The 144,179-nt window shown below is 43.2% G+C and overlaps 2 protein-coding genes, 3 long non-coding RNA genes and 13 other non-coding genes across 20 annotated transcripts in view; 16 read left to right on the top strand and 2 right to left on the bottom strand.

The window, feature by feature from the left end:
* Window positions 1-6,878, top strand: part of LOC130294086 (uncharacterized) — a 9,993-nt gene extending 3,115 nt beyond the window's left edge. Inside the window, exons 4-5 of the long non-coding RNA XR_008848377.1 lie at window positions 3,036-3,102; window positions 6,608-6,878. This is a non-coding gene — a long non-coding RNA (uncharacterized LOC130294086). The remainder of the gene's footprint in view (window positions 1-3,035; window positions 3,103-6,607) is intronic.
* Window positions 6,879-43,451: 36,573 nt separating this feature from the next.
* Window positions 43,452-51,219, top strand: LOC130294040 (uncharacterized). 2 transcript variants are annotated; one of them, XR_008848364.1, is made up of 8 exons: window positions 43,452-43,651; window positions 47,237-47,279; window positions 47,634-47,695; window positions 49,736-49,780; window positions 49,977-50,031; window positions 50,570-50,619; window positions 50,826-50,922; window positions 51,097-51,219. It is a non-coding gene; the product is annotated as an uncharacterized LOC130294040 (long non-coding RNA). The 2 variants fall into 2 exon arrangements; XR_008848365.1 differs by lacking the exon at window positions 43,452-43,651 and adding an exon at window positions 43,792-43,812.
* On the top strand, window positions 46,755-46,824 carry LOC130294735 (small nucleolar RNA SNORD50). The gene has a single exon (XR_008848608.1). It is a non-coding gene; the product is annotated as a small nucleolar RNA SNORD50 (small nucleolar RNA).
* Window positions 47,323-47,410, top strand: LOC130294722 (small nucleolar RNA SNORD35). Its single transcript, XR_008848597.1, has one exon. It is a non-coding gene; the product is annotated as a small nucleolar RNA SNORD35 (small nucleolar RNA).
* LOC130294732 (small nucleolar RNA SNORD50) lies at window positions 48,560-48,629 on the top strand. Its single transcript, XR_008848605.1, has one exon. It is a non-coding gene; the product is annotated as a small nucleolar RNA SNORD50 (small nucleolar RNA).
* LOC130294724 (small nucleolar RNA SNORD35) lies at window positions 49,831-49,917 on the top strand. Its single transcript, XR_008848599.1, has one exon. It is a non-coding gene; the product is annotated as a small nucleolar RNA SNORD35 (small nucleolar RNA).
* Window positions 50,303-50,370, top strand: LOC130294736 (small nucleolar RNA SNORD50). The gene has a single exon (XR_008848609.1). It is a non-coding gene; the product is annotated as a small nucleolar RNA SNORD50 (small nucleolar RNA).
* LOC130294727 (small nucleolar RNA SNORD35) lies at window positions 50,678-50,764 on the top strand. Its single transcript, XR_008848601.1, has one exon. It is a non-coding gene; the product is annotated as a small nucleolar RNA SNORD35 (small nucleolar RNA).
* LOC130294721 (small nucleolar RNA SNORD34) lies at window positions 50,959-51,032 on the top strand. Its single transcript, XR_008848596.1, has one exon. It is a non-coding gene; the product is annotated as a small nucleolar RNA SNORD34 (small nucleolar RNA).
* Window positions 51,220-66,586: 15,367 nt separating the features above from the next.
* LOC130294723 (small nucleolar RNA SNORD35) lies at window positions 66,587-66,673 on the top strand. The gene has a single exon (XR_008848598.1). It is a non-coding gene; the product is annotated as a small nucleolar RNA SNORD35 (small nucleolar RNA).
* Window positions 66,674-67,060: 387 nt separating this feature from the next.
* LOC130294734 (small nucleolar RNA SNORD50) lies at window positions 67,061-67,128 on the top strand. Its single transcript, XR_008848607.1, has one exon. It is a non-coding gene; the product is annotated as a small nucleolar RNA SNORD50 (small nucleolar RNA).
* Window positions 67,129-67,464: 336 nt separating this feature from the next.
* LOC130294725 (small nucleolar RNA SNORD35) lies at window positions 67,465-67,551 on the top strand. The gene has a single exon (XR_008848600.1). It is a non-coding gene; the product is annotated as a small nucleolar RNA SNORD35 (small nucleolar RNA).
* Window positions 67,552-68,066: 515 nt separating this feature from the next.
* LOC130294737 (small nucleolar RNA SNORD50) lies at window positions 68,067-68,136 on the top strand. The gene has a single exon (XR_008848611.1). It is a non-coding gene; the product is annotated as a small nucleolar RNA SNORD50 (small nucleolar RNA).
* Window positions 68,137-68,394: 258 nt separating this feature from the next.
* LOC130294041 (uncharacterized) lies at window positions 68,395-74,429 on the top strand. The gene is made up of 4 exons (XR_008848366.1): window positions 68,395-68,563; window positions 72,072-72,121; window positions 74,159-74,226; window positions 74,298-74,429. It is a non-coding gene; the product is annotated as an uncharacterized LOC130294041 (long non-coding RNA).
* Window positions 70,714-70,781, top strand: LOC130294733 (small nucleolar RNA SNORD50). Its single transcript, XR_008848606.1, has one exon. It is a non-coding gene; the product is annotated as a small nucleolar RNA SNORD50 (small nucleolar RNA).
* On the top strand, window positions 72,185-72,271 carry LOC130294728 (small nucleolar RNA SNORD35). Its single transcript, XR_008848602.1, has one exon. It is a non-coding gene; the product is annotated as a small nucleolar RNA SNORD35 (small nucleolar RNA).
* An 11,884-nt stretch (window positions 74,430-86,313) lies between the features above and the next one.
* LOC130293505 (trans-1,2-dihydrobenzene-1,2-diol dehydrogenase-like) lies at window positions 86,314-108,384 on the bottom strand. Of its 2 annotated transcripts, none has more exons than XM_056542287.1 (8): window positions 108,265-108,384; window positions 105,965-106,111; window positions 100,765-100,876; window positions 96,033-96,196; window positions 94,578-94,830; window positions 93,372-93,496; window positions 91,156-91,306; window positions 86,314-86,502 (listed from the first exon to the last, which is right to left on the bottom strand). In XM_056542287.1, the coding sequence occupies exons 2-8, from the start codon at window positions 106,052-106,054 to the stop codon at window positions 86,414-86,416; spliced, it is 984 nt and encodes a 327-aa protein (XP_056398262.1). In that variant the 5' UTR covers window positions 106,055-106,111; window positions 108,265-108,384; the 3' UTR covers window positions 86,314-86,413. The 2 variants fall into 2 exon arrangements, with proteins under 2 accessions (XP_056398262.1, XP_056398263.1); XM_056542288.1 differs by having other exon boundaries at window positions 105,965-106,078; window positions 108,265-108,297.
* Window positions 108,385-114,360: 5,976 nt separating this feature from the next.
* Window positions 114,361-132,232, bottom strand: LOC130293776 (trans-1,2-dihydrobenzene-1,2-diol dehydrogenase-like). Its single transcript, XM_056542864.1, has 7 exons — window positions 132,089-132,232; window positions 124,115-124,226; window positions 122,084-122,247; window positions 119,527-119,779; window positions 119,328-119,452; window positions 114,622-114,772; window positions 114,361-114,547 (listed from the first exon to the last, which is right to left on the bottom strand). Exons 1-7 carry the CDS (start codon window positions 132,176-132,178, stop codon window positions 114,438-114,440), a joined length of 1,005 nt encoding a protein of 334 aa, XP_056398839.1. The 5' UTR covers window positions 132,179-132,232; the 3' UTR covers window positions 114,361-114,437.
* Between the last annotated feature and the right edge of the window lie 11,947 nt (window positions 132,233-144,179).

The following is a 144,179-nucleotide window of genomic DNA, read 5'->3' as shown; positions in this document are numbered from 1 at the left end:
GAGCTGCAGCCTGTGGGTTGCGGCCGATGTCCTCGCAGGGGTCGGCAGAAGTCTTGGAACAAAGTACGGTTTGAAGAAAAAGGAGAACCCTCTTCGTCGGCGCTGCTCGGATGGTGCAATAATGTGGATGGTACCCAGAGTATTATGTAACAATATTTTTTGGAAACACATACAATAGGGGGTACAGACAGGACAAGACGCGTTTCGGGAGTGAGCCCTCCCTTAGGGAGGGCTCACTCCCGAAACGCGTCTTGTCCTGTCTGTACCCCCTGTTGTATGTGTTTCAATAAAATATTGTTACATAATACTCTGTGTACCATCCACATTATTGCACCATCCGAGCAGCGCCGACGAAGAGGGTTCTCCTTTTTCTTCAGATGACAATGTGACATATATTCAATTGTGCCTCTGACCATATGATGCTTGTTAGACCTATATTGTTGTTGTAGCTGCTCTATAGTTACGTATGGCAATTTCTTGCACTATTGTAGAATAAGCTTTAATATTTATTATCTTCATTTGATAGTTATTGTGAATTGCATAGTAGCAGCCATTTGTATTTATTGCACTTTATTTCTGTAGGGCCATTGGTCAATAGAGAGGATTAAGTTGACACTTATAGACTATCAATTACACGGGTGTCCTTGCTTTCTGAGGGGGAATCGCCAGATCAGTTCTGGGGTCCCTCTCTCTGGCTTAGGGTGGTCCAATTTGGTCTTTGGACCTCCTTTTTAAATGTTTTTAAGTGTGTCAGATATTTGTAATTTTTGATAATAAAGCTATTTTTGATTATTTTTTGTGTACTATCATTGTCTGCTTTGTTCTTCTCTATTTGTTTGCACGATTTGCATACAAGCAGAGATAAGCACCCAATTGTTTGATTATTGTTTGAGGTAGAGCCCACTTTTTCGTAATACAAATGTTATCGCTGACAGACCCACTTCAGGCCAGAGGGAGAAGCTAGAGGGCGCATACTCTATCTCATGATGATAATGTAAAAAATATTGTTGTTTTTTGGCACACATATCAAAAAAAGGAAAATACATTAATTTTCATTATGCACTCTTTTAATGCACTATCCATCAGCATGAATGTTCTTTCCTCATGAACTTCAGGTATCATTCATATAGATTTGTCATATCAACTCATGTAATCTCATCTCTTACAACTTATTTATGGATCCTAATTATGAAATTTCATACACATTATCCTCATTCGATATATGGAATTACACCAGATACGAAACTCCTATTGATCACCTGTGGTGGCCCAGTACAGGAGTTGCACCCCTGTACCATTGCTGCCCTGTCAGGCAGACTCCATTCCAATCTTGGCTGCGGCACCCCGCTGTCATCACTGCACAGAGCAAACACGTTATGTGCGTAATGACAGGTGATACAGGGGCCGGGGCATCGTTACGTCACGGCCCCACCCCCTCGTGACGTCACAGCCCGTCCCCTTAATGCAAGTCTATGGGAAGTGATGTGACGACCGCCACATGCTCTCCCATAGGCTTGTATTGAAGGGGCGGAATGTGACGTCACGAGGGGGTGGAGCCGTGATATCACGATGCTCCAGCCCCTGTATCACCCGTCATTGCACACAGAGGGAGTTTGCTTTGTGCAGTGATGACAGCGGGGTGCTGCAGCCGAGATTGCGGGGGTCCCCAGTGGTGGGCCCCCCGCAATCAGACATCTTATCTCCTGTCCTTTGGATAGGGGATAAGACGTCTAGGGGCGGAGTACCCCTTTAATAAATTTAGTGGACATAATCATAATTAAAATTGTATACAGTGCGAGTTTGGATACGGGATAAGATGTCTAGGGATGGAGTACCCCTTTAATTGTTATCCCGATTACTTCTCATTTTGTACTTTTTATCCTTATCATGATGAAGACCCCCCTTCTTTATTTCCATCATGCATTACATCTATTGGCATTACATTTCTCTAATTCTCTAGTACACTGTTTCCCAACCAGGGTGCCTCCAGCTGTTGCAAAACTACAACTGCCAGCATGCAGTTGGCTTTCCGGGCATGCTGGGAGTTGTAGTTTTGCAACAGCTGGAGGCACCCCGGTTGGGAAAAACTGCTCTAGTATATATTAATTTTCTTTAGTGTACATAAACTTACTACTTACTTTGCTATGGATTGCTTTTCATGGCTGCACATTTTAGGTTAATTATATCTATGTATTTTATTTCCACTGAATGCACCATTTCATCCATGTTCCTGTCAGTACTTTATACCCAAATGGAAAGTTGCAATCCAAAATGTTTGGCCAATGTTTGGCCACTATGAAAAGACACTCAATTGCATGAGGGCACAATACTACTCTAAGGCTACTGATGAAGGGACCTATGGTGGTCCTGAAATGTGTTTAGCCCATCCAGATGTAAGCCATACCATGGCTTTGTATTTATCTTGACAGACCTTTATCAGTTTCCATTTATTACTATAAATCCTGAGGATGCAACCGCATTCCACGAGGATACAGAAACCGCAGCAGTTTGTCTCCTCCCAGCAACTCAACGACCCTCATACCGCAGGTACGGCACTTCTATTTCCTGCCCATATCGTCGTTCTGCAGGAAAAACTTACTAGCAGCTGCCGTGTATGGAGTGGAGGTCAAGGAGGCTCATCACAGACATTGGTGCTGCAAACACCAGGAAGGTGAACGGCACTGTGTGCCAATTTAGTTTACATTAAGCCCTAAAGCTACAAGTTACACCTCTGCAGAGTACTATCATTCTTTACCCTCATAAGATTACTGGTTACGCTTCTTTTTTACAAGATACAGACTTTTATGTATTAATTGTGGTTTCACCACCTATTGCCTGTGGTTTTATTTTTTATTGTTTTGCCTGTTCTTATCTATTTATTGCTTTTTACATGCACAAAGGCCTCGTTACATACAGATATTGTATTGTCTATTTTACTGTTTTACTTTCTGATATAATTCCAGTCATAAATGTATTTAGTTATGGACAAATCTGTTTGACATCTATTTTAAGTATTTGTTTTTATTTTTTTGTAGCCTCTGAGCTTCCCGCACCATTCCGGTGATCCATGGCGGCCCTACTACGCTGATCCATTTCACAGCGGTGAGTTCCAGGATTTCTTCCCTCTTTTTATTGTTATTTACCTCACTTCTTGATCCAATACTAATCTCTAACGGTGATCATGCAAATATGCGTTAAATTGCAGCAATTTTACTTTGATTTTGGAAAATAGCTGTAAAATTGTAGCAGAATTATCAGCGGTACGGATACTTAAACGCCCCCTGTGAACACACCCTTCAGGCAAAGTTTCCACTTATTTTTTTGTCATGACATGTTTTTTGATCTTTAAAAAGACACCACAAAAACTGCCCTGTCATTCTGCACTCCCAAGATGCAGTTCTTGTAAAGTTTTTTTCAAAAATAGTGGGTCTTCACTTTTTTCTTCTATGACATTTTTCCCCTGCATTTTTGATCATGACAAGTCATGTGATTCAAGTGACCCAAGGATTTCTATTGAATAAATGGGAAGAAAAAATCAGAAAAACATAAAAAAAACAATAATGATAATCCCACATTGTGTTTTATGGGAGAGAAACGCCAAGATTTTGACACAAAAAATGCCATAGTCTCAACATGCTGTAATTTTGGAAAACTGCCATTAAGCTCAAAACCATAAAAAGACGAGTGAAATATGTGGATTTGGCATTTTGGAAATCCCTATTGACCTTCAGCTAACATCTGCCCACAGCGTTTTTTCAACTAAACAACCACCGTGTCACATTTGTGCCGTTTTTGGCGACATTTTTGCAAAAAAAAAGAAAAAAGAAAAAAAAAAGGTAGAAACTTAGCCTAAAGGGGATTATCCTGCATTAGAAAAACAGAGCTTGTGTGTGGTATAGTGGTAGAGGGTGTGATGCAGGGCAGATGGAATTACCCTAGGGGCAGATGGCATTAACCCCTTCTATTTGTGACGCCAGGGCGTGGTTTATCCTCACTACCACCTGAAGGTATACCGCTGGATCCTGGGCTAGGCATGGGGGCAGTAATGACTCGGTCACCAAGTTACAGACAACGGTAGCTTTACTGAGTGACAGATGGAACAGTCAATACAGCTTAGTCAGGCCCACGGAGGTGACCAGTGACCTCAGGGCTTGCTGGGACTTGTAGTGGACTGGGACAATATTGCTGCAGGCCACACTGACTGAAGACAGATGACTTTGACTTGACTGACTTGAATGGGACTCACTATACCCCAATTGTAGCTTGCATGAAGACTTGTGGCTGCTGGACTGACTTGTGGCCTCCTATGGACTCCAGACACACTCTTAGGACTTGACTTGACTGGACCTCAACAAAGACTCAGAGCTGAGCTCAAAGATAGACTTATATATAGGGGAGACTCTGGTGGGGTCCCATAGGTCACCCTTAGGACCCTTTGGTCACATGGTCACTGACACCTCACTGGGTTACACTCACATGACAACAGGTTAACCACATGACAAATATTCTTAAAAGAACAACACTCTTATATACAATACATAGCATAAAACCAACTGTACAAAGGGAACAGGTGAAGGGGGCCCAGGGGACACTGCAGGGAGGCTGCCTGACAGAGCAGCAAGGGTACAGGGGTACAACTCCTGTACTGGGCCACCACAGTATTATAGCTCAGTTCCATTGAAGTGAATGGAGCTGAATTGTAATACCACACACAACCTGCAGACAGTCTATTTTTCAAATGTGTCTTACTTTATATGTAAATATATTTGTAATTGTTTAACTTATTCAAATGATTTGGAGATTCTAAGATAGATAGTCCTACCGCATGAACAAGTTAATAAAACACATTTACAATATGTTTATTTTATGTTTCCTTTATTTGGATAATTGTCCTTTTACATTTTTAGGACATTAGAGGGCTTAGAAGTAGAAAAATCCTATGTGTGGCCCCAGTGCGCTGCTTGCCTCACACACAGACCTCACAAATAAAGGAGCGCTGCATGGATTTTGGGGCCTTCTTCATATATGGGTACATTCATACGGGCAAGTTACCTGAAAGTTTCCCATAGCGAGTTTCCCGCTGCAACATTTTTGCAGCGGAGAATCCACAGCAGACCCCATTGAGGTCAATGTAATCTGCTGCAGATTTTTTGGCTGCGGAGATGTCACTACAGAAAATCCACAGCAAGTAACTTAAACCCGTAGCAGGAAACTCACAAGTAACCTTCCTGTGTTACCGTACTCTTAGGGTGTTTTTCAGGCGCAATACTAGGTTTGCAAAGGAGTTGAGGTGCCAAAACATAAAAGAACACATCCAAAAAAATACATTTTGGAAACCACACCCCTTAAGAAATTTATCTTGGAGTATAGTAAGCTTTTGAGCCACAAATATATTTCTTAATTTTATTAGAATTAGTCCGTAATATGAAAAAAGTAAAGCAAAGTTGGGCCACATTGGTCAGATTACTACCAAAGAAAGTAACTGGGATGAATTGAGAGACAAATTTTGAGCAAAAATATAGTCTACATATCCAATGATAAATTACCCCCGTAACTGTTTGTCTACCAGTCCCAAATGGGTTCCTGCATAGTCTAATGGTTAAACTTTTTTACCCTCCTTACAAGCAGCAAACTGTAAGTTATTGCCTATGTAGTGGATGAATTTCAGATTTCTTTTTCTTTCATTGACCCTGAAACAAACCAAATATATATATATATATATATATATATATATATATATATATATCACAGTTTCTTGTTAAGACAGGTTTGTCAGATTCGTAGATTAAGTAAAAAAAATATCAGCTACATATTTCCATAAAAATGTAAATAACTTCCGGGAGTGATTCTTAAACTTTAGTGTGCCAAATTTTACAGATTTTATCAATCTAAGGAAATGGCAAATTTGCCTCATGGCCTTTTAGGGGGGGGGGGGGTAAACAGCATAACAGAGACCGGTATCATGTTAGGTAGGCCCTCTGAGCTAGAGCACAAAGTGCAGCCGTGTATCATGGCAATTCTCCAATGCGTTACAGAAATGAGCTATTACTTTAGCCACCACCAATGCTCCAGGGTGTTAATGGTCTGAGATCATTACATTATAGTCCCCATTATCATTTTCAGTGCTTGTAGAATACTACTTCTAGCGGTCCATCTGCAATAACCTTCTGTGAGAAGATGTAATACAAGGACCTCAAAGTCCTGCACTAGGTCACTAGGTCACAGGCCCCAGGCTTGACTTAGCATCCTAAAACTAGAGTTCTGTATATTTTGAGCATCTGTACCAACTCTATAAATAGCACTTTAATGTATACGCCTGCCTAAATACATACACACAGCAAGTGCCTCTGGCATCTACCACCACCATGCCAGCTGGTCAGAGTCCCATAAACCTTATTTTAACCTTATTTTAGTATATGTGATATTATTACTCTAGTTAAAGTTTAAGCTTTGAACTTGCATAATGCGAAGCCTCCGGTCTTGTAATAAAATTGGGGATTTTCCTACCTTTAGTGACGGAAAATACAGATTTTATTAAAGACAGGAGGCGAACATTATCCCTCCCTTATCTACCCATCCCTTTCACTGTTTTTCTGTTTCATTTTAGTTTAATTGGATAACAACTTTATTCGTCTGGATCTTCCTCATTTCCTACTGGATCTTAGACCAACTCTTCACCTGCCTACCAGCATAAAGTTTTTCTTCTCTCATATACTTTTGAAAGACATGATTCTTCATAGTTACATAGTTACATAGTTAGTACGGTCGAAAAAAGACATATGTCCATCAAGTTCAACCAGGGAATTAAGGGGTAGGGGTGTGGCGCGATATTGGGGAAGGGATGAGATTTTATATTTCTTCATAAGCATTAATCTTATTTTGTTCCAGGAATGTATCTAATCCTGTTTTAAAGCTGTTAATTGTTCCTGCTGTGACCAGTTCCTGAGGTAGACCGTTCCATAAATTCACAGTCCTCACGGTAAAGAAGGCGTGTCGCCCCTTGAGACTAAACTTTTTTTTCTCCAGACGGAGGGAGTGCCCCCTCGTCCTTTGGGGGGGTTTAACCTGGAACAGTTTTTCTCCATATTTTTTGTATGGGCCATTAATATACTTATATACGTTTATCATATCCCCCCTTAAACGTCTCTTCTCAAGACTAAACAATTGTAACTCCTTTAATCGCTCCTCATAGCTAAGATGTTCCATGCCCCATATTAGTTTAGTCGCGCGTCTCTGCACCCTTTCCAACTCCGCAGTGTCCCTTTTATGGACAGGTGACCAAAACTGAACAGCATATTCCAGGTGAGGCCGTACCAATGCTTTATAAAGGGGGAGTATTATGTCCCTGTCCCTTGAGTCCATGCCTCTTTTGATACATGACAATATCCTGCCGGCTTTGGAAGCAGCAGCCTGACATTGCATGCTATTCTGTAGTCTGTGATCTACAAGTACACCCAGATCCTTCTCTACCAGTGACTCTGCCAGTTTAATCCCCCCTAAGACATACGATGCATGCAGGTTATTAGTACCCAGATGCATAACTTTACATTTATCCACATTGAACCTCATTTGCCAAGTGGATGCCCAGACACTTAGTCTATCCAAGTCATCTTGTAACTTATGCACATCCTCTATAGACTGTACTGTGCTACAAAGCTTGGTGTCATCTGCAAAGATAGAAACAGAGCTGTTAATACCATCCTCTATATCATTGATAAATAAATTAAACAACAGCGGTCCCAGTACTGAACCTTGGGGTACACCACTAATAACCGGGGACCAATCAGAGTACGAATCATTGACCACCACTCTCTGGGTACGATCCATGAGCCAGTGTTCAATCCAGTTACAAACTAAAATTTCCAAACCCAAAGACCTTAACTTACCTGTCAGACGTCTATGAGGGACAGTATCAAATGCTTTAGCAAAATCCAGAAACACTATATCCACAGCCATTCCTCTGTCAAGGCTTCTACTCACCTCTTCATAAAAGCAAATTAGATTGGTTTGACAACTTCTATCCTTAGTAAACCCATGCTGGCTATCACTTATAATACAATTATCCCCTATGTATTCCTGTATGTAATCCCTTATAAGTCCTTCAAACAATTTACCCACAATGCACGTTAAACTTACCGGTCTATAGTTTCCTGGGGAAGACCTAGAGCCCTTTTTGAAGATTGGCACCACATTCGCCTTGCGCCAGTCCCTTGGCACAATACCAGACACCAGAGAATCTCTAAATATCATGAACAGGGGTACAGATATTACTGAACTTACCTCTCTAAGAACTCTTGGGTGTAGTCCATCCGGTCCTGGGGATTTGCTTACATTTATATCACTTAACTTACCTTGTACCATCTCTACATTAAGCCAGTTCAGTACATTACATGATGTGTTACCAGCACTGACCTGGCCAATGTCAGCTCCTTCTTCCATAGTGTATACAGAACTAAAGAACCCATTCAGTAGCTCCGCCTTCTCTTGATCGCCTGTGACAACCTCCCCATTATCATTATTAAGGGGTCCTACATGCTCTGTCCTTGGTTTTTTTGCATTTATATATCTAAAAAAATATTTAGGATTAGTTTTGCTTTCTTTGGCCACCTGTCTCTCATTTTGAATTTTTGCTGTTTTTATTACATTTTTACAGATTTTATTAAGCTCCTTGTACTGTTTAAATGTTATAGCTGACCCATCAGATTTGTATTTTTTGAAGGCTATTTTTTTGCTGTTTATTGCTCTTTTAACATCATGTGTCAGCCATGTAGGATTTAGTTTCAATCGTTTATATTTGTTCCCCTTTGGTATATATTTAGCTGTATAGTTATTTAGAGTTAATTTAAAGATGTCCCATTTACCTTCTGTATCAGTATTTGAGAACACCTCCCCCCAGTCTATGTCCTGTAGTGCAGCCCTCAGCCCAGGGAAATTTGCCTTTTTAAAGTTATATGTTTTTGCCTTCCCCGCCTGTCTTTGTTTTCTACATTTTAAGTCAAAAGTAACTATATTGTGGTCGCTATTACCAAGGTTTTCCCGCACAGTTACATTACCAACCAGCTCTGCGTTGTTGGAAATGATCAGATCCAACAAGGCATCACTTCTTGTTGGGTCCTCCACAAACTGGCCCATAAAATTATCCTGCAATAAATTTAGGAATTGTCGCCCCTTTGTAGTTTTAGCCAACCCCGGACCCCAATCTATATCTGGATAGTTAAAATCTCCCATTATTACCACTGTACCTGCCCGGGCGGCCCTCTCTATTTGTTTATGAAGCCGAACTTCTATCTCTTCAGTGATATTAGGGGGTCTGTAGATTACCCCAAATATTATTTTTTCAGTATTTCCCTCCTTTTGTAATTCTACCCACAATGATTCCACATCCTCAGAATCATCACACACTATGGCATCGTTCACACTGACTTTCATACCACTTCTTACATACAGACAGACTCCACCACCTTTTCTGTTCGTTCTGTCCTTGCGAAACAATGTAAACCCCTGCAGATTGACAGCCCAGTCATGCGAGGAGTCCAGCCATGTCTCAGTGACCCCAACTATATCAATATGTTCCTCCAGTATCAAGGCCTCAAGCTCCCCCATTTTATTTGCTAGGCTTCTGGCATTTGTGAACATACACTTTACATTTCCATCCTTTATGTTATTGGGGTTAATGGGATTCAAGGGTGTAAGTTTTATTTTCCTATGAAGCCTATTCCTATTAACTATTCTAACCCCTCCCTCCGCTCCACCCCCAGGTACATTTATAATTCCCACCTCTCTATCTACACTATCTTCCCCCTCTTTGCTGTAGGTTCCCTCCCCCCAAGTCCCTAGTTTAAACACTCCTCCACCCTTCTAGCCATCTTCTCCCCAAGCAAAGCTGCACCCTCCCCATTGAGGTGCAGCCCGTCCCTACGGTAGAGCCGGTAACCGACAGCGAAGTCAGCCCAGTTCTCCATGAACCCAAACCCTTCCTTCCTACACCAGCTTCTGAGCCACTTGTTTACCTCCCTGATCTCCCGCTGCCTCTCTGGTGCGGCTCGTGGTACTGGTAGTATTTCAGAAAAGACTACCTTGGAGGTCCTTGCCTTAAGCTTGCGGCCTAAGTCCCTGAAATCATTTTTAAGGACACTCCACCTACCTCTTACTTTGTCATTGGTGCCAATATGTACCATGACTGCTGGGTCCTCTCCAGCCCCGCCCAACAACCTGTCAACCCGATCCGCGATGTGCCGAACTCGTGCGCCAGGCAGACAGCACACTGTTCGGCGATCCCGGTCTTTGTGACAGATTGCCCTGTCTGTCCCCCTAATAATTGAGTCCCCCACCACTAGTACCTGTCTGGCCTGCCCTGTACTCCTCCCTCCCTCCTTACTGGAGCAGACACCCCCCTGGCGGTCAGAGGCGGTATCCTGCTGCAGTTCTGCTAGCTCTGTAATGGCATCCCCCTCATCTGCCAAGCGGGCAAACTTGTTGGGGTGTGCCAGTTCAGGACTAGCCTCCCTGACACTTTTTCCCCTACCCCTCTTTCTAACTGTAACCCAGCTAACTGCCTGACTGTCCTGCAACTCCGTCCTACTGTCCTCCCCCACCTCTATTCCCGAGAGTGCCTGCTCAGTGAGCAGGAGACTCCTCTCCATGTTGTTAATGCTTCTCATTGTTGCCAGTCGCCCCTCTAGATGCAGGATCTGGGCTTCCAAACGGACAACTAGCACACATCTCGCACAACAATATGCACCCTCAAACTGTTGTTCAAGGATTGCATACATTGAACAGGATGTACATTGGACTGCATTTTCCAACATGGAGGCCATCTAATTATGGGGATTTCACAAAAAAAAACAGACAGTCAAAATGACACTTAAAATTTTTTGTATGGGTTCAAAAATGAAAACTCACAGCGATCTCAACCTCCTGCTTTCAAACTCCAGTTTTTGAAACTCCTCTTTCACGCCCCCTCTTACACAGCAACACTCAAAAAGAGCAAGCTAACTATTTACCGTTGTTTACCATTAGTGACTTTTCTTCGTTTTTTTCTTTTATTTATTGATATTTCAGCAAAGAAAGAGGAATAGTTTTGCCAGAGTGAGGCTAAGTTTCCACTTTTTTTTCTGGCAGTTTTTGGAATCCTGCCACTGCAGTTTTTGAGCCAAAGTCAGAAGTGGATCCATAAGGGAGGAGAAGTATAAGTCCTTCCTTTATATGTCCTATTCCTTTTGAATACACTTCTGGCTTTGGCTCAAAAACTTAGCCTGACTTTTATATCTAATTGGACTGTACCATTGTGCATTATACATTTTACTTATGTATTTTTCAACTTTTTTCTTTAAGTGCCTAGTAACTTTTTGTTTACTGCTATTAATTTGAAGTAAATAAAGATTAGCATAATGTTCACCTCCTGTCTTCAATAAAATCTATATTTTCCATCAATAAAGGTAGTAAAATCCCAAATTATTAGGTCAGATGTAGAGGACCTAGTATAGCTTGCAGAGTCATTTCTGGAATGCAGTGCACAACAAGATAAACACGCAGGGTGGGATTCTTACGTCTATTGCCTTTGGAAACAAAACTGCCCAGTGTGCAGCATTTTACTACAACTGTCTTAGTCTAATTCATGGCTTAGTCTCCTATAAGAGCATTTAATGACTGCCAGACTATGGCCTGAGGGCAGGAATATCAAGGTGTTCCTACAACACACATCAAGTAGTACCAGCATGTCAACATGTAACCTATATGACACAGCAATACATAAAATCCCTTAAATTTAAAATAGTTAAGATAACTTAGAAAACTAAAGGAATATACGGAGAGTGCCTTCGGAAAAAAGTTGAAAGGGTTAAAAGTGACTTTTAATTTAATGCATCATAGAAATCTTGAAAAATATTCGACGAGCGCACAAAAAGGTAGGAGACTTTACTGACGCTTACACACTTAAAATAATCCAAAACCCTTTACACTTGGGAAAAAGATCTCAGACTAATATATACAGAAAAACATTTGGACACAGGCATTCAAAGCAGTCACTCTTTATTCACCTGTGCAGACCAAGTTGAATCAGCTATCAAGACATCCAAAGGATAAGGGATAAGATGTCTGATCATGGGGGTCTCTCCGCTGATGACCCCCGTGATTTCCCTGCTGCACCCGGCGTTCATTTAGAGTGTCGGATGCAGCGCCGGAGGCTTGTGACGTCACAGCCACGTCCCCTCAATGTAAGTCTATGGGAGCGGGTGTGACAGCCGTCACGCCCTCTCCCATAGACTTGCATTGAGGGGTTGTGACCATGATGTCACGAGCCTCCGCCCCGCATCTCCAGTCGCGTATGTCTGTGCTCTGTGCATTGGATGTCTCGGGTGCCACAGCAGAGATCGCGGGGGTCCGACGCTGTGGGACCCCTGCAATCAGACATCTTATTCCCTATCCTTTGCATAGGGGATAAGATGTCTAGGGGCGGTGTACGCCTTTAAGGTGAAACTTTACCCCAGATTGGTTAGCAATATTTCTAACCCTTTACCATGTACTATGGGCATGTATGCTAGTAAGGGGCTATTGGTCAACCTGTCAGTCATGTCAGGTGCTTGGCACACAGTTTATATTGTCCTGACAGAAAGTTTTATTATTTCTAGATTTCATAGAGTCCAGATTTCTATTCTGTATTATATGTGTAGAAGCAAAAAAGATGCTGATGCGCCATTTAATAATAGCAGTGATTCCAGTACAGCAGATGCTGTCTTCAGAGTTAATAATATGAATGTTTGATAACATTGGAAAAAAAGAAATTTCCAGCTTTTCAGAAAAGATTAAATAGGTAGAGAATATGCAAATTTTCTATGGAGGTGTAAGAACTAGAAATAAAAATGTTTTTCTTTTTTTCTTAAAGCGTCACAATTGTATCAGCCAGCGGCAGGATACAGGTAAAACTAAAAGCATTATCCCATTGCCCGAAACTTATGGTCATTACTCATGTCATCAGAAGCACTGCCTGAAATACCATCCCAAAAGCCCCATTTAAAGGGGAATTCCAGGCAAAAATTTATTATTATTCATCAACTGGCTCCGGAAAGTTAAAGGATAGCTCCCACCATCCTATTTTTTTTTTTTTTTTGCTAGCCCGTAGATAACGACCCCCCCCCTCCCCCGCTACGGCACTAGCCAGTTCACTCCTCACCCCCAACCCCCGCCCCCGCATACCCCGTTCCCTCATTACACTTGCAGTTACTGCAGAGTCCGGCAGCGGGCGTGCAGGGACAGTGGCGGCAACGAGGCGGCGGCGATGTGCGGGAGGAGTGGCCTCCCAGCCAGTGGCCGGGGAGCCAATGCGCTCGCTCCCACCTGTCTGATTGACAGGCAGGGAGTGAGTGCAGCCTAACTGAAAAAGGACTGATTGCCACTCCAAAATCAGTCCTTTTTCAGTGGCCGGTTTTTAAATGTAAATTAAACCTTTTTAATGAAAAAATTATAATAATAAAAGTATATTAGAGATATGTTGTAGTACATAAGTACTACAACATATCAAAAAATAAAGTTGGTGACAGTGCCCATTTAAACAGATTTGTAAATTACTTCTATTAAAAAATCTTAGTCCTTCCAATAGTTATTAGCTTCTGAAGTTTTCTGTCTAACTGCTCAATGATGATGTCACATCACGGGAGCTGTGCATGATGGGAGAATATCCCTTGCATGATGAGAGAATATCCCCATAGGAGCTGGACAGCTCCCGGGACATGAGTCATCAGAAAGCAGTTAGACAGAAAACAGCAACTCAACTTCAGAAGCTAATAACTATTGGAAGGATTAAGATTTTTTAATAGAAGTAATTTACAAATCTGTTTAACTTTCCGGACCCAGTTGATATATAAAAAAAAGTTTTTGCCTGGAATACCCCTTTAAATCTATGGGACTTCCAGGATGGAACATCAGGCAGGCCGTCTGATGGCGTGAATCGGCACTGGTCTAGGGCAAAGGTATAATGCTTTTAGCTTCACCTGTATCTGAATATTATTCTGCAATATATGTAGCATTTATCTATGTATTAAATATCTTCCTAAGGCTATGCTTTTACAATGCTTATTTGTCTGCTTTTTACAGCTCAGAAAAGCTGGCAATAATTGTATTATTACTATTTAGTTCTATTGAACTAAATTAAACATACATTCAACTACAAAGCCATCATTTTTATGGATGTAAAATAAATTGACATGGCCCATGCCATTTCTTCTGCCATTTTTGAACAGTATTCTCAGCCTTAAAAAAAAAAGCCTGTTTTTCATGCAAAACCTGCTAAATGCAAGCCATCATTATTCAGCCATGAAAAACAGCTGTTGCTTTTAAACTGAAAATACAGTAAAAAAAAAAAAAAAGTTAAGTGGGAACGGAACATTGCCTAATAGTAATAATACAGCTTAAGCCTTCAAAGTTTTATCAACTAAAAATATTTAACCTCTTAATGGCACAACAAATTTTCATTTTTTTTTTAATTAGCATTTTTATTCTCCTTGTGTTTTAAAATCAAGAACTCTTTTAATTTTCCATCTACAGACCCATATCAAGACTTGTTTTATCTGGGACCAATTTATTGTACTTTGTTAAAACATCATTCATTTTATCATTTTACCACAAAATCTATGGTGTATTAAAAAAAATATATATTTTTGTGGCATGTAATAAAAAAAACGCAGTTTTGCAACTTTTTTGGTTAATTAAGTGAGTTTAAAATATAAATAGAGTGAGGTAAACACTGGTCTGTAGTCTGGGATATTGCAGTGAAGGCGTACTTCATAAACAGACGGAAAAAAAATATATATATGTATATATATAATTAATAAATAAATATTAATAAAGATTTTATAATTACCACCTTGAATGCAGTAGAAAAAATTTAACAATATTTGGGCATAAAAAGTTGCATATGGATGTAGCGTTAAGTATTTCCATGCAATGCTAATTAATAATTAAGACTCAGTTTTTGCCTATAAAAAATATTACAGTACACAATGGTGAATAATGTGCCGTAAAAGAAAAATGTATGCAAAGTCTTATGGGAAAGAAGAAAGTGTCACTGTGTGCCATGCGGTCTTATTAAGAAGAGAGAAAAAAAGGGCAGAAAACGGTGCTATATAGTGCGGTTACTTTGGGTGTTAGTTGGATGTTATAATGGTGGATGGATTCGCTCACCTTGGGGTGTTGTGCTGGCAGGCACAACACTGGGAAGCACGTATTTGTAGGATGGTGTCAGTAGGCAGCCAGCTGTCAGTACCATTGGCACTACAGTGCTAGATGTAGGTAGATGGTCTGGTTCAAGGGTAACCTGGTAGGGGTTTCCTTTTACCGGGAGAGAAAAATCTTCCTTCTCGCTCACGGCACATCACCCGAGGACACAATTGGAGCAATTCCGTGTGGACCTGAGGAAGAAGAATAACCCTTCGAAACGCATTGTCTACTAAGCCTTTTGTCATTCTGCATAAAGACACATTGTTTGCACCAATTATGTCCTCAGGTAATGTGCCGTGAGCGAGAAGTCTGATTTTTCTCTCCCAGTAAAAGGAAAACCCTGCCAGGTTACCCTTGAACCAGACGAACTACCTAGATGCAGTCTTATTGGACCAATTCCATCTTTATGTTGTAAATGACACACTGTATATATTAGTTTGTATTCCTGTGTGGAAAGAAGGTGTTGGTGCTCTGCACTGGTCACCACTTTGGTCGTTGCTGATGTGGTTGCGCTCACTTCATGTCAGCATGCCGGTTCAATGTTCCGCTAAGGAGAAGCAAGAACAGGAGAGAGCACCTTCCTTCAGTGGAACATTGGACAGACACGCTCACAAGTTTGGCCTGGGGAGGGGGGGGTTGTGAGACTTCGCACTGTCTAAAAACACCCCTGGCCCCTGTCAATCAATGAAAAATTACTATCATATACACGGTAGACTAAATGAGGGTGGAAAATGTTGTCATTGTTTCCTTACAGCGCTAGAAGGAACAACATAGAACAACACTCTCTAAAAACACCTCTGGCCCCTGTCAATCAATGAAAAATTACTATTATATACAAAATGTCATCATTTGCACAGCGTCATAGTAAATATATACTGTATACATACCAAAGCATTCATTTAAAGTTTTTATAATGTGGTCTTTTATGGGGAATTTCTAATATGAAGACCCTTCAAATCCACTTCAAATCTGAACTGGTCCCTGAAAAATAGTGAGTTTGAAAATTTTGTGAAAAATTGGAAAATTGCTTCTGAACTTTGAAGCTTCATTTTAAGCTTGATTCACTTTAGTGTCTTCCAAAAGTAAAAACTTGTCAATTTTATGATGCAAACATAAAGTAGACATATTGTATATGTGAATCAAAAAAGTTTTTATTTGGAATATCCATTTTCCTTACAAGCAGAGAGCTTCAAAGTTAGAAAAATGCATAATTTTTAATTTTTTCATAAAAGTTTGGCATTTTTCACCAAGAAAGGATGCAAGTTACCACAAAAATTTACAACCATGTAAAAGTAGATTATGTCACAAAAAAACTATCTCGGAATCAGAATGATAACTAAAAGCATTCCAAAAGCATTAATGTTTAAAATGACAGTGGTCAGATGTTCAAAAAACGCTCTGGTCCTAAGGTGTAAAATGGCCTGGTCCTTAAGGGGTTAAAGCGTACCCATGAGATCCAACAAATTTTATTTATTTTTTTTAAAGACATTACTCAGTACCTAATCCTGATCATGTACATCTATAATTTTTATGTGGCTAGCACCTTTATTTATTTTTTTATTACACTTGTAATTTAGCTCACTAGTCTGAATTCTTCTCAAAGGGAGGGGCGTGGCCTCACTGTGCAGGTCTCTGCCCCCTCCCTCAGTATGCTGTCTGCTCACATCTCCCCTAGCATTAGCAAAACTACAACTCCCAGCTTGTCCTCACTGACAGTAGCGGGACACAAGATGACAGTGGGAGGATTTTTCCTCCAGCTCTGAGCCCTGCACTCACAGCTGTCAATCAAGGAAGTGTGTCCATGACATAGGTGATGACACATGGACACAGAAAGAATAGTATGTGTCTAAGCAGGCAGGAGGGGGCAGTTGTTTGATTGGCTTTTTCAGTATGAAATACTGAAACATTTCTAATGAAAGCAATTGCAAAACCTATTGGTATTGCATGCTTTACAACATATAAAAAGTTTTTGTATCTGACGGTGTCCATTTAAGGAGTAAAACGCAGGAGTCAAAAATTGGTGTCTAGAGTCACTTTCTAGAGTCTGGAGATATCCTTCAGGTTTAGGTCGGATGGTGTCCTAGCAGAGGTGTTGGAACATACCACACAACAAGATAAACACGTAGGGTAGGATTTTTAAATCTTTTGCCTTTGGAAAGGAAACTGGCCAGTGATCAGCTTATATGAGGTGGTTTAATGTATGGCTTAGTCCCCTGTAAGGTCATTTAATGACTGTCATGGCCTTAGGGCAGGGATAGCATAGTGTCCCTACAACACATAGTAAATAGAACCTGCATGTCGGCAAATAACCTATACGGCACAGAGATACAAGAAATTCTTGAAATTATAAATAGCTGTAATGACGTAAATACCAGTAGGGAGAGTAATCTATCATCTATTTGCCTATCTGTCTACATATCTATCTAATCTATATTATGAATCCAATTCATATGTAGTGTTGCTCGCGAATATTCGCAATGCGAATTTTATTCGCGAATATCGCATATTCGCAAATTAGTGAATATTCGCGAATATAGCACTATATATTCGTAATTACGAATATTCGTTTTATTTTTTGTTTTTTTTTCACAGTACACATCACAGTGATCATCCCTCTCTGCTTCCAGCTTGTGTGGTGTAAAGAAGGCTCTAATACTACTGTGTGATACTGGTGTGCGAATTTTCGCATATGCGAATTTTCACATATGCAAATTTTCTCTTATACTGATTTTGTATATGCTAATTTTCGCATATGTTAATTTTTCGCATTCGCGAAAATAAAACGAGAATATTACGAATATGCGAATATTCGCGAATATATGACGAATATTCGTCCATATATTTGCGAATATTTGCGAATTCGAATATGGCCTATGCCGCTCAACACTATTCATATGTAATATTTGTTTTTCCTAATCATTCTAAGGCATTCTATCTATCTATCTATCATTAACACACATTTATCTAAGTTTTGATCTATTTCCTATCTAATATTTATTTATGTATTGGATGTGTTTCTAATAATCTAAAAATGTACATAAATTAAATATATGTAATATCTGTCTCATATGTTGTTTAACCCATCTAGATGCTCTCTAAATGATCAATATTGATCACAGCATCAAGACTGTTATCTGACCTGCCTGACTGTTATCTGCCCCTGTTCTAGTAGTGCACCAAGTTAACTGATCTGATTTAATTGATTTTGAACTGATAAGACCTCTCCCAGCTCTATAGAAAAAGTTTTTACCATAAAGTAGCAAACTTGTATGTGTGTGTAGTGGGGGGAAGCAAAGAAGGATGTCATTGCAAAATATAATTGGTCCCACAAAAAACAAGCCCTCTAGATGTGAGCGATGGACAGTGAGTGACGGACAGTGAGATGCCAGCAGAGAGCCAATGGAGGCGGAGGCTAAAAGTGAGTGGCAGAGCGGGCAAAGTGAAAATAACCTGTCACCCAGCCGCTGCGCGATGTTTCCCCACTGGGAATACATGTCGTTATCTCCCCCACAGCACAGTACTTCTGTCCCCAGATCCCTGAGTGTGGAGATCAGGGGTACAGAAGCAGAGAAATGTTCCCCGCAGAAGCAACCTGTGTGCCTGAGCAAGGCGCGCTCACAGTGCAAAGACAGTGTGCTTCCTCCCACAATGAGCGTATCGATAGCGGGACACAAGCTGACAGTGGGAGGATTTTTCCTCCAGCTCTCAGCCCTGCACTCACAGCTGTCAATCAAGGAAGTGTGTCCATGACATAGGTGATGATGCATGGACACACTAGTATGTGTCCAAGGAGGCAGGGGGGGGCAGTTGTTTGATTGGCTTTTTCAGTATGAAATACTGAAAATTTTCTAATGAAAGGAATTGCAAAACCTATTGGTTATACATGCTTTAAAACATATCAAAAGTTTTGGTATCTGACAGTGCCCATTTAAGTCAACTTCTGACTTGAGGATTTAACACATGTTAAAAGTGTTTATTGGTTAGAGTTTTGAGTGTTCAGCAAATTCTAGCTATCGGTCTTGGTCTAAAAACTCAGACCCTGACCAGTTAAAACGTTTGACATGCCTCTACAATGTGTCAAAAGTTTTTAAAGTGGCAATGTTGATTTAAGGCCATATTCACACTTTTTTGTCATTATAAAATGATTGTAAAATAAAAAAGTTTTAAGTCCTGTGCCTACAGGAAAAACACCAGTATATCATACTAACATAGTTAGTACGGTTGAAAAAAGACATATGTCCATTAAGTTTAACCAAGGTATTGAAGGGAACGGGTATGGTTGGATAAAGTGAAAGTGACATGATTTTATATTTCTGCATAAGCATTAATGTTATATTGTTCTAGGAATTTATCTAACCATGTTTTGAAGCGTTCAACTGTTTCTGCTGTGACCAGTTCCTGAGGTAGACTGTTCCATAAATCTACAGTTCCTATGGTAAAGAAGGCGTGTAGCCCCTTGAGACAAAACCTTTTCTTCTCCAGGTGGAGGGAGTGCCCCCTTGTCCTTTAAGTGTCAAATGCTTTTGCAAAATCTAATAACACTATGGGGGAGATTTATAAAACCTGTCCTAAAGAAAAGTTGTTGAGATGCCAATAGAAACGCTTCTTTGATTTTCCAGAGGCTTTTTCAAAAATGAAAGAAGTAACCTGATTGGTTGCTCTGGGCAGCTGGTCAACCTTTCCTCTGGACAGGTTTTGATAAATCTCCCCCTATATCCACCACCACCCTTCCATCCAGGCTTCCACATCTTAATCATAGCAAATTAGGTTGGTTTGACAATTTCTATCCTTAGTAAACCCATGCTGGCTATCACTTATAATACCCCATAGTATTCCTATATGTAGTCCCTTATGAGCCCTTCAAAATATTTTCCCCCAATGCACGTTAAGCTTACCGGTCTATAATTACCTGGGGAAGACCTAGAGCCCTTTTTGAAGATTGGCACCACATTCGCCTTATGCCAGTTACTAGGCACAATACCAGACACCAGAGAATCTCTAAATATTTTGAACGTAGTTCATGTTGCACATAAAGAAAATGCTACTGACCCTAAAAACGGAACAAAACACCAGAATGGTTTACAAGTTTTAAGTATACTTTATACTGTGTTTTTTTTGGTAAAAAAGTAATTGAAAACGACAAAGAAAATGCCACAAAACATGCTGTGTGTCAATCTAGTCTCATTCAGTAGAGGAAATAAAGCACCAAGGGGGGAATTTATCATTGTCACAGTTGTCAAAATCAAGTTGTTTTTCTGCAGTGGTCATTCATTTTTTTCATGTACAATTTGTCACACAATTTGTCTCAAAACTACACCAGCCCAGACCTGACTTAGGAGGGACCGTACAAAGTGGTGCACAAGTATAGTTTCAAGTAAAATGTGCACTAGCGCCATGTTTATCACATCCCCCCCCCCCCCCCCCCCGCAGCATGAAATAAAGTTTGTGCACATACACATTACCACCACACAAATTAAAGGTGTAGAAAAATCGGTCACCTACAACACCCCCTCCTATGTCTTAAATGTCCTCAAGCGGAAAACTTGTCAGGGATGTTTTAGCAAGGTAGTCATCACCGCTTCATCCACAGGCAAATTCCACAAATCCTGTTCTTGTTGACGAGCTTAATCTTAAAGGAAATATTTTGCAGACCAAAGAAAATCCACTTCTGACAAATATACTAGGGTCATCTTTTATTGTCCTGTCCACAAGTTCCAGTATTATAATATTACAGATTTTGATAAGGGACAACTTTGGATTTTGGAATAACCCCTTTAAGGTGTGCGCTTTGGGGCCCAACCCCTACCCAATTGAAGCTGGCCATACACGAGAAATTAAAATACTGACATCATTTTACTGCTTTATTTTTGGCCGTAATCCCATATGTGAACATACTGTAAGACTGCGATTACACTTGCCATTTCTGTGAATAAACACCCAAAAGACACTTACCTCACTGCGTGGAGTTTTATTTGGGTGGTCATGTACGGTCAGTGTTAGCTGCATATAGCGGCTGGCACTTTAGGCATGTTTTTTTACACACAATGGAACGTGTACTAAAATATGGTGGTTTACAAATGATTGGATCTCTGCATTATGGTGACTGAGTTATGGAACAATTCTAGAAGAAATTACACCAGAAACACTTTAAGAAAAAATACACGTTTTTATTAAAACATTTTATTAGCACTTTATTCTATTTTTATTAGGACACACTTACACTGGTATTAGCCACATTGCACTTGGACATGTACCTCAAAACAGTGGCCAGTCCAGGTACAAATAGCAGTAAATCAGGTGCTAGCTACGGCCACTAATGCCCTAATAAAAAGTCCTAAGCAGTAGGCAGAGGTCCTGTATGCTATAAAATAATGCAGCTTGTGGTTCTTACTCAGGTCCAATGAAGCGGGAACCTGAAGAAGAACCACCATTGGGTGGTCCAGAGGAAGGTGAAGAAAACCCCTGAGATCTGAATCTCAGGGGAAAAAAATAATTCCTTCCTGGCCCCACAAGAGGCGATCGGACATCACCTCAGATCATGTCTATCATCTGCCTACTGCTGCTTAGTTATACGCCGCTCCCTCTTTCAGCCAAGGCTCCACCACCTCAGCCGATGGGAGCTGTGTGTCATACCCTCCTTCTGTCGCTCCAGATGCTCCTGCTCCTCCTACTTTTAGTCAGTCATTCCGCCAGCAATCCATCGGCAAATGCATGTCCAAGAGACAACAGTATGCACCCACTCATACTACTGCGCAAAAGCTGAATGTGCTCCTGTCCAAGTTGCTGGTGCTGCAGTCCCTCCCTTTTCAAGTGGTAGACTCTGCACCTTTCAGAGAACTGACGGCTTGTGCCCAGCCGAGGTGGAGAGTCCCAAGTCATCATTTCTTTGCGAAGAAGGCAGTACCAGCTCTGCACAATTTTGTGGAAGAGAAGGAGGGCCCCTTCTTGAGCCTGTCGGTGTGTACCAAAGTGCACGACATCTGGAGCTGTAACTACGGTCAGAGACAATACATGTCCTTTACAGCCCACTGGGTGAATGTGGTTCCTGCACAGCCACAACAGCAACGTGGACAGGTCACGCCGCTTCCTCCTCCATGCTCCAGGCCGTTGGTCCTGTGACAGTGTGTGACTCCGTCTCCTCATCCTCCACCGTGTCCTCAGCTTCCACTGCACGGACAAGTCTCAGTGCCCCTCCAGCATACCATGTGTGCAGGCCATGGCGGTGTCACGCTGTTCTTCACATGGTTTGCCTTGGCGAGTCACACAGGGGAGGAACTGCTAAAAGTCATTCATAAGGAAATCGTAGCAAGGCTTACTACATGAAAACTGGAAATGGGAACCATGGTGACTGACAATGGGAAGAACATCTTTGATGCTGTGACATAAATGATCATAAGTTTATAGATAATGTTTTTACAACACATGAATTATTAAAAACATTGTCTTTTTATGGACGAATTTATACAAATTTGTTCTATATTACATTGCAACTTCATTGTTGAAATGTTCTTTTTGTTTAATTCTTTAAAAAAAACAATAAAAATCACGTTAAACGGAAGAACATCTTGTCTGCGCAGCGACAAGGAAGCCTGAGTCATGCGCTTTGCATGGCACACGTGTTCAATCTGGTTGTCAAGTAGTTCCTAAAGTGTTCCCCCCATTTTCAAGACATCCTAACAAAGGGAAGGAAACTTTGCATGCACTTCAGCCACTCGTACACCGCAAAGCACACCCTCCTTGAGCTGCAGCGTGAGAACAGTATCCCCCAACAAAGTATCCCCCAACAAAGTCTGATTTGCGATGTTTCCACATGTTCCACCGTGTCCTCGGCCTCCACTGCACGTCCAAATCTTGGTGGCACTTCATCGTACCATGTGTGTAGGGCACGGCGGTGTCAAACTGTTCTTCACATGGTTTGCCTTGGCGAACGGAGTCACACAGGGGAGGAACTGCTAAAGTTCATTCGTAAAGAAATCCGAGTATGGCTTACTCCACGAAATCTGGAAATGGGAACCATGGTGACCGACAATGGGAAGAACATTATGTCCGCGCTGCAAAAAGGAAGTGTGAAACATGCGCCCTGCATGGCACACGTGTTGAATCTGGTTGTCAAGCGCTTCCTCAAGTCTTCACCCCATTTGCAAAACATCCTGAAAATGGCAAGGAAACTGTGCATGCACTTCAGCCACTCGTACATCGCCAAGCACACCTTCCTTGAGCTGCAGTGTCAGAACGGAATCCCACAACATAGTCTTATTTGTGACGTTCCCCCACGTTGGAATTCCACCCTCCATATGTTGGACAGACTATACGAACAGAGAAAAGCCATCACCGATTTCTTGATGATACAAGTGAATAGGGGTGCTCCCCTGTGTAACTTCAATGTGAACCAGTTGCAGCTCATACATGACACCTACCGTTTGCTCAGGCTCATTGAGGAAGCTGCATTATTAGTCAGTCGTCAGGATTAAGGGATGAACAACGTCATTCCACTGCTTCATATTCCTACATGTGTTGGTCAGGTTGGGCAGGGCACTGGAGACATGGCGCCTACATCTCACGGCCACATGAGTTCTGTGGGGGCTAAACTGGAAGAGGAGGGGGAGGGGCACAGTGGAGCACAGTTTAGGTTTCGCTAAATGGGCGGTTTTTCTAGTCATCTGACAGGAGAGGAGGAGCAGAAGCAGCCAGAGGAGCTAGAAGTTTATGAGGAAGGCGCGACAGAGGACCCAGACACACCGTGGCAGTATGCAGTGGAGATGGAGGCAGGGAGTCCCTCCGAGTCACTTGCACAAATGGCACGATGCATGCTCACTTGCTTGCGTAGTGAACGCCAAATTGTCACCATTCGGCAGCGGGATGACTTCTGGCTCTCCACCTTATTGGACCCTCGCTTCTGGCACAAAATGGGAGCCTTTTTTGCACCCAATGAGAGCGAGGACAAACTGACCTACTATAGAGAGATCCTACGTAGTCAGTTGGCCGATGCTTATCGGCGCCATCGTCCATCCTCTCGCAGGTCTGACTTGGGAAGCCCTCTGCACTCACCTTCCACTGCCATGGCTGCTGGGGAAGGGTGGGGTGGCAGGAGCAGTACCAGCTGCATCAGAAGCAGCCTGAGTCTACAGTCTCTGATGAGTAGCTTTCTTCACCCGCATAGTGAAGCAACTCATCAGCAGCAGGTAGACCTGGAGCAGGACCTGATCCAGCAGGTGGTGGTATACCTTGACATGCCCCTGTCAACACACCTTGAAGATCCACTGGACTTCTGGGCAGCCAAACTTGATTTGTGGCTGCAACTAGCAGAGTTTGCGCTGGAAAAGCTGTCCTGCCCGGCCAGTAGTGGGCCATCAAAACGGGTGTTTAGTGCAGCGGGGTCCATAGTCACCCCAAGGAGAACTCGTCTGTCCATGAAAAATGTGGAGAGACTGACCTTTGTGAAGATGAATCAGGCATGGATCAGCCAGGATTTTGACCCACCAGGGTCTGATGCATCAGAGTAGATTGACCATTGTGCCACACCAACACTTCACCAATATGGATAGTGCCAAACAGATTTAAGGTGCTGCTCCCCAGTTACAATCATTCCTCCGCATCAGACTTTTTTTCACCTACCTTCGTCACCGGGTACTGGTATTGCCACCCACCGCACCACACTGTTACCGGGTCACTTTCAGGACTCCTGATGCTGCTGCTGCCACCTCCACGCTGTGTCATTCTGCCACTATATGGTCTGCTCATGCTGCCACAAACTCCAGGCTGTGTCATTCAGCCACTATATGGTCTCCTCTTGCTGATGCCAATTCCAGGCTGTGTCATTCTGCCAGATTATGGACTCCTCATGCTGCTGCCACCTCTAGGCTCTGTCATTGCGCAAGTACAGGAAGGATTAATATTTTTTAATAGAAGTAATTTACAAATCTGTTTAACTTTCTGGCACCAGTTGATTTAAAAAAAAAAAAAGTTTTTCTCCGGAGTACCCCTTTAAACTCTATACAATAGACCCTGTTTAAAATGAATCCCACTTTGTTCACCTCTCTGTTCAGCCTCCTCTCTCTTCAGCTACATTTTCAGCCTCTATCAAAGACACCAAATCAAACGGCAGCCATTTTGTTGGTGGGGTTGTCAATCTTTTTCATAGAAATTGCTAATGCTAGGTGCTGACCTTAGATCTTTTATTGTCCAGGAATGCTGGTTTAACCTCTTGAGGACCAGAAATTTTTAATTTTGCCATTATTGTTTTTTCTCCTCGGCTTCTAGGAGCCAAAGCAAGTTTTGTTTCCATCTACAGAGCTGTATGTTGGGCTTGCTTTTTGCAGGACCCATTATTATTTTTAATTTATTTTAAAATGTATTTTCTTTAAGGGAGGCCTAGTGAATTCCTTTAAGTCACCATGTCTGTTTATTCCACATTCTGCACACAGCTGGAAAAGTGTCCTCAGTCACAGTGTGGATACATATTATTTTCTGTTACTTTACCACACTGGCTATTACCGTGATTCTCTATGTGCTGGCGCCACCTGGTGGAAGCAAAAATAAAACAGAGGTTTTCCCTGTTTTTGGTAATATCCATCTTTAAGGCTAAGGTTACCTGCCAATGTGGGTCACATGACCAAAAATTTATATATCATGCTCCTTATTGCAACTATAGAGTCAATGTTATCACAATGCAATTGGCAAGAGTTCATGACTAAAAGAGAAACATGGCCATTGTGCAACAGTGTAACTTTTTTTTTTAATTTTAAAAATTTTTTAATTTTTATTTAATTTTTTTTTACCATCCTAGAGGACTTGTATGTGCTTGACCACTTATACTACACACTGCAATTCTAATGCACTGCAGTGTACTGTTTCTTGAATACTCTTCTATTGCATCTGGCCTGGGTTCTAGCATGGCAGACCTAAGGGCCTTTAAAGGGGTACTCCGCCCCTAGACACTCCAGCCCCATGATCGACAGTAATCAGACCCGGAGCGAACACCCTCCAGGGACTGATTTTAACGGGGTGCGGCGTGCAAGATCATGGGGGACCCCAGTGGCGGGACCCCCGCGATCAGGCATTTTATCCCCTATCCTTTGGATAGGGGATAAGATGTCTAAGCGCCGGAGTACCCAGTTAAGGGGTAATCCGCCCATCAGGGGCAGATCCAGAGTCTAGTCTCGGGAGGGGCACTATTAGAGAATTTTGAGTTGGCGGACAGAAAATAAGGTGTTGCTTAAGGAACTTACAATATTATTAAATGTATCCAGTATAATAATCAAATATACCAATTACCACAGAATGGGAAAGGGCTAAAGAAGTTTTTACCATTTAAAACTACAGCTCCCAGTATGACCTAAGCAGTGGTGAGGAGATGCTGGGAGTTGTTGTTTCACCCATCATTACTGCAAAACTTACCAGTGATGGGACAGTCAGGACACTATACAATGATATCAGTGACTACAGGTGATGTCTTCTCTATAGTCTTTCCTTATCTAATTCAGATGGTACATACCACTGGGTCCAGCTAAATATTCTCACTGCAGAACTTGACGCCCAGATGGCTCTTCACTATGTCAGCGCATGCTGATCCTCTATATGAAAACAATTATTATTAGAAACCTTCCAAACACTGTATCCTTTGAATATAATACTGGCACACACACTCTGAATATAATTCTGGCACACTGTACCCTCTGAATATAATTCTGACACACTGTACCCACTGAATATAATACTGCCACACACTGTACCCCCTGAATATAATACTGCCACACACTGTACCCCCTGAATATAATACTGCCACACACTGTACCCCTGAATATATTGCTGCCACAAACTGTACCCAATAAATATAATACTGCCACACACTGTACCCCTGAATATAATACTGCCACACACTGTACCCCTGAATATAATACTGCCACACACTGTACCCCCTGAATATAGTACTGCCTCACACTGTACCCCTGAATATAATACTGCCACACACTGTACCCCCTGAATATAATACTGCCACACACTGTACCCCCTGAATATAATACTGCCTCACACTGTACCCCCTGAATATAATACTACCACACACTGTAACCTCTGAATATATTACTACAACACACTGTATGCTCTAAATATCCCTCTGAATGCAATACCGTGATGTATTGTGGCTAATGAAAACCGTACTACCCCAGAAATTCCTTATACTCTCTGCCCCTCATATATAGTAATAATGCCCCATCCTGTGCCCCCACATATAACTATGACCCACCCTGTTCTCCCTCATAATAATAATAATGCCCTCTGTCCAGTCCCCCTAGCATATAATGCCCCCCTGTGCTGTGCCCCTCACATATAATGCCCCTGTAATGTTCCCCTCACATATAATGCCCCTGTAATGTTCCCCCTGTCCTGCACCCTCAGGGGGCATTTTAACCCCTTAACGACGCAGGACGTATATTTACGTCCTGCACGGCTTCCGCGATATGAAGCGGGATCGCGCCGCGATCCTGCATCATATCGCGTCGGTCCCGGCGCTAATCAACGGCCGGGACCCGCGGCTAATACCACACATCGCCGATCGCGGCGATGTGCGGTATTAACCCTTTAGAAGCGGCGGTCAAAGCTGACCGCCGCTTCTAAAGTGAAACTGAAAGTGACCCGGCTGCTCAGTCGGGCTGTTCGGGACCGCCGCGGCGTCCCGAACAGCTGACCGGACACCGGGAGGCCCCTTACCTGCCTCCCCGGTGTCCGATCGACGAATGACTGCTCCGTGCCTGAGGCAGGAGCAGTCAAGCGCCGATAATGCTGATCACAGGCGTGTTAATACACACCAGTGACCAGCATAGGAGATCAGTGTGTGCAGTGTTATAGGTCCCTATGGGACCTATAATACTGCAAAAAAAATGTTAAAAAAAAGTGTTAATAAAGGTCATTTAACCCCTTCCCTAATAAAAGTTTGAATCACCCCCCTTTTCCCATAAAAAAAATAAAACAGTGTAAAAAAAATAAAAAATAAACATATGTGGTATCGCCGCGTGCGTAAATGTCCGAACTATAAAAATATATCATTAATTAAGCCGTACGGTCAATGGCGTACGCGCAAAAAAATTCCAAAGTCCAAAAAAGCGTATTTTGGTCACTTTTTATACCATTAAAAAATGAATAAAAAGTGATCAAAAAGTCCGATCAAAACAAAAATCATACCGATGAAAACTTCAGATCACGGCGCAAAAAATGAGTCCTCATACCGCCCCGTACGTGGAAAAATAAAAAAGTTATAGGGGGCAGAAGATGACATTTTTAAACGTATAAATTTTCCTGCATGTAGTTATGATTTTTTCCAGAAGTGCGACAAAATCAAACCTATATAAGTAGGTTATCATTTTAACCGTATGGACCTACAGAATAATGATAAGGTGTAATTTTTACCGAAATATGCACTGCGTAGAAACGGAAGCCCCCAAAAGTTACAAAATGGCGTTTTTTTTTCGATTTTGTCGCACAATGATTTTTTTTTCCGTTTCGCCGTGCATTTTTGGGTAAAATGACTAATGTCACTGCAAAGTAGAATTGGCGACGCAAAAAATAAGCCATAATATGGATTTTTAGGTGGAAAATTGAAAGGGTTATGATTTTTAAAAGGTAAGGAGGAAAAAACGAAAGTGCAAAAACAGAAAAACCCTGAGTCCTTAAGGGGTTAAGTAAGGGGCACAAGACAGGGGGGGGGCATTATAAGTGAGTGGCACATGACAGGGGGCATTAAATGAGTATGCTTTAAAGTGTCCTCTTCTCACCCCTATAACCCTTTTCTTTTTCTGCATACAGGACTATATGAGGGCTTATTTTTTGTGCTGTGATCTGTTTTTGTCAGAACCATTTTTATTTAGATTTGCTTTTTTTTTTTAGTTATTGAAGTGACCAAAAATACGCACTTCTGGACTTTGATATTTTTTCATGCTTTCACCTTTCAGTGTGCAACTTAACTATTATATTTTATTAGTTCACACATTTGTGCATGTGGCGCTACCACATATGTTTAGGGTTTATGTATAGGGTTTTCCTTACATTATTTCATAAAAAAAATGGGAACAAAGGGTGATTCAAACTTTTATTAGGCAAGGGGTAAATCACATTTATACACTTTTTTGGTCCCCATGTATAGGCTGGTATAGGCCAGTGAGAAAAGGGACATAATACTGCGGGACTATATACATCAGCTGTGCTGTACCCACTGCCCTGGCTACTATATATATATATATATATATATATATATATATATATATATATGTATATGTTTATGTGCATAAATATAGCTGCCAGGGCAGTGGGTACAGCACAGGGAAGCTGATGTATATAACCCAACAGTATTATGTCCCTATAGACGAGTGTCTGTGCTGAGCTGGCTAACACATACTACATATATTATATTAGTAATATGGGCCAGGCAGGGCAGAGATCACAGCACAGACATTGGCATACAGTGACATATACTGACATAACACTGCAGGGCTATATACAGCTGCCGGGGCTATATATAGCTGCCAAGGCAGTGGGTACAGCACAGATAAGCTGATGTATATAGTCCTGCAGTATTATGTCGCTATATACGTGCTGTGTGTCCTTTCAACTGGCCCATACTACATATATTATATACGTAATATGGGCCAGGCAGGGCAGAGAACACAGCACAGACATTGGTATATAGTGACATAACACTGAGGGGCTATATACATTAATTGTAGCCTTGACTACTATATACATGCATATATTTATAGCAGCCAAGGCAGTGGGTACAGCACAGATAAGCTGATGTATATAGTCCTGCAGTATTATGTCCCTATATACGTGCTGTGTGTCCTCTGAACTGGCTAACACATACTATATATATAATATACGTAATATGGGCCAGGCAGGGCAGAGAACACAGCACAGACATTGGTATATAGTGACATAACACTGAGGGGCTATATACATTAATTGTAGCCTTGACTACTATATACATGCATATATTTATAGCAGCCAGGGAAGTGGTACAGCACAGCTGATGTATATAGCCCCACAGTGTTTCTCAACTAGGGGGCCTCCAGCTGTTGCAAAACTACAACTCTGATTGGCTGTCTGGGCATGCTGGTAGTTGTAGTTTTGCAACAGCTGGAGGCACCCTGTTTCAGAAACACATCACTGTATATCAATGACTGGCCCATACTGCATATACTATATGTAGTATAGGACAGAGGGCACAGCAGTCACTGGTATACAGGTAGTGACTGACATGCCCGGACACTGGGATTCACTACAGAGCTCCGCACCTCTGATAGCCGCCCTGCAGATCAGAGACTGTCAGACTGGACGGAGCTCCGCTGGTATGGAGGATACAGGCCGCAGAGGCTGTACAGCTGGCAGGCAGTGTCTTCTCTTCAGCTCTGCGGTGAGCAGCCGGGGGAGGGGTCGGACGAGCAGGGACTAAGTTGCCGCGTCCATCAGCTCCCTCTCTTAAAGGGGCAGCAGGAGCTGGAGCAGCGTGTGAAAGGTGAGGGGACAGTGGAGCCGGGGACAGCTCCTGCTCCTCAGTAATAGGGGCAGCAATCTCGGGGGGGGGGCAATTGCCCCGTTGCCCCCCCCCCCCTGGATCCGCCACTGCTCCCCACACACACACACACACACACATAACTTCTCCCTTTCCCTCCTACCCCTGCAGGCTCAGGTGCAGGGGCTCTCTGACATCCTCTGCACTGCACTCACTGAAAGGCTGTGAGCAGCGTCAGCTGCGGGCACTGACGAATGAAGCTTCTGACATCACTTGTCAGTGCCCACAACCACTGTTGCTGCAGAGGGAGCCAGGAGAACGTCAAACCCACTGAGAGGCCCTGCACCTGAGCCTGGGGAGGAGGGAAGGGGAAAGGTGATGTGGCACAAGGGGTGAGGGGGGAATGATGTGGCACAAGTGGAATAAAGTGGCACAGGGGGATAAAGGGGGAATTAAATGGCACGGGGGTGGGGGAATGAATGGCACAGGGGGTGGTAAAAGGGGAAATTATGTGGCACAGGAGGTAAGGGGGGATGATTTGGCACAAGGCACAGGGGGAATAAAGTGGCACAGGGTATAAAGAGGTGATGAAATGGTACAGGGGGTTGATAAGGGGTGATGAAACAGCACTGGGAGATTCTACTGTAATATTGCTTTTTATCATGTTTTATATGTTTTATAGTTATACAGTACATTATTCCATCATTTAGAAAGGTCCTTTTTATCCCAATAGGGGACATCTTTCAATAGCAGAAACTTTTTTATTCTCCGTGAGTGTCCGCTATTGGGAGATTCTAATGTATTACAATAGTTTATTAACACATACTAAAATATACCAAATAGAACTGCCTTTTTCATTTGTATTTCTTTATTCGATTGGTAAATAGGGTAGTGTGCAACGCAGTATCCACGGTTATTCATCATTAAGTGTAAGCTTCACAGAAATATCTCTATTTTTTTTTTTAATTAGAAAATGGTAAAAGGGGGGTAATTTTATTTTACTAGGGGATGAGCTTTTCATATTTTTTATTTTAGTTTCACTTTTTAAGTCTTCATAGGAAATATATATAATTATAAACAACTAATCCCCTTGTTAGAGGGGGCGGCCTTTCCGGGGAATGGTACCCTAAACTAAAGACCCCCCTAAAATGTAACTTTTATTGTAAATCTTATAGTTAAAATAGTATCAGGACAACAAAATAATGAGGGTTAAAATTATCAGACTGATTGGGGTGACAGTTTGCTCATTGCCCACTAGGTGGTGCTGATGTCTCTGTATTTGTTTTACATTCACTGGACTATGAAGCGTCCTAGCGCTGAGCCTTAGGCTGGGTTCACACTACGTTTTCTCCCATATGTCACCGTATGCGCTCCCGTATGTCATTCATTTCAATGAGCCGACTGGAGTGAAACGTTCAGTCCGGTCGGCTCATTTTTGCGCCGTATGCGCTTTTACAACCGGACCTCAAACCGTGGTTGACCACAGTTTTAGGTCCGGTTGTAAAAGCGCATACGGCGCAAAAATGAGCTGACCGGACCGAACGTTTCACTCCGGTCGGCTCATTGAAATGAATGAGATACGGGAGCGCATACGGTGACATACGGGAGCGCGAGCTTTTAGCTCTCCCCTGCCGTATGCGCTCCCGTATGGGAAAAAACATAGTGTGAACCCAGCCTAATTACAGAGACTCTTTCTCTGGTCCGTTTACCACAACCTGCCTGGCTAAAATCAGTCTGCACCTGCCCAGGTTGTGGTAAACGGACCAGAGAAAGAGTCTCTAAGGCTCAGCGCTAGGACGCTTCATAGTCCAGTGAATGTAAAACAAATACAGAGACATCAGCACCACCTAGTGGGCAATGAGCAAACTGTCACCACAACCAGTCTGATAATTTTAACCCTCACTATTTTGATGTACTGATACTATTTTAACTATAAGATTTACAATAAAAGTTACATTTTGGGGGGGGTCTTTAGTTTAGGGTACCATTCCCCGGAGGGGCCGCCCCCTCTAACAAGGGGATTAGTTGTTTATAGTTATTACCCAAGACCCACCGGGACCATTTTTCCTTATGATTCATAGGAAATATAAGCAATGCTTGGATTGCTAATACTGAATAGTGCTGTGCTATTGCACAGCATTACTCAGTGTGATCGACAATCTACTGATAGGGCCTGCTTAGGCAGACTGTATCAGCAGATTGCTCTGAGACCTGCATAGAGCAGGTGAGGCATGTAAACCCATGATGGGAAAAGCATGGGGGGAGTAGTCAAGGGCAGCTGATGATAGTAGCCTATGAAGCAAAGACACTAATGTGGTTATCAATGGCATTGTGGCTGGATAATCCTGTATATCTCCTTGTGGACGCATGTAACTTTTTTTTTTTTCTTACTTTTAATTTTCCTTTATTTCAACAACAATTATACATTCTATTTAAATCGCATTTCCATTTTTCTTATCAACACTTCAGCAAAATTTTCCCTTTTTACCCTTACCCCCCCCCCCCCCTCCTATACATTTCTTCCATCCGGTTCCAGTGCCCTGTCAGACCCTCGCCATCTCAATATTCCTTTTTCCTTATCTAATACTCCCTCTCCTCCTCCCCCCCCCCCTTAATAAACCTTCCCATCACTAAAACCAAACAAATAAGAAAATAACATTTGGCTCCCCCCCTCTCAAAATCCACTTCTTACTCAAAACCCAGCCGCACCATTCATTTTCTCCCTCTCTGGACCCATGTAACTTTAACAAATGTGGAGGGTCTGCACAGGTGAAGTTAGTCCTTGACCCCGGGGTACACTTGAGTGAGGTGTCTGGGGGTTTACCCATGATGGTGTGTGCAACAAATTCAGTCCACACAGAGGTAATTTACAAAACATGGCTTATCATTACTGAAGTTCACTGTATAAAAACCGACAATGTACAGTGAACCCCCCCCCCCCCCCCCGACCTGCGATGGCCCCGACATACGATAATTTCAACATACGATGGCCTCTCAGGGGCCATCGCATGTTGAAGGCAGCATCAACATACGATGCTTTTGTATGTCGGGGCCATCGCATAAACGGCTATCCGGCAGCGCAGACTGCTTCAGCTGCCACCGGATAACCATTTACGGTGCCCCGTGTGGTCCGGTGGTGATCACTTACCTGTCCCCGACGTTACAGACCATCCTCTTCGGGATCCCCTGCATCGCCGTCGCTCTCCTTTGTCGCCTTCACGTCACTGCGCACACTGTCCCGTCATCCAATAGGAGTGATGTGCGCAGCGACGTGATGATGGCGATGAAGAGCGACGATCCCGACCAGCAGAGATGGTCCGGAGTGACGGGGACACCCCGGGGACGCGGCGACAGCGATGGAGGGTGACATCAAGGGCAGCGGTACGGTCTGGAGCGGCGGGGACAGGTGAGTATAAACTTCCTATACTTTATATTGCACGGATCCCTTAACATACGATGGTTTAAACTAACGATGGTTCATTTGGAACGAATTACCATCGTATGTTGAGGGACCACTGAATACTCCTTTACAGCACAGGATAGTAAAGTCTTTAGGAGGGATGCTTAGAAATTGGTCACAGTTCCCTTTTAGTTGCTTTCCTAGCAGTAATTCCGGGCAAGAGAGTCTCTGGATATGCTCTACACACTTTAGTGTTGCGAGTAGTGGTGTATGCAGTCCAATAAGACAAATAACACAGATTGACACACACGCCTGACGAAAAAGCCGGAACTGCTCTGAAACGCGTTGCGTGGATCCTTTGTGTGCAATAAATTTACCCATATCTACTTCTTGTGGCAGCGCGATTCATCTCCCTTTCTTGGATCTCCTTTTATCTATATTTGCGTCTGGACGCTGGGAACCGCAGCAGCCGCGATTACAGGATTCCTGATCAAGCGCATTGAGTGTTGTGCCTCCATTCGCACAACTCGCATAGTTGAGTGCATTTTGATTGGGCTTTTCACTATCTCATCCATCAGGTTCCTGTACTCATGGTTGTGGGTATTACAATCCCCTATGGCAGGGCATAAGATGCAGACAATTGTCACATGTAAGCCATGCAGCTCTAACTCTGGCCAGAAGCCCACAAAGAGTTATTTTTGCAAAAGAGTCCTTGCTTAGCTATTTCTTCTGGCTTCACAAGTCTCCCACTTGAAGAAGGAGCAGGATAAGGCCCCTTTCACACTACAACCCCTTATCATCCTGTAAAAAACCTCCATCATTACTCCCATCAAACAGTCCTGAAAATGGCCATCCAAAAATCCCATTCATTTTTTGACCATCCTTTTGCATCAGGTATGTCAGTTTTTACTAATTATTTTTGCTGGCACAAAAGACGGTGCATGCACTAATTTTTGTTCCGGCAAAAATAAAGGTGGAAAAAACGTCCATTAAAATTTAACATTGAAGTCTATGGAAAATGAATGTTTACAAAAAACATCCGTTATTGTCCGTTTTTTTAGGATCCATTTTATGTACTGATCATGCTCAGTACAGCATTACAACCAGGAAGTCACATGGAAATAAAATAACAGACATAAAATAACGGACTATAACGGGTGATAACGGATGGCACATGTCCGTTATTTTGACAGAATGTCCATTAAAATTGGTCATCAGTTACTTATCATCCGTTGTATTCAGTTATTTTATCCCTTTTTTCATGACCCTTTATTGCTGAATAACGGATGTCAGAATGCAGGAACATAACTGTAGTGTGAAAGGGGCCTAACAGAGGTGAATGTTTTCTTAGCATGGACTGGAGACAGTCTTGGTACACCCAAAAATATAAGGGGTATGTATCACAACCTGTGCAGAGGAAAAGCTGCAGCCAATCAGATTGTTCAAAAAATTAAATATTTGTTTTGGGCAACTGGTCAACTTTTCCTCTGCACCCTCTATGCTTTTGGGTTCACCAATTTGTTACATTGTTTTTGGGTTGTTTACCCTTTTCTCTGACAGTACTTTGCTTCTTCAAACACTCCCCTATGGTGCTGCCATTGTCTACCACTGGGTACTTCTCCTGCTGGTATACAGTAATGTTGATGTTTAGTTATATACTTTTTATTTACCCTGCCTTCCCATCTCTCTTGTGTCTACCTTCCATTTCTTATTCTTGTTCTACAAAAAATAAACTTTCAATAAAAGTTCTGTTGAATGCAAAAAAAAAAACCATAAAGGGGTTATCTAGGAATAAAAAAATAGAGCTGATTTCTTCCTAAGGGTACGTTCACACTGAGGAATTGGAGAGGAACTGTCGTGGAATTGATGCAGAATTCCGCATGGATTTTCCGCACGGTATATAGGAGGCAACAGTTTTTGTTTTTTTGCTGGACTGCAACCATTAATTAGAATTTTTTTCGCGTAGAAACAATTTCGAGCGGAATTTTTTTTCAATGGACTTCTGCTTACGTATTCTGCAAGAAGAATGGACATGTTCTTTCTTCTAGCAGAACAGAATTTACGTAGTGTGAACAGCGGAATTTACGTAGTGTGAACAGTGCAGAGTAAAACACATTGAAGTCCCTGGCAAAAACAGATGTTAATTATTTCCAAGCTGAGAATTAAGGAGGAATTACTCGAGTAATTACTCAGTGTGAACATACCCTAAAACAGCACAAAACCTGTCCTCAGGTTGGGTGGGGTATTATAAAGTTGCTCCATTCACTTCAATGGCAGAGCTGCAAAACCACACAACCTGAGGACAGGTGTTGTGCTGTTTTTGGATATTGAGCGGAATGCATTCCTGGTTAAGGGACCGGTAATGGCTGCATGGCCTTATCACCGACTCATCCAGCACTTGGAATCTCCGTGCAGAATTTCTCAGAAATTCTGTAGTAGGCATGGACCCGTAGTTGCCCCATGTATCCTCCACCCCAAAATTAGAACCCATTCCTAGTCCTGGGTCCATAGTTGGTGGGGGGGGGGGGGGGGATTGTCCACCAGGTCTTCTCTCCAGAAGCCTAGAAAATGGAGGCTTTTGTGACAGTATAAACTTGTGTCCCATTGTACTCTATGGGAATTCCATTGTGTCATTCACCTGTTCTTCCATAGAAAAACAGCTATAATTTCAGGTAATTTTACAATGTGCCACTCTACCTGGGGTTACAAAAAATAAGAGACCTAGGGTTGGAGGGTAAATAGTACAACACAATACTATAAACCACCAAGAAGGTGGTCACTAAACCCTAAATTTACCAATCACTAAATAACTATACGATCTACAATTCCTTAATGGATTCGACATAGCAAAAACAAAGGAAAACCCCACATAATTTAAAAACTATGTTGTGTGCCTGCAGTCTCTCCAAGATTTCTATCACTGTGAATGGTTACCAAGGCTGAACTAGCTCCACATGACAGATCCTGATTTTTGTACGGGACATCTCTGCGGTTAAAGGGGTATTCCGTGAAAAAAACATTTTTCTTCATATCAACTGGCTCCAGAAAGGTAAACAGATTTGTAAATGACTTCTATTAAAAAATCTTAATCCTACCAGTACTTATCAGCTGCACAAGTTGAGTTGTTCTTTTCTGTCTGACCACAGTGCTCTCTGCTGACACCTCTATCTGTCTCAGGAACGGCCCAGGGTAGCAGCAAATCCCCAAACCAAACCTCTCCTGCTCTGGACAGTTCCTGAGACAGACAAAGGTGTCAGCAGAGAACACTGTTGTCAGAAAGAAAAGAACAACTCAACTTCAGCATCAGATAAGTACTGGTAGGATTAAAAAAATTAATAGAAGTAATTTACAAATCTGTTTCATTTTCTGGAGCCATTTGATATGGAGAAAAATGTGTTTTCATGGAATACCCCTTTAATGTTTAGAGACTGTAGGCACACAGCATAGTTTTTAAATTGTGTGTTTTCCTTTGTTTTTGCTATGTCAAATCAATAAAGCAATTGTATATAGTATAGTTATTTAGTAGTTGGTAAATTTAGGGTTTAGTGACCACCTTCTTGGTGATTTATAGTATTGTACTCTACCTGGGGAACACTTGCGGTAAAGAGTATTTTGCTACATAATACAAATTTACGTTCAAATGAGCAAAAATTTGACTTCCCATTATACTCTATTGGCATTCCATTCTGTCATTCACCCTTGTCATTCTATAGAAACCAATGATAATCCTATTTAATCTCAATTTTAAATAATCCCACTGAAGTTGGAGATCATGTCTGCTAAAGACTTATTTTAACCCTTTCATGAACGGGCCATTTATTTTATTTGTTTATTTATTTATTTATTATTGAGGTTTCGTTTTTTCCTCCTCGCCTTCTAATAGACATAACTATTTTATTTTTCCATCTAAAGACCAGCTTGTTTTTTGCATCACCAATTGAACTTTGTAATGACATCACTCATTTTACCTCAAAATGTAGAGTGAAACAAACAAAAAAATTACTTGTAGGGCAAAATTGAAAGAAAAACACAATTTTGCAAATTTTGGGGGCTTCCGTTTCTACCCAGTACACCTTTCGGTAAAAATGACACATTAACTTTATTGTGTAGGTCCATACGATTAAAATTATACCGTATTTTTATAGGTTTTGTTTTATTTTACTACTTTTAAAGAATTCTAACTTTTTGTTTGAAAATTAGTATGCTTAAAATTGTCCACTTCTGACCCGTATAACTTTTTTATTTTACATATAGGTATGTATGAGGACTCATTTTTTTTGCGCCCTGATCTGTAGTTTTTATCGGGAGAATTTTTATTTTGATGGCACCCTTTGATCGCGTTTTATTCATTCTTTTCTAGTATATGAAGTGACCAAAAATACGTATTTCTGGACTTTGGAATTTTTTTTTTTCTTGCGCCTTTGACCATGTGGTTTAATTAACATGATATTTTAATAGTTCAGACATTTACACATGCAGAGATTCCACACATGTTTAGGTTTTATTTTAGGGGGGTTATTTAAACTTTTATTAGGGAAGGGGTTAATGCATATTTATTACTTTTTCAGCCTGGCATAGCTGACTTAAAGCTTGAAGCACTGCTTGGACAGCAGGGAGGAAGGTAAGAGTCCTCTTGCTGTCCTCTCAGCCGATCTGGATACAGCGGTTTCGCTGCGGCAGTCCCGATCAGCCCACTGAGCTAGGCGGGGAACGGGATTTACTGCTTTTAGACCCGCGATCAAATTTGATTGCAGCGTCTAAAGGGTTAATGCCGGACATCAGCAAGATCGGCGATGTACGGCATTAGCCGTGGGTCCTGGTTGCCGTGATAAATGTTAATTTGCTACATAACACAGATTTACCTGCAAATAAGCTCATATTTTACTTCCCATTAAACTCTATGGGCATTCCATTCTGTCATTCACCCTTGTCATTCCATAGAAACCAATGATAATCACTCTTAACCCTTTAAGGACACAGAGTATTTTGGCCGTAAAGTGAACCTGTCAGATCCCACAAAAAAATATGTTACTCAGTACCTCTATCACCAATATATATTTGAAAAAAAAGACCTCTTTTCATTAGCTCTCAGGGGAAGGCGCGTGTCCCTCTTGGTAGTGGCGGGAGGTGATTGGTTGGTCTGCTCATAAAGCCTTGTCCATGAGTCCTCTCTTGTACATGATTCATGGACAAGCCTAATGCTGCTGCAGGACTGGTTAGTGCCCCAGTATGTATGGGGACCCCTAGTGGTGGGATTTTAAGGAGCTTTTTTCTATATTAAATATTACAAATCAGTAACAACATATAAAAAGCTTTTGGATCTGTCCATATAAGGACACATACAATTTCATTTTTACTTTTTTGTTTTTTTTCTCCTCGTGTTCTAAGAGGCATAACTTTTTTTTCCACCTTCCGACTCATATTTTTTGCGACCAAATGTACTTTGTAATTGACACCTTTCATTGTACCATAAAATGTGTGGCACAACCAAAAAATATTATTTGTGTGGGAAAATTTAAAAAAACAACAACGCAATTTAGCTAATTTTGGGGGGTGTTTTTCTACACAGTGCACTTTATAGTATGTTTTCTTTATTCTGTGGGTCAATGAGATAAACAAAATACCCATGGTTACATGCTTTTCTTTTATTGTACTGCTTTAAAAAAAAAATCGAACTTTTTAAATCAAAAATAAGTATGTTTACAATTGTCCTCTCTTCTGACTCCTTATTACTTTCTCATTTTTCTGTATATGGAGCTGTATGAGGGTAATTTTTTGCGCTGTGAACTGTAATTTTTATCTGTCTCACATTAGTTTTGATGGAACTTCTTGATCCTTTTTTATACATTTTTTCCATACTGTATGTGCAGTGACCAAAAATCAGCAATGCTGGTGTTTGGAACTTTTTATGTTTACACTGTTCACCGTGCGCGATAATAAGCATATTTTTTTAAATAGATGCAGTAGTTTTTTTTTTACTTCTATTACATTTATTTTTGTAATGGAAAAAGGGGATAATTTATATTTTTTTGAGGGGGGGGGCTTTTATATATATAAAAAAAAAATCTATATATTAATTTTAAACTTTCTAAGCCCCCATGGGGGACTATTAATAGCAATAATTAGATTGCTGTGTACTGTTCAGTACTATGTAATATCATAGCACTGATCAGTACTATCAGCGATCTTCTTGTATAGCTTGGCTCTCCAGGCTGCACAAGAAGCTTGGCAAACCTGCATGCTGGAGGGAGGTAAGAGACCTCCGGTGGCCATTTGCGCTTCTCAGACCCCTGTGATTGCCCAGCGGAGGTCTCATAAGACCACCACAACTTCCAGTTATGCTATAGATGCCGTGATAAGCATTAATCACGGCATCTATAGGGTTAATGATGGACATCAGTGGGACTGTTGATGTCCGCCATTATCGGTGAGGCCCCGGCTGCTGATAGCAACTGGAGCTCACCTGTATATGTAGCGAGCGCAGCTCCTGCGCTCACTTCAAAGCCGTTCCATAAATGTTACTCGCTGGAGCGCCATAAAATTACAGCACATGTCTTTAACCTCTTAAGGATGTATGGGTACGTCCTGGGTCCCAGTCCTGCGATATAACGCGGGGTCACACGGTGACCCCGCATCATATTGCGGCGGGCACGGCGTCATAGTGAAGCCGGGACCCGCCTCTAATAGCGCACGGCACTGATCACTGTGCTGCGTGCTATTAACCCTTTAGCCGCGCGCTCAAAGCTGAGCCACGCGGCTAAAAAGGAAAGTGAAAGTTGCCGGCTAGCTCAGGGAGCTGTTTGGGATCGCCGCGGTATAATCGCGGCATCCCGAACAGGTGTAGCACAGGAGGAGGTCTTCTTACCTTCTCCTGCGCAGCCCGATCGCCGAATGAATGCTTCAAGCCTGAGATCCAGGCTTGAGCATTCAATCGCCGAAAACACTGATTGATCCATTCCTATAGAGATGGATCAATCAGTGTAAAAGATCAGTACATGCAATGTTATAGCCCCCCCTATAGGAGCTATAATATTGCATAAGAAAAGTGTAAAAAAAATCATTAACCCTTTCAATTATCCCTTCCCCTAATAAAAGTTTGAATCACCCGGCATTTCCAAGAATAAAATAAACACAGTGTAAATAATAATAAAAATAAACATATATGGTATCGACGTGTGTGGAAATGTCCGAATTATAAAAAATATACCGCTTTTAAAACCGCTCGTTCAATGGCATACGCGCAAAAAAATTTCAAAGTCCAAAATAGCGCATTTTTGGAAGATGACAATTTTAAACGTATAAATTTTCCTGCATGTATTCATTTTTTTTTTCTGAAGTGATACAAAATCAAACCTATATAAGTAGGGTATCATTTTAACCATATGGACCTACAGAATAAAGATAAGGTGTCATTTTTGCCGAAAAATGTACTGCATAAAAACAGAAGCCCCCAAAACTTACAAAATTGTGTTTTTTCATCAATTTTGTCGCACATTGATTTTTTTTCCCGTTTCACCGTCGATTTTTGGGTAAAATGACTAATGTCATTACAAAGTAGAATTAGTGACGCAAAAAATAAGCCATCATATAGAATTTTAGGTGAAAATTTTTAAGAGTTATGATTTTTTAAAGTTAAGGTGGAAAAATTGAAAATGAAAAAACGGAAAAAGCCCGGGTCCTTAAGGAGTTAACCACTTAACGACGCAGGACGTATATTTACGTCCTGCGCCGGCTCCCGCGATATGAAGCGGGATCGCGCCGCGATCCCGCATCATATCGCGTCGGTCCCGGCGCTCATCAACGGCCGGGACCCGCCGCTAATACCACACATCGCCGATCACGGCGATGTGCGGTATTAACCCTTTAGAAGGGGCGGTCAAATCTGACCGCCGCTTCTAAAGCGAAAGTGAAAGTGACCCAGCTGCTCAGTCGGGCTGTTCGGGACCGCGGCGTCCCGAACAGCTGACAGGACACCGGGAGGGCCCTTACCTGCCTCCTCAGTGTCCGATCGGCGAATGACTGCTCCGTGCCTGAGATCCAGGCAGGAGCAGTCAAGCGCCGATAACACTGATCACAGGCGTGTTAATACACGCCTGTGATCTGTGTAAAAGATCAGTGTGTGCAGTGTTATAGGTCCCTATGGGACCTATAACACTGCAAAAAAATTTTTAAAAAAAAGTGTTAATAAAGGTCATTTAACCCCTTCCCTAATAAAAGTTTGAATCACCCCCCTTTTCCCATGAAAAAAAATAAAACAGTGTAAAAAATAAATAAATAAACATATGTGGTATCGCCGCGTGCGTAAATGTCCGAACTATAAAAATATATCATTAATTAAACCGTACAGTCAATGGCATACGCGCAAAAAAATTCCAAAGTCAAAAAAAGCGCATTTTTGGTCACTTTTTATACCATTAAAAAATGAATAAAAAGTGATCAAAAAGTCTGATCAAAACAAAAATCATACCGATAAAAACTTCAGATCACGGTGCAAAAAATGAGTTCTCATACCGCCCCGTACGTGGAAAAATAAAAAAGTTATAGGGGTCAGAAGATGACATTTTTAAAAGTATAAATTTTCCTGCATGTAGTTATGATTTTTTCCAGAAGTGCGACAAAATCAAACCTATATAAGTAGGGGATCATTTTAACCGTATGGACCTACAGAATAATGATAAGGTGTAATTTTTACCGAAATATGCACTGCGTAGAAACGGAAGCCCCCAAAAGTTACAAAATGGCATTTTTTCTTTGATTTTTCGCACAATGATTTTTTTTTCCGTTTCGCCGTAGATTGTTGGGTAAAATGACTAATGTCACTGCAAAGTATAATTGGCAACGCAAAAAATAAGCCATAATATGGATTTTTAGGTGGAAAATTGAAAGGGTTATGATTTTTAAAAGGTAAGGAGGAAAAAACGAAAGTGCAAAAACGGAAAAACCCTGAGTCCTTAAGGGGTTAAGGAATTAATCCTAATTTTAAATTGGAGAGTACACCTGCTATAGTTTTTGTCTCTAATTCAAATTTTACATTTCTATTATTCTCTATGGGCATTCCATTCGGGTCCATTATTTTCTTCCCTGTTAAAGTCTATGGGGAATTCCATTCTATCATTACTTTTAATAAGTCCCCAGGGGTGGTTACTGCTTTAGTGTACATATAAGACTGACAGTATACGGTATACATATGAATGTGTATGTATAACAGGTTTACGTAAAAAAAAAAAAAAAAAGCCCTACAAAGTTTCATTTCCAAGAGTTGACCAGAATTACTGGGCTTCACAAATATGGCTGCTACTGCAGACAATAATGACACGTCTTCATCACCTCTAGCGCTTTGAATGACGTCAGTCTTGAGACACCGCCTACAAATTCCAATAATGGCCTCGGCGTGCCGAGCTTCACCCCCACTGCTATAATGTGAAGAGGACACGCCCACTGCCAGGCCCATGACCTAATTTCCGCCCGTGGATGCTTTTTAACCGACCCCGTAGCTGTAGGAGGGCCTCTTTCCTTGCGGCGTGCTCTGAGGGAAGGTGAGTGCTCCGTGGTGTCCTGGTTGTTGCGCCTTATATAGGAAGGATAGATAGCGGTACACTAGAGGAGCAGACTTGCTAGGAATACGTTACTGTAGTGCGCGGTTTTTCCAGGGGCTGAGCTCTGCTATATCCATAGACATCTGTGACCCGAATAGAAGGTGAAATTGCATTGTGTGCATGGGGACTTATTGCAGAGCAGCTTTATTCCAATAATGGCTGCAATAAGAGGGATGTTCTGGACTTGCAGGGGTCAGACTGGTTTAGTGGTAAATGGCTTTACAGTAAGTTACCAAAATTTTAAGACTAACTTATTCACAGGATGGGGAATAACTGTCAGGATAGAATATATATATATAATGTATATATGTGTGTGGTTTTTTTTTTTTGGGGGGGGTGCACAAAGTCCTTTTCTATAGGTCTGCTCCAGCCATTAACACTTAACAGGCAAAGCTTTAGACTGGATGGAGAGGTTGGTGCCACATGTGTCTCTATGCCCTGCTTCCTGAACCTTAAAGGGGTACTCCATAAAAATGAATCCCACCCATCTCCATTCTCTCTGGGAGACTAGAGATGCAGCAGTGCGGTACTTGTGTAGCTCCAATTCACAGAATGCAGGAACAGGTACTTATCTTATGCTCCGTGAAGTGCAAGAGATCTGACCCTCTGTGATCGTGCGCAGCCCTTAAATGGCTGATGGGCTAAGGCTGGGTTCACATCACATTTTGATGCACGAGTGCTGTACTTGTATCTAATTCTCCCATAGGGAATACAGGAGCAGGTACTTAACCTTTGCTCCATGCAGTAGGGCAGTGTTTCTCCAACTAGAGTGCCCCCAGCTGTTGCAAAACTACAGCCCCTAGCATGCCCAGACAGCCGAAGGCTGTCTGGGCATGCTAGGGGTTGTAGTTTTGCAACAGCTGGAGGCTCCCTAGTTGGAGAAACACTGCAGTAAGGTGTCAGAGGTCAGGCAATAGAACTTAAACATCTGCAGTAAAATACAACTTATCCCCTATCCACAGATAGGGGAGAAGTGTCTGCCAGATCCGACCACTGGGACCCCCTGTGATCTCCTGCACAGGGCCACAGCTCTCTCGTGCAGGAGGCATGCCGGCCACATGGCAAAAATAGGATGGAATAGTATAGGAAAAAGTAAACTGTTTTTAAACTGTACTGTACTGTTTATAAAAGTGCATACAGTTCCATCTGTTTTTATTAAAAGTGTACTTGGTGCAAAGTAAAAACCATATGCAACTGTGTACATGTGTTTCCCATTTACATCCATGTTAAAAAAACATGCGGTTTTGACTCCAGGTTAAAAACCATACTGCAACCGCATATGTTTTTAAAATGGATACCAATGGGAAACGCACATGTATATGGTTCCATACAGGAAACTGTATACAGGTTATACTTTGCACATGCGCTTTTGCATCCTAAAGTCCCCACCCAACATTCCCATTAAAAATGGACAAAATATTCAATAAAAAGTACACTTCTAATAAAAACGGATGGAACTGTATGCACTCCTATGTACAGTACAGTTTAAAAACGCATAGTTTACTTTTTCCTATACTGTGCCGTCTGTTTTTTGCCATGTGGCCGGCATGCCTCCTGCACGGGAGAGCTGTGGCCCTGTGCAGGAGGTCCCAGTGGTCGGATCTGGCGCAGACACTTCTCCCCTATCCTGTGGATAGGGGATAAGTTGTATTTTGCTGCAGATGTCTAAGTTATAGTGCCTGACCTCTGACACCTTACTGCAGGGTTTCTCCCAACTAGGGTGCCTCCAGCTGTTGCAAAACTACAACCCCTAGCATGCCCAGACAGCCGAAGGATGGCTGGGCATGCTGGGGGCACTCTAATTGGAGAAACACTGCCCTACTGCATGGAGCAAAGGGTAAGTACCTGCTCCTGTATTCCCTATGGGAGAATTAGATACAAAAGTACAGCACTCATGCATCAACAGCTTCCCATTAAAGGGGTACTCCACTGGAAGAAATGTATATTAGATTTTTTTTTTTTAAATCAACTGACGGTTACAGATATGTAAATTATTTCTATTAAAAAGTCTTAATCCTTAGTGCTTATAAGATTCTGTATGCTTGACAGGAAATTTTCTCTTTGAATTTCTTCTGTCTGACCACTGTGCTGACACCTCTGGCCATGTGAGGAACTGTCCAGAGCAGGAGAAGTTTGCTATGGGTATTTGTTCCTACTCTGGACAGTTCCTAATACAGACAGGTGTCAGTAGAGAGCACTGTGGTAAGACAGAAAGGAAATTCAAAAAGAACTTCCTGTGGATCATAACAGCAGCTTAGTACCTGAAGGATTCAGATTTGTGTTTAATAGAAGTAGTTTACAAATCTGTTGAACTTTCTGACACTGGTTGATTTAAAAGTGTTCCAGTGGAGGATTCCTTTAGAATGCATGGAAATAGGAAGGGGATACACTTTTAAATGCTGGAGTACTCCTTTAGTGTAACAGGGCTTTGTCACCAGGGTAGGCCCAACTGTGGGTTGGGGATGGATGATCCAGTGATCTCTTGTGCAGTATTTACCGCAGTGCCTCAGCTGTCAGTAGGCTCTAACCATGTGCTGATCTACAGGATCAGTGTGCACTTACTGTGCAGGGATAGGCCTCCTAAGATGAGGTGTTATCTTGGCATCCTGCTAAAAAGCTTGTACATAGTGCTCAGGTCACAATACTGATCCAACCAAGCCTGTGTAAGGCTGAGTTCACATCACTTTTTTTCCCCATAAGGGAGCGCATACGGCAGTGGGGAGCTAAAACCTCGCGCTCCCGTATGTAATTCATTTCAATGAGCCGGCCAGTGTGACATGTCCGGTCGGCTCATTTTTGCAATGTATGCGCTTTTACAACCGGACCTAAAACCATGGCTGACCAGTTTTAGGTCAGGGGAGAAGCGCATACAGCGCAAAAGTGAGCCAGCCAGCTCATTGGCCTGAATTATATACGGGAGGGCATAGAAAGGCATACAGGAGTGCGAGGTTTTAGCTCCCCCCGCCGAATGCTCTCCTTTATGGGAGAAAACGTGATGTGAACCAGCCCTAACCTGGATTGTCACTGTATACTGAATTTACATGAACCGTGATGAGTCTATCCCGAACCTGACCTGTCTGATGACACTTCACTATGGATCTGACTGCTGAGTTCATGGTCTAACTCAAACGGTATACCTGGTGCTTTAGACTACTGCCTTGTCTTACGTGGACTCTTCGATGCACGGCTCCTCATAGGCATTAGTGGACTTGTCTAGCATCGGTGTTGCAGTAGTATAATGTCCTATAGCCCTTGGGAGTGTTAGATCTCCCCTATGATGTTCAGAATTCTATCAAAACCTGTCCAAAGGAAGAATCCCAGTTGCCCATAGCAACCAGATTGCATCTTTGATTTTGCACAAGCCCTTTAAAAACAAAAGCGATCTGATTGGTTATGGGAAACTGGGCATCTTTTCCCCATGGACAGGTTTTGATAAATCTCCCACCTATGGCCCTTTGATGACTTGGCCTATAGCAGTGCTTGTCTGTTATGATGGCATAATAATCTTATGGGTTTTTTTATTAGGTAAAACCATGGCGGTCCTTTTCACATCAGGATGGGAGCTGAGGTAAGACTTTTAGGACAAGATTGAATTAAAAAAAATATTACAAAGCAAGTGATGTTCATTCTCACGATGGTCTTCCAAGCCTCATAGAGGGCTCTGACGACAATGCCTACTGGCTTTACTGATGCTCTACATCCTACTAGATACACTGTGGACAACAAGGGGTAGATTTATCAAAACTTGTGTAGAGGAAGAGTGGGGCAGTTGCCCATGGCAACCAATCAGATGGCTTTAATTTTTCACAGGTCTCTTAAAAAATTCATCTAATTGGTTGCCATGGGCAACTGCACCATGCTTCCTCAGCCACTTTTGATTGATCTCCCCCCAAATGCTTGTAGTAATAGCTTTTTGTTGTAGGTTGTCATCAGGACACCTGAGAAGCTGGATGAGACGTCCTCACTGAACTGGATCAGTCACAGGTATGAAGAGGGCAAACCAAGCAGCATTTGCACAACTCCCATAGTCTGTATGCTGCTGCATGTAAAATCTTAGGGCAGGGTGTCTCCAGCTGTTGCAAAACTACAACTCCCAGCATGTCAAGGCATGCTGAAAGTTGTAGCTTTGCAACAGTAGGAGGCACCCTGGTTGGGAAACATTGCCTTAAAGGGGTACTCCTGTGGAAAACTTATTTTTTTAAATCAACTGGTGCCAGAAAGTTAAACAGATTTGTAAATCATTCTATTAAAAAAAATCTTAATCCTTCCACTACTTTTTAGGGGCTGTATATAATAAAGAGAAATCCAAAAAAGAAATGAATTTCCTGTCATGACCACAGTCCTCTCTGCTGGCATCTCTGTCCATTCTTGGAACTGTCCAGAGCAGCATATGTTTGCTATGGACAGCAGAGAGGACTGATCATGTAAGAGGAAATGCATTTCGTTGGATTTCTCTTTAAAAAAAAAAAGTACTGGAAGGATTAAGACTTTTTAACAGAAGTGACTTACAAATCTGTTTAACTTTCTGGCACCAGTTGACTAAAAAAAAATCCCATGGTAGTACCCCTTTAAGGTGTTATGGCATCAGGGTCACAGCAGTGTAAGTGCTGATCTAAGGCCACTTTCACACTGCCATATTTTTGTATGGATTCCAGATGCAGGTCCTGGCCTCACTTCTGATTACATGAACAGGCTGCTGTCAGGTCTATGGTGACTCATGGGCTTGCATCAATAAGATGTGATTTTTTTTTTTTTTTTTTTTTTTGGTGGATGGAGGCGATTCCTTTAAGTGATTGTATAGTTTTAGACTATAAAGAGATGTCTGGATAGAAGCTAGCTCAGTACAATGAACCATGATGAGTCTATCCCGAACCTGACCTGTCTGATGACACTTTACTATGGATCTGACTGCTGAGTTCATGACACTGAGCACAACCTTGAAAGCTCATCCTGTTATGCCTGGTGCAGGTTTAGGGGATGGTGATACAAGGATTTCCTTTACGTTTTCTCTTACACCATGGATTAAGAATCCAGTGAAGTCCATTTGGTCTCTTAAGGTAAAACTTATAAGGCTGGGTCACACCACACTTTTGCTATACTGTTTACAATCAGTTTTTCTGAAGAAAATGTGTGGCAAAAAACAGAACTGTATAGGGGATAAGTAAATCATGTGGTTTTTAAACCGTATACTGTGTTTAAAAGTGCTTACAGTTCTGTCCATTTTTAATAATAACAAATAGAAATTTTATTTAAAATATGTGAAATTTTTACTTTAGGATGCATATGTGCAAGGTAAAACGTATATGGTTTCCCATATGGAACATATGCATGTGCATTTCCCACTGACGTCCATGTTAAAAAGTGTGCGGCTGCAATACAATTTAAACCAGACAAAACCGTGGTCAACCAGTTTTGAGTACAGGAAAAAGCCATAGTGCAAGCAAACATTGCACTGGGTGCATACAGTTTTCAATTGTTTGACTATAGTCTTCAATACAGTTCTATACACTTTCTATAATGAGAACATATACAAGAACGGTACTTGAAAAAACATTGTGTGAACCCACCTTAAGGGTGCATTCCCACTTGGCATGTACGCAGCGTATTTCATGCTGCGCAAATCTTACAGCAGCAGCTGGAAATACGCTGCATATTCCTTGCTCACTATACACAGGGCTTTCCGGTGGCGGCCCAATGTGTGCAGTGAGTTTTGGAGGCGGAGCAGCACATCAATAATGTCGGCACATTGCCCCGCCTCCAAAACTCACTGCACACACAGGGCTGCCGCCGGAAAGCCCTTTGTAGGGTGAGCAAGGAATACGCAGCGTATTTCCTACTGCTGCAAATTTTTTCCCACATATGCCAAGTGGAAACGCACCCTAAGACAGCAAAGTGTTTCCTTGTGTGCATTAGTCTTATTGGTTTTATCAATATTTGCCATCTACTTGTCTGATCAAGATGGCAGCAAAAGCATGTGATCTTCTGACCAGGAGAGTTCAGTTATAGGAATTTCTATTTTTTTAGGTACAACATAGGTGCAGGACACAAATCATCAGTATGGGATCTGAGGTAAGATTTTCAGTGCTGCAGATCAATAGCTTTTTAAAAGGTCTTTAAATTGCAAGTGATGTTCATTCTCACGATGGTCTTCCAAGCCTCATGGAGGTTCTGACGACAATGCCTACTGGCTTTACTGATGCTCCACATCACACTACATTTACCACGGACACAAAGTCCTAGTTGTAACCATAGCTTTATATTGTAGGTTGTGATGGGAGAAAAAGCTTGAGCAACGTTCTATGGAGCTGGGTCACTTACAGGTATGAGAATATCTGATCATCCCTCTTATTTTGGGTTAATGTCCTTGTAAAACATGGCAAAGAACATGAGGGCGCAGCAGATGACTTGTCTGATCTCAGGGTCAGATTACTGGGACCTTCACAAGTCTCAATCTCCCCATCCCCCTGTATTTTCATGCATGAAATGTTGCATATACACTACATGTGGTTCTGCCCTCGCATGTTGATCCTAGTGGATCTTGGTTTTGCCCTTCCACCCCATGTAGGATTATCAATCAGTGCAGCTTTAATGGAACGATGATGAGTCTATCCCAAACCTGAATTGTGATGACACAACTTTATGGATCTGACTGCTGAGTTCACTTAAAGCCATTCTACAGAAATGGGGAAACATGGCTGCTTCTGTCATTGTGGTGGTGCAAATTAGTCCCTTTAATTTCAATAGCAGCCATGTTCTCATATTCCTGTAAATTACAACATTAAAAGCCTGGAACAGCTCATTGAAATTTTTTGTTACGTAAAAGCAAATCATTCTGATCACTTCATGTTTATCCCATAGGCTCATGGAGAAGGTGTTGGCTGGAGGACATGGGGCAGGAATGTTCAAAGGTAACTGATCTCCATGTTATAAGATAATGGGGGGGGGGGTGCTGTCTGAACTATGCAGTGCAAATGATGTTTTACTCACGATGGTCTTCCAAGCCTCAGAAGAGGCTCTGACGATAGTGCCGAATGGCTTTGCTGATGCCTATGCAGTAGACTGGGGTATTAGAAGACTTGGTTCAATGGTCACTAACTTTGGCCTTTCCTGTCAGGTCTTGAAGACTGAAAAGTTCAGCAAACTCCAGAGCAGGCTAATATGGAGAAAAGGCTGTCCTAGGATTATGAAGCCGTAAAACCATTGTCAAACTGGTAAGTTACCCCCCAACAAGTTTTACTGATGTTTGAATCTGTCAGTGATGTTATATTTTACCTACATTGTTTGAATTGCTGTGAGAACATTTTTATACTCTGAGACAGATGAAGTGTCTGCTACTGTGGTCATACCAGTGCTACAATCCTAATTCAGACTTTTTGTTTCTACAGGGATTTGGATTGCAGTAGAGAACACCCAGCTTCCACTTGGTCCAAATGCAAGACTCTGCCATTGGGCTATTGCATTTCTTTGTATAATCTTTGCCGAATAAACTCAACCTGTTTTTAAATGTCTGACTTCAGTAAATGAGATTTGCAAGTCTATAGATTCCAATGGGGGAACAGCACCTACTAAAATCTAGAAATTAATCACATAAGATTTATAATGGCAACATGTTCACATGTCTCCAGTATTCCCTCAACTCCACAAACTGCTTTAACTCAAGGAGGGAAAACAAAGCAAGCAGTAGGTTCTGTTCTAGATTAAGACCAATACACAATTGCATAACTATTCAGTTGCTTATGTTTCTGATCACCTAGCTTGTGTGATCTGATGGGCCCTAAACTTGTAACACTAATGTGATTGGCAATCTATAAGACGGCTCATACAAGCAGTGTTGGCACCACATTAATGTATCATTGCAGGCTGGTCCTGGAGTTGCAGCTTCCTGGTTCAGCCTGTAATTATCAGCAGTCACCAGCTGGAGTGGCCATGGTTAATGCTGGTGGTTTACTGCCTAAGTTGCACCTACACAAGCATCAAAACTACATATAATGCATAGGAACACCGACCCACTTATTAGTCGCAAAAAGCAAAGGTGTTCGTGGTGGAGTAACGTAGATGGTAAGATAGGGGAATTCAATACCACTTACCGGATAAGGTTATGTAACAACATACACAACAATGGTACAGGTGTGTAGTTATATAGGGGTCCATCTGCACCCTTCCTGGATAAGAGTAGGATAATGTAGAAGAAAAAGCTTCGTTCAGACAAGGATTCGTGATGCTGATTAGGACACAGGATCAGGATAAAATCCGTCGGACTTTATTACCAACAATGCAACGCGTTTCACTGCGCATGCGCAGTGGGTAAATAGAGATTGATGGCTAAAACCCATGCCTGTTAAAATGGGTAAGCACAAGGCATATACATGAACCCTTACTATATTTTAATGAAACATAGCTTCGGTACTTGAGTGAAAACTTACTTTTGATATCTCTGATTTCCAATCTCTTTTGGCAAGTGTAGGTGATCTTGTATTGAAGGCTGTAAACAGATACAGCAAACAGCCCCTGCTGCTCGTGACATGAATTCTATCCACTCTAGAATTGTCCTATTTCCCAGCTGTAAGCTTGTACAGCTCTGCACTTCATCTGAGCCTATCTGCCCTGTAAGGGTATGTTCACTGGTTAAGGTGTGAGCAGAATGGTCGCTTAAAAAATTAGCTCAAAACGCATGTTTCATGCAGAATTCCCCTGAGTTCTACGTGGAAATGAAAGAGGAAAGGGACACACAGTAATGTGCAGAAGCGTGGCAGACTGCCAAAACTTATGTTCACTTCAATGGTTAGGACGCGATTTCCCCATGAAGAAAACATGTTCATTCTTCATGTGGAACGGAATTGTGACAGAATTCTGCTAGCGGAATTTCCTCAGTGTTAACTGAATACTATGGGGTATGGCACTGCTGAATGAATTGGAGAGGAATAAGCGAGCAGAATTACTCATGGAAATTCCCCATGTGAACATACCCTATACTGAAAGTAGCTGTACTTTGCTGGTCATGGGAGTAGTGGTACCTTTTTTGTTCTGGCAGCCATTACAATACATACTGAGCGAAGTGTTTGTATAGATTATAATGGTTGCTACCCAAATTGCATATGCAAAATCTCCTCTTACAACCCCCAACAGACATCTGCAGTAGGAGCACTGTTTGCCAAATCCACTAAAATGAGTTAACTGGAGGAAAAATACTGCTGGTTCTCATCTCTTGCGCTCTCAACGCCTACAAGACAATGGACACCAGATCTCATTCAATGCAGTCTTCCACTACGGAGCGGAGTTTACCAAAGTAAGGAGTCTTAGCAAAACCGTTAGCACCTGAGTGACCCAGAGCAAATTCCCTTAAGATCATACTAGATAGTAAGTGGTTTTGAAAAACATTTTGCAAGTTGGGGGTGATTGGACTAATGTCAAGTTACATCAATATTATTCACTTTCAAAGGTCTCTTGTGCTGCTTTGAAAATATACAAAAGTTTTCATGCAACTTTTTTGCGCTGTTTGGTACCAAAATGCTGGCTTTGGCATCTAATTGTAAATCTTAGAAAACGCTTGCAGAAGCATTTTATAATCCATAACTAGTGCCCAGACAAGTGATAACTAGATTAAAACATGTCCAGGGGTTAAATGCTAGCTCTTTCTTCCTGACCTTGTGAAGCAGTAAGTCCTGCTGTGGTTAGGCCCCTCAGTGCCCAACCTGTCGGTTCCATTTAAAAGTCTGTTGGACAGTTACATGAAACCATTTTCCTAGTGATACTGGGAAAGTAGAAATCGTAATGACTGAAAACAGCCTTTAAGTGTGTAAAACCTAGTGATGTAGGGTCCCTATGACCACTTAAACACATGCTCTGTAGGTCATCTGTTTCTTTCTACTTAATTGTCACACCCCAGGGCATGGGTTGGTCCACTGCACTTCCCCTACTGTGATGTTAAAGGGTCCCAGACTATGGTGTAAAAGTCTTAGATGTATCGGCTCACTGCTGCAATTTCAGATGCCAGTGCCATAAATGAGAACTGTGTAGCAATGGGGGAGGTTTATCGAAATTTGCACAGGTTTTGATTCCCCCCCTATTGATTGGCAACACTGTTACAGTCCTCATAATTCAGAGGCCTTTTCCAAAATGAAAGAAGCAATGTGGTTGCTATGGACAACTTGGCAACATTTCCTCTGGACAGGTCTTGATAAATCTCCCTCAATATGCTAGTGTTTAAAATCGTTCACTTGACCCCCTATGTTGTCGCTGGGTTTGGAAACCAATTAAGCCAAGTTCATGTGCATATGCAGTCTAACACCAACGTGAATGCCTTCATGCACGCTAACAACCAAATGACCAATTTCCGTGGAAACAGCCACAATCTGTTAACTGACATAACTGTGTACATCCACTCCCCCATAAGAGATGCTAGGTTATATAGGGTAACTGTCTAATCATGGTTTTGGAGTAGCAGGCTAGCCCTGTGCCTACCCATGTAGTCAGTACTTGTTAGGATGTATGTGCTATGAGACAAAGCATGAATTTAAAAATTTTCACACACTGCCACCCTGACATTTCGCTGGATCCCTAGCTTTATCAAAGATGATTGGTAGTGGGGCCAGATGTTTCCAGCACAGAAATTAAAATTCCAGTGTCCACAGAAGGAATATAAAGAATTTGTCTACTCCAGCTGGAAATTTGTTGTTCTCCTGTCGGTACACTTTGGGTATAGGGAAGACCTTTTCCAGATGACTGATGGATTTTGTCAATTGACAGAGCCTGATGTGAGTGGCACAGTAAGCAGCACTTTATCATACTCATGATATCCTAATATGCAGGACTACAACACTTCTTCTGGTCACTGTTTGAAGATTGCTGGATTGAAATTCCACTCCTTAGTAGACCATTGATATCCACAGTCTTGGATTCTGTCAGAAATTTGCATTATCTGTTCATCAGTGAAATCCGCTTGTGTTTATGTAGAATAATGTAGATGTCTGACTGTACTAGTACATGATAACTGCATAGGTATTGCCCTACCTATGCATTAGTGCCCTCACAGCTCTGAAGCACCTTAGGTTGGAAGACATTGCTGCTCCCTTATGGGACTCCTTTGGACATCTACCTCAGCCTCAAACTTCAGGAGGAGGCAACCGTGGTGAGAACTTTGTGTTAGGGGAACCAGGAAGCTAATGTATAAAACTGTATGTATAAAACCCCCTTTTTAAAAAGGTTATATTTTATTGGTGTGCATTAAAAGGAATATAGAAATCCCATACAAAACCTGGAGGTGGTGGTAATTTGGTTTGGTTTTGAGTTTTATTATTTAGTTTTGTATGGGATTTCTATATTCCTTTTAATGCATACCAATAAAATATGACCATTTTAAAAAGGGGGTTATATGAGCTGTGATACATTTGAGAAGTTTACCTCTTACCTATTCATAATAGTTTATGCTGTGACAATAGAACCAGGAAGCTAGCCCTGAAAGGAGATATTCGCCCATATTTATACAGTCTCTTGTGGCATCTATTCTATAAGGAGAGAATATTGGACTGGAGGACATGCATTTGTGCTTTAGTTCAGGATACCCCATCTAAAAAAAATATGAGGAGGCCTAGAAGCGTCGTAGCAAACTAGATACTAGTGACCCTGAGGTGAGCAGTAAAGTACTTTGAGAGAGTGTCAGTCAATGGGAAATGATGAGAATTTTTTTGTATTTGAGGAGCATCCTATGTTCCAGTAGAAACTGTAAAGAGACTACAGGTAATACAGTATATGAATGGGGGAGGTATGGTATCATACAAATTGTTCTTCAACCCAAGACTGCTGTAATTTATGTGAAGTCTCTGGGCACTAATGAGATCCGGAGGAGAGACATAAGGATTGTAGAACCATTAAAGGGTACTCCGAACGCTGTAGCCGGGAGCTCGTGATGTCATAGCCACGCCCCTCAATGCAAGTCTATGGGAGGGGGCGTGACGGACTTGCATTGAGGGGGCGGGGTGTGACGTCATGAGGGGGCAGGGCTACGACGTCACGAGCTCCCGATGCTGGCTACAGCATTCAGAACAAATGCTGAGCAGTGGAGTACCCCTTTCAAGGGGTTCTAAAATATTTCCCGTAAACTGGTAGGATTAGTATATACCCAAGTAGGGAATCTCCTCTAGATATGAGTGAACTTTTGAAGAGTTCTCGCCGAGCTCACTGAACTATCCCAAAATTAATTTCATTTCTGGTTGAACTAGTTTGCTGCAAATCGCAATGAAATAAGCCCCTAAACATATTTATAAAGCTATGTTCAGACATTGCAGCGCCGGCATGTTCTGCCTGCGCTCAGAAATGTGCCGTCTCATAGATGGCAATGCATTTTCATGCGGACTCCACAGAAAAAATAGACATGTCTGTCATTTCTGCTGACTCCGGAATCGGGATTTCCGCCATGTGCACAGTGCAGCAGAATCCCATTTAAATCAATGGGACTCTGCTGCTGCAGAATTATTCTGCAGAATTCCACACGGAAATTCCATCGTGTTAACATGGCTTGACACTGTCTAAGAGCTCTAAAGCCCTGTATAACACTGCTAGGAATGTATGGAAGTAGTTTTAAGGCGACATGCAGTAACCTTTAGTAACTAACTGCTTGTTTGATGTGCTACCGGATTTTTAAGGCTTATTAACATTAAAATAATACACAACAACCATTTCTCCTTTTCTTCATTTTTACACTTAGAACTCGTGAACTATGTCAGGAAAAACTGTCTCAGAGACAGCACCCACTAGCGGATTAGGTGGCTACCCATTTAAATCAAAGGGCAACAACATAATCCACAAGTGGAATTTCAAATCCAGGTAATCCACAGCAGATTATTTATATGTGAACAGACCCTTAAAGGGAATTTGTAATCAGAAGATGACCTATTACTTAACCCCTAAGTGACCGCCTATAGTCTATAAATCAACGGTAACTATGGAGCCTTAGGCTTGGCTGGCATCTTCTAACAGGGTCAGCCTGATTGCTCGTTACAGGGCCCCTATGTCAGGATTGCGCGAACCTAGCTGTCAAAATGACAGCTGGGACCCCACGCTGACTGCTAGGAGTCAAGAATCATGTTCCTTGCAGGTAACTTGGTATGATGAGGGTTTGTGACAGGACTTTGAGTGTAAATTGCATTTTTGGCTCCTTTGGCGGTTTTTTTTTTCTTCAAAATTTGGTGGGTACCAAAAAAGTAAAATTAAAAGGATGCAGTAGGGATGGGAAAAAATGTATTTAACGACATTTTTTTATAACAAAATTGTAATCAATTTTTAATAAAGTGTGTGTTTCACATTTTTTTTCTCTATTTTTTACATTTTATAGTTAGTACTACTACTCCCAGCATGGAACTAGTGTTGCTCGCGAATATTCGCAATGCGAATTTTATTTGCGAATATCGCATATTTGCGACTATAGCACTATATATTCGTAATGACGAATATTTGTTTGTTTTTTCTTCACAGTACACATCACAGTGATCACCCCTCTCTGCTTCCAGCTTGTGTGGTGTAAAGAAGACTCTAATACTACTGTGTAAGACTGGCGTGCAAATTTTCGCATATACGAAAATGATCATATGCTAGTTGAATATTACGAATATGCAAATTTAGCGAATATATGACGAATATTCGTCCATATATTCGCAAAATATCGCAAATTTGAATATGGCCTATGCCGCTCAACACTACATGGAACACACTGTTCCATGATAGGAGTAGTAGTACCTGTACTAATGGACTTATTACCCCAGGTGTCACTCCCGACACCCGATGCAATTATCCATAATATAGCAAAGATGCGGAGCGGTTCTATACAGCGCTCGCATCTCTGCTCTGTACTTCGGGCCGGCCAGTGATGTGAATAGAAATTCACCTCACTCATTCATATTTTCCAACCAGAGGGGTGATTGGCCGGATGGTGGCAGCCAATCCCTGCTCTCAGCGGGAAATATGAATGAGTGATGTGAATTTAATTTCTCTGGCCGGCCAGAGTATAGTGCAGAGATGCGAGCGCTGTATAGAGCTGCTCCACATCTCTGCAATAGAAAGGACGATCGCATTGGGTGTCAGGAGTGACACCTGCTGTGATCTGTCCTTAACGGCAGGTACTACTACTCCCAACATGGAGCACACTCTGCTCCATGCTGGTAGCTGTAGTACCTGCATTAACAGACAGATTACAGTGGGTGTCACTTCTGACACCTGTTGCGATCTGTCTATTAATGCAGATACTACAGCTCCCAGCATTGAGCAGAGTGTGCTCCATGTTGGGAGCAGTAGTACCTGCACTTGATGATCACAGCGGGTGTCAGGAGTGACATCCGCTGTGATGTTTCCTTCTGTAAAATGTATAGATTCGGCCACTCTTCTATGGTCCCCTGCGCTGATGTATATATACCCATATTAATTTTTCCCACAGAGAGTTGTGATTGGCTGGAACCATCTCTCTGTGGGAATTATACAGGAGAATCACAACAGACCCTGGGCAATCTGTCAATTAATACAGGTACTACTACTCCCATCATGGAACAGTGTGTTCTACTACCTAAAAAAAATAAAAAAGTGAAAACACACACAAACTACATTTTTATTATTGTCGACTACATTTTTAGTGCCCTGCCCGCCCACATAAATTGATCCCTGTTTAAAAATGTATAAAGATTTTGTAATAAAAAAGATACATTTTGTTAAATACAATTTTTTCCATCACTACTGTATTAAGGTATCACCATCACTTTTTTGGATCGCTAAAGTCCCAAAAATATTAAAAACCGCTTTCCAAAAACGCCAAAGTTAAAACCCACATGGCGTTTTTCTTGGCCCTTTTTTTTTATTCCCATAGACTTCTATGGGAGAAAAAATCCACGATTTCAGGGGGAAAAAAGCCATAGGCTCAACATGCTGTGATTTTGCAAAACCGGCAATGAGCTGAAAAACAAAAAAAAAAGCCAAACTGAAAGTAAAAAAATAATTTTGCAATTTCTCATTGATTTACAGCTAACATCTGGCTGCAGCGTTTTTTGGCCGAAAAAACGCCATGTAGCAGAATTGGCGTTTTTCTTGGCGGTTTTCCCAAACAAAAAAACATAAAACAAGTGGAATTCCACCTAAAGCTCTTGGGGATGTTTGGAGCGAGGCTTTTGAGTGAAGGGGACTGCAGGGACAGGCGCTGGAAAAGCCACATGTCTGACTAAGCTAATTTCTCTGTGACTTTTAGTGAAAATAAGAATTGAAGGCATTTGTGAATATTGATGGATCAGGTATAACGCATTCCAATAGGTAAATGTTTTCAACTAGGACATGGGTAGTAAATGTTCAGAGCTGGAGCGATTAACTTACATTTGTGGCACAGCTATGCGTTTGCTATATAGCAGTTAAAGGGGTACTCCAGTGAAAACCTTTTTTCTTTTAAATCAACTGGTGGCAGAAAGTTAAACATATTTGTAAATTACTTCTATTAAAAAATCTTAATCCTTCCAGTACTTATTAGCTGCTGAATGCTATAGAGGAAATTCCTTTCTTTTTGGAACACTGATGACATCACAAGCGCAGTGCTCTCTGCTGACATCTCTGCCCATTTTAGCAACCATGCATAGCAGATGCATAGCAGATGTATGCTAAGGGCAGCATGGTGGCTCAGTGGTTAGCACTGCTGACTTGCAGTGCTGGAGACTTGGGTTAAAATCCCACTAAGGACAACAATAAATAAAGCTTTATTATTATTATAATGACGTCAGCAGAGAGAACTGTGCTCGTGATGTCATCAGAGAGCATTCCAAAAAGAAAATAATTTCCTCTGTAGTATTCAGCAGCTAATACATACAGGAAGGATTAAGATTTTTTAATAGAAGTAATTTACAAATATGTTTAACTTTCTGCCACCAGTTGATTTAAAAGAAAAAAGGTTTTCACCAGAGTACCCCTTTAAGCTATTACTGCTGTCAGCAGCCAGGGACTTACTGATAATGGCTTCAGTGATCACGCTGATGTCTGCCATTAATCCGATAGATGCTGGAAAGTGTTCGGTTCGTGCTGAACTTAACCTGTAATAACCAGCTGGTTTACTGTAACAAAAGTGTTACAGTAAATTGCGCTGCCAAGCACTGGTAACGTCAGGCTGTTGCTCTTTGGTTGGTATCTGGCTGAGAATGAAATTACGGGAAATAACAATTTTTTTTGTCATTGTTAATTTATTTATTAATTTATATTAAAAAAAAGTGTGAGGTTTCCCATATTTTCATTCTCAGCCAGATACCAACCAATCAGTAACAGCCTGACATTACCAGGATGGGCGAGGACCATTGTTATTGGCTCTCCGCAGCCTAAATAACATCAGCCTGTTACTGCCTAGGGCCCAGGAGTGCCATTTTTGACACTCTAAGCCTGTTGGTTCCAGATATTTCGGCTATTCTAGCAGCTTTTGGAGCTAATGCTAAGCCCTGGCTTAGTAATGGATTCCGTCTTTAAGATGGCTTCCACTACAAAGCCTGTGAAGTATATTTAAAAAAAACACAACACATTATAAAAAAAAAAAAAAAAAAGTAAAACAAAAAACACTCCCCACAAGTACTTTGAAATAGTTCAGAATAAACTCACTGGTTACTCTTCGGCCATAGAGTTCCATGGGGTCCGCTGCTCCCGTAAATGGTATACATTGGCATCCCTTTTTCGTTGTGATGCTGACGGATGCAATTGATGGGGGCACTTAATGCAGTATGAACCTACCATTACCCGGGCTGCCGATGAACAGTGAGAACTTTCTCGACTGGCTAAGACTCTGTGCGGTATTCCGCAGGGAGATTCTGCAGCAGCAGAGTCCCATTGATTTCAGTGGGATTCTGCTGCACTGTTCACGTGGAAACATCTGACATGGAAATTCAAAAAAAAACTGGTGTCCGCAGAAAGAATAGACATGTCTATTCTTTCTGGGGACTCCTATTGGAAATGCATTGATTGCTGTCTATGAGACGAGTGGTCCTAATGTCGGCATGTTTGGTCGGCGCTCCGCTGTGATGAGAATCTCTGCATGGAGATTTTCCATGCGGACATTCCCCATGTGAACATAGCCTAAGTGCCACAAAACCAACAGGTGTAGAAACATGCCGTTAGGGCAGGGTAATTGTGTATGATAGACCAGTATATCCCCTCCCACTTTTTCTAGCAACCCTTCGCCTAATAAACTTATCTCCTGTTCACCTATTTAAACAATTCTTTCGATTAAAGTTATTTCTATCTATATTTATATCTCTCTTGGTACATAATTTCGCAAAAATGAGAAACGTCCATACAAAGTTTATACAAATAATCATATGCGTACATAGAAAAAAAGACCAGCTCACCACCCTGTGGTTTCTTTGAATTGGAGGAATTTCTGTAGTTACTTGGAAGCACGGAACCAATAGCCAAGCCGCATACTTGGTGTGAACAGGCAACAGAAAAGATGAAAATTCCAGCTCCCAAAAAATAGGATCAAAGTCCAAAATGTAATTCACATGATTAAAATGTTATGCAAAAAATGAAAACCTAAAAAGGGGATTTTAAAAGCATAGCAGAAACGCTGACGCGTTTTGAACCAACATGGTTCTTAGTCATGGCACAACACTGACTCTCATGCGTCCTTATATACTATAAGCAAAACAAGAAATGAAAACACATGCCTGAGTGTAGGAACGCCTCTGATTGACGTTCCTAGAAGTTCCGGTGGTGAAATCATGACGTGGATTTTCAGGTGAGTATCAATTTCAAACATGTTCGATAAACCTCTTGTTTCATAAATTTTAAAGTGGTACTCCGCCCCTAGACATCTTCTTCCCTATCCAAAGGATAGGGGATAAGATCTCAGATCGCGTGGGGTCCCGCCGCTGGGGACCCCCGGGATCTTGGCTGCAGCACCCACCTGTTGCAGCTTCCGGAAACGCCGGAGACTTCGGCTCCCGACCACGGTGACGTGAGATCGTGACGTCACAACTCCGCCCCGTGACAGCTGTCACGCCCCCTCCCATAGACTTGCATTGAAGGGGCGGGGTGTTATGTCACACAGGGACGGAGTTGTGACGTCACGATCTCCTGTCACCGTGGTCGGGAGGCGTTAGGATGAGAGTCTCCAGCGCTGCTGAAGCCGCAACAGGTGGGTGCTGCAGCCTAGATCCCTGGGGTCCCCAACGGCAGGACACCCGCGATCTGACATCTTATCCCCTATCCTTTCGATAGGGGATAAGATGCCTAGGGGCGGAGAACCCCTTTAAGTCAATCAAAAGAACTTCAGCATGGATCTATTTTCGGATGCATATTCTATGTGTGTTTTATATATATATTTATGACATTATGTTTTTTTACCTATGTATGACACACTCCGGAACTTCCTCAATATTAACACATCACCACTAGAGATGAGCGAACTTACAGTAAATTCGATTCGTCACGAACTTCTCTGCTCGGCAGTTGATGACTTTTCCTGCATAAATTAGTTCAGCTTTCCGGTGCTCCGGTGGGCTGGAAAAGGTGGATACAGTCCTAGGAGACTCTTTCCTAGGACTGTATTCACCTTTTCCAGCCCACCGGAGCACCTGAAAGCTGAACTAATTTACGCAGGAAAAGTCATCAACTGCCGAGCGGAGAAGTTCGTGACGAATCGAATTTACTGTAAGTTCGCTCATCTCTAATCACCACAATTGTGGAGATGTGCAGCAGTTTTGGTTGCAAATAGTTAACCCATTGTATTATGCATACCTTATTGAAAAGTAACTCAACTGTTATACATATATTGTAATATTTCTGCCGTCACATAAATACATGTATCATATAATATATTCATTGTTTGTTAAAAAATAGAAAAAAACAGAACATGGAAAACGACCATTATTCACACAATGCGTTATTTTCATTATATTGTGAATATGCGTGCATGCCAAAAAAAACAATATGCACCTTATACAAATAATAACTGCAAAAATAAATCAAGACTCTTCCTCTCCAATCCAATACCCTCTCTATTTATATTTTATTATTCTTGATCCAACCTAAAACAATCCAGACCAGATTTTTTGTTCAGTCCAGAACAAGCCTCAGCTGAGCCTGGTTTTGGTTATAAAAACAGACCTAGTCCTTCAAAGAGGCTGAGAATGGCTTGGTGCACAGAACACCACCATGTTAGCAAATATTGGGCACGATTGCCCTACATTATAGTGTGTGTCTACATCCATTGGTTCTGTGGCACTAAGAGTCCCAGCCAACTAAGAAAGTCTTTAATGTGCAGCTGCATCCTTGGTAAGACCGTCTCTCTCATACGGCTGCGCGCACAGACATGGCAGAACATTGGTAAACCTTGGGTAAGAATGGACTTTTCTTTTAATACACAATTGGACTGCAGAAGTAGATAAAACTTTTGCTTACAGCCACATATACAATAAGGAAGTTTATACAGAAGAACTTCATGGACTCAAAAACCACTATTACTTAACTAGACTATGACAGGCATTTATCAAGCGATTTAGTTGTTTTTATAATTTTTTTTTTTTTTTTTTTTTTTTTTTTTTTTTTTTGCGACTGCGCAATTTTCTGTGCGACATTTTGACTGGAAAGCGAGAAAAGCAAGTTTTCCAAAACTTAGCAACGTAGTAGTAATCTTAAAATGGACTACAGGTAGACTGGTATTAACTGCGACAGTTGCAACTGCGCAAAAAAAAGTTGCAACAGGGTTAAAAATTGACTAAATTTACTCCAGCTCAAACATGGAGCAGAAAAAGCTACTACCAAAGTTAAAAAAGAGAAAATTGCTTACGTGAAAGAAAATTATCAACAGGCTAAAACCAGTTGATAAGTCACACAAGTAAAGAAAAAAGGAATACATAAGCAAATATTGATAGATGTCCCTCTATGGGGGGCATTTATCAATGTTTGCTTATGTATTTTTTACAATTTTTTTGCTTGTGTGACTTATTTATCAACTGCTTTCAGCCTGTTGATGATTTTTTTTTTTCACATACCGTATATACTCGAGTATAAGCCGAGTTTTTCAGCACGATTTTTCGTGCTGAAAACACCCCCCTCGGCTTATACTCGAGTGAACTCCCCCACCCGCAGTGGTCTTCAACCTGCGGACTTCCAGAGGTTTCAAAACTACAACTCCCAGCAAGCCAGGGCAGCCATCGGCTGTCCGGGCTTGCTGGGAGTTGTAGTTTTGAAACCTCCGGAGGTCCGCAGGTTGAAGACCACTGCGGCCTTCAACATCAGCCAGCCCCCTCTCACCCCCTTTAGTTCTGAGTACTCACCTCCGCTCGGCGCTGGTCCGGTCCTGCAGGGCTGTCCGGTAAGGAGGTGGTCCGGTGAGGAGGTGGTCCGGGCTGCTATGTTCACCGGGGAGGCCTCTTCTAAGCGCTTCGGGCCCGGCCTCAGAATAGTCACGTTGCCTTGACAACGACGCAGATGCGTCGTTGTCTAGGCAACGGCTCTATTCCGGGCCGGAAGCGCGGAGAAGAGGCGCCCCCGGTGAAGATAGCAGCCCGGACCACCTCCTCACCGGACCACCTCCTTACCGGACAGCCCTGCAGGACCGGACCAGCGCCGAGCGGAGGTGAGTACTCAGAACTAAAGGGGGTGAGAGGGGGCTGGATGATGTTGAAGGCCGCAGTGGTCTTCAACCTGCGGACCTCCGGAGGTTTCAAAACTACAACTCCCAGCAAGCCCGGACAGCCGATGGCTGCCCGGGCTTGCTGGGAGTTGTAGTTTTGAAACCTCTGGAGGTCCGCAGGTTGAAGACCACTGAGGGCGAATGATGAGAAGAGGATGATGAAGGGGGGGGGGGGGTGTGGGGATGATGAAGGGGGGGGGGGGGGTGTGGGATGATTACAAGGGGATGATGAGGGGGGGATGTGTGGGATAAGGGGATGTGTGGGATGATGACAAGGGGATGATGAAGGGGGGATGTGGGATGATAAGGGGATGTGTGGGATGATGACAAGGGGATGATGAAGGGGGGATGTGTGGGATGATGAGGGGATGATGAAGGGGGGATGTGTGGGATAAGGGGATGTGTGGGATGATGACAAGGGGATGATGAAGGGGGGATGTGTGGGATGATGACAAGGGGATGATGAAGGGGGGATGTGTGGGATGATGACAAGGGGATGATGAAGGGGGGATGTGTGGGATGATAAGGGGATGATGAAGGGGGGGATGTGTGGGATGATAAGGGGATGTGTGGGATGATGACAAGGGGATGATGAAGGGGGGATGTGTGGGATAAGGGGATGTGTGGGATGATGACAAGGGGATGATGAAGGGGGGATGTGTGGGATGATGACAAGGGGATGATGAAGGGGGGATGTGTGGGATAAGGGGATGTGTGGGATGATGACAAGGGGATGATGAAGGGGGATGTGTGGGATGATAAGGGGATGATGAAGGGGGGGATGTGTGGGATGACAAGGGGATGTGTGGGATGATGACAAGGGGATGATGAAGGGGGGATGTGTGGGATAAGGGGATGTGTGGGATGATGACAAGGGGATGATGAAGGGGGGATGTGTGGGATGATAAGGGGATGATGAAGGGGGGGATGTGTGGGATGATAAGGGGATGTGTGGGATGATGACAAGGGGATGATGAAGGGGGGATGTGTGGGATGATGAAAAGGGGATGATGAGGATGTTAATGACGGGTCTGGATGATGACAGGGGGGGATGAGGTATTTCCCACCCTAGGCTTATACTCGAGTCAATAACTTTTCCTGGGATTTTGGGTTGAAATTAGGGGTCTCGGCTTATACTCGGGTCGGCTTATACTCGAGTATATACGGTAAGCAAGTTTTCTTTTTTTTCCTTTGGTAGTGGCTTGTTCTGCTCCATATCTGAGCTGGAGTAAATATAGTAGCTTTTCTTCATGTGATGCGACTTTCGCACTTGATAAATTTCTGACCACTGCAAGTCATTTTCTTTTTTCTACAAAAAAAATAAAAAAAAAAAAAAAATGGCGCAGGCGCAACTACTGATGATCTCTTATGCAGAATATGGTGACTTTATAAGAACTCTGCATAGCAAAAGACCCGGTGTATCTAGATATTATTCAAACTATTCTTTCCATCTAATCTCTTACTTTAGATTATACCAGTGTTTCTTAACCTGGGTTCAATCGAACCCTGGGGGTTCAGTGAGTCAGTCCCAGGGGTTTGGTGGGGGAGGTCTCAACAGGACAGGCAAACCAGGCATGCGCCCATGGAAACGAAGGTGCCAAGGACCGGAGGATCGGCAAAGAGGAAGACACTTGGTAAGTGACCAGTGGCACGTCATCTTCGATGCTCCGACCACCGATCCCGAGTGGTGGTCGGAGCACTGAAGTGGGCAGTACACAGGCATACAGCCTCCAGCCATACACTGTATATGGCTGGAGGCTGTATGTCTGTGGGGAAACACTGCCTACATCAGTGGTCTTCAACCTGTGGACCTCCAGATGTTGCAAAACTACAACTCCCAGCATGCCCGGACAGCCGTTGGCGGTCATCCTGTTATGCCTGGTGCAGGTTTAGGGGATGGTGATACAAGGATTTCCTTTAGGCTTTTCTTTTATGCCGTGGACTAAGAATCCAGTTTTAAAGTCCATTTGGTCTCTAAGGCTATAGTAAAACTTATAAGACAGCAAAGTGTTTCCTTGTGTGCATTAGTCTTATTGGTTTTATCAATATTTGCCATCTACTTGTCTGATCAAGATGGCAGCAAAAGCATGTGATCTTCTGACCAGGAGAGTTCAGTTATAGGAATTTTGCATTTCTATTTTTTAGATACAACATGGGTGCGGGACACAAATCGTCAGTATGGGATCTGAGGTAAGATTTTCAGTGCTGCAGATCAATAGCTTTTTAAAAGGTCTTTAAATTGCAAGTGATGTTCATTCTCACGATGGTCTTCCAAGCCTCATGGAGGTTCTGACGACAATGCCTACTGGCTTTACTGATGCTCCACATCACACTGCATTTATTACGGACGCAAAGTCCTAGTTGTAACCATAGCTTTATATTGTAGGTTGTGATGGAAGAAAAAGCTTGAGCAACGTTCTATGGAGCTGGATCACTTACAGGTATGAGAATATCTGATCATCTTCCCTCTTATTTTGGGTTAATGTCCTTGTAAAACATGGCAAAGAACATGAGGGCGCAGCAGATGACTTGTCTGATCTCAGGGTCATATTACTGGGACCTTCACAAGTCTCAATCTCCCCATCCCCCTGTATTTTCATGCATGAAATGTTGCATATACACTACATGTGGTTCTGCCCTCGCATGTTGATCCTAGTGGATCTTGGTTTTGCCTTCCACCCCATGTAGGATTATCAATCAGTGCAGCTTTAAGGGAACGATGATGAGTCTATCCCGAACCTGAATTGTGATGACACAACTTTATGGATCTGACTGCTGAGTTCACTTAAAGCCATTCTACAGAAATGGGGAAACATGGCTGCTTCGGGAAACTGCACCATACCGGTCTTTGTGGTGGTACAGATTAGTCCCTTTAATTTCAATAGCAGTCATGTTCTCATATTCCTGTACATTACAACATTAAAAGCCTGGAACAGCTCGTTGAAATGCTTTTTATTTATTTTTTACATAAAGGCAAATCATTCTGATCACTTTATGTTTATCCCACAGGCTCATGGAGAAGGTTGCGGATGGAGGACATGGGGCAGGAATATTTAAAGGTAACTGATCTCCATGTTATAAGATAATTGGGGGGGGGGGTGCTGTCTGAAATATGCAGTGCAAATGATGTCTTACTCACGATGGTCTTCCAAGTCTCAGAAGAGGCTCTGACGATAGTGCCGAATGGCTTTGCTGATGCCTATGCAATAGACTGGGGTATTAGAAGACTTAGTTGAATGGTCACTAACTTTGGTCTTTCCTGTCAGGTCTTGAAGACTTATAAGTTCAGCAAACTCTGGAGCAGGCTAATATGGAGAACAGAAGTAAATATTGGACACAATTGCCCTGCATTAATAGTGATTCTACATCCATTGGTTCCGTGGCACGAAGTCCCAGCCAACTAAAAGTCTTGAATGTGCTGCTGCATCTCTGGTAAGACCGGCTCTCTCATACGGCTGCGTGCAGACATGGCAGAACACTGGTAAACCTCGGAAGAATGGACTCTTCTTTTAATACACAATTGGACTCCATACAATAAGGAAGTTTATACAGAATAACTTCATGGACCCAACTAGACTATGTAATTGCTAATAATCTCTTATGCAGAAACTGGTGATTTTATAAGAACTCTGCATAGAAAGAGACCCGGTGTATCTATAAGTTTCTAGATATTATTCAAACTACTGTCTTTCCCTCTAATCTTACTTTAGATTATACGGTGAACGATGATGAGTCTATCCCGAACCTGACCGATCTGATGACACTTTACTATGGATCTGACTGCTGAGTTCATGATCACCTTGACAAAGCTCATACTGTTATGCCTGGTGCAGGTTTAGGGGATGGTGTGTGTGTGTGTCCAGGTTCCATTTACATTTTCTGATTTCCCATCATGCAGCGCTCCATTTGGCCCTGTGCTAAGCATCCACGTTCTGTTGGCATGTCTCTTTAAGGGAACGGTAACCCATAAAACAGCAAACGTCTTACTAGATTCCTGTGCATTAGTCTGAATGCTTCTACCAATGGCTGCTGTTTGCGTATCTGATCTTCTGACCAGGCGTGTTCAGTGTTCATTAAAAATGTTGTGTATTAATATATTTTAATAGGTTTTAAATTGCAAGTGATGGTTATTCTCACGATGGTCTTCGAAGTCCTAGTTGTAACCATAGCTTTTATATTTTAGGTTTACATGGTATAAGAAGCTGGATCGCTTACAGGTATGAAGGAATATCTGACTTTCTCTTATTCGGTTTAATGGGTCTATAAAATACAGCACAGAATGTGAGGGCATAGCAGATGAACTATCAGTATCAGGTCTCCATTACTGGCTTAAATTGAATTTTCTTGTAGTTAAAGGGGTACTTATGTGAGATTTTATTTTTTCAAATAAACTGCAGACAGTTAAACAGATTTGTAAATAACTTCTATTAAAATTTTGAACCCTTCCAGTACTTATCAGATGCTGTACGTCCAGAGGAAGTTATGTAGTTCTCTTCAGTCTGACCACAGTGCTCTGACACCTGCCCATGTCATAAACTGTCCAGAGCAGGATAAGTTTGCTATGGGGATTTGCTTCTACTCTGGACAGTTCCTGACATGGAGGTGTCAGCAGAGAGCACTGTGGTCAAAGACAAGAACACAACTTCCTCTGTAGCATACAGTAGCTGATTAGTACTGGAAGGATTAAAGGAGTTCTCCAACTGAAATATTTTATCCCCTGCTGTACCCGGGCTGTACAACTATACATAATAGACTTTCACTTACCTGCCTACGATCCCCCATTGTTCTGATATCGCCGCCCGTGCTCCGGTCCCTGTCGGCTTACTCTTCCTGCGGGTCAGGGACTTCGCTCAGCCTATCAGCGGCCGTGATGGGAAACTGCTGTGGCCGCTGATGGGCTGAGCCCAGAGTGAAGTCACCGACCCGCAGGAAGTGGAAGAGACCGGAGAACGGGTGGCGATATCGGAACAGGGGATCGTAGGCAGGTAAGTGAGAGTCTATAATGTATAGTTTTACAGCCCGGGCACAGCGGGGGTTAAACGTTTTAGCTTAGAACTCCTTTAAGGCTGAGTTCACATCACTAATTGAGTGTCTGCTGCACAGATATGGTTTTGGAAGCTCAAATCGGCTGAAATCGTATCTGTCCATGGACATGTGCGTACCCAAGGGGAAGTTTAATTTCTTTCTGACCACAGCGCGCTCTTCTGACACCTCTGTCCATGTCAGGATCTGTCTAGAACAGGAGAGGTTTACTATGAGGATTTGCTCCTGCTCAGGACAGTTCCGGACATGGACAGAGGTGTCAGCAGAGAGCACTGTGGTCAGACAGAAAAGAGATTCAAAAGGAGAAGAACTTCCTCTGGAGCATACAACAGCTAAGTACTGGAAGGATTCAGACTTTTTAATAAAGTAATTTACAAATTTGTTTTATAAAGAGTACCTGTCATCAACAAAAACTTTTAATATGATGATCATAATCATTAATGAAGAGATATTGTAATATATCCATTAAAAAATATCAATATTTATACCAGTTTTTTCATTTTATATTTTTGGCCACTAGGGGTCACTCTTCTATGCCTGGTCTGCAGGCAGCTTCCTATGCTTTTCATAGTAAGTGTACAGCTTTTAGGACTAATGCTGAAAGGGCTCTGGTCCTTCCACAGGAAGTTCAGCACTGAGCTACAAGCCTGCACATGCCTCTCATATAACAGCCAGTCACCTTCCCCTCCCCCCTGCTCTGTGTTCTCCCTGCCCCTCACCACACCTTATCTTATACATTGTATTATCTCACTGCACTCCCTGCTCTGTGAGGGATAAAAAAAGGTATTTCCACAGCGTTTTAAACCTCAATAAACACAGGGATAGGCATAGTTAGAGAAAGGGACAGATGGGAAGGGGGATCAGGGAAAATTTAGATGATGACAGGTACTCTTTAAGTGTTTTTTTTATATTTATTTATTTATTTATTTATTTATTTTTTTACCGAAGTACCCCTTTAACTTTTTTATGGGGCTGTGAACCTGGTTGTAGTCAGCTAGGGACTACAATCTGGTCACTTTCTCAGCATGTCAGATTTTTGACAGACTGAAAATCGCGGTCTGCCACTAGTGGACTACGATCCGGTCCGCAGCCCCATAAAAGTTAATGGGTCCATGCACAGATACGATTTCAGCCGGTTTGAGCTTCTGAAGTCATCTGTGCAGCGGACAATCAAATCTTAATGTGAACCCAGCCTAAGATTTATATTTTTTTTTTTTTTTTTTTTTTTTTTTTTTTTATTAAATAGAAGTAATTTACAAATCTGTTCAACTTTCTGGAGCCACTTATGGAAAAAATAGTTTTCCACTGGAGTCCCCCTTTAATGGAACGATGATGAGTCTATCCCGAACCTGAATTGTGATGACACAACTTTATGGATCTGACTGCTGAGTTCACTTAAAGCCATTCTACAGACTAGAGCTGCAACGATTAATCGCTTAACTTCGATAACTGGATTCGTTGTCGACAAATCCCGTTATCGAATAATCGCCCGATTCGTTGTCCAGGGTGGCAATGAATGAATGAAGCTGACTTGTCCCGCATGTAGGCTTCATTCACCACCGCCCGACATGTCCCTGCTGCTTTACTCCTAGCGCAATTAGCGCAGTGCCGGTACATGTCTATTCTTTGCTGCTCATCTCTGTTAGAGATGAGCAAACTTACAGTAAATTCGATTCGTCACGAACTTCTCGGCTCGGCAGTTGATGAGTTATCCTGCGTAAATTAGTTCAGCCTTCAGGTGCTCCGGTGGGCTGGAAAAGGTGGATACATTCCTAGGAAAGTCTCCTAGGACTGTATCCACCTTTTCCAGCCCACGGGAGCACCTGAAAGCTGAACTAATTTACGCAGGAAAACTGTAAATTCGCTCATCTCTAATCTCTGTACCTGACGGAGATGAGCAGCAGAGAATAGAAATGTCCCAGCCCTGCTCTAATTGTGCTAGGAGTAAAGCAGCAGCAGGGACATGTCAGGCGATGGTGAATGAAGCCTACATGTAAAAGCAATGCTCTGCAGTCTGCACATACCCCCATGTGTATAGGAGTGCTATATTAAAAAAAATTAGTTAACCACTCTCCCTTTTCCTATTGCTATACAAGAAGTAAAATCACTTTTTTTTTTTTTTTTTTTTTTTTTTTCTTTTACATATTTGATACTACCGTATGGCTAACTGTCTGAACTATTAAAATATTAATCATTTAACATTTTATTTTAATAGTTCAGGCAGTTACCCATGCGGCAATATCACATTTACGCTGGTTTCTGTACAAGATCATTAATAATGACAGCAACCGGCGTAAAAAAAATCCAAAATTGCTGCTGTTTGGTCACATCACATGCTAGAAACTTTTAATATGGCCATTGTACATCATTTTTCAAGTATAATTTTTCAATTAATCAAATAATCGGCAACGAATCGATTATTACAATAATCATTCGCTGCAGCCCTACTACAGATATAGGGAAACTTTACTTCTAGGAACTGCACCATACCCATTGTTGTTGCAGATTTGTCCCTTTATTTTCACTAGAGACCAGTTGAAATACCACACACCATCTGTGGACAACGTAGGGGTTTCCAAAAGAAGCAACCATGTTTTCCAAATCCCTGTAAATCTCAATTCTAGCTCATTGATGTGTTACATAAAAGCCAATCACTCGGATCACTTCATGTTTATCCCACAGGCTCATGGAGAAGGTTGCGGATGGAGAACATGGGGCAGGAATGTTTACAGGTAACTGATCTCCATGTTCTAAGATAATGGGGGGGGGGGGGGGGGGCTGTCAGAACTATGTAGTGCAAATGATGTCTTACTCACGATGGTCTTCCAAGTCTCAGAAGAGGCTCTGACGATGGTGCCGAATGGCTTTGCTGATGCTTATACAGTAGACTGGGGTGTTAGAAGACTAAATTCAATGGATGCTAACTTTTGGTCTTGCCGTTTAGGTCTTGAAGACTAATAAAAGTTCAGCAAACTCTGGAGCAGGCTAATATGGAGAACAGAAGGCTGCTGGTCCTGTATCTGGTGTTTAGAGGGAAGTGCACTGTAATTGCTCACTTTAGGGAATTGCTGTAATGGTGGTGGGAATTACTGCTTGGCAGTTGCAAGGTCAACAATCTTCTATGGGGTTGGCCAATATCTGTAGAAGACTTGAGGGCATATAGTTGTCATGGACCTTTCCTATGGGCTTGTGATGACCCAGTACGGGATATGTTCCTACAGTCCTGTCAGGTTGAGTCCCCGTGTGTCCTCAGGGCTCTCATGCAGGGTCCCCCCCCCCCCCCCCCATGATGTCAATAGGGTGTATATTAAGTGCAATGGACCTTTGACGTGGGTCACACAACTGTTATGACAAACATTATCATGTGACTATGTTTGTTACCCAGAGAGCACCAGGTGACCCGCAGTTGGCCTATGGGCTCCTTGCTCAGCCCCCCCCCCGTTATAAGAGAGGGAGGTACTACAATCACTCTCTGGTGTTTAGCTTTCTGCTGAGGTCAAGTCCAGACGTCTCAGGGTCAGTGTCCAGCACATCTGGAGGCCTCAACCTAAATTGCAGCCACAAGTCAGTAAGCAGTCACACCCCCTCCCTTAGACTTGCATTGAGGGGGCATGGTCGTGACATCACGAGCCTCCAGTGCTGCACCCGATGCTCTAAACGAATGCCGGTTGTGGCAGGGAGATTGTGGGTCTTCAGCGTCAGAACCCCTGCGATCAGGCATCTTATCCTTTTGGATAGGGGATAAGATGTCTAGGGGTGGAGTACCCCTTTAAGACTGTTACCTAACAGGCCAGTGAAGACTAAACCATAACACTGGTAGTGAATTGTCCTCTTGTAGACAAGGATCTATAACCTAGCGGTCTCCCAACCAGTGTGCTTCCAGCTGTTGTAAAACTAAAACCTCCACTGTCTAGGCATGCTGGGAGTTGTAGTTTTGCAACAGCTTGAGGCGCACTGTTTGGGGAAACACTGGCCTAGCTCCACTAAGGTTATCCTGATGTGTATAACACTAATGGACCTGACTGCTGAGTTCCATGTACCGTATTTTTCGCCGTTATAAGACGCACTTTTTCTTCCCCAAAACTGGGGGGGAAAAGTTGGTGCATCTTATATGGCGAATACCTGCGGCCATCAACGGCTGGGACCCGCGGCTAATTCAGGAAATCACCGATCGCGGTGATGCCCTGTATTAACCCTTCAGACGCGGCGATCAAAGCTGACCGCCGTGTCTGAAGCGAAAATAACACTAACCCGGCTGCTCAGTCAGGCTGTTCCGGACCGCCGCGGTGAAATCGCGGCATCCCGAACAGCTTGCAGGACACCGGGAGGGACCTTACCTGCCTCCTCGGTGTCTGCTCCGTGCCGGGATCCCCTGCATGGTCGGAGCTCTCCTTCGATGTCCTCACGTCGTCGCCCACGCTGTCCCGTCATCCAATAGGAGCGGCGTGCGTAGCGACGTGATGACTGCGACAGAGACCGTGGATTCCGGGGAAGAGGACGTCCGGAGCATCAGGGACGCGGTGACAGCGATGGAGCGACATCCAGGGCAGCGGTGACTGGTCCGGAGCGGCGGGTACACGTATTACCTCCTATACCAGTGGTCTTCAACCTGCGGACCTCCAGCTGTTGCAAGACTACAACTCCCAGCATGCCCGGACAGCCGTTGGCTGTCCGGGCATGCTGGGAGTTGTAGTTTTGCAACATCTGGAGGTCCGCAGGTTGAAGATCACTGTTGGGTTCAGAATTTATTTATTTTTCTTCTCTCCTAGATTTTGGACCTTTAAAATAGTGTTCCTCAACTGCCGAGCCGAGAAGTTCGTGATGAATCGAATTTACTGTAAATTCGCTCATCTCTAATACCAACCAGTGCTACAATCCTAATTTTGATTTATTTATTTTTTTCTACAGGGATTTGATCAAAAGTGTCCAGCATCCACCCATGTAACTTAATACAAATATAGGCCCTTCCCTGTGCCTAATGCATCAAATTTCCTTGCATGTAATACTTTATGTAATTTGTCAAATAAACTTACTTTTTTCATGACATTCTACTGTAAATTTCCATTGATACTTGCATAATTTCTTGGTAAAACTCCAAAATTTGGAAATTTAGCATTTTTCTAACTCTGAAGCTCTCTGCTTGTAAGGAAAATGGACATGCCAAATTATAGATTGATTCACATTTACAATAGGTCTACTTTATGTTTACATGAAAGTTTACATCTTTTTACTTTTTGAAGACATTAGAGGGCTTCAAAGTTTAGCAGCAATTTTTCATGAAAATTTCAAAATCCAAATTTTTCAGGTCCGGTTCAGTTTTTAAGTGAATTTGAAGGTTTTTATGTTACAAATACCCCATAATAGACTCCGTTATGAAAACTGCACCCCTGAACATATTCAAAATGACATTCAGAAAGTTTAACTCTTTAGGTGTTTCACTGGAATAGCAGCAAAAGTTTTTTTTTTTTGTTTTTTTAACACCTGTTCTTGTAGACCCATATCTTATTTTTACGAGGGGTAAAAGGAGAAAAGGCCCACCAAAATGTGTAACCTATTTCTCTTGAGTAAGGAAATGCCTCATATATGTATATGTAAAGTGTTCTGTGGGTGCACTAGAGGGCTCAGAATGGAAGGAGCAACATTGGGCTTTTGGAGAGCGAATTATGCTGAAAAGGTTTTGGGGGGCATGTCTCATTTAGGAAGCCCCTATGGTGCCAGAACAGCAGCCCAAAAAAGCACACTATTTGGGGAACTACACCCCTCAAGGAACTTGACAAGGGGGTACAGTAAGCCTTAACACCGCAAAGGTAATTGACTTTTCACTACAGTTGGATGTGAAAATGAGAATTTTTATTTATTTCCACTTGCTGGTTATCCCAAATTTTTCATTTTTACAAGGGTTAATAGAAGAAATGGTGTTACAAATTTTTGGGGGCAAATTTTTGGAGTAGGGAAATACCCCATATGTGAATGTAGTGGTCTGCGAGTGCACTTCATTGCTCAGAAGAGGAGCGCCATTGGGCTTTTGGAGAGAGAACTTGGTTGGAATGGAAGTCAGGGGCCATGTGCATTTACAAAGCCCCTGTGGTGCCAGAACAGTGGTAAGACCACCACACCCATCCATTTTGGAACCTACACCCCTCACAGAATGTAATAAGGGGTGCAGAGAGCACTTACACCCCACAGGTGTCTGACAGATCTTTGGAACAGGGGGCTGTGCAACTGAAAAATTAAATTTTTCACGGATCACTGTTCCACTGTAACCAGCAGCCACCCCTGTGCAAATCACCAGTTTAGGCCTCAAATGTACATAGTGCGCTCTTACTCCTGAGCCTTGTTGTGCACCCGCAGAGCACTTTGGGGGTACATGTGGGGTATTTCCTTTCTTGGGAGAAATTGCGTTACAATTTTTATTTTATTTTTTTACCTCTTATAGAGACAGTGTGGGGCAACACCAGCATGTCAGTAAAAAAACTAACATGTTGGTGTAGACCAAACTTTCTTTATCATAAGGGGTAAAGGGAGAAAAAGCCACCAAAAATTTGTAGTGCAATTTCTCCAGAGTACGAAGATGCCCCATATGTGGCACTAAACTGTTGCCTTAAAACATGACAGGGCTCAGTGCGTGTCATGCGCATTTGAGGCCTGAATTAGGGAGGGGGGGGGGGGGGGGGTTGGGGGTAACTGTGTGTAGTGTTTTACTCTATCTTGTGTAGTGTTTTTGGGTACAGTCACACGAGCGGTGGTTTAGAGAGTTTCCCGCTGGGAGTTAGAGGCAGGAAATTTTGCCGAAGCTTAAACTTGCAGCAAGAAACTCACTGTAAACCTGCCCATGTGAATAAATGTACCCTGTGCAGTGCATGCTGGGAGTTATAGTTTTGCAACAACTCCCAGCATGCACTGCACAGGTGCATGGTCTGCTGTAGTGTTTTTTGCAACAGCTGGGGAAACACCAAGTTAGGGTCTTTAACCTAACTGTTTCCCAACCCTTGTGCCTCCAGCTGTTGCAAAACTACAACTCCCAGCTCGCACTGACAGTGCATGCTGGGAGTTGTAGTTTTGCAACAGCTGGAGGGCCACAGTTTGGAGACCATTGTAGTGGTCTCAACTGTGGCCCTACAGATGCTTCAAAACTACAACTCCCAGCATGCCTGGACTTTCTGGGCATGCTGAGTTGTAGTTTTGCAACATCTGGAGCATCAGTTTGTTGCCCTCCAGGCTGGCTGGGCATGCTGGGAGTTGTAGTTTTGAAACTTCTAGGGGGCCACAGTTGAAGATCTCACCTCAATCTTCAGACTGTGGCCCGCCTGCGCCATCCCTGCTGCCGCCAGTCACATCCGCTGCCCTGCATCTGCTGCCGGTCACTCTTGCCACCAGAGTCCCCACATCCATCACCAAGGTACCCCCACTCTGCCCGGACTTACAGGGGCGGGCAGAGCTGGGGATCGTGACTTTTGACCCCCATACCCCCCCCCCCCCCCCCCCCCCCCCCCCCGGCCATTGGTCGGTCAGTCCCTGCCACCTCGCTCCTAACCTTCAGGATGATCAGTACTATGACAGCGCCGATTACCCTTTATTTTCTGGGTGATCAGGTCACCAGTGACCCGATCAGCCGGAAAAAGGTTTGATTCTCCCTGTCAGAATGGGTTTTTTAGAAAAACCAAAAGCTGCAGCAAGAAACTTAATGAACACAGCCATAGGAGAGGTATATAGTCATGGCAGTAAATGTTGGCACCCCTAAAATTTTTCAAGAAAATAAAGTATTTCTCACAGAAAAGGATTGCAGTAACACATGTTTTGCTATACACATGTTTCCCTTTTGTGTATTGGAACTAAACCAAAAATAAGGGGGGGATCAAATTGGACATAATGTCATAAAAAATAGGTTGGACAAAATTATTGGCACCCTTAACTTAATATTTGGTTGCGCACCCTTTGGAAGGCTGGAATTCCACTGAGGATTTCTTTTGCAAAAACGCAGTAAAAAACTATTTTCCTGCAGTGTTTTTCAGCAAAAAAACGCTGTGTCCAGATGTTAGGTGCAAGTCAATAGTAAATTACAAAATGCCAGATCCACTTGGCATTTTTCAGTTTGGCTTTTTTATTTTTTTTTTTTAGTTTCTTTTTGTTTTTATCCTTTTGGCGTTTTTCAGCAATTTTGGGCTCAGGCTGGTTTTTCAACTCCCAACAAAACCCTAGTTTGTTGTTTTTTGCACAGAAGTCTAATGGGAGAGCAAAAACGCAATGTTGGTTTTAACTTTGTGGTTTTTGCTGGCGGTTTTTATTATTTTTTGGTGGAGATACACTTTTTTTTTTTTAAATAAAATTTCGTAGGATAACATTAAAAATACAGTAGTGATGGAAAAAATTGTATTTAATGAAATGTTTTTTATAACAAGTTTTTATTAATTTTTAAACGGAGATCAATTTATGTCTGTGGGCAGGGCAATAAAAATGTAGCCAACAAGAATAAAAATGTAATGAGTGTTTCACTTTTTATTTTCAACATTTTTTAGGTAGTACTACTACTCCCAGCATGGAACACTGTTCCATGATGAGAGTAGTAGATCCTGTATTAATTGACAGATCGCCTCAGTTCCATTGCGATCCTCCTGTATAGATGCAGCTGGCCGCTCTCCTCTGGTCCCCTGCACTGCTGTGTGTGTATATATACATCTATTCATATTTCCCACAGAGCTGTGATTGGTCAGATGGTTCCAACCAATCACAGCTCTCTATGGGAAATATGAATAGGTGTGTGTGTGTATATGTCAGTGCAGGGAACCATAGAAAAGCGGCCGCATCTATACATTATACAGGAGATCGCAGTGGGTGTCAGTGACACCCGCTGTGATCTGTCCTAAACTGCAGGTACTACAGCTCCCAACATTCACACTCTGCTCCATGCTGGGAGCTGTAGTACCTGCATTAATAGACAGATCACAACAGGTGTCAGAAATTACACTTGCTGCGATCTGTCTATTAATGCAGATACTACAGCTCCCAGCATGGAGAAGTGTTCTCCATGTTGGGAGAAGTAGTACTTGCAGTTAAGGACAGATCACAGCGTATGTCACTAATGACACCCGATGCGATCGTCCTATCTATTGCAGAGATGGAGCGACTGTATACAGCGCTAGCATCCCTGCTCTGTACTCCGGCCGGCCACTTACTGATATTTTCCTCAGAGTTGTGATTGGCTGCAACCATTCGGCCCATCCCTACTCTGGCCAGAAAATATCAGTGATGTTCTATTCACATCACTGGCAGGAGTATAGTGCAGAGATTCGTGCACTGTATAGAGCCGCTCGCATCTCTGCTATATTATGATGGACGATTGCAGCAGGTGTCAGTAGTGACACCAGGGGGATCTTTCTAATAGTACAGGTACTACTACTCCCATCATGGAACAGTCTGTTCCTTGCTGGGGGTAGTAGAACTACCATAAAAAAAGTGCAACACACACTTTTATAAAAAAAAAAATTTGTTAAAAAAATAAACATTTCATTACATTTTTTTTTTCTCCATCCCTACTGTAAATAACCATCAATAATCTTCTTACACCTCTCAGCCAGAATGTTGGACCACTCTTCCTTTGCAAACTGCTCCAGGTCTCTCTTATTGGAAGGCGCCTTTTCCCAACAGCAATTCTAAGATCTCTCCACAGATGTTCAATGGGATTTAGATCTGGACTCATTGAACTCTCCAGTGCTTTGTTGCCATCCATTTCTGGGGGCCTTTTGATGTATTTATGGGGTCATTGTCCTGGTGGAAGACCCAAGATCTCTGACACAAACCCAGCTTTCTGACACTGGGCTGTACAGTGCGACCCAAAATCTATTGGTAATCCTCAGATTTCATGATGCATGATTGCACACATTCATGGCACCCAGAGGCAGCAAGACAACCCCAAAACATCATTGACCTTCACCATATTTCACTGTAGGTATTGTGTTCTTTTCTTTGTAGGCCTCATTCAGTTTTTGGTAAACCGTAGAATATGTTTTACCAAAAAGCTCTATCTTGGTCTTATCTGTCCACAAGACGTTTTCCCCAGAAGGATTTAGGTTTACTCAAGTTCATTTTGGCAAAATGTAGTCTTGCTTTATGTCTCTGTGTCAGCAGTGGGGTCTTCCTGGGTCTCCTGCCATAGCGTTTCATTTCATTTAAATGTCGACCGACAGTTCATGCTGACACTGCTCCCTGAGCCTGCAGGACAGCTTGAATATCTTTGGAACTTGTTTGGGGCTGCTTATCCACCATCCGGACTATCTTGCGTTGACACCTTTCATAAATTTTTCTCTTCCATCCATGCCCAGGGAGATTAGCTACAGTGCCATGGGTTGCAAACTTGATATTGATGTTGCGGACTGTGGACAAAGGCAAATTTAGATATCTGGAGATGGACTTGTAACCTTGAGATTGTTGATATTTTTCCCCAATTTTGGTTCTCAGACAGTTCTCTTCTTCTCTTTCTGTTGTCTGTGCTTTGTCCACACACAGACGCACGATGCAGACTTAGTGAACTTCTCTCCTTTTTATCTGCTTTCAGGTGTGATTTTTTATATTGCTCACACCTGTTACTTGCCCCAGGTGAGTTTAAAGGAGCATTACGTGCTTGAAACAATCTTATTTATCCATAATTTTGAAAGGGTGCCAATAATTTTGTCCAGCCCATTTTTGGAGTTTGGTGTGACATTATGGCCAATTAGATTTGTTGTCCTCCTTTTTTGGTTTAGTTCCAATACACACAAAGGGAATAAACATGTGTTTAGCAAAATGTTTTCCTGCAATCTTTTTCTGTTAGAAATACTTCATTTTCAGGGGTACTAACATTTACGGCCATGACTGTATTTACTATGTGGCCTGATGGCGGCAGCCTACATATCAGGGAGGGGGCTGTGACCTAGTAGGAGCAATCTAATAACTGATTATGTCCTGTATTTCAGAATGACAGGCCTAACTTCCTGACACATTTAGCCATATAATGGTGTATACACCACATTTGTGAGATTCAGCTGCTGGATCTGGCTGGGAAATTTCAAAACTGGGTGCTCCCATATCCCAGCAGGACCAGGGCTGAATCTCATGCATTTAAACGCTCTGTAGCATACCACAGTTTTTTCAGTCCATCCACAAAACCGCATATGGGGCAAAAATGAGCCAGCCAGAATCACTATCCGACTCCAGTCGGCGCATTTAAACGAATGTGATTCGGTGAATGTCCGGCTGGGACACGGGAGTGCCCGGTTTAAAAAAATTTCCAGATGGATCCAGCAGCAGGATCTCGCAAACATGGTGTGAATGCACCCTAACTTTGTGCATCAGACTGATGATCACGTAACCAAGTAAAAGTTACAAAATGCATAAGTGCAGCTGTGCAGGAATAAAACAAATGGGACTGTATGACTAATGAAGGTAAGTGTGCATGCTATGGGCAAAAAATGGAGTGTGTTTAACAAAATAGTGAAGTTTAAAGAGAAATTAAACTCCTGTTAAGTCACAGAATCCTCAGCCTGACATGTTTTGGGACTGCACACCCTTAATCATAGGCTCATGAGTAAGAACCGCTTTCCTATAGTATAGGAGTGTGGAGTTGTAAACAGTTCAATGTAAAATCTGATATAACAACCTAGTACATAACTATAAAAGTTATGAAGACATATGGTAGAATATTGTGGTGGCCCAGTACGGGATGGTGTTGCCCCGTACCTTTCCTGTCCTGTCAGGCAGTGTCCCCAGGGCCCCCTGTAGTTGTTTCCCCATTTGTATAGATGTTGGATATTAAAAGATGTGTTTTAACAGGAGGTACCAGTGACAGGCTAACCCCCAGAGTGACCTATGGGCTTCCTGCTAATCTCCCCCATATAAGCCCTGGGTGGAGCTAGCTTTGCTCTTTTTTCTCTTGCTTCCTGCTGAGGTCCAGTAAAGTTGTGCCTCATTTATGTCCAGAGTAGGGGAGGCCTCAATCAAGTCCTGCAGCCGCAAGTCAAGTGAAAGGGAAATAAAGTCACCGTCCTGTCAGTCACAAGTTAGTTAAATGGGCACTGTCATGAAATAAAAAAATGGATATGTTGTAGTACTTAAGTACTACAACATATCTCTAATATACTTTAATTAAAAAAAAGTGATTTTAAACCAGTTTAAAATCACTTTTAAATTCGGCCACTAGGGGTCGCCCTCCTAGTGGCCGAATGCATTCGGCAGTGACGTCACTACAGAATTTTGTCTCATTTGAGCCTGGCAAATGAGTCGAAATTCCAGTCACTGCGGTGCTCGCTCCCGCCTGTCAATCAAACAGGCGAGAGCGAGCACAGTGAAATCCAGGGCTGCGCATTGGCTCCCTGGACTCTCACACTGGCCGCCTCCCTGCTGCATATTCTCCCTGCAGCAGGGAGGCACATGGCTCTTACCTCTCCTTACAGCCCTGGCTCCTGTGGGGATACGCCGCCTCCTCACTGCTGTGTCCTGTCATTACCGGGGGGAGCGCGTTATATGGAGAGGGGGGCGCCATTTACAGGAGGGCCCATCACACACTGAGCAACAAGCGTGTGCCCGGCTTCCTGTCATGCTCCTACACTCTGGTAACTCTCTCTATGGTTCTGGAGGACTTTCAATCCTCCAGAAACATAGAGACAGTTTCCAGAGTGTACGGGCATGACAGGAAGCCGGGCATACGCTTGTTGCTTGCTACGGACCCCCACTCATGGTCTGGCACAGGTGAGTGGGGCGATATTGCTCGAGGGCTGGGTGTCTTCCAACACAGGGTGCCTCCAGTTGTTTCACCATTACAACTCCCAGCATGCCCTGACAGCAAATAGATGTCAGGGCATGCTGGGAGTTGTAGTGGTGAAACAGCTGGAGGCACCCTGTCAGGAGAACTAAGGGCGGAAGTCGTCCCCCAGCAGGCATCAGTGACGTGGTGCCTGCTGGGGAAGTCTGCATGGTTCTGAGCACACTACCAGGCAGACAAAATGCCATTTTTAAGATAATAAAAAAAAAAATAAAGGCAGGGAGGGGGTTAGGGATAGATGGGCAATAGGCAGGGTTAGAAGAAAAAAAAAAAAGAGGATGGTGGGAGCTACCCTTTAAGTCATCTGTCTACCTAGTGTGGCCTGCACTAAATTCTCCCATCCAACTACAAGTCCCAGCAAACCTGCGAGGTCTGTGTCACTGGTCACCTTCATGGGCCCTGGCTGTACTGCATAGACTGTAACAACTGTCTACCCTCAGTAACTTGGCGTCTGTGTCTTCATTGCCCCCGTGCCTAGCCCAGGATCCAGGGGTATACCTTCAGGTGGTTAAGGATAAGCCATGCCCTGGCGTCACAAAAACAAGGGGTAAATGCCATCTGCCCCTAGGGTAATTACATCTGCCCTGCACCTCACAACCCGCCATACCACAGTATCAATAACATAACAGCTCATTGCATGTATTCATTCCTGCAGGTGATCCTGTACCTACGGCAAAAAGCCAGTAAGCTTTCCATTAGAGCTGAACGGTCAATCGATAATAGAAATCGCTGTCAACAACTTCAATTATCGATTTGTCATTCATTAGGAGGTATTGCCTAGCAACCAGTAGTGTACCCTCTGGTGCCTATTTCCAGCACAGAAACTGTGGTATAAAGTGCAGTCCAGAAGCTGGCACCGGCACCATCAGTGAGTGTGGTCTTCGGTCCTGACATGGCTATAGCACAGGTGGAACACTCAATGACATAAACTGAATTTCTGGTATTGCAGCTGATGTGTTGCTTAATAGGATATAGTTTAGTACCGGCAGTACTGGTGTAATCCTGAAAATAATGTACAGAACTATATGTGCAGGAATGACTACCTCAAAAGGTAAAACTCCATTGTTGTAGCCAATTATCGTTACAGTGAACAGAAGTTAGAACCAAACTTGGAAATTATCTACTGCTAATGCTAGGTGCTTTGTGAAACCTGACAATCATTACAGCATTTCATTTCTTATCTTTCTCCAAAATATGGAGTCTTATGAATAGTATCAAATATCTGTCTGAACTGAACACTGCATTGTAAAGACAAACTTGGCGTTTGTTTTCTCGTGGCACATAAGTTAATCAATACACTTTCGTACTGCGTCATGGGGTGTGAAGGTGAGGTGTATGGTGCAGATGTTGTAGTCCAGGGGCAGATGTTATTAACCTCTAAATGTTCGTGACGCCAGGGTGTGGTTGGCATATGTAACCTCCCGAAGGTAGCTCCGCTAGTCCTAGTTAGGTGGGGCAAATAAGAGTCCAAAGCCAGGTCAGGGTTAGCGGTAGCTTTACTGAGGTAGACAGATGGTAACAGTCTTTACAGTTAGGTCAGGATCCCAGAGAGGTGGCCAGTAACGCGGAGGGGACCTTGCTGGGACTTGCAGTCACTTGACAGACTTTAGGACAGCCACGCTGACGATAATAGACTTGACTGAAGGTAGTGACAGCAGGCAGAGATGACTTGACTTACTGACATGTGGCTGTAGGTTAGGCTTGAGGCCTCCAAGTGTGCTGGACACTGGCTCGGAGACGTCTGGACTGAACTTGACCTCAGGATCTAAGAGAGAGATGGTAGTACCTCCCCCTCTTATAAAGGGGGGCTGAGCAAGGAGCCCATAGGCTAGCTGTGGATCATCTGGTCACCTGGTGCTCTCTGGGTAACAAAACATGTGACAACTATTATTATGTGACCATAATCAAAGGCCCTTTACGCATAATATATAACTATACAAGTTATAGGGGTACAATGCCAGTGAACCCTGGGGACGTGTAGGGACTCAAGCTGATAAGACTGAGATGCATATCCCGTACTCGGACATCACACTTCCATTTGGCTACTAATCATTAAGCACATTCAAGTGTTTTCAAGTCTGGAATTGACATAATTTAGCAGATTCAATCTGGTACATGTGTGGGCCACTGCAGTTTTTCCTAAGGTGCGTCAACTCTCCTACTAGCGTCTAATATTCCCTGCCAAGGGTATACAGAAGAGAGCTGAGATGATATTTGAACGAGACATTCCTGTCAACTGGAAGTAAAGTAGCATAATGGTCTCCTTTTGTAAACCAGTAAACTTGAGATTAAATTGGTTATTAGTCATAATATATAAACAGTGGCATGAGGACAGAGCCAATATAAGGAAAACGCCATCTATGTAGCTCCTAATGTGGAATTCCACAAACGGAGATTCCATCTGGTGGCCACTGCCGAAATCCTTTAGTGGTAGGAACACGCACCGTCAGCATTGATGGCAATTCGGTGCTTGCGAAATTCTGCGCAAAGAATGAACAGGTTCATTCTTTCCGCAGATCAATTTCAGCTGTGGAATTCGCCGCCACTGAAATTCCACAGAGTAAATTAGGTAAAAGACCCATTCAGACTAATGTTAGGGGGTCACACTGCGGAATACCGTGCCAATTCCTCAGTGTGAACATCCCCCTGGAAACTTAAAAAGGACATCAATGTAAATCTTGTAAATATCCAGGGACTTGTATAAGGAGGGGCTGCAGCCATGAATTGAGCCAGGCAGACAGTCCTTCTCAAAAGGATCCTACCCCCGACGCTATAGGTCTTATTGGGGTGGAAATGTGCCCTTATACTGCATGTTTTAGGAAGAGCATAAAAATATTTTACAGCGAAGTTGCTGCAAAATTGTGCGATTCTTCTGCAGTTTTGCACAATCACAGTAAAATAGTGCACTATATAAATACAGGCTTATCGGACGTTCTAATAACTAAGTTGTGCCTAGTAAATAATGAAAAAACACTTTCCTTTTACCATGTGGTAAATAGTTTGTGTTACGCCGAGTGCTCTGGGTCCCTGCTCCTCCCCGGAGCGCTCGCGGCGTTCTCTCTGCAGCGCACCGGTCAGACCCGCTGACCGGGAGCGCTGCACTGTCACTGCCGGCGGGGATGCGATCCGCGTAGCGGGACCCGCCCGCCCGCGGGTCGCATCCCAATCTACTCACCTGTCCCGTTCCCCGGCTGTCACGTCCTGGCGCGCCGGCTCCGCTCTCTAGGGCACGCGCGCACGCGCCGGCTCTCTAAGATTTAAAGGGCCAGTGCACCACTAATTGGTGCCTGGCCCAATAAGTGTCTATTAGCTTCCCTGCTCCACCTGTATATAAACCCACTTCCCCTTCCTGTCCTTGCCGGATCTTGTTGCCTCAGTGCCTAGTGAAAGCGTTTTTGTGGGTGCCCTTACCAGTGTTACCAGACCTTCTGCCGTTGCCCTTGACTACGAACCTTGCCGCCTGCCCTGACCTTCTGCTACGTCTGACCTCGCCTCTGTCTTGTCCTTTTGTACCGCGCATATCTCAGCAGTCAGTGAGGTTGAGCCGCTACCGGTGGACACGACCTTGTTGCTACCGCCGCAGCAAGACCATCTCGCTTTGCGGCGGGCTCTGGGGAAAACCAGTAGCAACTTAGAACCGGTCCACCGGTACAGTCCACGCCAATCCCTCTCTGACACAGAGGATCCACCTCCAGCCAGCCGAATCCTAACAGTTTGTTAGTAAATCAGAGTCATTGTTGCAGTGCTGAAATAACCTATACATTTAACTTAGTGTCATTTTCTTTGTGGGTTTTGATTCCCGACAGGTATTTTTACACGGCATTTATTAATGTTTCCCTACGTTTTTATTTATTTTTGTTTGTTTATTTTTTTAACAACTGCTCTGAACTGTGGGGTATTCCAGAGCTCAAGTCCACCATTTTTGGAATTTTTTTTAAATGTTGGTGACACACCCCTTTTCTGTGACCACACACCCTTTTCACGATGATCACACCCCTTTTTTGGGTTTTCTAAGTAAAATGTAGAAAAATTTTAAGAGCCAATTCTGGCACAGACACAATTTGTGGCACACAACCCGACAAGACAGGTCAGGTTTACAATAGTAAATCAGGGCCAATGTCTATGTTTAGGCTTAGTAACATTTTATTTGCTGAATGACGCAAAGATAGTGTCTTCTAAAGTAAACATTAATTGATGTCATGAAGAAACCTTAGTTAAGTAATTTATTCTTTCAGAGACGAAGCTGGTTATGGACCTCTTCGATGATGCTGGCCAAGAGTTCACTCTCCGTTAAACTCATGATTGGGCTTTCTTTCAATCCTGAAACAAATAATTAAACATGGCTGAATTTAGGAAGCCACTAACACTTTCATCATCATGAGATTATGGTATGCACTCTGGTCTTTTAAATTTCATGAGTGTTTATTTTTATATTTCAATAAGTTTATGCAATTTAAAGGGGTTGTCACATGCACTTCTTTATATTGCTCCATTAGGGCTGATAAAGAGAGGAGTCCCTTGGTCTGGACCACACTTTAGAATTAAAGGAAATCTGTCACCAATGTCACCAGCACTAACCTGTCAGTACAGACAGGTAGTGCAGGTGCCACTGATGACAATGGAACTTACCTTGTCCCAATCCGTGCTGTCGTTCTCCAGTAATCTTCTCCAGTATCTTCAGTTCTGGACCCAGCTTGGAGCAGGGGCGGAGCTTAATGACGTCACTGCTGCTGTTCTCTGCTGGGTCCCGCTGCTAGAGAACAGCAGCGGTGACGTCACTAAGCTCCGCCCCTGCTCCAAGCTGGGCCCGGAGCTTAAGATACTGGAGAAGATTACCGAGGGACTTCACAGAACGGGACAAGGTAAGTACCATTGTCTTCAGTGTCACCTACACTACCTGTCTGTATCGACAGGTTAGTGCAGGTAACACTGGTGACAGATTTCCTTCAAGATCAGAAGGACACTTAACCCCTTAAGGACCGGAGGTTTTTCCGTTTTTGCATTTTCGTTTTTTGCTCCTTGCCTTTAAAAAATCATAACTCTTTCAAATTTACACCTAAAAATCCATATGATGGCTTATTTTTTGCGCCACCAATTCTACTTTGTAATGACGTCAGTCATTTTGCCCAAAAATCTATGGTGAAGCGGGAAAAAAAATCATTGTGCGACAAAATTGAAAAAAAAACGCTGTTTTGTAACTTTTGGGGGCTTCCGTTTCTACGTAGTACATTTTTCGGTAAAAATGACACCTGATATGTATTCTGTAGGTCCATACAATTAAAATGATACCCTACTTATATAGGTTTGATTTTGTCGGACTTCTGGAAAAAATCATAACTACATGCAGGAAAATTAATACGTTTAAAATTGTCATCTTCTGACCCCTATAACTTTTTTATTTTTCCGTGTATGGGGCGGTATGAGGGCTCATTTTTTGCGCCGTGATCTGAAGTTTTTAACGGTACCATTTTTGCATTGATAGGACTTATTGATCACTTTTTATTCATTTTTAAATGATATAAAAAGTGACCAAAAATGCACTATTTTGGACTTTGGAATTTTTTTGCGCGCACGCCATTGACCGAGCGGTTTAATTAATGATATATTTTTATAATTCGGACATTTCCGCACGCGGTGATACCACATATGTTTATTTTAATTTTTATTTACACTGTGTTTTTTTTTTTATTGGAAAAGGGGGGTGATTCAAACTTTTAATAGGGGAGGAGTTAAATGATCTTTATTCACTTTTTTTTTTCACTTTTTTTGTGCAGTGTTATAGGTCCCATAGGGACCTATAACACTGCACACACTGATCTTCTATGTTGATCACTGGTTTCTCATAAGAAACCAGTGATCAACGATTCTGCCGGATGACTGCTCATGCCTGGATCTCAGGCACTGAGCAGTCATTCGGCGATCGGACAGCGAGGAGGCAGGTAGGGGCCCTCCCGCTGTCCTGTCAGCTGTTCGGGATGCCGCGATTAGCCGCGGCTATCCCGAACAGCCCGACTGAGCTAGCCGGGAACTTTCACTTTCACTTTTAGCCGCGCGGCTCAGCTTTGAGCGCGCGGCTAAAGGGTTAATAGCGCGCGGCGCCGCGATCGGCGCTGCGCGCTATTAGAGGCGGGTCCCGGCTTCACTATGACGCCGGGCCCGCCATGATATGACGCGGGGTTACTGTGTAACCCCGCGTTATATCAGAAGAGCAGGACCAAGGACGTACCGGTACGTCCTTGGTCCTTAAGGGGTTAAAGGGGTATTCCAGGCCAAAACTTTTTTTTTTTATATATCAACTGGCTCCGGAAAGTTAAACAGATTTGTAAATTACTTCAATTAAAAAATCTTAATCCTTGCAATAGTTATTGGCTTCTGAAGTTGAGTTGTTTTTTTCTGTCTAACTGCTTTCTGATGACTCACGTCCCTGCTTTCTGATGACTATTCTCCCATCATGCACAGCTCCCGGGACGTGACATCATCATTGAGCAGTTAGACAGAAAACTTCAGAAGCTAATAACTATTGGAAGGATTAAGATTTTTTAATAGAAGTAATTTACAAATCTGTTTAACTTTCCGGAGCCAGTTGATATATATAAAAAACGGTTTTGCCTGGAATACCTCTTTAATGCTCCAGTAGACTCCAGCAATCCATGCATTACCAGGATGACCGATTATGTACATTGCCAATATATCCAAATGTCTAGCAGGCCATGGCTTTCTTCAACAAAATAAGGTTTTTGCCAGGGGTGCCAAGAGTTCCATCTCTGGCAATCAGAAGTGTTTGAAAAACTCATTAGGGGTACTCCTGTGGAAAACAATTTTTAATAAGTTAACTGGTGCCATAAAGTTACATTTGTAATTTGTTAATTACTTCTATTTAAAATATTAACCCTTTCAGTACTTATGAGCTGCTGTATGCGTCACAGGAAGTTTTATTTCTTTCTGGAATTCTTTTAAGTCTGACCACAGTCCTCTCTGCTGACACCTCTGTCCATGTCAGGAACTGTCCACAGAAGGAGAGGTTGGCTATGGGGATTTGCTTGTACTCTGGACCGTTCCTGATACGGACAGAGGTGTCAGCAGAGAACACTTGGTCAGACTGAAAAGAATTCCAGAAAAAATATACAACTTCCTGTGGAGCATACAGCAGCTAAAACGTACTGGAAGGATTAAGATTTTTAAATGGAAGTAATTTACAAATGTTTAACTTTCTTGCAGCAGTTGATTAAAAAAAAAAATAAAAAATTCCACCAGAGTACCCCTGTAACATGGCTCTATTTTTGTTCACTTTGCTTAAAGGGAAGCTCTCTGAATTGTTCACGTTATAGGTGGAAAAAGTTCTGAAATGTATCTTTCTCATTCTTTAATATCACAAGAACCTGGCATTTTAACAGGGGTGTGTATATTTTTTTTATATCCACTGTATATCAATATGGGTGGGCTGGGGGACTGGTCTTAAAAAGGCTCATTGTTAAAAAATGTTTAATACTTGTGCCCGAATTCAATAAAAATGTTGCCTGTCCTGCTAGCTCCCATTTGTGCAGCTGGTTAGGACGTAAGTGAAGAGGATGATGCAGATGTGTAATGCTATGTATGACATGTGAATCTTTATTGGCATGTTGACATAATGAAGGGTATGTAATGTATAGTGTGGGCTTCCTGCCTCTGCTGTAGCTTAACCCCTTAACGCCATCGGACGTAAATGTAAGTCATGGTGCATTGGTACTTAACGCACCATGACGTACATTCAGCAGCCGGGGACCAGCCGGTAATGGTGGATATCCGTGATCGCGCCGATGTCCGCCATTAACCCCTCAGGTGCCGTGATCAATACAGATCACGGCATCTGCGGCAATGCAGCACTTAATATGGATGATCAGGTCACCTGCAGCGCTGCCGCAGGGATCCGATCCTCCATAATGGCGGCCGGAGGTCCCCTCATCTGCCTCAGTCAGTCTCCACGGGTCTTCTGCTCTGGTATGAGATTGAGCAGAAGATCGCTGATAACACTGATCAATGCTGTGCCCTATGCATAGCACTGAAAAGTATTACCATGATTGCTATAATCCCCCCCAAAAACAAAAAAAAAATTTATAAACATATATTTGGTATCGCCGCATGTGTAAATGTCCCAACTATTAAAAGATAATGTTATTTATCCCGTATGGTGAACAGTGTAAGGAAAAAAAAAAAATCCAAAATTGCTGCTTTTTTGTCACATCATATTCCAAAACAAAATTTATAAAAAATGTATTTAAAAAGGTTTTATATTCGCAAATGTGGTATCAATAAAAAGTACAGATCATGACGCAGAAAATTAGCCCTCATAAAGCCTCTTATATGAAAAAACGAAAGTTCTAGGTTGTCAAAATAACAGGATTTTAAACATACTCATTTGGTTAAAAGTTTGAGTTTTTTTTAAGCGGTACAATAATAGAAAAGTATGTAGTCATGGGTATCATTTTAATTGTATTGACCCACAGAATAAAGAAAATGTCATTTTTTACTGTAAATTGTATAGTGTGAAAACGAAACCTTCCAAAATTTGCACAATTCAGGTTCTCTTTTCAATTTCGCCACCCAAATATTTTTTTGGTTGAGCCATACATTTTATGGTAAAATGAGAGACGTTATTACAAAGGACAACTGGTCGCGCAAAAAACAAGCCCTCATATTAGTCTGTGGATGAAAATATAAAAGTTATGATTTTTAGAAGGCGAGGAGGAAAAAAACGAAAATGCTAAAATAAAATTGGTCTGGTCCTTAAGGCCAAAATGGGCTGCGTGCTTAAGGGGTTAAGCTCCAGACTACACAAGTGTGTGTTTATATTTGTTGTACTGTGTGCAAGTCAGTGTCACAGTAGACCTTATGTTTATATTTGATGTTTTTTGCTTTCTTTTTTTCTAAGTAGGTTCTTTGATCACTGACTTGCAGATAATTGACTACAAAAGGCTTCTTGGTGCCTTCAGTTACCTTTCTGTAGACATTGACGCACATGTTCTGCTTCATAGCTCAGTCCTGTGCTATTACTGAAGTACAGGTGTTTTTTAGTTGGAGGAAGAGGATATTTTGTTTCCTTTCCATTAACTATGAGGGAAGTTGGAGACCACATATATGAAGGAATCTGCAAAATAAAATTAAATCTAACCAATACATTTCTTAAGAAAAAAAACTCACATGAGCAGCCAAGTCGATGTTAAAGGAGTACTCCAGGATATGAAAGGGAATAAGTTTCAGATTGCAGGGGTCCGACTGCTGGGAACCCCTGTGATCTCCCATACGGGGCCCTGGCTCTCTGGTCAAATAGCATGTGTCGACCACCACACGAAGCAGTGGCTGACATGCTCCCTCAATGCAGCTCTATGGCAAAGCCAGAGACTGCCGAATGAAGCGCTCCGGCTCTTCCATAGAGTTGTATTGAGGGAGCGTGTCAGCCTCTGCTTCCTGTGGACTGCCGGGGCCCCGTAAGGGAGATTATGGTGGGGGGGTGGGGTCCCAGTGGTCGGAATCTCCGCGATCTGAAGCTTATCCACCATACCTTAGGATAGGAGATTAGGTTTGTTTTCCTGGAGTGCTCCTTTAAAGGGGGTCTTAAAATTTTAAACTTAGAAATGATCTGCTATATTTGGTCAAACATTAATTTAAAGGAAAGCTGATAGCTGGTTTACTCACACTAAACCAAATACACAGGGTTATAGTACAGGTGAACCAGATTAAAATGATGTATAATTTACCCGGATTGATGCCGATGACCCGGAGATAGTGTATATTAGCATGTCCTCCTTTGCTCATTGGTGGCGGGCACCAGCATAATCTGTATCCTTGCCTCTTTCCTCTCTACCCACCTGAACCTAGCTTGCCCCAGTTTGTAGGACCACCTAAAGATTATTTAAAAAAAAAAAATGTTTTGACTCTTCCGCGGTCATTGCCATCTTCTACTACTTCTAGGCTGCAGGCAGGCTTTTCCTGCAGCCACTAGTGGCCAGGAATGTCTCTTATTGAGCGTGTTCAGGAAGAAATGCTCCATGCCTCTAGTGCCCTAGGCTGTAAAGCTGGCAGTGCCATGCCTGCAATATACAGCCTTCACAGCCTAGGATGGGCTTTGGACATAGTGCTCCCTGTCACCATCTTCCTTATTGGAGTGCCGCTCCCCTGGCGGCTTCCTGCTGTGCTCCAGTTTGGGCTCGCTGGCAGGCCCCAACATAATGAAATGGTCCGTGGGCCAAATGTTCCCCACCCTCGCACAATGCTTGGACATGCTGGGACCATAAGTATGATGGATACTTTTTATAGCCGTTCTCTGCTCTAGGTAATAAATTAGGGTCTCCTCCGCTCTATTACATCAGAGTTCATTTAGTCTATTTAAAAAATTGGACTCTCTCAACCAGAAAATACTCCTAAGAGAGCCTGTCATTACTTTCATGCTGCCTGAACCACTAGTCATGGAGGGGATTGATTGGATTTCGTAGCTGCGTCTGAAGTTTCAGAAACCGCCGGGCTTCTGAGACGGGGGCATGACGTCACGCCACGCCCCCTACATTCATGTTTATGGGAGGGGGCTTTGTGGCCGCTACGCCCCCTCCCATAGAAATTAATGGAGGGGGCGTGGTGTGACGTCACATCCCCATCTCGGAAGCCCGGAGGTTTCTGAAACTTCAGACGCAGCTAAGCATAGAATGCGGGCTGCTGCAGGGAGATCTCGGGGGGGGGGTTGTCCCAGCGATCAGACATCCTTTCGATAGGGGATAACATGTTTTTGCCCGGAATACCCCTTTAATCCTTTCAGTACTCATTCGCGGGTGTATAGTACAGAAGAAGTTATTTTATTTTGGGATTTCTTTTCTGTCACAACCACAGTGCTCTCTTCAGACACCTCTGTCCATTTTAGGAACTGCCTAGAGCAGTATATGTTTGCTATGGGGATTTGCGCTGGACAGTTCCTGACATGGACAGAGGTGTCAGCAGAGAGCACTGTGGTCATGACAGAAAAGAAATCCAAAAAGAAAATAATTTCCTCTGTAGTATACAGCAGCTGAAAAGTACTGGAAGGATTACGATTTTTAAATAGAAGTAATTTACAAATCTTTTTAACTTTCTGGTTAAAAATAATAATAATAATAATAATAATAATGTTTTCCCCCGGAGTACAACTTTTAACCAGCGTTCTGTTCTATTGTTGCATTGCATACCTGAATGATTCCTTTGGTACCAGAGATAAAAGCTTGATTTGGCATTTCAGTCACCAAAGAACAGGTGAGAACAGCCTGGCGTTTCCCAGAATATTGCAAAATAATAGTCACCGTCTCAACAACACCTAAAAAAAAAAATATGTTATAAAATTATATTAGTTTTCATCTGAATACCTGGGTATAAAGAAAAGGGGTGCTCCCTCCCCCCACACCATTTTGGGGCCTTAGGAAGTTGTGCTGAGATTAGGCACAACACTATGAAGAGTAAAACTGGTACACCGTAGGCTTCACTGGAGACCCAATCCAATAACCTAAGAGAAGTGGATAACTTAGCCAGAGGAGGAGGCTATTCCCATGATTCTGCCCTGTATGGTGTCTGGAGGAAAAGGGTGTCTTCTGTTTGGGAGGAATGGTGAGCAGTGGGTGTATGGGCATGTCCCATCCCTCGCGGACTATGCCAGGTGGCATGCCCACGCTGACACACCACTAACCATTTCTTCCAGGTAGAAGACACACTAGTCTTCCAGACACCATGCAGGGCAGTGACAAGGAAATGTCCTTGGACAGGACTTCTTCCGGTTCTGGGAGACACCAGAGGACCATGAATAGGGTAGTATTTTCACTGTAGACCTCAGGTTCGCCAAAAAAAAAAAAAAAAAAAAAAGTGGTGTCCTGATTGTCTTGATATACCAATAGATATGGAATATTGTATGTATCATCGGTGGTGGACAGCTCGTTGTGCACTTCAGCAGCAGCACCTATGAATGCCTCACATCTGACTTTATGTATGGAGCTACCATTTAGTGGAATCCTCAGGGCAAAACCATTATTGACAACTTTAGTAAAGTAGAGTCATCAGGGAGAGTCAATAAATTATGGGCAATATATTTGGAATTTTGCCCCACCCCCACACTATGCCATATTAATTACAAATAGTACATATGACCTTACTAATGATACCCAACATGAATTCCCCCCCCAGATCAGACCCTAAATCAGTGGTCTCAAACTGTGGCCCTCCCAGATGTTGCAAAACTTCAACTCCCAGCATGCCCGGACAGCCGTTGGCTGTCCGGGCATGCTGGGAGTTGAAGTTTTGCAACATCTGGAGGGCCACAGTTTGAGACCACTGCCCTAAATAAAAAACAGACCCCACACAAACCACCTAGACATATGTCAGAATCTTCTGTCGGAGAGAGAACTTACCGGTATCGTGCAGAAATCCTTTTGCAGTTACAGACTCTGGTTTTTCTCCATTAAATACCATTGAGGCAAACTGAATACAGTAACAACCAATGTCCAGAACTGCTCCCCCGCCAAGTTCTTGTTTGACAACCCGGGGAACTCCTACCAAATTTGCACAAAATTCGGCCCGGACAAGCTTTACCTCTCCAATAACTTTTTGATCAAGCAGAGAACGGATCTCTTCGTAGACTGGAAAAAAGCGGCTCCAGAAAGCCTATCCACCAAAGAGATTTGGGAAAAATGTGAATCAATGAGAAATAGATCTTAAAGGGGTACTCCGGTGAAAACCTTTTTTCTTTTAAATCAACTGGTGCCAGAAAGTTAAACATATTTGTAAATTACTTCTATTACAAAATCTTAATCCTTCCTGTACTTATTAGCTGCTAAATACTACAGAGGAAATTCTTTGTTTTTTTGGAACACAGTGCTCTCTGATGACATCACGAGCACAGTTCTCTCTGCTGAAGTTATTATAAAAATAATAACACTATATTTATTGTTGTCCTTAGTGGGATATGAACCCAAGTCCCCAGCACTGCAAGGCAGCAGTGCTAACCAATGAGCCACCATGCTGCCCTTAGCATACATCTGCTATGGATGGTTGCTAAAATGGACAGAGATGTCAGCAGAGAGCACTGTGCTCATGATGTCATCAATGTTCCAAAAAGAAAGGAATTTCATCTGTAGCATTCAGCAGCTAATAAGTACTGGAAGGATTAAGATTTTTTAATAGAAGTAATTTACAAATATGTTTAACTTTCTGCCACCAGTTGATTTAAAAGATAAAAGGTTTTCACCGGAGTACCCCTTTAAGGGCTTCAAGTAATGGTTGTAATGAGCCTCTATCTACCCCACCCTCTTAGGCCTCTTTCACTCACTAGTATTTTGGTCAGTATTTTAGCCAATGGAAAGATTTGCACCTTTTTTCTGTGTTTTGGATCCCACTCGTGGTTTGAGCTGAATTACTGACCAAATATGAGAAAGCCTTAAAAAGGACATTCTGTTGGAATTTTTTTTAAATAACTGTGTGCTGTATACATAAAGCCATATTCATGTGCCTCAATCATCCGCAGCTGCCATTTTTTAATGGCATTTTGTCTCCATTGGTTCCCGGTTCCAGTGATGCATTCTTTTAATTTTTACAGCCAAATGATATACTATAAATAACGGAACACCAGAATTTCCCCTTTAAAATGTATGTTCATACATACTGTATATTCTGCAGATTTCATGCTTTGTTCGACTATTTGTATTGATTTACACAGCATAAAATCTGCAGCATATTCAGTACGTGTGAACATACCCTGAATCCACTTGTACTTCAAGCATTGAAGCTGAACTAGGTCAGAGATGTCTGCGGAGTGTAAAAAAAAATTACTCACATTCGTAAATAAGACATAGGAAGAGAGACCTTACCTCCATTAGGAAGACACAGTGTTTCCTTGCATCTGAGATCATCTCCTTAACTTCAGTAAGATTCATGGCCATAGGCTTTTCACATAAGACATTTTTTCCATGGTTAAAAAACAGAAGAACCAAATCCCTATGGGCAGGATGGATGGCCCCAACATACACTACATCTATTTGTGCAAACAAAAAAAGATGGAAGTTTCATGATGATAGTGTTAAGATCCCATTAATCATTGAGGTATTATAGTTATATATTTTATAGTTCCTTATGGAACTATCTATAAAGGGTGTAAAGTAGTAGAAAAAAGTGAGTGGATCCATTGGGGTGGGTGAGTCGGTCCTGGCCATCCATCTTGACCGGGAGGCCCTCTTCTCCGTTCCGGGCCGGCCCAGGACTAGTGACTCTGCATTGATGCCGCCGCGCAGGGACGTCCATGCACAGCAGACATCCGTGAGGACGTCCCTGGGTGGAGTCAATGCAGAGTCACTAGTCCGGCTCACCCTCCCCACTGGAATTCGGATGGTACCTGCAGCGTAGATGGGCGACGATGGACAGCTGCTAGGCAACAGAGAAGGACCAACAGAGCTATGTATGGGGAGGTGAGTAGACAACAAGAGAGGGGGGGTCTGGATGATGACAGAGGGGTCTGTATGATGGCGGGGGGGGGGGGGCGGAATGATGACAGGGGGGGTCGGAATGATGACAGGGAGGGTCGGGATGATGACAGGGGGGGTCGGGATGATGACAGGGGGGGGGGGGGGATGATGTATTTCCCACCCTAGGCTTATACTCGGGTCAATACATTTTACCCAGATTTTTGGGGTGAAATTAAGGGCCTCGGCTTATACGGTACCTTTTCTTAAACTAATGGTAAACGTCCTGAGTAAGCTCCCGATCTAGCGGCCCCGCGTCATAGCGGGTCGGGCCCGGCCTCTAACAACATCCAGGAACCTTGGCTAATAGCGCGCGGCATTGATCGCGGTGCCGCGTGCTATTAACCCTTAAGATGCGGTGTTCAAAGTTGAACGCCGCGTCTAAAATGAAAGTGAAACCATGCCGGTTAGCTCAGGGAGCTGTTCGGGATCGCCGAACAGCTTACAAGACAGCTGGAGGATCCCTATCTGTCTCCTCGCTGTCCGATTGCCGAATGACTGCTCAGTGCCTGAGATCCAGGCATGAGCAGTCAAGCGGCAGAATCATCGATCACTGGTTTCCTATGAGAAACCATTGATCAATGTAAAAGATCAGTGTGTGCAGTGTTATAGGTCCCTATGGTAGCCATAACACTGCAAAAAAAAAAAAAAAGTGAAAAAAAAAAAAGTGAATAAAGATCATTTAACACCTCCTCTATTAAAAGTTTGAATCACCCCCCTTTTCCCATAAAAAAAACAAAACATTGTAAATAAAAATAAATATCGCTGCGTGTGGAAATGTCCGAATTTATTAATTAAACTGCACGGTGAATGGCGTACGCGCAAAAAAATTCCAAAGTCCAAAATAGTGCATTTTTGGTCACTTTTTATATCATGTAAAAATGAATTAAAGTCCTATCAATGCAAAAATTGTACCACTAAAAACTTCAGATCACGGCGCAAAAAATTAGCCCTCATACCGCCCCATATGCAGAAAAATAAAAAAAAGTTATAGGGGTCAGAAGATGACAATTTTAAACATATAAATTTTCCTGCATGTAGTTATGATTTTTTCAGACATAATACAAAACCAAACCTATATAAGTAGGGGATCATTTTAATCGTATGGACCTACAGAATAAAGAGAAGGTGTCATTTTACCGAAAAATATATGTGTAGAAATGGAAGCCCCCAAAAATTACAAAATGGCGTTTTTTCTTCAATTTTGTCTCACAATTATTTTTTTTCCCCATTTCGCTGTAGATTTTTGGGTAAAATGACTGACGTCATTACAAAGTAGAATTGGTGGTGCAAAAAATATGCCATCATATGGATTTTTAGGTGAAAAAGTGAAAGAATTATGATTTTATAAACGTAAGGAGGAAAAAACGAAAATGCAAAAACGGAAAAACCCCGGGTCCTTAAGGGGTTAAGCATCCTATTTTTTGTGCATATAGTTATAATTTAAGTAGTAAAATATTAATAATCATATGGAACTACAGAATAAAGATAAGGTGTAATTTTTATCGAAAAGTGTACTGCGTAGAAACGGAAGCCCCCAAAAGTTACAAAATGGCGTTTTTCTTTCAATTTCACCCCACAAATATACATTTTTTTGCTTCGCCATAGATTTTATGAAAGGATTAAAGTCATTACAAAAGTACAACTGGTGACGCAAAAGAACAAGCCCTTATATAGGTCTGTAGGTTCAAAATTGAAAGTGTTTAGATTTTAAGAAGGGAAGGAGGAAAAAACGAAAGTGCAAAAACGAAAATTGGCCTGGTCCTCACCGATCACTAGACAGAACTGGGCGAAGCACTGGGTGGGCACTTCACTTCCTGGCTTCCTACTCTTCATGTGTCAATGTATAGGATGGGCTCATTTGTAAGTCTATGGAGCCTGCTCAGTTGCTTGCAATGTTAAAGGGGTGAAAACCTTTTTTCTTTTAAATCAACTGGTGCCAGAAAGATAAACAGATTTGTAAATGACTTCTATTAAAAAATCTCAATCCTTCCTGTACTTATTAGCTGCTGAATACTACAGAGGAAATTCTTTTCTTTTTGGAATGCTCTTTGCTGACGTCATTATAATAATAATAACTCTTTATTTATGGTTTTCCTTAGTGGGATTTGAACCCAAGGCCCCAGCATTGCATGGCAGCAGTGCTAACCACTGAGCCACCATGCTGCCCTTAGCATACATCTGCTATGCACGGTTGCTAAAGTAGACAGAGATGTCAGCAGAGAGCACTGTGCTCGTGATGTCATCAGTGTTCCAAAAAGAAAGGAATTTCCTCTGTAGCATTCAGCAGCTAATAAGTACTGGAAGGATTGATTTTTTTTAATAGAAGTAATTTACAAATATGTTTAACTTTCTGGCACCAGTTGATTTAAAAGAAAAAAGGGTTTCACCGGAGTACCCCTTTAATACATATATTTAAGTTTTACTGCCTCGTGTATTTGTGGGGCTGGCAGGTCATGTTACCAAGTGAGGTCATCAGACTCCACCACATTGGCTAGTGGCGGGGGACAATGCAGCTGTACATTGGTTGCAGTAGGTTGGCATGGGTGTGCAAATTACTTGATGCGGATAAAAAGCCACTTACTGTAAGGCTGATGTGCCATGTTACTACTCTGACAGGAGAAGCTTGATGATGGTTTACTGTATGGCTATGTCCCTGGCACCAATAAGGAGTGCAGCGTTTACCCTTGAGTGTTGTCTAAGGAACTTGCAGTTGGTCTGTAGTTATGAATAGTGTTGCGCGCGAATATTCTCAATGCAAATTTTATTTGCGAATATAGCATATTTGCTAATATAGCACTATATATTTGTGATTACGAATATTCGTTTTTTCTTTTTTCACAGTACACATCACAGTGATGATCCCTCCCTGCTTCCAGCTTGTGTGGTCTAAAGAAGGCTCTAATACTACTGTGTGAGACTGGCGTGCGAATTTTCGCATATGCAAATTTTTGTATATGCTAATTTTCGCATATGCGAATCTTCGCATATGTGGAAATAAAACGCGAATATTACGAATATGCAAATTTAGCGAATATATGATGAATATTCGTCCATATAGTCGCAAAATATCGCGAATTCGAATATGGCCTATGCCGCTCAACACTAGTTATGAATAGACTGGAGCTTGGCTGGCTTATAGGACACAAGCGAGACTGGAGACTGGAGTAGCTGACTACAAATATATTACAATGAGCAATAAAATAATTAGAGTGAAACCAGGGTAGGCCATCAATATCTGATCGGCACAGGGTCATAAATAAACAATATACTCAAAGCCTCCACTCCACTGCTGGGTAACTGCAGAGTATCTCCTATTCACTTCAATCAGAGCTGCTCTTCGGTTACCCAATGCCAACACTACAATGAATGGAGCTGAGGCTTCCAGGTCCCGTACAATGTTTCTCTCCGGTGCTGAGTCAGTGCCGATCAGAAGGGGTGCCTGTTGTTGGCACCCAAACGATCAATAGTTTTTGGCTAGAATACCCCTTTAAGATGGAAAACTTGAAACACAATTTTGCAGATACAAAATATGTACAAAAGCCTCTTATCTAGGTATATTCCTTTATCTAAAGCTCATACCTTCCAACAGCATAGGTAGTAGTGTTGAGCTGCATAGGCCATATTCAAATTCGCGAATATATGGGCGAATATTCGTCATATATTCGCTAAATTTGCATATTCATAATATTCTCGTTTTATTTTCGCATATGCGAAAATGAACATATGTGAAAATTAGCATATACAAAAATTTACATAAGCGAAAATTTGCATATGCGAAAATTAGCCTATGCCAATTTTTGCATATGCGAAAATTTGCACGCCAGTCTCACACAGTAGTATTAGAGCCTTCTTCACACCACACAAGCTGGAAGCAGAGAGGGGGGATCACTGTGATGTGTACTGTGAAAAAAAAAACAAAAAACAAAAAACGAATGTTCGAAATTACGAATATATAGTGCTATAGTCGCAAATATTCGCGAATTCGCATTGCGAATATTCGCGCGCAACACTAGTCCCTAGTTATCCAAGCATTTGATCTAAAAGTGAACAAAAATCTAATAGCACAGATTTCATCACTTACCAATGTCTGGATCTTTGGCAAGTCCTTCATATGTTCCATAAGCTTTAGGAATATGATGGCTCTGGGCAAATTCCTTGGCGCGATTTAGATCTCTGGCAGCCACTGCAGCCACCTGAAAAGTTCAAATCAAAATAATTAACATTACAGATAGAACAGAGAAATAAAAACATTACATGCCAACTAGTGTTGAGCGCGAATATTCTCCATCGTCGTCATCACGTCGCTGCGCACGCCGTCCCGTCATCCAATAGGAGCGGCGTGTGTAGCGAAGTGATGGCGGCGACGGAGAGAGCGAGGATGCCGGGGAAGCAGAGGCCTTGCCGGAGCATCGGGGACACCCCGGGGACGCGGCGACAGCGAGGGAAGGCGACATCCAGGGCAGCGGTGACGGTCCGGAGCGGTGGGGACAGGTGAGTACAACTTCCTATTCCAGTTGTCTTCAACCTGCAGACCTCCAGATGTTGCAAAACTACAACTCCCAGCATGCCCGGACAGCCGTTGGCTGTCCGGGCATGCTGGGTGTTGTAGTTTTGCAACATCTGGAGGTCCGCAGGTTGTAGACCACTGTCCTATACTTTACATTGCACGGATCCCTCAACATACGATGGTTTCAACAAATGATGGTCCATTTGGGACGGATTACCATTGTATGTTGAGGGACCACTGCATAGTGATATATATTTCATAATGACGAATATTCGTTTTTTTTTTTATACATATTTTGGCACACCCCATAGACATACACACAATGAACATCTCCAGGCCCTATTCTTTGTAGGGACAGGTTTGTAAATATAGTGTGTGACCTCTGTGACCTCTACAGGGGAGGGAGAGGTGGCTCCTATTGTCTTTTCTATCTACTGGTGTCACCTTTTACTGTAATAAATGAGATAGCCGGCACAACAACCAAATACATGGTGCATATCGAGGTGGCAGATACAAAAACAGGTTGCAATCAAAAATAGATAAAAAAAATGTTGGTTCTTGGTGCACTTTTTGATCAAAACATGTCCCCTATCCACCATGCGTAGGTGGCCTTGTTTCAGATGGGACCCTAACACGCTCACTATACCCACCTCTGCTGGGCATATAGCATCTGACTGGGTGAATGCAGGGTCCACCATCGGTTTAAAATTCTCCTGTGGACAGGAAGGGTTACATGGTGGTGGATGGGGGACACAATTTGATCAAAAAGTGTGCAAGGAGCCTCAATTTTTGATCTATCGTGTTGCTGCAACCTTTTTTTTGTGTTTTTACTATAATGCTGTACTAAAAACTTTCCAGCAGCCTGCAATGGTGGGTAGCTGATTCATTATCAAGGCATCCAGATTCCTTTGCCTGGTCTTCTTGGCTGCTGGGACTGAGGCAGACAGTACTAATAGAGCGACAATGTAAGGAATCAATGCAGTACATATGTACTGAATAGAACTGTATGAGCAGTCAAATAATTGTGCATTTATGTCCCCTAGCGGACTTTTATGCTCAATCATACAATATAGCAGTAAAACATAATGCAAACTATACAAATTTGGTATTGTGGCCAGAAACGGCAGGATAATAAACAGAATATCCACAGCAGGATTTATGAGATAACTGGAACTTTTACTTAAAGGGGTATTCCAGGCCAAAACTTTTTTTTTATATATCAACTGGCTCCGGAAAGTTAAACAGATTTGTAAATTACTTCTATTAAAAAATCTTAATCCTTCCAGTAGTTTAGCTTCTGAAGTTGAGTTGTTTTTTTCTGTCTAACTGCTCTCTGATGACTCACGTCCCGGGAGCTGTGCAGTTCCTATGGGGATATTTTCCCATCATGCACAGCTCCCGGGACGTGACATCATCATTGAGCAGTTAGACAGAAAACTTCAGAAGCTAATAACTATTGGAAGGATTAAGATTTTTTAATAGAAGTCATTTACAAATCTGTTTAACTTTCTGGAGCCAGTTGATATATATAAAAAAAGGTTTTGCCTGGAATACCCCTTTAACTTCTTGTGCAAACAGTCTTTACAATTAAACAGTTTCTCTTGAGGTAACCGGGATGCAGGTTCCTCGCAGGCTTTGCTGGGACTAATAGTCTTGATCTTTAAGCAGGCCACTGTGCTACAAATTATAGGATTTGAGTTGAATAGTAGTCACAAGGAATTGGTAGATATTATTTTATAACTCACGGTTTTAGTGGCTGCTGGTTCTATAGGTTTTGGCCATGCTGACTAGACAGATGAAAGGGACTGACTTGACTCAAAGCTATGACTTGAATTGATGGTGGCTGCAGGACTTGACTTTGAGGCCTCCAAAATTCTGGACACACACACACTAGGCACAACTGCACTGTACCTCAGCTTAACAGAAAAAGAGCGAGAAGCCAGCTCCACCCAGGGCTTATATGGAGGAGACTAGCAGGGAGCCCATAGGTCACTCTTGGGATCACCTGGTCACTGATACCTCCTGGGTAACAATCACATGACATATAACTCTTAACGACCATGGACTTAAATGTACGTCCTGGTTTGGAGGTACTTCGCGCACCAGGACGTACATTTACGTCCTGTGTATGACTGCGAGCATCGGAGCGGTGCTCGCGTCATACACCGCAGGTTTCCGGCTGCTATCAGCAGCCGGGGATCCGCCGGTAATGGCCGACATCCGCGATCACGTGGATGTCTGCCATTAACCCCTCAGATGCCGTGATCTGTACAGATCACGGCATCTGCGGCAATGTGCATGATAAAATAGATGATCGGATCGCCCGCAGCGATCCGATCATCTGTAATGGCGGACGGAGGTCCCTTCACCTGCCTCCGTCCGTCTCCCGGCGTCTCCTGCTCTGGTCTGAGATCGAACAGATCAGAGTAGGAGATAGCCGATAAAACTGATCAGTGCTATGTCCTATGCATAGCACTGAACAATATTAGCAATCAAATGATTGCTGTAGATAGTCCCCTATGGGGACATAAAAAGTTGAAAAATGTAAAAATAAAAAGTACAAAAAAAAAGTGAAAAATCCCCTCCTCCCCAATAAAAAAGAAAATTGTCAGTTTTTCCCATTTTACCCCCAAAAAGCGTAATTTTTTAAAATAAACATATTTGGTATTGCCACATGCGTAAATGTCCGAACTATCAAAATATAATGTTAATGATCCCGTACGGTGAACAGCGTAAACGTAAAAAATAAAAAAAAAGTCAAAAAATGCTGCTTTTTTTGTCACATTTTATTTTAAAAAAATTTATAAAAAAAATTATAAAAGTTTTATATATGCAAATGTGGTATCGAAAAAAATTAAAGATGACGGCGCAAAAAGTGAGCCCTCATACCGCCCTATATATGGAAAAATGAAAAAGTTATAGGTCAAAATAGGGCGATTTTAGATTTTGTACAAAAAGTTTTAGATTTTTTTTTAAGCGGTACAAAAATATAGATGTATCTAGTCATGGGTATCATTTTAATCATATTGACCCACAGAATAAAGAACACATGTCATTTTTACCATAAAGTGTACAGTGTGAAAGCGAAACCCTCCAAAATGTGCAAAATTGTGGTTTTCATTTAAATTTTCTCCCTAAAAAATTTTTTTGGGGGGGGTTCGCCATACATTTTATGGTAAAATTTGAGGTTTCATTACAAAGTACAATTGGTCACGCAAAACAAGCCCTTATATGGGTCTGTAGATGGAAATATGAAAGAGTTATGGATTTTAAAAAGGCGAGGAGGAAAATGCAAAAATAAAATTGGCCTGGTCCTTAAAGGGGTACTACCGTGCTGACAACTTATCACCTATCTAAAGGACTCCCGCGATCTCGCACGCAGCACCCCGCTCTCATCAGGCCCCGGAGCGAACATCCGCTCCGTGTCTGATGACGGGGCCGGTGATTGTGACGTCACAGCTCCGCCCCCGTGTGACGTCACGCTCCGCCCCTCAATCCAAGTCTATGGTAGTAAAAGTAAAACGATGGAAAGTGAAAGTAAAACGATCCTTACTGTGGCAACCACTAGGAAGGCCAAACTGCAACTCCCAGCATGCCCAGACAGCCAAAGGCTGTCTGGGCATGCTGGGAGTTGTAGTTTTGCAACATCTGGAGGGTCACAGTTTGGAGACCACTGTTACAGTGGTGCCCAAACAGTAGCCCTCCAGATGTTGCCAAACTACAACTCTCAGCATGCCTCGACTGCCCAGGCATGCTGGGAGTTGTAGTTCTGTAACATCTGTCCCTTCAGATTTAGCAATTTTCATGACATTTTTGAAAATTGCTGCTCTACTTTGAAGCCCTCAAATTTTTTCAAAAAGCAAAAATATGTCCATTTTATGATGCCAACATAAAGTGGACATATTGTATTTGTGAATCAATATAAAATTTAATTGGAATATCCAGAGAGCTTCAAAGTTAGAAAAATGCTAAGTTTTCAAAATTTTCATGAATTTTGGGATTTTTCACCTAAAAAGGATGCAATTAACGCCGAAAATTTACCACCAAAATAAAGTAGAATATGTCACAAAAAACAATCTCAGAATCAGAATATTCGGTAAAAGCGTTTTCGCGTTATTAATTCGTAAAGTGACGGTGGTCAGAATTGCGAAAAAGGGCTCAGTCCTTAAGGTGAAAAAGGGCTGCGTCCTTAAGGGGTCAAAGAAACATTACATTTTATAACACTTTACATGGTAAAACATATCTTCAATGGGGAAACGAGTGCAGGGGGCCTTGGGGACACTGAAGGAGGCTGCCTGACAGGACAGCAGGAGCACGGGGTAACACCTCCCGTACTGGGCCACCACAATCCAATATGCTCAACCGGTGTGATCTATGGATTTGGGTGGAAGTAGCTACCCCAGGGCCAGAGATGAAACCATATCCTACCTACCTGTATGAGGACTACTTACATGTCATACCTTGCACAGAGATCATTACTATTCAGTGTATTGTTAACGTTACTGTAGCTCGGGCGAAGGCTCACTAGTAGAGATGAGCGAACTTACAGTAAATTTGATTCGTCACAAACTTCTCGGCTCGGCAGTTGATGGCTTTTCCTGCGTAAATTAGTTCAGCCTTCAGGTGCTCCGGTGGGCTGGAAAAGGTGGATACAGTCCTAGGAAAGAGTCTCCTAGGACTGTATCCACCTTTTCCAGCCCACCGGAGCACCTGAAAGCTGATCTCTACTCACTACATTACTACTGATTGTATGGAGCTGAAGATCTGCACCCACCTGGTGATCCTCAGCTGGCAGCGTCTGCAGAGATACCACAAAATCGTTACATATCTTGCCAGCAGAGCAGATGCCCCATCTTGTAGCCATAGTTGACTGACTATAATTCCGCTTCTGTCAGAGGAAGAAAAATGTCTGTGTCTGTACCTTATAGGGGAGGAAGAGGGGAGTGTCACCCAATCTGCTGATCTCTGCTGAAACCAAACACAAATCCTAGCTTGTTGTGTCACGCGTGTCGTGCTGCTGAGCTCGCACGGGGTATACAATAGTGTTTTCCAAACACAGTGTCTCCAGCTGTTGCAAAACTACAACTCCCAGCATGCCTGGACAGCCTTCGGCTGTCCAGGCATGCTGGGAGTTGTAGTTTTGCAACAGCTGGAGGCACACTGTTTCGAAAAAACTGGTATAGACAGCCGAAGGTTGTCCAGGCATGCTGGGAGTTGTAGTTTTGCAACAGCTGGAGGCACACTGTTTCGAAAAAACTGGTATAGACAGCCGAAGGCTGTCCAGGCATGCTGGGAGTTGTAGTTTTGCAACAGCTGAAGGCACACTGTTTCGAAAAAACTGGTATAGACAGCTGAAGGCTGTCCAGGCATGCTGGGAGTTGTAGTTTTGCAACAGCTGGAGGCACACTGTTTCGAAAAAACTGGTATAGACAGCCGAAGGTTGTCCAGGCATGCTGGGAGTTGTAGTTTTGCAACAGCTGGAGGAACACTGTTTCGAAAAAACTGATATAGACAGCCGAAGGCTGTCCAGGCATGCTGGGAGTTGTAGTTTTGCAACAGCTGGAGGCACACTGTTTTGAAAAAACAGGTATAGACAGCCGAAGGCTGTCCAGGCATGCTGGGAGTTGTAGTTTTGCAACAGCTGGAGGTACACTGTTTCGAAAGAACTGGTATAGACAGCCGAAGGCAGTCCAGGCATGCTGGGAGTTGTAGTTTTGCAACAGCTGGAGGCACACTGTTTTGAAAAAACAGGTATAGACAGCCGAAGGCTGTCCATGCATGCTGGGAGTTGTAGTTTTGCAACAACTCGAGGCACACTGTTTCGAAAAAACTGGTATAGACAGCCGAAGGCTGTCCAGGCATGCTGGGAGTTGTAGTTTTGCAACAGCTGGAGGAACACTGTTTCGAAAAAACTGGTATAGACAGCCAAAGGCTGTCCAGGCATGCTGGGAGTTGTAGTTTTGCAACAGCTGGAGGAACACTGTTTCAAAAAAACTGGTATAGACAGCCAAAGGCTGTCCAGGCATGCTGGGAGTTGTAGTTTTGCAACAGCTGGAGGCACACTGTTTCGAAAAAACTGGTATAGAATATTCAATGACTTATTTGTGTTGCAAAACTATATCCACACACTGTTTTAGCTGAAATATTGTGTGTGCCTATTTCCTGGTTTCATGTGAACAGTGCAGCAGAATCCCATTGAAATCGATGAGACTCCGCTGCTGCAGAATGTCCGTGCAGAAATTCTTCTGCGGAGTTCTGCACGGAAATTCCATTGTGTGAATATAGCCTAATTCAATGTTTTCCAAACAGTGGGGGAGATTTATCAAAACCTGTCCATAGCAACCAATCAGATTGCTCCTTTCATTTTTCACAGGCCTTTTCAGAAATGAAAGGAGCATTCTGGTTGCTATGGGCAGCTGGTCAGCTTTTCCTGTGCCCAGGTTTTGATAAATCTCCCCCATATTAATGTAGCTTTTGTGCGCCCCTTGTCTTTTAATGTGCACGAATAAAGTTATTGGGGGAGTTTTATCAAAACCTGTTCAGAGAAAAAGTTGCTGAGTTACCCATAGCAACCAATCAGATCTCTTCTTTCATTTTTCACAGGCCTTTTCAGAAATAAAAGGAGCAATCTGATTGGTTGGTATGGGCAACTCAGCAACTTTCCCTCTGGACAGGTTTTGATCAATCCCCCTCCCCATCGTTTTTCCAGCTGTTGCAAAACTAAAACTCCCAGCATGCCTGGGAATTGTAGTTTTGCAACAGCTGGAGGCACACTGTTTAGAAAACACTGGTATAGAATAAGATTTATCGAAACCTGTCAAAAGGAAAAGTAGCTGAGTATCTCCCATAGCAACCAATCAGATCACGTCTTTAATTTTTCAGAGGCCTTTTCAAAAATGAAAGATGTGATCTGATTGGGCAACTTTTCCTCTACACAGATTTTGATCAATCTCCCCCTCTGCATCTATTTTAAGAGTTTTTTTTTTTGTTTCATAAAGCTGAAATATTATAAGTTTTATAACACCCCCCCCCCCCCCCCCCCTCCTTTTTCCATCTGCTTTACAGCTTGATTACCTCCTCCTCCTGCTGCAGGGAGTTAAGGGGTTAACTGATGGGCGGGCTCGGTTAGAGAGGAGGTGGGCCGTTAGCTAGCTCAGGAGAAGCGCTCTCCCCCCTTCCTCACACTAGTGGCAGCTAGAGATGAGCGAACTTACAGTAAATTCGATTTGTCACAAACTTCTCGGCTCGGCAGTTGATGACTTTTCCTGCATAAATTAGTTCCGCTTTCCGGTGCTCCTGTGGGCTCGAAAAGGGGGATACATTCCTAGGAAAGAGTCTCTTAGGACTGTATCCACCTTTTCCAGCCCACGGGAGCACCTGAAAGCTGAACTAATTTATGCAGGAAAAGTCATCAACTGCCGAGCCGAGAAGTTTGTGACGAATCAAATTTACTGTAAGTTCACTCATCTCTAGTGGCAGCCATCGGAAGGGAAAGCTCCCCATTCTCCCACCCTTATATTGTATGTGTTATTTGTTTTCGATTTTTTAATGTTTTGTAACCCTGGATGCAGGGTTTTTTCATTTTTGTATTTTTTCCTCATCACCTTCTAAAAATCATAACGCTTTCAATTTTGCCCATAAAATTCCTTGTCACCACCAATTCTACTTTGCAGTAACATCAGTCATTTTACCAAAAAAATCCACAGCGAAACGGAACAAAAATTCATTGTGCGACAAAATTGAAGAAAAAATTGCATTTTGTAGCTTTTGGGGGCTTCCGTTTCTACGCAGTGCATACTTCGGTAAAAATTACACCTTATCTTTATTCTGTAGGTCCATACGATTAAAATGATCCCCTACTGATATAGGTTTGATTTTGTCGGACTTCTGAAAAAAATCATAACTACATGCAGGAAAATGTATATGTTAAAAATTCTCATCTTCTGACCCCTATAATTTTTTTTTATTTTTCCACGTACAGGGCGGTATGAGGGCTCATTTTTTGTGCCGTGTTCTGAAGTTTTTATCGGTACCATTTTTGTATTGATCAGACTTTTTGATGCCTTTTTTGTTCATTTTTTCATGATATAAAAAGTGAACAAAAATACGCAATTTTGTATTTGGGAAGTTTTTTGCGCGTACGCCATTAACCGTGCGGTTTAATTTACAATATATTTTTATAATTCGGACATTTCCGCATGCAGTGATACCACATGTTTATATATTTTTTTATCTACACAGTTTTTTTTTTTTTATGGGAAAAGGGGGGTGATTCAAACTTTTATTATGGAAGGGGTTAAATGACCTTTATTAACTTTTTTTTTTAACTTTTTTTTTTTTTGCAGTGTTATAGGTCCCATAGGGGGCTATAACACTGCGCACACTGATCTTTTACAGTGATTACTGCAAAGCCATAGCTTTGCATTGATCAGTGTTATAGTCGATTGCTCAAGCCTGCATCTCAGGCTTGGAGCAATCAAACAGCGATCGGACACGACGGAGACAGGTGAGGGGACCTCCGCTCGCCTCCTAGCTGATCGGGACATCGCGATTTTTATCGAGATGGTCCAGATCAGCCTGACTGAGCTGCCAGGAAGCTTTCATTTTGGACGCGCCGATCAACTTTGATCGTCACGTCTAAAGGGTTAATAGCGCGCAGCACAACGATCGGTGCCACACGCTTTTAGCCCAGGGTCCCAGCTATCATTAGCCGCCGCGATTGACCCGTTTTATTTACTGGGTGCAGGGCATACAGGTACTTCCTGCATCCTTAAGGAGTTAAAAAAAATTATGAATAAATAAATAAAAAGTTGACATAAGTTTTTGGAGCCTTTACCTATAAGGTGACTTATTGTATACAGCTTTGTTCCTTTTGGATTTCTGTTATCCTATTTGATTCTGATGTCGGTTTTCCTCTTTGGATGTATTTTGATTATGCTTTCTTTAAAGGGGTACTCCCATAGAAAACTTTTTTATTTATTTAAATCAACTAATGCCAGAAAGTTAAACAGATTTGTAAATTACTTATATTAAAAAATCTTAATCCTTGCAGTACTTTTTTGGTGCTATATACTACAAAGGAAATGCTTATCTTTTTAGATTTCTCTGATGTCATGACCACAGTGCTCTCTGCTGACCTCTGCTGTCCATTTTAGGAACTGTCCAGAGCAGCATATGTTTACTATGGGGATTTTCTCCTGCTCTGGACAGTTCCTAAAATGGACAGCAGAGGTCAGCAGAGAGCACTGTGGTCATGACATCAGAAAAATCTAAAAAGATAAACATTTCCTTTGTAGTAGATAGCCACTAATAAGTACTGGAAGGATTAAGATTTTTTAATAGAAGTAATTTACAAATCTGTTTAACTTTCTGGTACCAGTTGATTTAAAAAAAAAAATCCACGGGGGTACCCCTTTAAGTCACAGCTGGCAGTGGAGGAGTGTTCTTGACCCCTGATTGGAGGGAGAACGTGCTTCACCTGCTGCCGGGGCGGCAACCCTCTGGAGGTGGAAGTTATAGAGGTTTTGAGCATGATAATAAAGCTGTGGCCGACCCCCATCATCCATTAAAAGAGAGACTGTTGTACTGGTTTTATTTTACATAAAAGGGATCAAGCCCCGGTAGAATTATAAGATATTCAACAAGTGTTATCCCTATCTCTGATTGCTGTCAGTGAATTCTTGTTTCCTACCAGAGGCTTCCCAGCTGAGGGTTTACTAGAAGGCTTTGTTCACACAATTCCACACAAATTCCATTCAGCAAAGCTTGCTGAACAGAATTGTAGCATTCTGTCGAAATTACAGCTTAACTGCGGCAGAATTACTGTGTTAAAGGGGTATTCCAGGATTTTTTTTTATTTGACTATGCTACAGGGGCTGTAAAGTTCGTGTAGTACATAATATAGTGTCTGTACCTGTGTGTGATGGTTTTCTCACAATTCTTCTGTGATTTTCACCCCAATATTTATTTTTATCAGCATACAAAATGACTGTTGTCTCAGATTTTTCCCAGCTTGCAATGCGGCCGAGACCTGGCATCACTAGTCAGCTGATGACAGGGAGCCTGTCTGCTTCAATGGGTGGAGCAATCGCTTGGTGGGAGAGAGATCAATCTGCAACTAATGTGACAGCTGTAGGCACCCTGATTGAAAACCACAGGTCTTTTAAATCGATGCAGCTCAATTATGTTTCAATGGGTGGGGTGGCTGATGTGTGGGAGGGAGGAAAATGGAATTATGGGATTTGTAGGCAAAGAAGTAAACTCAAAAAGGAGATGCCAATTCACAAAAATCTAGCCACAGTGTTATGGTAATCTCACAACATAGCCATTTAGCCCCAAGACAAGCGCAGATCCTTCCTAAGCATGTCCATTATTGTCTGCCAGGTACGTACTAAAATCACCTCATGGTGGATAATCCCTTTAAGCCCCATTGACTTCAATGGGATTCCGCCGTGGAATTCCACAGAATCTAACACTGGTCTTATATTTTTGCTGAAATTATGCTATCTGAATGAGACTGCAGAATCCCATTGAAATCAATGTGCAGTAAATTTTGTGGGAATTTCGGACCAAATTTTTTCCATGGAATTCTGCCTGGAAATTCCGCCATGTGAACATAGCCAAATGGGGGGAGATTTATCAAAACTAGTGTAGAGGAAGAGTGGTGCAGATGCCCATAGCAACCAATCAGATTGCTTCCTTCATTTTTCACAGGCCTCTTTAAAAATGAAAGAAGCGATCTGATTGGTTGCTATGGGCAACTCAGCAACTTTTCCTCTAGACAGGTTTTGATAAATCTCCCCCATGGTGCCTAATGGAGTATCCCGGTACTGTACACGTACTGTACCTTGTCATATAAGTCCCCAAAGTCCGAGTTCCTCCGCACTGATAGAATGCTCTTAGTGGGATAACCCCTAGACACCTCTTCTTTAATTTCATGTGCTTGTAATATATATAATGTATAGTGTAAATATTGCTTCCAGGACCTTAGGTCACATGACTAATAATTATATTGTTTTGCTAAGGTTAAAGGGGTACTCCGGTGCTTACACATCTTATCCAAAGGATAGGGGATAAGATGCCTGATCGCGGGAGTCCCGCAGCTGGGGACGCCCCTGATCATGCACGCGGCACCCCGTTTGTAATCAGTCCCCGGAGCGTGTTCGCTCCAGGACTGATTACGGTCGACCGCAAGGCTGGCAGCGTGTGACGTCACACGCCGCCGGCCCTGCGGTCGACCGTAATCAGTCCCGGAGCGAACACGCTCCGGGGACTGATTACAAACGGGGTGCCGCGTGCATGATCACGGGTGTCCCCAGCTGTGGGATTCCCGCGATCAGCCATCTTATCCCCTAACTGCAGTAAAGTTATCTTCAGTTTACTCAGTTTCCAGTTGTGGATAATCCTTTATTCCTCCCTATCGTTCCTGGGAAGGGTGGCGGTAGGACATATATACAGAGAGGAACCCGCACCCTGGCGTCACGACAGTTAAGGGTTAATCCAACACCCTTTCATCACTGCACAGCTACACACTACCTACCCTACACTCCCAAGCTACCACACTAATCCATGGCAAGTTATGGAACTTTCTGACTTTCTTCAGATTTATCATTTGGCTCACTACTGAAGATGTATTATATTTGGGCCCTGGAGAAAGATTTGTAGTTTGTTACAAATCTATATAAATGTTTAGCACCAGTTCACAAAAAGCTAGCCAGTGTTATGGTAATCTCACAACAAAGCCATTTAACCCCAAGACGAGCGCAGATCCTTCCTAAGCACGTCCATTACTGTCTGCCAGGTATGTGCTAAAATCACCTTAAGGTGGAGAACCCCTTTAACATTTAACAGTGATTCAAATTTTAAAGTGAGAGGATAAGTTTATTGGTACAATCTGTACAACTAAAAGGAGGCTCTAGTACCATCTTGGGCCACCTACAGGCTGGATACAAAACGGCATATGGTTGGGTATTGAGGCATAAAGGTTCCATGTGGCATCCTGTGGCACATTTGCCTGCAGATGTTGTAGCTGAACCTGTAGATTCTGCCCACTCATACAACCAGCAGCTCGGGCAGCATGTCACCCCACAGCAAAAGCCAAATTGAAGTTCTCACCCTGAGGCCTCACTACTCAAACGCGACCATCATTGGATCCCAGGCGGGACCTAGGTTGGTCACTAACGACTATATGGTTCCATTCCATAGCACTCTGGGTTTCTCAATTATGACACCACGGTAAGCAAAGGCAATAGTCGGAGGCTGGCTGTCAATAGGCATTGTGACACTCAATTACCTTCTGCTAAGTGCCTGGAAATGGTTCGGACAGAGTCAGGGGTGTGTAATGAACGTGTCACCTGCGTCTGGATAGTGGACAAGGAAACTAGGAGTTGCTCGTGCTTGTCAGGGGATCAAACAATCCTCTCTACTGGTGGTCTGTCTGAGCCATTCAAAATCTGTTTATGGTGTGTGTGTCCTCAGGTAACCTCTGCTCTCAACACCCAACAGCTTAGTTAGAACTTCCTAGATGACGGGTGATTCTTCGAAAAGACCACCCTGCTTCAGAATGTCTTTGAGTGCTTCAAAGAGGCATGAGGCAGTGAATGAAATCTCACAAAAGAGGTACACTACCCAAAAGTATCCTCTGAGAATCTTTTCATAGGGCATTGGGGGAAGCATGACCCAGAGTCACTATGAGGAGCAAACCTTTATACAGAGAGTAAGAATCTGCTACAAAAGTGAGAAGCCAAAGATACCTTAGCATTAGGGTAAAGTATTGATTTCAGTACTAGACTGGTGAAACAAATATTGAGCCCCCAAACTCATGAATTACTAGCATTCCCTGAGTCCCCTTTACTTTGGTAAGGACTAAGGGAGTGCTAACACTCCAGAGTTTAGAAGGCACAAATGATTTCCTTGCCCTGGCACTGGAAGCCCACACAATGCCACTAGAAAGGGCTACAAAATGATGACAGACGCAGATTGACTAAATAATCCCAAGAATACTATTACTAAATAAAGCACACTATACTTAAGACCAATATTGTCCCCATACAGTTACCATATTGTGGAAGATGCCAGCACTAAAGATGAGTACATACAGTTACATGCAGTAAATTCACTCATATTTATAAATGATTATTGAATATTGGCAGAATGAAAACTCTGTTCGATTTTCAACAAAACTTTTTATTTTCCAGTTACATTTCTTAATATACGATTATCACTTGCAGCTAGTGAACATAGAAGCTTCAAGCTTTATCCTGTGGAAATCTTACACCAAGCTGTTTGCGAACCTCCTCCATAATGGTGGCCAATAGTTCGCTATCAGCCAAGGTCATTAGGGGACTTTCCTTTAATCCTGTAACACCAAAAAAGCCATTAGACCAGAATAGATGGGAACTTTTGGTGGACTATAAGAATATATGACCTTACCTTTAAGTAAACACTGGCGTACGTGTTCAGCTTCATAGCTTAGTCCTGTGCTGTTTGTAAAATGCATGGCCTTTGCTGACTGGGGCAGAGGATATTTTGTTTCTTTCCCGTTAAGGATTACTGAAGTCGGGCACCACATGCATGAAGGAACCTAAGGAGACAGTATGATATAGGCTATGTTCAAAAAGGCATTCAGCAGCTCTTGTCAGGGTTTCCTCCTAAGTTGAATGTAATAATCCATCACCTCTATTCTCTCTGGAAACTTCAATGGTCCAACAGACCATAATGAGCACATTTGGATCCATTAGTCAATGAATTTGGCCCACCAATATGGCTTATCTTTTGATCATAAGCCATAGAGCAGATATAATCAGTCATAAACTTTTATTCATAGATCGGCATCTGACCTCTTAGTGGAAGTCTAAGTCCCTGCTCCTAGCCAGAGAATGGCTAACGTTTATGTTAGATTTTATTTTAAAAAAATGTGCGGAGCACCCCTACCAAAGTTGACGAGCAAAAAAAAATAAAAAGAAGGGAAATAAGCCCCAATGCACAATATCCAATATCTATTTATCTGTGAGTAGGTAGTTTACAGTGCTGCTTTATACAACAACTCACAAATGACATCTTCTCTGATCAGCGTCATTCCTTGTTCTTCTCCATCTGGTCCTGACCGTCCTGACCATTTCTTCCAGCCACAACTCTTCACCGTTAGGCTAGGATTCCACAGAGGTTTTTTTTCTGCCATTTTTGGGAATACTGCCACTGCAGTTTTTGAGCCAAAGTCAGAAGTGGATCTAGTAGAAGGAGAAGTATAAGTCCTTCCTTTATATTTCCCATTCCTTTTAAATACACTTATGGCTTTGGCTCAAAAAATGCAGTGGCAGTGTTCCAAAAAATTCCAGAAAAAAACCTATGTGAAAACCTAGCCTTAAACCTCTAAAACAAATCTATTAGACTCTGCACTTTACCAGTATCAGATTCCCTTTTTACAAGTGAAGAGGAATTAAGGGTTGTATAGGTGTAAAGGGGTAACAGAGGGGTGTAGAAAGGTGTACCTGAGTGGCCGGTGTGTAGAGGAGTGTACATGGGTGACAGAGGGGTGTAGGGGGTTATAGAATGGTGTACAGGGGTGACAGAGGGGTGTTGGGGGTGTACAGGAGTGTACATGGGTTGCAGAGGGGTGTAGAGGAGTGTACATGGGTGGCAGAGGGGTGTAAAGGAGTGAGCATGGGTGGCAGGGGGGTGTAGAGGAGTGTACATGGGTGACAGAGGGGTGCACATGGGTAACAGAGGGGTGTAGAGGAGTGTACATGGGTGGCAGAGTGGTGTAAATGGGTGTACATGGGTGGCAGAGGGGTGTAGAGGAGTGTACATGGGTGGCAGAGGGGTATAGAGGAGTGTACATGGGTGTAGAGTAGTGTACATGGGTGACAGAGGGGTGTACATGGGTGACAGAGGGATGTACATGGGTGACAGAGGGGTATAGAGGAGTGTACATGGGTGACAGAGGGGTGTAAATGGGTGTACATGGGTGACAGAGGGGTGTAGAGGAGTGTACATGGGTGGCAGAGGGGTGTAAAGGGGTGTACATGGGTGACAGAGGGGTGTAAAGCGGTGACAGAGGGGTGAAGAGGAGTGTACATGGATGGCAGAGGGGTGTAGAAGAGTGTACATGGGTGGCAGAGGGGTGTAAAGGAGTGTACATGGGTGGCAGAGGGGTGTAGAGGAGTGTACATGGGTGGCAGAGGGGTGTAAAGGGGTGTACATGGGTGACAGAGGGGTGTAAAGGGGTGACAGAGGGGTGAAGAGGAGTGTACATGGATGGCAGAGGGGTGTAGAAGTGTACATGGGTGGCAGAGGGGTGTAAAGGAGTGTACATGGGTGGCAGAGGGGTGTAGAGGAGTGTACATGGGTGGCAGAGGGGTGTAAAGGGGTGACAGAGGGGTGAAGAGGAGTGTACATGGATGGCAGAGGGGTGTAGAAGAGTGTACATGGGTGGCAGAGGGGTGTAAAGGAGTGTACATGGGTGGCAGAGGGGTGTAGAGGAGTGTACATGGGTGACAGAGGGGTGTAAAGGGGTGCACATGGGTGACAGAGGGGTGTAGAGGAGTGTACATGGGTGGCAGAGGGGTGTAAAGGGGTGTACATGGGTGACAGAGGGGTGAAGAGGAGTGTACATGGATAGCAGAGGGGTGTAGAGGGGTGCACATGGGTGACAGAGGGATGTAGAGGAGTGTACATGGGTGGCAGAGGGGTGTAAAGGGGTGTACATGGGTGACAGAGGGGTGAAGAGGAGTGTACATGGATGGCAGAGGGGTGTAGAGGGGTGTACATGGGTGACGGGGGTGTAGGTGGTGGCAGAGTGGTGTAAAGGGGTGTACATGGGTGACAGAGGGGTGTAGAGGAGTGTACATGGGTGGCAGAGGGGTATAGAGGAGTGTACATGGGTGACAGAGGGGTGTAAATGGGTGTACATGGGTGACAGAGGGGTGTAGAGGAGTGTACATGGGTGGCAGAGGGGTGTAAAGGGGTGTACATGGGTGACAGAGGGGTGAAGAGGAGTGTACATGGATGGCAGAGGGGTGTAGAGGGGTGTACATGGGTGACGGGGGTGTAGGTGGTGACAGATGGATGTAGAGTGGTGTACATGGGTGACAGATGGGTGTAGAAGAGTGTACATAGGTGACAAGGGGGCGTCGGGTGACGGGTGGACAGGAGTGACAAGGTTGTAACGGGTGGAAAGGAGTGACAGAGGGACAGAGTTGTGAACATGGGTGACAAGGATGTGGTCAGAGGGGTGGACAATGGGGGTTAAACATGGGTGACACGGGGATGGAGGGGGATGGACATGGGAGACAGAGGGGTCAGAGGGGTGGACAAGGGTAACAAGCGGTTAAAAGAGGGGTGGACAGGAGTGACAGAGAGGGGTGGACTGGAGTGACAAAGGGACAGAGGGGTGAATAGGGGCATGGACATGGGTGACAGAGGTGTAGACTGGGGGGTGGTCAGAGTGGTGCATGGGGGGTGAACATGGGTGACTGGAATGGACAGGGGTGACAGAGGGGTGGCTAAGGTGGACATGGATGACAGGAGAGTGGACACTGGAGATATTGGGATGAACAGGGATGACAGGAAGGTGGAAAAGGGGCATAGAAGAGTGGTGACAGGTGTGACAGAGGGGTGAATAGGGGGTGGACATGGGTGACGGGGTAGACGGGGGGGTGAACATGGGTGACAGGGGGTAGACTGGGGGGCGGACGGGGGGTGAACATCGGTGACAGGGATGGACAGAGGGGTGGACAAGGTGGACATAGATGACAGGAGGGTGGACATGTGTGAGAGGGGGGGATGGACATGGGTGACGGGAGGGGGGGTGGACAGGGTTGAAAAGCGGTAACAGAGGGGTGGAAAGGATACAGTACCTTAAGCAAGCCATTTTTCTTCACTACACCGGCATGGGAATCCGGCACAGCTTCCACATTCTTCCCCCTCTCCGGCACGGCACCGACTCAGGGCACCGGCAGGGCACTCATTTACTGCACCGCAGGAGGGAGGGGGACACTGGGACATGGGGCACTACACTGGCCCGGCGCAGCTTCCGTGTTCTTCCCCCCTCTGGCAAGGCCCTCACTAACTGGGCCGCAGGGGGAGAAGACACTGGGGGACGCAGGGGAACGCAAACACAGCAAAGTGCACACAGACTTCCCTTCCCCCCCTGCGGCGCCGTGCGTCACAGCCGTGCAGGAAATGTAAAAAATAATAATAATTTTGACGGTAAAATCCCGCGGCACCCTGGGCAGTGCTGAACCGCACCCAAATTTGCTGGGGCACCCCGGTTGAGAATTACTGCTCTACATAGAAATGATTGATATTTATGACCTGTCTTGATAGACCAGCCTTAAAATTACAAAAGGAATATTTGCAGAACAATCCTTTTAATTTTGAGAGCAAGGCAAATACTTGGTCTTTTTTTAGAATTGCTCATAAAATTTCACAAAAATGTTGATTCATTGAATCATTTCTAGAGAAAATCATATAAGTCAGCTAAGTCATAAAACATTTTGGCAAATTTTCAGAAGGAAATACATTTATAAGCATGTGCTCTGTTACATTCCATTAAAACTACAATAATGATCATCCGGAAGACATTCCAAATCTCCCTGACCCTCCTTGTAATGTACAGTGACATGGGCAGCATGGTGGCTCCATGGTTAGCAATATTGCAGCGCTGGGTCCTAGGTTCAAATTCCAGCAAGGAAACCATCTGCAATGAGTTTGTATGTTCTCACCGTGTTTGTGTGGGTTTCCCCCCACTTTAAAACATTAATAAGTGAATTTAGATTCTGCATCCCAATGGAGACAGGGACCAATTTGAGTGTATAGTGCTGCAGAATCTGTGTGAGCTATAGAAATAAAGGATTATTAATATTCTATGGCTAAATTCACATTTTAAAGCAACCTACAGTACGTTCATTGTATACATTGTCAGGCAGAACTCAAAAGCATGGCTGCAAAAAGATTTGTTCATGCTCAGAAATGGACCAGACTTAGACACTACTAAACTACATTTGATCCATTGAACTCAATGGATCCGGCATGGGGTATGCCAAGTTACTGTTCTGTCAGTTTGCCAGCATATATTAAGACTTTTTAGAACATAGCCTTTTATCCATATTTATGGTCCATATCTAAACTGGTATTACCTGGATCATGCCTGTAGAACCACATATGGCAGCCTGATTTGGCATTCCAACCATGATAGTGCTGGTAAGGATGGCTTGCCTTTTACCGGGGTATTGAAGTATAATGGTTACTGTTTCATCGACCCCTAGAAAATATAAGTAATGAGTACTGCATGACATTTTTCTTTTCTTAATCAATTTCTGATGTATCCAGACGTACCAGTCTCATATAGAAAACCTTTAGCTGTCACAGACTCCGGCTTTTCACCGTTGAATACCATCAATGCAAACTGTATACAGTAACATCCAATGTCCAGGAGTGCTCCACCGCCTAGTTCCTTCCCCACTGCCCGAGGTACATGATATTGGTTGGAACCAAATTCTGCCCGCACGACTTTGATATCTCCTATGGCTTTCTGGGATATAAGGGTGCGGATCTGATCATATACAGGAAAGAAGCGACTCCACATTGCCTGTAAGTCAAGGAGTGATTTTCAGCAAACAAATTCTGTTTCTCTAAAATCCAAGTTCCTCTCTTTTGTCAGGCTCCACATTTTACTTAGGCTGGCCATACACTTTAGAATTATGTCTGCCAAACCTGCAAATGTCAATTGACCAGGCAACTATCTTATGTGTATGGGGGCCTCCTGACTCTCCATTGGCACACATAAGGATTGGGCAATTGGCTTTTAACTGTCCCATCCTTCAGTTCATAGAGAACTGTTACCAGAGGTGTCTGGCATGGCCTACTGCCCTATGCCCATTCAGAACACAGGCATATGTGCCCAAGCTGAGAATGCATGTATATGTACAGTACTTACTAGTTGAGCGATGTAGCTGTTGGCTGAATGAGTGTGTGGTGACCCAGTACAGAATATAGTATTTGGCCCATCCTGTGTGGCAGATGTTGCCTTCAGTGTCTGTCTTGGGCCGGGCCCACACTACTCAGGACTCTATACAATATAATGTTATGCTATGGTTAATGTACTGGAATTTTCTATGTTCCTGTTGCTTTAAGCCTGTTAAAACTTGTTGTTAGGGGAGTCTGCATGAGGTAAACCATGTGACCTATCAGCCCCAATGGGAATCCTTGAAATTGCCCCATATATAGGGTGAGAGGAGTTAGCTTCCCGGTTCTTTCAGTTCTTTGCTGAATGCCCAGCTAGCAGCATCTGCTGTGAGCCGAACTCCTGAGGTACAGCCTGAAGAAAGTCTGAAGAGAGAGTGTGAGGTGTTCTGAGGAGGCCCCAATCTAACAAGTCTAATCCTGCAACCATGCATCTTCTAAAGAATATCCCCTGCGCTCAGGTGAACGTCAAAGCCTTGCGGTAAGCACTGAAGTCCTGGGGATCCAAGTCAGTCATCCAAGTCAATCATTCATATCAGTCATCCCAGGGGTCACTCAAGTCAGTCACTTAGGGTTGCCATTCAGCGTGGGTTGCCATTCTGCAATTCAGTCATATACAGCACAATCCAAACAACTACAAAGTCCCAGCAAGGCGATAGGCTTCCAAAGTTTACCCTGCACCTCCCTTTGTACCAATCTGAGCTGTAACGGATTTCACCACCTATCCTGCCTTAGTAAAGCCAGTTATCTCTAACCTGATTATTTATTGCCCTGTGCTTGGCACAGGAGAAGTGGGCTCAACCTCAGATGGTGTACAGGCTAACCGTACCCTGGCGTCATGAAAAGATTAATTTGCATATTACCCTCACCCAACACCACAAGAGTTTTATCTATGCTGGGAGTTGAAGTTTTGCAACATTTTGAGGGCCACAGTTTGAGACCACTGATCTATACGATGTTTATGGCCAGCCTTAGGTACAAAAGATCTACAGTATAAGAACTACCCTACCAAACAATTTATATCTTAGCCTAAGCTCTGAATGACCTTGATCCTTATTTTACAGTGTTCTCCCTTCACATGCCTAAGGGTGAGTTCACACTGCGGAATCTCCGCTCGCTGAATTCAGGGAGCGGAGATCCCGTATGTCGGCCGCCGCCGAAAATACTTCGGCACTCGGGCCGCGGGGCACTGAGTCGTCACCATTGTCGCGTATGCAGTGCTCGCGGAATCCGCGCAAAGAATTAACATGTTCTTTCTTTAGGCGGAACAATTTCAGCAGTGTGAACGGGTCACGCGGAGACCCATTCACTCTAACGTTAAGTTCACACCGTGGAATTCTGCTGGAATGTACCCTTACAATATTAGCAAAGAAATTTGTGGAAAATCGATCATGGGAAATAGATGTGACAAACAAGAACCGAGTCCTCTTGTCAATGCCAGGGTCTAGCAGTGGATTCGGGTGCTGTAAGATTGTATTATTGATTTATATGTAGGGGCATCAAAAAAATGTACCACACTAAACACCAACCAGGCTAAGGCTGTCCCTGCCTCCTCAGTTGGTTACCTCCTGAAGCCTCTGTGTACACCTCTAGCAGGCACTACTCGAATATTAGGTTTTGACTAGAGTTAGGCAATAACTTAGGAACTGTCCAGAACAGAAAAGTAGGAAATATGTTTTATTCACATGGATTACATAAAAAAAAACATGTATTCTCATGCTATGTTCACACGGCAGAATTTCTGCATGGAATTCTGCATGAGAATTATGCAGTAAATTCCGTGGAAATTAACTGACTCCATTCACTTCAATGGAATTCCTGCAGAATGTTGATGCAGACATTCTGGTGTGTGAACAACCTCACAATTGGTTGCATCATGCATATGGGTATTATCTCTACATAAAGTAACAAAAATATTAAAGAACTGTACCTCAATAAAAAAGACATTGTATTTCCTTGCCGCAGCAGTCATCTCTTTAACCTCAGCTGAGTTCATGGCCAGTGGTTTTTCACACATGACATTTTTCTTGTTCTGCAGGAACATCAACACTACTTCTCGATGTACTGTATGCAGGACACCAACATAGACGATATCTGCAACATATAACGATTATAGAGACGATGCAACCTATGTGTTTCATGCCCAGTTTCCATGATGACAATTAACTGGGTAAAGATAAAAGGAAACTCCAGCAAAGAGTCCTGATTGGAGTCATCTAGATACTACTGAAGTCTAACTCATAGGGAAATTCTGGTGAAAACCAGTGTCTACCTTGTAAAGCTGGGTTCACGTATGTCCGGCATAGGTGAACTCCGCCTAGATCTCGACACAACTGATGACAAGTTGTCATCAGTTGTATGGCATCTGGCATCCATTGTTTTGGGAAAGTGGGCAGGGGAAGGCAGCAAACAGCCTTCCCCTATTCGGTGCCCTCCAGCGTGTCCAACCATCCGGAGTCAAAATTGAGACGCTGGATGATTGTGAACTGACCCTTTCAAATGAATGGGATCAGTTCTAGCATCAGTTTCCCTCCGGTGCACGTCGGAGGGAAACTGGGCTGGACGTCAGATATATGTGAACCCAGCCTTACTTATTGCTTATCATCATGATGTCTGAAACCAGTGGTATTTATTAAGGTTTTCAGTAAAATACCATTTATCTAGAATTTTTGGGGAAATGTGTAAAACAACAAAAAAGCATGTATTCAATGGTACAGGTCACTTTTTGATCTACAGTTGTCTCGGAGAGATCTTCTAGGCTGCTTTCCAATTCTTACACCTTCTGCCAAATGGTCATTTGTCTCCCATTCATCTATAGTAATTGGAGTTATGTATAGTATATATTTTTTATATACAGTTTGGCAGTTTTGTATCAAGCCATTAATTGTTGAGTAAAATCCCAAATGTAGCTGTTTGTTGTGAGTTGCCCTGATCTAGTCTTCACAACTAAGCCTCAAATAGATGACACAGAGACAGAGGTATCAACAGAGAGCACTGTGGTCAGACTGGAAAGAACTGCACAACTTCCTCTGTAGTATACAGCAGCTGATAAGTACTGGAAGGTTTAAGATTTTTACATAGAAGTAATTTACACATCTGTTTAACTTTCTAGCACCAGTGATTTGGAAAAAAAAATTGTTTTCCACCGGAGGCTATATTCACAAGGGAGAATGTCTGCCCGGAAAATTTCCATGCCGACATTCCCCTGACATTCCATGCTGACATTCCCCTGGCAATGCATTTTGTGCGGACTACGCAGAAAGAATAGACATTTCTATTCTTTCTGCGGACACTGGAATTGGAGTTTCCACAGTAGAAACATCTGCTGCGGAAATTCAGCACTGTGCACATCAGAATCTAATTGATATCAATGGGACTGTGTTGCTGTGGAATCTCTGTGCAGACTTCTAATGTGGAATTGTGCATGGAAATTCCATCGTGTGAACATACGCTTACAATCCTTTCCATTGCTTCATTGGGCAACTCAACTTGGATTTTTAGAATTGTTCTTTTATTTATTTTAAAAGTGAAAATTATAAGGAGATTGTATAATTTTTTCTTTAACATTGATCAATTCCAGGATGTATTATTTTACTTGACCTTGAAAAACCTATGTCATAAAATAAAATAATTTCCTTTCATTTATTTTGGGGATATTTCCTGAAGCTAGGATGTTCAGCTATTAAATAAACATTACCTATTTGCTTTGCTATAGAATAAAAGTCTCCTAAGTGTGGAGACTCCATATTTTTGCCACTGGGTGTAGTAGCCAAGATAGATTCTAGTTGGTGTGATTGTATTAAAGGGGTACTCCGCCTCTAGACATCTTATCCCCTATCCAAGATGACGGCCGCCACACCTCCTCCCATAGACTTGTATTGAGGGGGCGGTGCCATGACGTCATGATGCTCTGGCCCCTGATCTTGAATTTGAATACTTCTGTGGTAGTGTAATTCCTTACCAATATTTGGGTCCTTGGCAAGTTCCTCATATGAGCCGTACACCTTTGGTATATTGTGAGTTCGGGCAAATTCTTTAGCCCGTTTCAGATCTTTAGCTGCAACAGCGACAGCCTAAAGGGTAAAAAGAAACTGATAATTTAGTCTTATTAACAATCCAGTTAGTAAATCGGCTAATATATTTAGACATTACATGTTTTATCTCCTACTCCTCACCTACACCCAGGAAAGAGGCGTAACTTGTAGCTTCCGGGCCCCAATGCAAAATCTGTAACAGGGCCCCATGTCTCTCATGTGCCATTTATAACACTGGTGTTTTTTTTTTATGGGGATGAGGTGTCTTTGGGGCCACCTTGGGCACCAGGGCCACGAAGCAACTTCTAACTCTGCCCTCTATAGTTATGCCCCTGATGCAGGATACCTACCTCCTTCATTATACAGTATATGCAGTATCATCCAGCAAGTATTATCCATGGTTACATAGTATATGGTGTGTGAAATTCAAAGATAAATACTACTCTTAGTAAAAGCATTAATACACTGCTCAAAAAAACATAGGGAACACTAAGATAACACATCCTAGATCTGAATGAATGAACTAATCGTATGAAATACTTTCTTCTTTACATAGTTGAATGTGCTGACAACAAAATCACACAAAAATGATCAATGGAAATCAAATTTATCAACACATGAAGGTCTGGATATGGAGTCACACTCAAAATCAAAGTGGAAAACCCCACTACAGGCTGATCCAACTTTTATATAATGTTCTTAAAACAAGTCAAAATGAGGCTCAGTAGTGTGTGTGGCCTCCACGTGTCTGTATGACCTCCCCACAACGCCTGGGCATGCTCCTGATGAGGTGTCGGTGTGGTGCAACGTGGCGTTGGTGGATGGAGCGAGACAGGATGTCCCCGATGTGCTCAATCGGATTCAGGACTAGGGAACGGGCGGCCAGTCCATAGCATCAATGCCTTCCTCTTGCAGGAACTGCTGACACACTCCAGCCACATGAGGTCTAGCATTGTCTTGCAATAGGAGGAACCCAAGGCTAACCTCACCAGCATATGGTCTCACAAGGGATCTACCTCTGGCAAGCACATGGAGGGCTGTGCTGCCCCCCCCCCAAAGAAATGCCACCCCACACCATTACTGACCCACCGCAAAACCGGTCATGCTGGAGGATGTTGCAGGCAGTAGAACATTCTTCACGGTGTCTCCAGACTCACATGTGCTCAGTGTGAATCTGCTTTAATCTGTGAAGAGCACAGGGCGCCAGTGGTGAATTGGCCAAATTTGGTGTTCTCTGGCAAATGCCAAATGTCTTGCACGGTGTTGGGCTGTAAGCCCTCATAGCACCCTCATGGAGTCTGTTTCTGACAATTTGAGTGGACACATGCACATTTGTGGCCTGCTGGAGGTCATTTTGCAGGGCTCTGGCAGTGCTCCTCCTGCCCCTCCTTGCACAAAGGCAGAGGTAGCGGTCCTGCTGCTGGGTTGTTGCCCTCCTTCGGCCTCCTCCTCCATGTCTCCTGATGTACTGGCCTGTCTCCTGGTAGCGCCTCCATGCTCTGGACACTACACTGACAGACACAGCAAACCTTCTTTCCACAGCTCACATTGATGTGCCATCCTGGATGAGCTGCACTACCTGAGCCACTTGTGTGGGTTGTAGACTCTGTCTTATGCTACCATTAGAGTGAAAGCACCACCAGCATTCAAAAGTGACCAAAACATCAGCCAGGAAGCATAGGAACTGAGAAGTGGTCACCACCAGCAGAACCACTCCTTTATTGGTGGTGTCTTGCTAATTGCCTATAATTTCCACCTGTTGTCTGTTCCATTTGCACAACAGCATGTGAAATTGATTGTCAATCAGTGTTGCTTCCTGAGTGGACAGTGTGATTTCACAGAAGTGTCATTGACTTGGAGTTACATTGTGTTGTTTAAGCATTCCCTGTATTTTTTTGAGCCGTGTATGACACCTTCAGTTTGTGTGCCAGATCACTAGTGCAGATAAGCCTAAACAGCTCATATAACCTGTAGACCCAAATCACCACCAAAAGCAAAGCTGGTAATAAAACAGAATGCAGAAGCATCCTCTAGATCAGACCTGGGCATTGTACGGCCGGCCGACAGTCAGCGCGGGCCGGTCAGAGCCAATCAAAGGGCCGTATGTGGCCCGCGGGCCGTACAATGCCCAGGTCTGCTCTATATGGTGTAAATTAAACTAATAGTCACCATGCCATGTTGCACAAAAGCACAATGAACAAGTTAGGTAATGTACTATTAGGTCATAAATATAAGCCGAATAAAATCAGTTTTTCGGTATAATGGCATTGTAAAGAATGGCCTCTACACGGAACGCAAAATTTACAAAAATCAAACCAATTTATTCAACAATTGGGAAGTGTATAGGGCAATGCTTTACAGCGAGGGACAGACTTTACAATGTCTATATGCAATAATGCACAATATTGTACAGCATAGTGTTACCTTTGACCAAGGGCATAGATACCATAGTGGCAGGTAATGTGGCTGGGAGCAAACGGAGCGGGGGAACCCCTGGCGTAGTGGCGTCTTGACGGGGGTTTTAGTGGCCCTCCCAGATGTTAGTAAGGGTTAATGGGGTTAGAGGTATATTTCAAGAGAATGGGGGTTAAAGGGTTAAATGGCTGCTGCTCCTTTAAGGGACAGTAGCAGGTGGCTCGATAGTGGGGTGAAAGAGAGGTCATCTGGAGGGGAGGGGGAGGAGTGTATATAGGGGGGTGCCCCAGGGGGGGAGGGTACTCACCAGTCGGCGTGTAGAAGCGAGAAGAAGGTCCCGCCCGCCCGCCCTTTTTTAAACGCTTGGTGGGTGGGATTCTGATAAGGGGGAGGCATGTGTAAGGGTCCCGGGGGAGTTAATAGTTTGAAAGATAAATGTTTGAGATGGTTCAATTGGGCCTCCTGGTGGTGGTTCTGGGCCTCAGGAGTTCGAGGGATTGTGCGGAAGGTTACCGGGGTGCCCCAGGGCCAGGGGCTCGCGGCCAGGGGTAAGAAGCGTGTTGCACAAATCCGGTTGGGGGAGGGGAGTGCCCTCCAGTTTGGTTATGTTTATATGTAAATATTCAAATGTTATTTATTGGTTTGTTAAATAAATGGGCCACACGGCCCAATTTTCCCACAGCAGGTGTCAGTGTCTTTTCTATTGGGAGAAGGGGTTGTTACGTGGTTAAGAGTGGGTTAGAGAGGAAGGGATGTATCTAAAATCCCATCCAGTCATGCTATGGGGCCTAATGCTACTGGGGCCTAATGCTACTGGGGCCTAATGCTACTGGGGCCTAATGCTACTGGGTGCATTGTTACCAAGCAAATGTGATAAAAAGAGTGCAGTGGGGAAAACCTTGACACCACAAGGTCCTTACACAGGGTCATGTGAGACATGAACTTACAGATTTTATTGAAGTGTATCCTTATCTGTGACTCCTAGTACTGGAGCCTTGTAGCTATTGTAGTCATAACAAATGTGACAAGGTTCTCTGCAGCAAAGTCTCTGCACCTCTGTCCCTACAGCTGTATTTAGGCTCAACTTTGACTGAAAACCACTGTGCCCTTGCCTCAAGGAAAAGAAGGGACAGAGGTGCAGCATTGAGATGTATATACTATGGGGGAGATTCATCAAAACCTGTGCAGAGGAAGAGTGGTGCAGTTGCCCATAGCAACCAATCAGATTGCTTCTTTCATTTTCCACAGGCCTCTAAAGAGGCCTGTGGAAAATGAAAGAAGCAATCTGATTGGTTGCTATGGGCAACTGCATCACTCTTCCTCTGCACAGGCTTTGATAAATCTCCCCCTATGAGTATACAGTGGAATCTTCCCATGGCGGACACTCACGGGGGGGAAAAAAAAGTCCCCTATTGGGAGAAAAGGCTCAGAAATCTTTCTTAATGACCAAATACTGTACTGTACTCACTCCAGAGTGTAAATACCTATAAAACATAATAAAAAGCAATATAACAGAAGAATCTCCCTATGGGAGGGGACTGTCACGCCCCCTCCCATAGACTTGCATTGAGGGGGCGGGGCTATGGCGTCACGAGCTCCCGGCTCCAGCGTTCGGAACAGTTTGTTCTGCGAAAGGCTTATTAAGTCATGGGATGTATCAGGAGAGGCATAGAGGCTCCTGACAAGGACATAGTTTTGCCTCTGTATAAATCATTAGTCAGACCACATATGGAGTATTGTGTCCGATTCTGGGCACCTGTATATAAGAAATACATGGCTTAACTGAGGAGGGTGCAGTGGAGGGCGACAAAGATAATAATTGTATGGGGGGATTACAGGTCCAAGACAGGTTATCAGGCTTGGGGTTATTTAGTTTGGAGAAAAGACGTCTTAGGGGCGATCTGGTCACACGTACAAATATATGAATGGACAGTACAGAGATCTTTCTAGTGATCTTTTTATACCTAGGCCGGTAACCATGACAAGGGGACATCCTCTATGTCTAGAGCAGTGATTCCCAACCGCGGTATCACCCATGTACACTCCTCTACACCCATCTATCACCCATGTACACTCCTCTACACCCATCTATCACCCATGTACACTCCTCTATACCCATCTGTCACCCATGTAAACTCCTCTACATCCATCTATCACCCATGTACACTCCTCTATACCCATCTATCACCCATGTACACTCCTCTACAACTATCTATCACCCATGTACACTCCTCTATACCCATCTGTCACCCATGTAAACTCCTCTACATCCATCTATCACCCATGTACACTCCTCTACACCCATCTATCACCCATGTACACTCCTCTACACCCATCTATCACCCATGTACACTCCTCTATACCCATCTGTCACCCATGTAAACTCCTCTACATCCATCTATCACCCATGTACACTCCTCTACACCCATCTATCACCCATGTACACTCCTCTATACCCATCTGTCACCCATGTACACTCCTCTACACCCATCTATCACCCATGTACACTCCTCTATACCCCTCTGTCACCCATGTAAACTCCTCTACATCCATCTATCACCCATGTACACTCCTCTATACCCATCTGTCACCCATGTACACTCCTCTACACCCCTCTGTCACCGATGTACACTCCTCTACACCCCTCTGTCACCCATGTACACTCCTCTACACCCCTCTGTCACCCATGTACACTCCTCTATACCCATCTGTCACCCATGTGCACTCCTCTATACCCATCTGTCACGCATGTAAACTCCTCTACATCCATCTATCACCCATGTACACTCCTCTATACCCATCTGTCGCCCATGTACACTCCTCTACACCCCTCTGTCACCCATGTACACTCCTCTACACCCCTCTGTCACCCATGTACACTCCTCTATACCCCTCTGTCACCCATGTACACTCATCTACACCCCTCTGTCACCCATGTACAGTCCTCTACACCCCTCTGTACTCTCCTCTATACCCCTTTGTCACCCACGTACACTCCTCTACACCCCTCTGTCACCCATGTACTCTACTCTTCACCCATCTGTAACCATGTACACCCATCTGTCACCCATGTACACTTCTCTACACCCCTCTGTCACCCATGTACACTCCTCTATACCCCTCTGTCACCCATGTACACCCCTCTGTCACCCATGTACACTCCTCTATACCCCTCTGTCACCCATGTACACTCATCTACACCCCTCTGTCACCCATGTACACTCCTCTACACCCCTCTGTCACCCATGTACAGCCCTCTACACCCCTCTGTCATCCATGTACACTCCTCTATACCCCTCTGTCACCCATGTACACCCCTCTGTCACCCATGTACACTACTCTACACCCCTCTGTCACCCATGTACAGCCCTCTACACCCCTCTGTCACCTATGTACACTCCTCTACACCCCTCTATCACCCATGTACACTCCTCTACACCCCTCTGTCACCCATGTACACCCCTCTGTCACCCATGTACACTCCTCTACACTCCTCTGTCACCCATGTACAGTCCTCTACACCCCTCTGTCACCCATGTACAGTCCTCTACACCCCTCTGTACTCTCCTCTATACCCCTTTGTCACCCATGTACACTCCTCTACACCCCTCTGTCACCCATGTACTCTACTCTACACCCATCTGTCACCATGTACACCCCTCTGTCACCCATGTACACTACTCTACACCCATGTACACCCCTCTGTCACCCATGTACACTCCTCTATACCCCTCTGTCACCCATGTACACTCATCTACACCCCTCTGTCACCCATGTACACCCCTCTACACCCCTTTGTCACCCATGTACACTCCTCTATACCCCTCTGTCACCCATGTACACTCATCTACACCCCTCTGTCACCCATGTACAGCCAACTACACCCCTCTGTCACCCATGTACACTCCTCTATACCCCTCTGTCACCCATGTACAGCCCTCTACACCCCTCTGTCACCTATGTACACTCCTCTACACCCCTCTGTCACCCATGTACACTCCTCTACACCCCTCTGTCACCCATGTACACTCCTCTACACCCCTCTGTCACCCATGTACACTCCTCTATACCCCTCTGTCACCCATGTACACCCCTCTGTCACCCATGTACACCCCTCTGTCACCCATATACACTACTCTACACCCATGTACACTCCTCTATACCCCTCTGTCACCCATGTACACTCATCTACACCCCTCTGTCACCCATGTACAGCCCTCTACACCCCTCTGTCACCCATGTACACTCTTCTGCACCCCTCTGTCACCCATGCACACTTCTCTACACCCCTCTGTCACCCATGTACATGCCTCTACACCCCTCTGTCACCCATGTACACTCCTCTACACCCCTCTGTCACCCATGTACACTCCTCTACACCCCTCTGTCACCCATGTACACTCCTCTACACCCCTCTGTCTACCATGTGCACTCCTCTACACCCCTCTGTCACCCATGTACACTCCTCTACACCCCTCTGTCTACCATGTACACTCCTCTACACTCCTCTGTCACCCATGTACACTCCTCTACACCCCTCTGTCACCCATGTACAGCCCTCTACACCCCTCTGTCACCCATGTACACTCCTCTACACCCATCTGTCACCCATCTACACTCCTCTTCACCCCTCTTTCATTCATGTACACTCCTCTACAGCCCTCTTTCATTCATGTACACTCCTCTACACCCCTCTGTAACCCATGCGAAGCCTAATAGGTTTGTTTTGTAGGTTTAACGGTGAAGAATTGTGTGTGGAAGAAATCGTGATGATGGCCTGGACCAAATGGAGAAGAGAAGGCAACGAAAGCAAATTGGAGAAGACGTCATTGGTGAGTTGCTGTATAAAGCAGCACTTTAAACTACATACCCACTGATAAATAGATATAGTCAATTGCATTTTTTACGGGTCGTTTTTTTTTCTTCTTTTGCTCATCAACCTCGGTAGCGGTGCCCCACGGGAAAAAAAAATCTGAGGTGTGCCCCGACCCGAAAAAGGTTGGGAAACACTGGTCTAGAGGAAAGAAGGTTTCACCACCATCACAGACAGAGATTCTTTACTGTAAGAGCAGTGAGACTATGGAACTCTCTGCCGCATGATGTTGTGATGTCTGACTCAATAAACAAGCCCATGGGGGCCTGGATGTTTTTCTAGAAAAATGTATTATTACAAGTTAAGGATATCAGATTTATGGAATTAGAATGTTGATCCGGGGATTAATTCTGATTGACAAATTGGGTTCGGGAAGGAATTTTTCCTCTTTCATGGGGCAGTTGGTATCAGCCTCATGTTTTTTTTTTTTTTTCCTTCCTCTGGATCAACACATTAGAGTTTTAGGTTGAACTTGATGGACTCTTTTCTTTTTTTTTTTACCTTATATATTATATGTAAGAGGTCAGAATGTCATTCAAGTAGAAATTGGTTATGAGTTGTTTTCTATTCCGTAAGCATTAAAATAATTTTTAGCATTTTTGGCAGAACTTACCTGGTGATCCTGAGCTGGCAGGGTCTGCAAAGCTACCATGAAGTCATTGCTTATCTTCCCCGCAGCACAGATGCCCCATTTTGTGGTCATAGCAGCAGAAGAAATCTCAGCTCTTTAAATCCAGCACAGGTTCTCTGAGCCATTCACTTGGATAACCAGGGTTTATATTGAAAGATGGGAGGGTCTGGTCTGCCACAAATAACATTTTGCTGACATGTCACTGACACAAACTACTTCAGCCAAGACTCCTCACAACCTGTACAGAGTGCTGCCAGCAGGGGGCAGTAGGTAGGTTGTACATAGAGAACTAGATAAAAATAGGATGATCACAGATGATTTCAGCAAAAAAGTAAAAATTAGGATTCTAACACAAAACCTGCTAGATGAATTTATTAACTGGTTCTCTGCTCAGTATTCGTCATTGTTACGCCGAGCGCTCCGGGTCCCCACTCCTCCCCGGAGCGCTCACAGCATTCTCCTGTTCGCAGCGCCCCGGTCAGACATGCTGACCGGGTGCGCTGCGATAATGTCCCCAGCCGGGATGCGATTCGCGATGCGGGACACACCCGCTCGCGATGCGCATCCCGACCCGCTTACCAGACTCGTTCCCCGTCTGTGCTGTCCCGGCGTGCACGGCCCCGCTCCCTAGGGCGCGCGCGCGCCGGGTCTTTGCGATTTAAAGGGCCAGTGCGCCACTGATTGGCGCATGGGTTTTAATCAGTATCTTCACCTGTGCACTTCCCTATAATACCTCACTTCCCCTGCACTTCCTTGCCGGATCTTGTTGCCATTGTGCCAGTGAAAGCGTTTCCTTGTGTGTTCCTAGCATGTGTTCCAGACCTCTTGCCGTTGCCCCTGACTACGATCCTTGCTGCCTGCCCTGACCTTCTGCTATGTCCGACTCTGCTCTTGTCTACTCCTTTGTACCGCGCTTATCTCAGCAGTCAGAGAGGTTGAGCCGTTGCCGGTGGATACGACCTGGTTGCTACCGCCGCTGCAAGTCCATCCCGCTTTGCGGTGGGCTCTGGTGAAAACCAGTAGCAACTTAGAACCGGTCCACCAACACGGTCCACGCCAATCCCTTTCTGACACAGAGGATCCACATCCAGTCTGCCGAATCCTGACAGTCATCTGATCCTGTGACATTTCACATTTTATTGCAAGAAAGCTGAAAACATACAGTTATCTCAGTTTTGGATGAAAGATTAAAGGAATTTTGCTGTACGTATGGAGACAGGCATTACTAGAAGCTTCTTCCTAGGTCTAGCGCCAGGCTTATGTGGACCCTTGGATGATAGAGTCACAACTTTTTTCACCCACGCAGTATACCATACACTAATATACCAAGTGCCAATCACCCAAGCAGTATCCCATACACCAATATACCAAGCGCCAATCACCCAAGCAGTATCCCATACACTAATATACCAAGCGCCAATCACCCACGCAGTATACCATACACTAATATACCAAGCGCCAATCACCCAAGCAGTATACCATACACTAATATACCAAGCCCCAATCACCCAAGCAGTATACCATACACTAATATACCAAGCGCCAATCACCCACGCAGTATACCATACACTAATATACCATGCGCCAATCACCCAAGCAGTATACCATACACTAATATACCAAGCGCCAATCACCCCCGTAGTATACCATACACTAATATACCAAGCGCCAATCACCCAAGCAGTATCCCATACACTAATATACCATGCGCCAATCACCCACACAGTATCCCATACACCAATATACCAAGCGCCAATCACCCAAGCAGTATACCATACACTAATATACCAAGCGCCAATCACCCAAGCAATATACCATACACTAATATACCATGCGCCAATCACCCAAGCAGTATCCCATACACTAATATACCAAGCGCCAATCACCCACGCAGTATACCATACACCAATATACCAAGCACCAATCACCCAAGCAGTATACCATATACTAATATACCAAGCGCCAATCACCCAAGCAGTATACCATACACCAATATACCAAGCGCCAATCACTCAAGCAGTATACCATACACTAATATACCAAGCGCCAATCACCCAAGCAGTATACCATACACTAAAATACCAAGCGCCAATCACCCAAGCAGTATACCATACACCAATATACCATGCGCCAATCACCCACGCAGTATACCATACACCAATATACCAAGCGCCAATCACCCACGCAGTATACCATACACTAATATACCAAGCGCCAATCACCCAAGCAGTATACCATACACTAATATACCAAGCGCCAATCACCCAAGCAGTATCCCATACACTAATATACCAAGCGCCAATCACCCACGCAGTATACCATACACCAATATACCAAGCGCCAATCACCCACGCAGTATACCATACACCAATATACCAAGCGCCAATCACCCAAGCAGTATACCATACACTAATATACCAAGCGCCAATCACCCAAGCAGTATACCATACACTAATATACCAAGCGCCAATCACCCACGCAGTATACCATACACTAATATACCATGCGCCAATCACCCAAGCAGTATACCATACACTAATATACCAAGCGCCAATCACCCCCGTAGTATACCATACACTAATATACCAAGCGCCAATCACCCACGCAGTATACCATACACCAATATACCAAGCGCCAATCACCCACGCAGTATACCATACACCAATATACCAAGCGCCAATCACCCAAGCAGTATACCATACACTAATATACCAAGCGCCAATCACCCCCGTAGTATACCATACACTAATATACCATGCGCCAATCACCCAAGCAGTATCCCATACACTAATATACCAAGCGCCAATCACCCACGCAGTATACCATACACCAATATACCAAGCACCAATCACCCAAGCAGTATACCATATACTAATATACCAAGCGCCAATCACCCAAGCAGTATACCATACACCAATATACCAAGCGCCAATCACTCAAGCAGTATACCATACACTAATATACCAAGCGCCAATCACCCAAGCAGTATACCATACACTAAAATACCAAGCGCCAATCACCCAAGCAGTATACCATACACCAATATACCATGCGCCAATCACCCACGCAGTATACCATACACCAATATACCAAGCGCCAATCACCCACGCAGTATACCATACACTAATATACCAAGCGCCAATCACCCAAGCAGTATACCATACACTAATATACCAAGCGCCAATCACCCAAGCAGTATCCCATACACTAATATACCAAGCGCCAATCACCCACGCAGTATACCATACACCAATATACCAAGCGCCAATCACCCACGCAGTATACCATACACCAATATACCAAGCGCCAATCACCCAAGCAGTATACCATACACTAATATACCAAGCGCCAATCACCCAAGCAGTATACCATACACTAATATACCAAGCGCCAATCACCCACGCAGTATACCATACACTAATATACCATGCGCCAATCACCCAAGCAGTATACCATACACTAATATACCAAGTGCCAATCACCCAAGCAGTATCCCATACACTAATATACCAAGCGCCAATCACCCACGCAGTATACCATACACCAATATACCAAGCGCCAATCACCCACGCAGTATACCATACACCAATATACCAAGCGCCAATCACCCAAGCAGTATACCATACACTAATATACCAAGCGCCAATCACCCCCGTAGTATACCATACACTAATATACCAAGCGCCAATCACCCAAGCAGTATACCATACACTAAAATACCAAGCGCCAATCACCCAAGCAGTATACCATACACTAATATACCAATCACCAATCACCCAAGCAGTATACCATACACTAATATACCAAGCGCCAATCACCCAAGCAGTATACCATACACTAATATACCGTGCGCCAATCACCCAAGCAGTATACCATACACTAATATACCAAGCGCCAATTACCCACACAGTATCCTATACACCAATATACCAAGCGCCAATCACCCAAGCAGTATAATATACACTAATATACCGTGCGCCAATCACCCAAGCAGTATCCCATACACTAATATACCAAGCGCCAATCACCCCCGTAGTATACCATACACTAATATACCAAGCACCAATCACCCAAGCAGTATACCATACACTAATATACCATGCGCCAATCACCCACACAGTATCCTATACACCAATATACCAAGCGCCAATCACCCAAGCAGTATAATATACACTAATATACCATGCGCCAATCACCCAAGCAGTATACCATACACTAATATACCGTGCGCCAATCACCCAAGCAGTATCCCATACACTAATATACCAAGCGCCAATCACCCAAGCAGTATACCATACACTAAAATACCAAGCGCCAATCACCCAAGCAGTATACCATACACTAATATACCAAGCACCAATCACCCAAGCAGTATACCATACACTAATATACCAAGCGCCAATCACCCAAGCAGTATACCATACACTAATATACCGATCGTCAATCACCCACGCAGTATACCATACACTAATATACCAAGCGCCAATTACCCACACAGTATCCCATACACCAGTATACCATGCGCCAATCACCCACGCAGTATCCCATACACTAATATACCATGCGCCAATCACCCACACAGTATCCTATACACCAATATACCAAGCGCCAATCACCCAAGCAGTATAATATACACTAATATACCATGCGCCAATCACCCAAGCAGTATACCATACACTAATATACCAAGCGCCAATCACCCCCGTAGTATACCATACACTAATATACCGTGCGCCTATCACCCAAGCAGTATCCCATACACTAATATACCAAGCGCCAATCACCCCCGTAGTATACCATACACTAATATACCAAGCACCAATCACCCAAGCAGTATACCATACACTAATATACCAAGCGCCAATCACCCACACAGTATCCCATACACCAATATACCAAGCGCCAATCACCCAAGCAGTATACCATACACTAATATACCAAGCGCCAATCACCCACGCAGTATACCATACACCAATATACCAAGCACCAATCACCCAAGCAGTATACCATATACTAATATACCAAGCGCCAATCACCCAAGCAGTATACCATACACCAATATACCAAGCGCCAATCACCCAAGCAGTATACCATACACTAATATACCAAGCGCCAATCACCCAAGCAGTATACCATACACTAAAATACCAAGCGCCAATCACCCAAGCAGTATACCATACACCAATATACCATGCGCCAATCACCCACGCTGTATACCATACACCAATATACCAAGCGCCAATCACCCAAGCAGTATACCATACACTAATATACCAAGCGCCAATCACCCAAGCAGTATACCATACACTAATATACCAAGCGCCAATCACCCAAGCAGTATACCATACACTAAAATACCAAGCGCCACTCACCCAAGCAGTATACCATACACTAATATACCAAGCGCCAATCACCCAAGCAGTATAATATACACTAATATACCATGCGCCAATCACCCAAGCAGTATACCATACACTAATATACCAAGCGCCAATCACCCCCGTAGTATACCATACACTAATATACCAAGCGCCAATCACCCAAGCAGTATCCCATACACTAATATACCATGCGCCAATCACCCACACAGTATCCCATACACCAATATACCAAGCGCCAATCACCCAAGCAGTATACCATACACTAATATACCAAGCGCCAATCACCCAAGCAATATACCATACACTAATATACCATGCGCCAATCACCCAAGCAGTATCCCATACACTAATATACCAAGCGCCAATCACCCAAGCAGTATACCATACACTAATATACCGTGCGCCAATCACCCACGCAGTATACCATACACTAATATACCAAGCACCAATCACCCAAGCAGTATACCATACACTAATATACCAAGCGCCAATCACCCACACAGTATACCATACACTAATATACCAAGCGCCAATCACCCAAGCAGTATACCATACACTAATATACCAAGCGCCAATTACCCACACAGTATCCCATACACCAGTATACCATGCGCCAATCACCCACGCAGTATCCCATACACTAATATACCATGCGCCAATCACCCACACAGTATCCTATACACCAATATACCAAGCGCCAATCACCCAAGCAGTATAATATACACTAATATACCAAGCACCAATCACCCAAGCAGTATACCATACACTAATATACCAAGCACCAATCACCCAAGCAGTATACCATACACTAATATACCATGCGCCAATCACCCACGCAGTATACCATACACTAATATACCAAGTGCCAATCACCCAAGCAGTATACCATACACTAATATACCAAGCGCCAATCACCCAAGCAGTATACCATACACTAATATACCAAGTGCCAATCACCCAAGCAGTATACCATACACCAATATACCAAGCGCCAATCACCCAAGCAGTATACCATACACTAATATACCAAGCGCCAATCACCCAAGCAGTATACCATACACTAAAATACCAAGCGCCAATCACCCAAGCAGTATACCATACACCAATATACCATGCGCCAATCACCCACGCTGTATACCATACACCAATATACCAAGCGCCAATCACCCAAGCAGTATACCATACACTAATATACCAAGCGCCAATCACCCAAGCAGTATACCATACACTAATATACCAAGCGCCAATCACCCAAGCAGTATACCATACACTAAAATACCAAGCGCCACTCACCCAAGCAGTATACCATACACTAATATACCAAGCGCCAATCACCCAAGCAGTATAATATACACTAATATACCAAGCGCCAATCACCCAAGCAGTATAATATACACTAATATACCATGCGCCAATCACCCAAGCAGTATACCATACACTAATATACCAAGCGCCAATCACCCCCGTAGTATACCATACACTAATATACCAAGCGCCAATCACCCAAGCAGTATCCCATACACTAATATACCATGCGCCAATCACCCACACAGTATCCCATACACCAATATACTAAGCGCCAATCACCCAAGCAGTATACCATACATTAATATACCAAGCGCCAATCACCCAAGCAATATACCATACACTAATATACCATGCGCCAATCACCCAAGCAGTATCCCATACACTAATATACCAAGCGCCAATCACCCAAGCAGTATACCATACACTAATATACCGTGCGCCAATCACCCACGCAGTATACCATACACTAATATACCAAGCACCAATCACCCAAGCAGTATACCATACACTAATATACCAAGCGCCAATCACCCACACAGTATACCATACACTAATATACCAAGCGCCAATCACCCAAGCAGTATACCATACACTAATATACCAAGCGCCAATCACCCAAGCAGTATACCATACACTAATATACCAAGCGCCAATTACCCACACAGTATCCCATACACCAGTATACCATGCGCCAATCACCCACGCAGTATCCCATACACTAATATACCATGCGCCAATCACCCACACAGTATCCTATACACCAATATACCAAGCGCCAATCACCCAAGCAGTATAATATACACTAATATACCAAGCACCAATCACCCAAGCAGTATACCATACACTAATATACCAAGCACCAATCACCCAAGCAGTATACCATACACTAATATACCATGCGCCAATCACCCACGCAGTATACCATACACTAATATACCAAGTGCCAATCACCCAAGCAGTATACCATACACTAATATACCAAGCGCCAATCACCCAAGCAGTATACCATACACTAATATACCAAGTGCCAATCACCCAAGCAGTATACCATACACCAATATACCAAGCGCCAATCACCCAAGCAGTATACCATACACTAATATACCATGCGCCAATCACCCACGCAGTATACCATACACTAATATACCAAGCGCCAATCACCCACGCAGTATTCCATACACCAGTATACCATGCACCAATCACCCACGCAGTATCCCATACACCAGTATACCATGCGCCAATCACCCATGCAGTATCCCATACACTAATATACCAAGCGCCAATCACCCACGCAGTTTACCATGCACTAATATACCAAGCGCCAATCACCCAAGCAGTATACCATACACCAATATACCATGCGCCAATCACCCAAGCAGTATCCCATACACTAATATACCAAGCGCCAATCACCCACGCAGTATCCCATACACCAATATACCAAGCGCCAATCACCCACGCAGTATACCATACACCAATATACCATGCGCCAATCACCCACGCAGTATTCCATACACCAATATAGCATGCGCCAATCACCCACGCAGTATCCCATACACTAATATACCAAGCGCCAATCACCCAAGCAGTATCCCATACACCAATATACCATGCGCCAATCACCCACGCAGTATCCCATACACCAATATAGCATGCGCCAATCACCCAAGCAGTATACCATACACTAATATACCATGCGCCAATCACCCACGCAGTATACCATACACTAATATACCAAGCGCCAATCACCCACGCAGTATTCCATACACCAGTATACCATGCACCAATCACCCACGCAGTATCCCATACACCAGTATACCATGCGCCAATCACCCATGCAGTATCCCATACACTAATATACCAAGCGCCAATCACCCACGCAGTTTACCATGCACTAATATACCAAGCGCCAATCACCCAAGCAGTATACCATACACCAATATACCATGCGCCAATCACCCAAGCAGTATCCCATACACTAATATACCAAGCGCCAATCACCCACGCAGTATCCCATACACCAATATACCATGCACCAATCACCCACGCAGTATCCCATACACTAATATACCAAGCGCCAATCACCCAAGCAGTATCCCATACACCAATATACCATGCGCCAATCACCCACGCAGTATCCCATACACCAATATAGCATGCGCCAATCACCCAAGCAGTATCCCATACACTAATATACCATGCACCAATCACCCACGCAGTATACCATACACTAATATACCAAGAGCCAATCACCCACGCAGTATCCCATACATCAATATACCAAGCGCCAATCACCCAAGCAGTATACCATACACTAATATACCAAGAGCCAATCACCCACGCAGTATCCCATAAACTAATATACCAAGCGCCAATCACCCACGCAGTATACCATACACTAATATACCAAGCGCCAATCACCCACGCAGTATACCATACACTAATATACCAAGAGCCAATCACCCACGCAGTATCCCATACACCAATATATCATGCGCCAATCACCCACGCAGTATACCATACACTAATATACCAAGCGCCAATCACCCACGCAGTATCCCAAACACCAATATACCATGCGCCAATCAGGTTTTTGTCAACATACAGTACGCCAGTTTAACCAAAGAACGCAGAAGAAGAAAAAAGTTTGTAATTTTAACCCTGTTTAGTGATGGAAAATAGAACTACTCGGTTAGCCAGAATTTTATGGTTTTGCTTTCTCACATTCCTAGGTGCAACTTTTATTTTTACATAGGCGCAGCCTCCCAAAGTCTTGTTTTGCAAGACAAGCTGTTTTTAGATACCATTTTTTTATGCAAATAATTAAAAGTTCAATTTATTTTACTTTTAATTATGGGCTAAATGCCGGACAAAAAGCAGTTGCACCATTTTTGTTACAAATCCTGTGCATCAAATCTGCGCAGGATCCTATGAACGTACCCTTACTGTACCACACGGATTGTTTACAGTTACTGGGACACCAGATCTGTCTATATTATTTACATTTTTCATGTGTATTTCGCAGAATGCATTACTTTTTGTAATTGTTTCTGTACTGTTTTTAGAAAGGCTATGTTTGGTGGAAAAACAGACCCTAAATGCGTCGGAGCACAATGGCAATGTGAACCTACCGTCACTTGTAAAGGTTTCTAGGCATATGAAATCCTCTCATAGACAGCAGTGCAGCCTGTGGCCTCCCATACAGCTTGAGACCCAGTACTGACCTGGTTAAAAAAAAGGTGCATCCCGAGCGCTCCATCCTTACACGTATGTGGTCAGTCACATTTTCATATCCTGCCCGCTTCTCAGACATGGACTCCATGGTGATTTGATGCAAAGGAAGTACAGTGGCCCCTCAAGTTACAATATTAATTGGTTCTGGGACGACCATTGTATGTTGAGACCATTGTATGTTGAGACCAGAACTCTATGGAAACCTGATAATTGGTTCTGAAGCCACCAAAATGTCATCCAAAAATAGGAAAAAGTGAGGATTAAACATAAATAATTAGATAACTAATATAGATAAAGCAAATCCTTACATATAAAAGTAAGAAAGATCTAATGGGAGCGGTAATCACTGTCTATGTCAGTGTTTCCAAAGCAGGGAGCCTCCAGCTGTTGCAAAACTACAACTCCCAGCATGCCCGGACAGCCTTTGGCTGTCCGGGCATACTGGGAGTTGTAGTTTTGCAACAGCTGGGGGCACCCTGCTTGGGAAACACTGGTCTATGTAGAGGACAGAAGCTTCTTCAGGATCCTGTACAGAACACGCAGTGTCCTAAAAAAGTAACATGGAGTCAGCTTCACCTGCTGTCCAAAGGAGCAGATAACCCTGGTACAGGTAAAGAGTAGTACAGAACATGTAATACCTCCCTGTACTGTAGGGGGCGCTACCAAACACCAGTCAGTGCATTCACTTCAGTAATACAGGGATTTTACCAGCGAATGCCCATTCTGATTGGTCGGTTCTTCCGGCCATTGACACGTTTCACAGATCTGGACTGTCCATAGCATTGTATGTTGTGTCTGGTTTCAACTTACGATGGTCCAGAAAAGACCATTGTATGTTGAAACTATTGTATGTTGAGGCCATTGTAAGTTGAAGGATCACTGTATTAACTTTGCTACACTATTGAATGTTATTGCAGCTTATATGTGATATAATGTGCTCTGTTAGGTTAACCCTTTATAGCATGCAATATCGCATATGATGTCCTATGATCTTAGAGTATGATCCTAACTCGAAATATTTTCTTATCTGTTCTCCATATTGGTAATAAATACATTTACACACAACGATTAGTACAATAATAAATTCATTATACATAAGTTTATTAAGATATATATATATATATATTTTTTTTTTTTTTTCACATAATTTTACCTGTTATTTTATGGTCTCCAGATAATGAGAGAATTTAAAGGGGTTATCCAGGATTAGAAAAACATAGCTTCTTTTTTTCCAGTGCACCAGTATATGGTATTGCAAATAAGTACCATTTAACCCCTTAAGGACCAGGGGTTTTTGTGTTTTTGCACTTTCGTTTTATCCTCCGTACCTTTAAAAAATCAACTCTTTCAATTTCGCACCTAAAAATCCAAATGATGGCTTATTTTTTGCGCCACCAATTCTACTTTGTAATGACATCAGTCATTTTACCCAAAAATCTACGACGAATGTCCACATATGTCTACCACATATGTTTATTTTTATTTACACAGTTTTTGTTTTGTTTTTTATATTGGAGAAGTGGGGTTATTCAAACTTTTATTAGGGAAGGGGTTAAATCTTTATTGCACACACTTTTACATTGATCTTTTTTATCCCATAGGATAACATAGATCGATGATTCTGCCGTGTGCTGCAGCTGTTCGGGATGCCGCGATTTTACCGCGGCGGTCGCGAACAGCCCACTGAGCTAGCCGGGGGTAGTTTAGTTTCACTTTAGACATGGCGATCAACTTTGAACGCCGCATCTAAAGGGTTAATAACGCGCGGCACCACGATCAGTCACGATTAGCCACGGATCCCGGCCATTGTAGAAAGGGAGCAGACTCAGGGCGTACAGGTATGCCCTTGGTCCTTTAACAGGTTAAAGGGGTAGTCCAGGAATAGAAAACAGAGCTAATTTCTTTCAAAAACAGCTCCTTGTCTGTCCGCAGGTTGTATGTGGTATTAAAACTTGGCTCCATTCACTTCAATGGAACTGAGCTGTTTAACCACACCCAACCTGGAGACAGACGGAGGACGGTTTTTGAATGAAATTAGCTTTTGTTTTTTCTATTCCTGGACAACCCCTTTAAGTGGATATAGCTAAATTGTCATACCATACGCAACCTAAAGACAGGGGTGGCTCTATATTTGGAAGAAAGAAGCTATG

This window comes from Hyla sarda, chromosome 10 (genome assembly GCF_029499605.1).
Source record: "Hyla sarda isolate aHylSar1 chromosome 10, aHylSar1.hap1, whole genome shotgun sequence".
NCBI classification, from domain to species: domain Eukaryota; kingdom Metazoa; phylum Chordata; class Amphibia; order Anura; family Hylidae; genus Hyla; species Hyla sarda.
Note: the sequence above shows the minus strand (reverse complement) of the source record. Positions and strands in the feature narration are given on the sequence as shown.

Bases quoted from the DNA above. Each gene is read 5' to 3' on its own strand.
- LOC130293776 (XM_056542864.1), bottom strand. From the start codon at position 132,178: ATGACCACAAAATGGGGCATCTGTGCTGCGGGGAAGATAAGCAATGAC. The intron at 124,227-132,088 runs GTAAGTTCTGCC...TTTACCCTTTAG, and splicing joins TGCCAGCTCAGGATCACCAG to GCTGTCGCTGTTGCAGCTAA. The intron at 122,248-124,114 runs GTAAGGAATTAC...TATATGTTGCAG, and splicing joins TGCCAAGGACCCAAATATTG to ATATCGTCTATGTTGGTGTC.
- LOC130293505 (XM_056542287.1), bottom strand. From the start codon at position 106,054: ATGGCTACAAGATGGGGCATCTGCTCTGCTGGCAAGATATGTAACGAT. The intron at 91,307-93,371 runs GTATGCAATGCA...TTTATTTTGCAG, and splicing joins GTACCAAAGGAATCATTCAG to ATTCCTTCATATATGTGGTC. The intron at 86,503-91,155 runs GTAACTGAAGGC...TATTTGTTTCAG, and splicing joins GCGTCAATGTCTACAGAAAG to GATTGAAAGAAAGCCCAATC.